Genomic DNA, 144179 nt, shown 5'->3' with positions numbered 1-144179 from the left:
CTGCTGCCAGGCAGACAGCTCCAAAGGGACGAGCCTGAAGGCTCTCCTCTCTCAGAAACAGGGCGCAGCTGTTCTGCCATACCCACGGCTTTCCTTTCTAATACCAGGAAGCCTGAAGATAATATGCTATCCACTCTATCAGCAAGGAATGACTCAAACGCTTCTCTCTTCTGCTTCAGCTTACGATGCTTATGGTGCTTCATTCAGAGATGATATGACTCTAATATCATCTGTTAAAGTCCGAAGTGCCCTAGCTATGCAACAGTGGTACAGTTAGGATTATAGAAAAGGACTTCTATTTTAAAAAATCGACAAAAGAGACACTAGAGACAAGTTTACTTTGACTGAAAAGAGAAAACACACCCGTCGAGAGTTTAGTGCAGCCGGCAACCAAAGAGATCAGTGGAATCAAGCAACCACAGTGTCCATATTTAGTCAAAAACCACCTCTTTTATTTGTATTCATAAAAAGAGTGCCCGATTCTAAGCATGCCTCAATGGTTCTCAAACTTGAACTGTCTTTTCCTGTGGAAATCAGAGTCACTTTTCTGCTGTCCCCTCCTGGTTTCGTTTGTCTTGTTCTTTATTTCTTCCTCCCTCCCTTCCTTCCTTCCTTTCTTCCTTCTTCCTTCCTTCCTTCCTTCCTTCCTTCCTTCCTCCCTCCCTTCCTTTCTTCCTTCTTTCTTTCCTTCCTTCCTTTCTTCCTTCCTTCCTTCCTTTCTTTCTTTTTCTTTTCTTTTTTAATCCTCCTCCCTCCTGTAAAGGCAGGACCCGATAAGAGTCTGGTTAGATTAAGTCAACAATTTTGGGCGTGAACCCTACCCCCACTGACTCTTTAGCAGAGTAGCTAACTAGCAGTTATTTGATTGTTTGCCAGTGACCCTGGCTTTAATCACAGTCTTAAGGGCTGGGCTGTCTCCATTGGAAAGGGAAGATTTTTTTTTTCCCCTTTGCTATTAACAGATATTCTCTGGGGTGACATTGAACGCACTAAATGAATATCCTCTTCCCAATCAGCTTCCCCATCAAAGATTTTTGCCTCCTATTGATAATCTTTGCCAGATCCAGTGATTCCAGCAGGTAAGTGATTTTAACAGTTCTTTCAGAGAAGACATGAGCATTTTTCAGAATAAGATTCGGGTATATATTCATATTTCCTCTCTCCCCTATTCTCTCTCTCTCGCTCTCTCTCCCTTTCTCTACTTCTCCCTCTCTCTCTTCCTTCAGAACTCATGAAATTTTATTTAGCAAGTCTTTTGTGATTATTCATTTATTCTTTACAGATATTTAATCTGCTCCAAAAATAGTCAGAGGAAACTGCTTGAAGCTGGTTCCAATGGCAGCGCTTTTTTTTTTTTTTTTTGCTTTGCTTGCTGGCGCAAGGTGTCACAGTCGCCATTTTCACCTAACTGTTTCACTCTGGGAATCATCCATTTCCTTAAAGAAACCTGATTTCATCAGAATGGCTAAAATCAAAAACACCAATGATAGCCTATGCTGGAGAGGATGTGGAGTAAGAAAACACTCATCCATTGCTGGTGGGAATGCAAACTTGTGCAACCACTTTGGCAATCAGTGTGGCAGTTTCTCAGGAAATTGGGAATCAACCTACCTCAGGATCCAGCAATACCACTCTTGGGAATATATCCAAGAGATACCCAATCATACTACAAAAGCATTTGTTCAACTATGTTCATAGCAGCGCTATTTGGAGTAGCCAGAATTTGGAAACAACCTAGATGCTCCTCAATGAAAGAATGGATAAAGTGTGGAATATATACACATTAGAGTACTACTCGGTGGTAAAAAAAAATGATATCTTTAATTTTGCATGCAAATGGATAGAAATAGAAAACACTATCCTGAGTGAGATAACCCAGACCCAAAAAGATGAATATGTACTCACTCATTAGTGGACTCTAGCCATAAACGAAGGACACTGAGCCTATAGTTCACAAGTCTAGAGAAACCAAATAACTAAGTGAACCCAAATAAAAACATGTATAGATCTTCCTGGAAATTGGAAGCAAACAAGATCGCCGGGCAAAAGTTGGTAGCGTGGGGTTCCTAACATTCCTACATTCACTTGAGACTCTAGTAGCCTCCTGTCCACCATAATCTACTTCGGTGTAACACAAGACCTGAGCACACCAGTGAGGTGTGAAGTATCTAAGAAGTACTCAGTCTAATGGATGAAAATAGACACCCACCAAGCAAACAATCAGAGGGACATGGAAAGCTTGAGGAGAAGGGGAAAAATGCCCAGATTTACAGGCTAAAGGTACAACTTTGGACTTGTCTACAACAAATGAGAAAACACACTTGCACGTGCAAATGTCTTCACTGCTCCAAAGAAAATAGATGTCAATATAGAATAATATATTCCGACAAACTAACCAAGCGTGGCTGCGGAATAAAGATATTTGAAATAGTTTCACAACTTGACTTTTGTCTACCTTTCTCTGGAGGCTATCAGCAGACGCAGTTCACAAAAGGTGGAGGGTAAGTAGAGAATGGATAGCCATTCTATGTGAGAAGCAGGTCTCTGTGGTGCACACGGGTACAGCTGACACTGGATGCTGTCATGGCAACAGGATAAAGAGTTGCTCTCCTCCAGTCCTGCTCTTTCACCTAGGATATAAGATGCTTCAGGGCTTGGAGAGGTGGCTCATTGATTAAGAGCTTCTTCTGCTCTTGCAGAGGACCTGAATTTGATTCCCAGAACCCAGATGGAATGACTCACAAATGTCTGTAACTCGAGTTCCAAGAGGATCGGCTGTCTGGGATCTATATGTATCTGCACGCACAAGCACAAACCCAGACACACACACACATGATAGACAGACAGACAGATATAGATAGATAGATAGATAGATAGATAGATAGATAGATAGATAGATAGATGATAGATGGATAGATAGATAGATACATCGACAGATTAATAGATCGATCAATAGATAGATGGATAAATGAATGATAGATACATAGACAGACAGACAGACAGATAGATACATACACATTATATATATGTGTGTGTGTATGTACGTATGTATGTATATCTGAAGCTGAAATAAACATTTTTAATCATGCTTCCATTCTCTGTCCTTCTTCAGCACTGTGGTCCTTTTGCTCCTATTAACATCTTTCAATGCATTATCAAAGCTAACAGAGCGCATGCACTCTTACACACTGTGAATTAAAGGGAACAGGAACTGCGTGTTTGATATCTTTGTATTCCCAGCACCTGGCAAAGGGCCCAGCACATGAAAGTACACAGTTGATTTGTGTAGAATTACATAGAGTACCCAAATCAAAACATAAACTTTTCTAGCAATTAGAATCTGGAGGGGGTGGCTAAATGTATTTTTCCATGGCAGATTGAAAATGTTATTTTTTCGTGGAACCGCCATTGAAGTTTGACTTACAAAAACTTACATGTCCAATGTCCCTAAGAGTGATAAGCTAAGTAAGCAAACACCATGTATTATGGATTGCAGAGATCATATTTATGGAAAGATAAGAATAAAAACCAAAGTGGCTGCTTTTTCCTGTATGTGTGTTTCCTCGTGAGATACTCATCACGTTCTGTCAGGCTGTCCATTTCTTGTGTAATACAAACAGGGCAAAGGAATTTTTAAAATAACAGTGGGTTGACAGTGGAATTGGAGGCATATATTCATCCAAAATATTTTCCCTTCTTGTGAACCATCCCAGAATAAGTAAATCTCTGCAAGGATGTCCAGCCTCTCTGCTGACTCGGGAGAGCTAATAAGAATAGGCGTCTTTTTTTTTTTTACTGCATCTCCAACGTCAGCCACAAATTCTTGACTTGTAAATAGAGATGCAGAAATTATATTTAAAATAATGATTTACACTGTTATAGAAAGCTATTTATTTAAATCCGATAACACTAGAAGAGAAAATGTTATAAGTAAGGTCAAAGTCAGATTTCTTTTTTCCAAGAGTGTCCCTCGGCCTCAAAAAGAAAAAAGCATATTGGGGTAGAATAATGTCTATAGCATGGGTACCAAGGACACCAAGGACATCAGGGTAATGAACAAGAGTTGTGTAGGTCTGAAGTCACTGATTTGGCCCTACTCAATGGGTGAGATTCCCACGTGTGGTATTTCAGAGTTAAAGGGTCTCTTTCCTTCTTTTCCTTCCCAGCCATTGGAGAACTAAGACTGCGTTAGTCCACAATGACAACTTTACAAATCAGCCTGCTCGTTCATATTCCCTCTGCTCTCTCCATCCCGACCCCCTCTCCCTCTTTCTCCCTTAATTTTCTTCCACGGGGGCCTAATCTAAAAATCTCGAGGGTAAGCTTGGGGGGTGAGGTGAGGCTTTTCTCTGAGGCCATTTCAGCTCATGTGAATGGAGAAATGGCTGCTTTCCTAAAACTCCAGTCCCTCTGCATTGAGGTTTGGGCTCAGGGAGTGAGCGCCGCTTTCCATTTGCATATTCCAACCACAGCGACTTCTCTCGAAGGAGTATCGAGTTTGCGTCTGGAAATTTTTAGACCGGGGTGAAAGGGTTTTCAAACAAAAAGCAATTAACAAACACATCTTTTAAGAGGAGAATTGGAATGCATTTCCTTAGGCACCAGCTTGAGCTGTGAACTGTTACTAAAATATTGCTTCCCAGGCTTAGTTCCCGCACTAGATCATTAGTTTCTCGAGGATAAGGACCGACTGGGGTCTACTTTATATTCCTAGGGTATAACACACAGCCAGGCACATAGCAAGCGCTCAAATGTGTGTTGAGGGGGACCATTTATCCATTGCCAGTTGTATTATTAGGATTTCTTTCATACTTTCAGAGGTAGGAACAAAGCTACAGAGACCAGCAGCTATTTTGAGATGCTGACTATCGTGGAAATGTTCCCGACCTGCTTTGTGGGGAGAGCCCGGGCACAAGCGCTCTAGCCAATGTAAAAACTCTACCTTTGTTAAACTTCTGAGCAGGGAGTATAAAGCTATGCAAGGAATACCAAGCTAGAAATGCTCTCATCTTGGCTCCGCTGCTTATCTGCTCACGGTGGCAAAGCTACGGCATCTCTTGGGGCTGTTCATTTCTCTCTCTGTCTATTCAGGGACTCGCATTAAATTATACTGAACTCCCCCCAGCATCAACATCCACATTAAATTCATCTTTGTATTCCAGCTCAACGCTGGACTCATAATACGTGGTTAATATTTATCAGTCGAGCTAGATTGAAGTTGCCCCCAGGGTCTCGAAAACATTGCTTTACAATGTTTTAGTTCAAGTCTAACATTGCTTTCGATGTCAAGTTTAAAATTAAAATGTAAGTGGCCTCCAGGCCAGTGTTGATTTATTCTCTCTTTTCTTTCATCCAGATTTTCCTATAAAGACAATTTACATGGTAAAAGAAGTCACAATGAGTCAAACTATACTTTTAAAAATACTTCTAAAATCTAGGCGTAGCCAAATTTTGTCCTTAGCTTTAAGTAGAACGCACCTCTTTGTGGAGATCTGGGGGAACAAACATTTTAACTTACGTGAATGGGATGTGCAGGAGGTTAGACGTATACAATGCCTTACTAGTAACAGATACATGAAAAAGCACCGTTTTACGTATATTATAGCAAAATGCATTCCCTCAAAGAATGAATCATCGATTCTTTTTGTTTACTTCTAGCTATTAAACAGACTTATAGATAATATAGACTATCCTCAGTTTTCAAAAGTTCCATATTTTTTTTTAATAATCCGAGCTTTCTTCTAACAATCAGCAACAACAGGGTGGCTATGTCTTTATAAGATTATACTCATAAGTTTTTAAGTTCTATCTTAAGGAGCAGATGCAGAGATCTAAAAACATTAGGTGGAGCTCAGGGAATGCCACAGAAGAGTGGGAGGAAGGATTGTAGGAGACAGAGGGGGCCAAGGACACCATAAGAACACAGCCCATAGAATCAACTGAGCAGGACTCACGGGGGCTCACAGAGACTGAAGCCACCACCAGAGAGTCCGTATGGATCTGTGCTAGGTCCTCAGTGGAAGTGGGGGTATCTCTGACTCATTTGCCTGCTCCTGGGCATCTTTTCCTCCTACTGGGTTGTCCCAACCAGCCTTGATATAAGGGTTTATGCCTTGTCATACTGTAACTTAGTACCCTGTGTTTGGTTGACATCCCTGGGAGGACTGTTCTTTTCTGAAGGGAAGCAGAGGAGGGGTAGATCTGGGGGAGTGGGGAGGTGGAGGACAGACTGGAAAGAGTGGGGTGAGGGGAAACTGCAATTGGGATGTAATGTATGAGAAGAAAAGCAATAATTAATTTTTCAAAAGAAAATAATACTTCGCACAATAATAAATAAAAAATTTAAAGAAAAAGTTCTAGTTTAATATAGAGCAAAGTTAAATGGCTATTGGAGTTAATCTTCGCTGTCAACAGGACTGGGTTTAGAATCGTCACCTAGGAGACACAGCAACCATCCTGAATGTGGGCAGTCCTGTCCCGTGGGCTGATGTCCCAGACTAAATCAAAATGGGGAAGAAGAAAACCGGTTAAAAGCAAGCCTTCAGCAGGGGATGGTAGCACATGCCCTTAATACCAACACGAAGGAGGCAAAGGCAGGTGGATCTTTGTGAGTTCGAGGCCAGCCTGGTCTACAAAGTGAGTTCTGGGACAATGAGTGCTGTTACACACAGAAACCCTGTCATGAAAAGCAAACATACAAAACAAAAACAAAACTGAGCATTTGTCTTTCTCTGTTACTTGATCTGCTGCAGAGTGTGACGAAGCAATCGCCAGCTGCCATGCCTTCCCCGTCGTGATGGACTGCACCATCAGACTGCGAGTCAGAGATAAACCCTTTCTCTCTGAATTCAATATTTTGGATTTTGGTACTCATAGTAAGAGAAGTATCTAATGCGATGCTCACTGTTGGGTTGTCTTTTTTTTATTGATTGATTTTTATTGAGCTCTACATTTTTCTCTGCTCTTCTCCCTGCTCTTCTCCCTTCAACCCTCCCCCAAGGTCCCCATGCTCCCAATTTAGTCAGGAGATCTTGTCTCTGTCTACTTCCCATGTAGATTAGATCTATGTAAGTCTCTCTTAGTGTTCTCATTGTTGTCTGAGTTCTCTGGGATTGTGGTTTGTAGGCTGGTTTTCTTTGCTTTATGTTTAAAACCCACCTGTGAGTGAGTATATGTGATAATTGTCTTTCTGTCTGGGTTACCTCACTGAAAATAATGTTTTCTAGCTCCAGCCATTTTCCTGCAAAATTCAAGCTGTTGTTATTTTTTTTTCTGCTGTGTAGTACTCTATTGTGTAAATGTACCACATTTTCCTTATCCATTCTTCGGTCAAGGGGCATTTAGGCTGTTTCCAGGTTCTGGCTATGACAAACAAAGCTGCTATGAACATAATTGAGCACATGTCCTTGTGGCGCAATTGAGCATCCTTTGGATATATACCTAAAAGTGGTATTATTGGGTCTTGAGGAAGGTTGTTTCCTAATTTTATGAGAAATCACCACAGTGACATCCAAAGGGGCAATACCAGCTTGCATTCCCACCAGCAATGCACAAGTGTTCCCTTTTCCCCACAACCTCTCCAGCATAAGTTGTTATCAATGTTTTTAATCTTGGCCATCCTTATTGTTACCGTGTTGAGTTGTGTATTCCAGCATGTCTGCAGTATGAATGTGTACATGACAGAAGCAAGGCAGCATTGTAATAACTGGGATCGTCTGGTTATTTTTTGATTACTTACCACTGACAGCTACATTATATTAACTAACCTAACCTTCATAATAACTCAGAGATCGTCTCCTTTTTGAAAACGAGAAAACAAAGGCTCCAAGACGTTGCCAGAGCAGAGAGAACTGTGAAACTCCATCCCCCGATGTCAAATACCAAACTCGGCATTCCCTGAACCACGGCATCAACTTTGTTATGTTGACTGACTTACAGAAAAAGATCTCAAAAACTCACGAATTTGTGTGAATGTAAATTCACAGAAAGCCTTTCTTTGAAACCCAACTAAAGAATCAGTCACTCGAGGGCAAAAGGAAAATGCCTGCCGACGATGCTGCAGTTACTGAGCAAGTCTGGGTTGTGTAACAAACTCGAGGAAAACCTAAACTCTAGAGCTAGACCCTGTTTTAAAACAAACAAACAAAAACAAGGGCTGAAATGTACTTCAATGGTAGAGTACTTGCCTTAGGCCTAGGTTCAATCCTCAATATTTAAAATATTTACAAATTATATACCTTAGCCAGGGATGATGACACATGACTTTAATACCAGCAGTAGAGGGGCAGAGGCAGGTGGGTCTCTAAGTTCAAGACCAGTGTGGTCTATAGAACGAGGTCCAGGACAGCCAGGGCTACATAGAAAACCCTGTCTCCAAAACCAAACAACAACAACAACAAAAATAAACAAAAAACAAACTGGATACATTATGGATTAAGTTATAAAATATATAAGAAATCAAGTTTCAAAAGAACTAAGCAATCAAAACTTTAAAGACAGTTTCACATTACTCCAAAAATGGTATTCAAATTGCCACACATATGTACAGGTGTAAAGAAAAGGAAAAAAAACACTAATTATCAGGCAAATGCATATCAAACCATAATATTACTTCACACCTATTGGCATGCCTGGAATGAACAAGACAAAATATAACATGCTGGGGAGACTATAGAGAAAAGGAAAAGCTTGCATATAGTTTGTGGGAATACAGATTGGGGCAGCCATTATAGAAAATAGTACGAACCTTCTTCAAAAATGAAAAACGGAGCGAGCACAGGATCCAGACATTCCACACCTAGGTATATGCCCAAAGGAAATGAAGCAAGCATCCCCATACTCCTCCCTTCGTTATTCACGAAGGCAAAGTGCGCAGACACCAAAATATCCAAGGGCAAAGTCAATGGATGACCGGATGAGATGTGCACACGCACACAGGATGAAATAGTATCTAAACTCTTAACAGAAGGGAATCCTGCCTTCATAACGAGGGGCCATGTGCTAAGTGAAATAGATAGAAAGATCTGTACCATATGAGCTCATTCGTGTGTGGCATGTACAATAGCTGTAGCCACAGAAGCACAAAACAGAATGGTGACTGTCGCGGCAAGAGAGGAAGAGTGAAGGGAGGCGTTTTAGAAGGTAAAGTGTTTAAGTGACTCTGTCATAAGATGAGGAACTTTTTAGAGCTCTAAGGTGCAATAAGGAGATCACAGTTGACAAGACTGCATTCTCCGTGTAAAAATCTGTTAAGAGATTCCTTACCGTACAGACAAGGTAACCATGTGGGTTTGATGACTATGTTAAGCAGCTTGATTGTGGTAATAAAATCACAAATGTATGCTGATGCCAAAGAGTCAGGCTATAAAATTAATTATAGACAAGTTCTTTTGTAAATCATATGCAAAAGATGAAAATTTTAGGTAGCATGTGTATGTATTCATGAGTATGTTAATTTGAATACCACAATGTCAGCAATTCTGAGTAATATAATTACAAGAGACATTGTTTTCTCCTTTTGTTATTATTTCCTTACAATTTTGCAATGATATCAATTTATAATCAGAGAACAAACGCTATCAATAACGACAGTGGTAGATATTTGGAAAGAGTGAGGTTGACTTATGGTCCTTGCCCTGAGGATTTTCACAGTGTTCATATATATACCGCATATGAAAAGAGCTTCGGACAGGCTCCCAGATCCAATTCAATTCATTATCAGCCCCTGCCCAGCGTGTGAACTGTGAGGAATATGATGCTTCACTGTCCAGGAGAATAGAAGAAATCGAATCTGCCCTAGATGATCCAGGAGAACAAAGACATCGGGCTCTATTACTATGAACCAGGAGAACACAACGGTCATGGGGGGAAAGCGGTTTGTCTCTTACTACCTGCTGCACTAGGTCCTAGCTGGTGTCTAAGATGATATTGGTGCAGACTTCTCACGTGCTTTACACAGCTTTGAAATACTGACTGTAAAGGCATCAGCCTTGGAATCTTTCACTAGAAATCGGACAGTGTGGCAGTCCTCATATCAGATTTAAGCCTTCTTTTCAGATCCATTATTTAATGTGTGTGTGCACGTGTGTGTGTGTGCATGTGCACCTAAGTATGTGCGCTATGTGTGTGCAAGTGTCGGTAGAGGTCAGAAGAAGGGGTCAGATCCCCTGGAACAGCTGCAGGCAGTTGCTAGCAGCCTATGTGGTTCCGGAAACTGAACCCAATCCTCTGGCTGAGCGCTCAGTGTTCTTAACCACTGAGCCATCTCTCCAGCCCCTAAACATTAACATTTTACTAAAATATTTATAATAAGCACTCCTTTCTTCTTAAATATCTGAATAAGATTTTACATTTTCTTCAATGTGTGACAATGACTACACACAATGAGACTAATCTACAGCATGAAAAAATTTACCACGAAAGGGCATAAGAATATTTTTGCTTGATGTAATCTGTGAGTCTCGTGTTTCAGATTTGTGACAGACACTTGACATTTGGAGAAGCCTAGATTAAATCAAGCAAAAACACATTTGCAAGCCAAACTCGGCTATGAAATGCCAGTTTGCGAACCAGCTCTAATCAAACACAGTAGAACTGAACTTTTCAGGTCAGCTAAGATCACAGCTCAAATAGATGCCAGGTGTGTTTGTTGCTTGTCTTGACACTATGACAAAATACCAGACAGAAACAATTTTAAAGAAGAAAGATTTAAAGTGGCTTACAGTTTTGTTCCGTTCCACCGTGGGAGGGAGGGCCTGACACAACAAAGTAACTCATGCCACGATAGGCCAAGAGGAATAGACAGGGAAATGCCAACCCTCGGTTGCCTAGTTCCGTTCCCACCTTCTGTTCTGTTTCAGGATCCTTGGCCATGGGATGGTACCATTCACCTTCAGGCTGAGTCATTCTTCTCAGTTAACGCCTGGGAAAAAACCCTCACAGTTACATCTCCAGGTGCACCTAATCTCGTAGGGATTTTTGATCCAGTCAAGTTGAAAATAAAGATTAACCATTATTCAAGGCCAAGATTAAAGTTGGGAAAGAAAAACCAATGAGGAGAATAAGGGTAGAGAGAACATGTAGATAAACATGTTGGGGAGACGTGGCTGAGAAGCAGTGAAGAAAGGACATTAGAGAGGAGGAAAAGAGAAAGGGGAAGGAAAGTGAAAGGCATCTTATTAACCCCACAGTGGCTCTCTCTATCAAGATATCTCTTTCATTGCTCTCCCACTCCATCCCTCCCCATCTCCACCATCCCATTCCTCATATTCCCATCCCTTTCTCCTCCCCCTACCCCATTTGCCATCCCTGCCCCCGGTTTACCCAGGAGATCTCATCTAATTCCCCTCCCCAGGGCGATCCATGTGTCCCTCTTAGGGTCCTCCTTGTTACCTAGCTTCTCTGGAGCTATAGATTCTATGGTTATCCTTTGCTTTATATCTAATATCCACTTATGAGTGAGTACATACCGTGTTCGTCTTTCTGAGTCTGGGTTACCTTACTCAAGATAGTTTTTTCTAGTTCCATCCATTTACCTGAAAATTTCATATCATTGTTTTTTACTGCTGAGTAATACTCCACTTTGTGAATGTACCACATTTTATTTATCCATTCTTCAGTTGAGGGGCATCTAGATTGTTTCCAGGTTCTACTATTACCAATAATGTTACTATGAACCTTGTTGAGAAGATGTCCTTGTGGTATAATTGAGTATACTTTGAGTATATGCCCAAAAGTGGTATCACTGGGTCCTGACGTTAACTGATAACAAATTTTCTGGAAAACCACCTTACTGATTTCCAAAGTGGCTGTACAAGCTTGCACTCCCACCAGCAGTGGAGGGGTGTTCCCCTGACTCTACATCATCTCCAACATCTATTCCCTATGGTGGGACAGCATGCTCAGTCTTCATGCAGGGAGGAGGGGCTTGGTCCTGCCCCAACTTAATGTCAGACTTTGTTGACTCCCTATGGGAAATCTTAGTCCCTGCCTTAGGGTTATTGGAAAGAAGTGTAATCCCTGTCGTAGAAGATCTGATCGCTGAGGGTGTACATGAGGAGGATGGTCCTACCAGCCCCTTCAGAGGGAGCCTACTCCTTCTTCCTGTCTCTGCTCGCAGCCACAGTGAGGTGAGCAGCTCACTCTGCCACATACTTCATGCCATGCTGTATACTGCCTTGCCCCAGGCCAAAGCAATCGGACATTGTGGGTCATCAACCAAAGCCTCTAAAATGTAAGCCAATATAAGCTTTTCAACTTCATTAGCTGACTGTCTCAAAATATTTTTGCTGTTATAATAGAAAGCTAACATCCCATCTTACAAATGTCTAATTCCCCGGGCCTAGATAAAAACCTCTTGAGTATAATTTCTGTGAGGATTTTATCTATTTTTATAATTATTTTTCATCAAGTTCTTTTGATTATCTTGATTATCTTGGCTCTACAGATAAATGGGTTCTTATTTTTTAAATATTCCCAAATCATCACACCAATTGACCACTGCATACAATTCTAAATGACTGCAATATGCTCATATAACTGAGCTTAAAATTCTACCTTAAAATCCTGCAAATGTAGTATGACCTACACTATTTGAGTCTTAATATATTTTAGAAAAACAAGTAAACACTGCATATTGTTACATAATAACTTCCCCCCACCCTTTTAACGCTTAGCAGTGTAAAGCAACACCAAACAATCCTTACTCCATTGTGTCTACAGGTCAAAACTTTAAGACAGACTAGATAGATGACTCCAGCTCTAGGTCTGCTTGGTCACAGTCAACACAGAGTCACATAAAGGTTTTTCTTGGAATTGGGAGATCTTCATATGACAGTGTCCTCTTCAGGGTCACAGAAGTGAAGAGGTTCTCAATCTGTGGGTCGCGACAATGAGAAACCACATTTTCTGATGGTTCTAGCAATTAAGACATCTTTCCTTTATAAAATTATACTTATGAAGTAGCAATGAAAATAATTTTATGGCTGGGGGTCACCACAACATTGAGGAACTGTATTAAAGGGTCGCAACATTAGGAAGATTGAGAACCTCTGCACTGCAGCAAGTACGTAATCCTGAAAGAGGAGGACAGAAACCCTCGTGCTTTTGTGGCCAAGGCTAGAAAATGACTCTAAATATCCTTGCTTTTCTATTGGTTATGTAGATCAGGCATTCTGAAGGGCATGAGTGATCTACTGTGATGTGGACATGAGGAGGTAAGGATCGTATGAGGGACCATTGAGGAGGTTGGTGATCATCTACATTTTCACCCTGAGTTACTTGTGTGTCACTGTGACCCCCCCACAAAAAAAACTAAAAACAATACAATGGGAAGACTTATGTATTTTAACTAATGGTTTCAGAGGGTTCATCACACCATGAGATAAAGGGTGTGATGAACGGGACAGCTTCCATCACAGCGACCAGGGTGTAGGGTGAAGACGTCAGTCCATGGTCACTTGGCTCTGTGTTTCTAGGCCTAAAGTGAGGGAATCTGGTGAAGCACAATCCTAATTAGTCTTAATAATAAAAACCCAGAGTCAGATAGTGGCGTAAAAGCCAAAAGACCAGAAAAGGAAAGGACCAGCCACAGTCACCTCTCACCTCTCCAAGTCCTAAGATGGAAAAGAGCCGAGCTCCTCTCTGTTGGGTGCCTTATTACTTTATGTTTGTACAGACCTTCAGACTTCAATGAGCTAGTGGCTAGTGGCTAGCTCCATCCTCTGATCTCCAGGCAAGCTTTATTTATCAGAACACAAAATATCACAGCAATCTTCAGTATGTTGGTCCTGGGCTTCTTACTGTCTTTAAGGGCTTTCTGACAACATATTGATGAACATCATCTCCTTTACAGAGACCAAGGTTTGCTTACTCTGCTAGCTCTATTGGACTCCAACTGCTGAGGCACAGTATTATCTGTCAATTCAGGAATATACCCTCTCCCTCTCTCCCTCTCAATAATAACCAGATTGAGAACACTCAGACTGGCACCCACAATGCACCCCAAATAGATTTTTATTTCCTCTCTTCAGTTCTCCTTGATCTAGAAGACAAAAGCCTCTTACTCAATAGCAAGCACACTCTGGCATGGGTCAAGACCTTGCTTCATAAAAACACCTTGTCTGTCATTCTCATCACATCTTGGACCATATAACCCTTCCGTTCTTCAACCAGAGCTTCAGCATCAATGTCTGTGGCCATGAGCATCTCTAAAAAGGCATGAAGTTTGTCTTCACTATCCACTGCATGAGTTTCTGACAGCCAGGGGCTGGGAAGGAGAGACTCAGCTCCATCTTGACTAGCTGGCTGACGAGGAGGCGCCACAGAAAGGAGCTCCCCCATCATAGTTCTTAATCTAATCATGGTGACAATCAGGCTTAACCACTGCTCTTATTTTGTAGCAGTTTGATCAAAATTTTGAAAAAGTGGATAAGCAAAACTGGGTTCTGCTGAGGATTACCATTTATTATCATATGCTGAATATTGTAACAGGAAAAGTATCATTTGGATAGGAATGTGACATGCTTCCTAGGTACACTGACATCTTAGAGCACTAAGTAGTCTGTCCTTGTCTTGTTTGGTACTGAAGTACATGTCAGTCACAATGCATTCAATTCTTTTTAGCTATAATTTCATAAAATTAAGGTGCTCTTACCACTGTCAGAGTTGATATTTTATTGCTGTGAAGAGACACCATGACCACGGCACGTCTTATAAAAGAAAGCATTTAACTGGGGCTGGCTTCCAGTTTCAGAGGTTTAGTCCATTATCATCATGGTGGGAAGCATGGTGGCAAGTAGACAGACACAGTGCTAGAATGGTCCCGAGAGTTCTGGATCTGGATCTACAGACAGCAGGAACAGAGAGATACTGGCCCTGGCTTGAGCATTTGAAACCCCGAAGCCCACCGCCGAGTGATACACTTCCTCCAACGAGGCCACATCTACTCCAAAAAGGCCACACCTCCTAATCCTTTGAAATAATGTCACCGTGTAAGCATTCTCTTTATATGAGCCTAGGCGGCCATTCTTACTCAAACCACCATAACAACCATATAATTATCGCCATGATCCAGATGAAAAATGACACTTTATTCTTTATCCGTTTTATTCCTTCATTTCTCTTGTCCTAGCAAGAGGAAATGCTTGTTTTCGGCATTAACTTAGCATGTGAGAAATCTTTACTAACGAGAAAACTGCACCATACCAGTGGTCAGCTCTAGAAACGAAGTAGTATTGAGCTCTGATAGAAGTGTGAAGATTAAAACAACTCAAAGTATCACAGTTTGAAGGTTAAAAAAAGATGGCTATAAAAGCAGAAGGACGGTGCCGTGAGGACAGATGTTCACACTTTCCTTTCTGTCAGAAACCATGGGCTGTGGTGACAGGGCAGCTAATAGTCCTCTTCCTGAGAGATTAGAGCATTGACATAGTCTTTATGAAAGACCGGGGAGAGAGCGTAGCCATTAAGAGCACATATCCAGAGGACCGGAATTCAGTTCACAGCACCCATGTCAGGTAGCTCAAAAATCCCTGTAACTCTGGATCCGTGGGATCTGACACCCTCTTCTGGCTTCCTAACACTTTTGTGGTATACATTCCTAGATACACACACACACACACACACACACACGAAAATAAGTAAATAAAAATAAATCTGAGGACAAAGAAGAAGCTGGACACGGCGGTGCAAGACTTTAATCCTCAGGAGGCAGAGGCAGGCTGAACTCTGTGAGTTTGATGCCAGCCTGGTCTACATAGAGATCTTGTCTCAGTAGAGAGAAAGAGTCTTATCCATGCCAAGATTCGTGCTTAACAATACTAAAAGAAATGTACAAATCATTTACTTTCCCAGACGTAAATATCTTGCCTGTTTGCCTTTAAAAAACTGAAGTCATTCTCACTTAAAATCTCAAGTTATTCATATTTTATATAGCTACAAACACGTGGCAAATATAACTTAAAATCTCAAGTCATTCACATTTTATGTATCTACAAACATGTGGCAAATATAACTCAAAATCTCAAGTTATTCATAGTTTATATATCTATAAACATGTGGCAAATATAATTTTACACCCTATAAGCATTTTTTCAACTTTCTTGAGTATTAATGAAACATAGAACTTCTTATATTGTTAGACTCTAGTAGTGATACAAGAGTTACTAAATAGCCGTGAAATAAATGGCATGGCTGCATAATTTTACTTACAGTATTAAAAATAAGGTCAGTAAAGACAATGTTCAGAGGAACTAATTTGGAAGTAAATTAAAACAAAAACAAAATCTCATATAGAATAGCTATAGAGAATAACTCTGTGTGTGTGTGTGTGTGTGTGAGAGAGAGAGAGAGAGAGAGAGGGAGAGAGAGAGAGAGAGAGAGAGAATGAGTCAAAGGTGAGAGAGGCTAGGAAAACGTGGAGAATGCTCAGGGCAAACACAGAGTTTTTACAATTTGAAAATTAGTGTGAATTAGTGAAAATCATGTACGTCACCCTGGAGAAATTCCTTAAATGACTCGTCTTTCAGAATCTCTCTCCTCACAATACAGGCTCAGCATAGAAATGTATTGGTAGATCATGTGTATTTTAATGGATAAGGTTGCCTGAAGATCAGAAAAGTAAAACAGCCACACTGGCCAGCCTTACAGACTAGGCAGCAATGACACACACCTTTAATCCCAATAGCCACACTCGCTTGCCATAGAAACCAGGCGGTAGTGGTGCACACCCTTAACCCCAGAACTAGAGAGAATTATAAAACAGGAGGAGACAGCTCCCAGGCTCAGTCTCATTCTGAGATTCCTGGAGGCAGGATCGCCATTTCGGATTGAGGATGAGATAAGAGCCAGTGGCTGGCTGTTTTACTTTTCTGGTCTTCAGGTTGAACCTCAATTTCTGTCTCTGTGCTTTTATTAATGTGCTACACTGCAATCTTAAAGCAAGCAACACGGTGGTTTCGCAAGTCCCGTTTTTCAAAAACCACATTTCTAGCAAGCACAAAACCCTGTTCCCAGCAAGCCTAAAAACCACATTCCTAGCAGCACAAAGTTCTTAAACTTCCATTTTACTTTGCATTTCATTAGCTTCTTGGAGTTTTCTCAAGAATAATGAGCTTCAGTGACTAGCAAGTGAGAGAGTTCACCTGATGAACAGAGAGGTGGAAATCTGTACAACAATCGCAGAAGGGACCTGTCCATAGGCGGAGTGAACAATGAAGCTTTCGGATAAAATCAGATCTGCCATCCATCATCCACTAGGAAACGATGGCGCGTCCTTTCTGGTTCCAGTCACTGTCAACAATCCAGCTTAACTGATGTCTAGGCCCTCCTGTCCATGTGTCCTGTCCTTGACCCAGCTAAGGCTGTCTTCAATGGTCCCTCCCATACAGCTGCAGTCCTGCCTCCAATAATCTGCCCAGTGTCAGCAATTTGCTCCCCTTCCCCAGACATTGCCTACAGCATTGCTACAGAATTGTCAGATTCATTTCTGTAGAGCACTTTTTTTCTCCATTTCTCACAATTCGACCTTGATTTTTTTTCCTCCAGAATGATATTTTTTGATGCCGATATTTGATGCTATTAATCTCCTGCTAAGAGGTCCTAAATGACTCCCCATTGCCCAAAACCAAAATAGCAATTGCCAAAGCCCAATGCAGCAGAACAGGGGGCAGAAGCGACTGAAATAAAGCAGATCAGATAGGGACTACTGCAGAGCAGATCAGATAGGGACGGCTGCAGCGAAGTCACAACAGACGCTGTGAAATACAGGCAAATACTCAGAGAGGCCAGAAGTTCTGTTTGGGTCTTAATAGCTTTTCTTTTTTCATTCATTCATTCATTCTCTCTCTCTTAATAACTTTCTTTTTTCATTCATTCGTTCTCTCTCTCTATTCCCTTCTTTGAGAATTTCACAGAATCAGTAGATTACATAGACATATGTGCATATATATATACACATATATGTATATATATATAACGGTAATAAAGAGGAGATAATAAATTTGGGTGAGGTAGGAAAAAGTTCTGATTTTTGGTGTGAAGTTTTCTAATTTCACACTTGATCTTAGTCAAAAGGAGAAGGGAATAAAATTTCATATTTTAGATGTTGATAATTAGTTCAATGTTTTAAGCACAGTATGAGCCAGGCAAAACACTCCTGGAAGCCAGGACATAATCAGTTGGTGGATTAAAACCTGAAAGAATTAAATTTAAATTACTAAACACGGCAGAAAATGACTCTGAATGGTTTATTTCCTGCCCACCTTTCCGTCCGTCTCTCTTGCCAGTCCTTTCCGGTCAAAAACCATGTGTCTTTCGAGTCTGAATTGTTTTCACTTCAAGGGGTGGCATTACTTGATTTTGTGTTTTACTCCAGTCCTTGGGCAGCCGTTGTGTATTCACCAAACGCCTCAGCCAGTTCCCCCCCACACCGTAATAAATTAGCACATGGAAGTAGCACCCCCCAAGCCACGCCCACCTTTCCTTCTCCCTCCTCTCCCTGGGATAACTGTCCAGTGGAACTTGAAAGCATTTTCCCAGAGGAAGAGAAAAGGAAAAGCAAGCACACGCGGGAAGATGCTATGTCCACTCACGTCGTACAAGTCTGGAACATCAATGTTACATCTGACGTTGAATTGAGCGTCTAGGGAAAACTACATAGATATTAAGAAGGTGGGAATAAGACGTTGGAAGAGAAAAGTGAGTGCCTATTTGGGGCATCTAAAAACGATGGCGGAGTTGGGAGGAAAACTGGAAGACTGTGGTTTCTTCTCATCTCGTGGAAGATGAAGAGAACCCTTCAAAGGAGGATGGTAACCACGGCTAAATACTAACAAATATTCTTTCTACCGTCCGGTCACGTCAGCATTTATCCTGACAAGACCAGTCTCTACGGGGTGATGTTTGGAGAATCAAATATGTTGAGAAAGGGGAAGCTGAGACAGTAAGCTGTGGAGGCCATAAATAAATACATCACCGGAGGAGCCACTGGCATTTGGAGAAAGTTAATCCATGGTGGTTTGGAGAATCCCAAGAAATTACATATGATTTAGAATTCCTATAGCCTTCTCCCCACTACAACACGGTAGTGCATCACACTCATTCTGATTACCAAAAATAAATTTTATATACATTTATATATATATATATATATATATATATACACATTTCAAATGTGCCACAGGCCATGACATGCGCCATTAGCACAGTGCAATGACCTCCTCAACATTCTTCCCCCCAAAACTATTTCCCTATTAAAATTCCATGCCAGAGGCAAGGGGATGGAAACATGGCTTAGGGATAATACACTTGCCTCAAAAACAAGAGGACCAAAATTCAGATCTATAGAACATACATATATGCAGAATCGCTATGACAGCCCACCTGTAATGCCAACATCTGAGAGTGGTGGCAAGGAGCCCCCGGAGAAGCTGGATAGCCACATTGGTGAGCTCCAGCTCTGACTGACAGACCTTGCCTCAAAAAGAATAAACTGGGGAGAAATGGGGAAAAAATTCCCAACATGGACTCATCATCCACATCCACTATAGTGATTTGGAGGAGAAATGTCGCCCATAGGTTCACGCTTTGAATACATGGTCCCAAGCTTGTGGTGTTGTTCTGGGAGATAATGAAGCTTTCCGGGAACAGCCTTTGCTGTGGAAGTATATCCTGGGGGCGGGCTTTGGGGTTTTCCAGTCCCGCCTCCCTGCTTGTGATATGTGGGTAAAAATGTGATCTGCCAGCCTTGGGCTCCAGCAGTGGTGCCTTCCCTGACGTGATGGGTTCTATCTCTCTGGGGCTCTTCCGTGACTTGATTTTTGTCTGGGAATTATATAATATCAACAGGAAAGTAATGGCTCCAGGAATTGGTATTGTTAGGGTGTGCTATGAAAATCCTGGTCAATGTCTTTTATGCCTTCAGACTTCTTAGTGGGGGACTTTAGAACTTTGGCAAAGAAAAGCAGTTCATGTTAGAAGCAGAGCCATTCTTGAGAGCATGGAAGATAAAAATGCTGAGAAAAATGTGGATAATTGATGAGGTTACAGAGGGGAACAAGGGTGCTATCACAAAAAAAGGGGTAACTCATGATATTTTGGCAAGGAATCAGGCTATATACTGTCCATGTTCTGAGAACCTACTTGAGGCTGAATTCAAAGGCAACGGGCTAATTTCTTTGGTGGAATGAGTTTCTAGGCAGCATAACACTGAGTCTGCACAATTGTTATTACTGACTACACGTTCACGGGTCTACAGTGAGAAGGAGCAATAGACAGTGGAGGAGAAAAAAACTGTGAAGGTTGGAAGGGAAAAAGCATTGTGAAGTTTAAGATCGCAGTCAAGTCACGTGCTGGAAAACAGACTTCAGTTGTCAAACAGGTTAGTATCCTTAAAGAGAAGCCTCCGGCTCTGCAGTGGAACTGTAGGAACACTTCCCTGAGGGCAAGGCCGCACCTCCAACCTGTGAAAAGAGAAAGCCTGGGAGGTTTCCTGCTGCCAAGCTTCCCCTGGGTATTAGGCTATAAAGTTAACGTGCCTTCTCCTCTGTTATAGCTTAGTTTTCTGCTGCTGGGTTTAAATTAACACCACCACCCAAAGGGAAGTGGGGAAGAAAGGGTTTGTGTCGCCTTAAGTTATCAAGGGAAGTCAATCAAGAAACTCAAGACAGAAGCTTAAAGCAAAACCTGTGGAGGAGTGCTGCTTACTGGCTGGCTTCTAGTCTCACATCCTCCTACCTTTCTTACAGAGGCCAGGCCAACCTAACTAGGGATGGTACTACTCTCAGTGGCTTGGGCCCTTCTGAATCAATCAGCCATAAAGAAAGTGCTCCACAGACACCTCCAGAGGCTAATCTGATAGAGGCACCCTCCCCCAATAACCTGGGCTGTGTCAAATTGACATGCTAGCTGACTAAAAGATCAACCGTGACTCTCTCCCCCTGGAACCATAAACCAAAATAAACCCTGTCAAACTTGTCTGTCTGTTTCGTTTTGTTTGAGTCAGGGTATCACTACATGATTTTTCTGGAATCGCAAACATAGAACAGGCTGGCCTTGAACTCAGAATTCAGAGATGTGCCTCACTTTGGCTCCCAAGCGTTGGGATTAAAAGTGTGGGTCACCATTTCTGGCCCTTAATTTACTTTTTGTCTGATATTTACTACAGCTACAAGAAAGCAAATAGTACCCACATGACACACATATATACAAGCACCTGTATGTGCAAATGTGACTATGCACATCAAACACACACACGCGCGCACACACACACACATACACACACACACCATGCACACATATACATGAAGAGAAGGAAAAGGCAAACAGATTTTCAGGGGCCAGGTATGTAGCTCAATGGCAGTGCACTTTGCCTAATGGGTATAATAAGGTCTTGTGGTTATCGTTTGCCCTGGGGATAGGGAGTGTTCAAACAGAGAAACTGAAAGAATAGTATCTATGGGAATACCTGCTGTGGAATATTACTTTAACTAGACAAAGATGGGTTACATTTGTTATGCTGCATTTGTTTAACTATGTAAAGACGTGTGGCTTTGCCTGCCTAAGGCACCTGATTGGTCTAATCAAAAGCTGAACAGCCAATAGCGAGGCAATAGAGAGATAGGCGGGGCTGGCAGGCAGAGAGAATAAGTAGGAGGAGGAACCTAGGCTCAAAAAAGAAGAGAGAAGACACAGAGAGAAGAGGGAAGTCCATAGCCAGCCAGGCAGTGGCCAGACAAACACAGAGCAGGACATACAGAATGAAAGAAAGGTTAAAAAGTCCCAAAGCAAAACACAGATGGAGAGAAACAGATGAATTTAAGGTATAAGAGAGAGTGGGAGAAGCATAAGATAACGCCAAGCATTCGTAATTAATAATAAATCTCCATGTCATGATCTGGGAGTTGGTTGGTGGCCCAAACGGAAGCCTCATACAAATACCTGCTAAGGACTCAAAATTTCAAAGACATTGCCAGATTTGCCTCACATTGCTCAGGCTCGTTTTATCTTTAACATCAGAAAAGAAATTGTCAACATCATTTGAAAGCCACAGATCCATCCACTTAAATCCCTACGTGATCACATCATTACCATATCTTTGAACACATAAAGCAAATATCTTTTATACCATTTTAAAATGCATCCAGTTGTGGTGGCGCATGCCGGTAGGATCTGCTGAAGGAGGTAGAGGCAGGAGGATCTCTGTGAGTTCGAGGCCAGCCTGGTCTACAGAATGAGTTCCTGGACAGGCTCCAAAGCCACAGAGAAACTCTGTCTTGAAAAAAAAAATGCAACCAGTTTGCAAATTTCTCCAATAACCTAATAAAATTTACACAAGCAATTTTGTTACATTTCTCTTTTAACCTAGGCTATTATTATTATTATATCAGCTACAGTTTTCTGTCATGTTCTCCATTTGTTATAAGTAGAAGCTTCCTTGATAAAGGGCGAGAACCACACTTATTTGTGGATTTAAGGGTAAATATTTAGAATGCAGCTAGAGATTATTCTGGTTTAGAAAACTGTAGTGAAGAGGGTCAGCAAGCATCATCTGCAACAGTGGAACCAACAGTCCGTTTGCAAAGGACTGGGCTGTTAACTGTGGTTAGTAGTTTCCCTATGACAAGTCGCTACTCTGTGTTCATCTTTGTGTAAAACTCCTAGACACAAACAAGCAAACAAAAACAAACATTTTACCTTGCTAGCACTCAGAGCTGTAATGATTTACCTGAAGGCTCAATTGGGCCTGGATAGTCTGCTTTTAAGAAGGCTCCCACACTCAGATGGAGGCTTTCGTGCCTCACTACGCGAGCTTCTCTGTAAGGCTGCCCCAGTGTCTGCAAACACGCCAGCAGAACATTCCTAGGGACAGTGATTCACCAACGTGATAGAGATCCAAGACTGAGGTCACAATGTTTTTCGTTTCTTCATGTTGGAAGCAACAGATCATTACACTTGCTGGACCTATCGGTCACGCAGAGCAACACAGAAATGAGACAAAGGCTTTGTGGAAAGGTGAATGCTAGGAGGCAGAACTCTGGGGGTGGGGGGGGGCAGTGGCACCAACAATGCCATTCCTTGGGGTTCTCACTCACAGTGATGTTTGATATCATCTTCCTCATCTCTTTTTCTACTGATTATGGTGGCTAATTAGCAGCCTTCACACTAACTCTGAAGCCAATCATTATCCTTCACATAAATATGTTTGCCCATACAGTAAACAGAATTCAAAGTTGGTCCCTAAAATTCTTACCTCTATAGAATATATAATCCTCTCCACTGGAGACTTGGAGGGACTGGGAAAGTAAAGGGTTCCAGCTCCATAATAAGATATTATTACACAAACCAAAAGAATGAATTTTGACCAATGCAATTAATGCTCCAAACCTGCTGATTCTTAGTGATTAAAAAAAAAAAGTTTCACTGGGTGGTGGTGGTGCACACCTTTAATCCCAGCACTCCAGAGACAGAGGCAGGTGGATCTCTGTGAGTTTGAGGCCAGCTTGGTCTGCGAGAGTTAGTTCCAGGACAAGCTCCAAAAAGTACAGAGAAACCCTGTCTCGAAAAACAAAACAAAAACAAACAAAAAATGCTTTTTGGGTAGAGGGTGCGCTCAGTGATAGAGCATTTGTCATACATTCATGAAGCCCTGGGTCCTAGCTTGAGATTCGGGGGTGCTGGGGAGAAGAGTAAAATATTTTGAAAGGTTGGAGTGTAAAATGATTTTGAGCACAAAATAGTATTGTGGACTTTTACAAATTAAAGCTAGAATAGCAATATAATCCAGAAATCCTACACCTGAGTATTTATACCAAAGAAGTGAGATCAGATACTCATAATTATTTACAACAGCAGCCTAAATTAGAAGAAACCTAATGATTATTAATGGGTAAAAGGATACGTCAAGCATGATACATCCATATCCATATTCATATGCAGGAGGAAATTCTGACACGTGCCACTATATGGATACAATCTGGAGACATTAGGCTAAGGGAAATCAACTCTTCACAAAAGGATAGATACTATGTAGGTCTATTTATGAAGTACTCAGTAGTGAAACTCCCAGAACCAAGAGTCACGGTTGCTCAGGACTGGAGGGTACAGGGCACAGAATTCTGCTCAGTACGCCAAGTTTCTGCCTTGCAAAGTGAGCAATTTCTATGAACAGACACTGGCAACGGATGCACCAAACACTACTGTACCACTGCCCCTGAACTGTACACTTAAAAGTGACTTAAAAAGACTTGGGTGAGATTGTAACTCAGTGCTATCATGCTTGTCTAGCATGCAAGAAGCTCTGACTCACATCTCTAGTGCCACCAAAAAATAAGTTTAACTGATAAATTTCAGTGTACATTTTAACAATGACTAATGAAAAGGGGAAAAAGGAGAAAGTATCTCAAATGCACTTGAATTTGAGGGAAAGCTCTTAAAAGAGAGACTGGATCCATCCTTCCCAGAGACTTGCCTACCGGTCTGGAAAGACAGACATGGTGTTGATAGTTGTCTAATGGAGGAGGAGACCATACAACAAAGACTTAGGAACAGCTTGTGGCTGGCTAATAGCCAGCAAGAAAATGGGACCACAGTTCTACATGAAACAGAATAGCAACAACAGTAGACTTGGAACCAACCTTCAGAGAGAATGTACCTACCAGCATCCCGATCTCAGCCCCTTATGATGCTGAGCAGAGGATGCTGCTGATGTATCACGTACTCCCGGCACAGGGAAACTGTGGGTTTAAATTTTGTTTGGTTTTAAGCCTTCATCTCTGTGGTCATGTTTCACATGGCAGCTGAAAATGAAGGCAGTATCATTGTCTGTTATTTGCGATCAAGAATCCCAACTAGTTCATGTACGCATTGGACAAAGAAATACCACCAGATTCTATGCAAGCAGACATCTATCCTACTATTAATAGAAAGTAGAAGTGATGCCAGACAGGTGACATTTAGAGAAATGAAAAACAGATGTCGCTATGCATTGCAGTGTGTGTGTGCGTGCTCACACATGTGCGCATGCATTCATGCTCGCTCACACATGCATATTAGAATTTAATTTATATCTATTTTCCCAGGTCTTTTAAACACATTTTTTTGTTGTTGCTTTTAATTTTTGTAGCACTGAAGATTGAGCCCTGATCCTGACATAGTCTAAGCAAGTGCTAAACTGCTAAGCTACCCCTTCAGCCTACAGGACAGCCAGCTTCTTTGCTGTGGTTTTGAGACAGGTAGTGTCTTCCTGTGTTATAGTCCGTGCCACCCTTGAAGTCATGATCTTCCTGCCTCAGCCTCCCAAGCGCTAGAGTTTCAGGCGTACTTTACCACCCTTCCCAGCTGAAGGGACAGCCCAGAGGCCTCCAAGAGTCGTGAACAATTTCTAATCATAAGTCGCCATCATTCCTCAACAGGGTGTTCTGAATCCTCGGCTATTCATTTAGCATGATAGCAATAAATGTACCTTGTATGTTTACAAGAATCTTTGGGTCATTTAGCCCACTCGAAGTGTGTGGCTGTAACACAAAAGGGACAACCCACTAGGCCATTTCTAGTGTCCCAAGAGTCTATCAGAATGGAGAAAAGAGAAAACCGAGAAAGAGGAGGAGGAGGAGGACACACAACCATCATCATCCATTAGCTCTCCACTGGATCTTTAGCCACCATGCATGCCAGACTTCCAGACAGGAAAAGGCAACTCCCATTGAAGTGTACAAACACCAGGGGATATCATTGTACTAATGACTTTTCAGCCTTTGAGAATTTTGTTTTAAAATGACATGGGTCATACTTTAAGCCCTTTTAACAAACATCATGGTCTCAGTTTATGCCAGTGATTAGCTAATTTCACTAATAGCAAGCAGGAGTCACAGTATGAATGGCTATCAAAAAGGAAAGTGCTTCACAAATAAAACTTCTACATTTTATCCAGAGCTGCCTACACACACACACACACACACACACAACCATTCCCAGCATTGTGACAAATGTGTCACCTACTTTGTATAGAAGCCTTCTAGTGATCTGTTACTAAGCTTTGGATCCTGTGACAACCTCCCAACTGTTGTGTGCTCCGATCCTGGCTGTTCTTTTTATGCTTTTACACGTGTGCGCCACACCGTGCTCCCCTCCCATGTTCGTGCATAGCCCATCTCTACTACACATATCATTGCCTTCCCCAAGGCTTCCTGTAGTGGCCACTCCTACGCTCTCTCAATTGCTTCTCAGCCTGTGGCCAAGATAAAGCAAAAACTGTGTTCCTGTGGGAGGCTCAATGTCAAATGTGCTCATTTTCCATCACACACACACACACACACACACACACACACACACACAAAGAATGTTTGATATTGATTGGAGACTCTGTGGTGCAATGCAACGAGTGCTGCTTTGGACTCCTCCGGTCTAAGCTCACTGATGGCAGGGTATTTTATTTATTCGATTCATTCTGCAACTAGAATGAATGAATTCAGGAACATAGGATTAATGACTGACAATAGGTCAGTCACAGTGACTCTATGGGCCGACCTCAGATCCAGCAAACTGTTGCATTCTCTCTATACTTGTGGTGGCACGGGTGTGTCTGGGGGACATTTTACATCCCAGCCTCTCTGAAGCAGTTTGAGCCATTTTCTTTGAGAGTCTGTCCCAGTCACAGAGGTACCTCCAGGTACGAGGGACCAATCTTTACAGTCCAAAAGAGACACAAGCTTCTCTCTTATCTTAATTCATCTAGACAAGAAGTTCTATTCTCCATGAAAACTTGCTCTCACCGTTAGCAACCAAGGGCAGCTTAGATAAAGCCCCTCTGCTTGGTTTTCTCTTCTCCATCTTAACAAAAGATAACAACCCACGTTAGGATGGATCAGCATTTTTTGTGAGAGAAGGCAAACAGATTTAGAAAATATCATTTTAATTGAAATCTAATAGCATGCAAACATACTTCCCATAGGTTCCTAGTCATCTCGTACGCTAGTTGCAACCACATTAACGGTCCTGAACTCTTATTAAATAGAAATTGGGGGAGGGCCACTTGAAGCTAGGAAGGAAACAGTTTTGAAAGCCACTTCTCCTTCCCCGCCCCCATCCCCAGACACAAAGGTGCTCTGAGGCAAGGAAGCAGAGTTGTTCTGTGTTTGAGTAAGGGGAAGAAAGGGAGCGAACGGAAGAATGTGAAGACCTGAATCTTTTCTTTCTCATACGTTCTGCTTCCTTGATCTTGAAGATGACAGAACTAGTATTATTCACGCCTACCAAAATTGAGACACAGTAAATACCCTTAAAGAAGATGCTATTTGTGTTATCACTGCATCTTTTTTTTTTTAAAAAAAAAAAACCTTACCCTGGGGAATTTAGAAGCTTTCCCTGGGGTTTAATTAGAAGAACAATTGAGCAGGACACAGCACCTTTAACCCCAGCACTTGGGAGGCAGAGGCAAGCGGATCTCTTTGAGTTCAAGACCAGACTGGTCTACATAGTGAGTTCCAGTACAACCAGTGCTACCTGTCTCAAAAACAAGCAAAGTCAAAAAACAATTGATGGGCCCCTTAACTAAATAAATACTGTTTTCTCCAAACAGGGATCAAACACTTAAATTTTCTTTCTAGAAGTTAGTTCCAAAATTTCTGTTAGTTTTCTCCCAAAGCACCTAAGTACTTTCTTTTTTTTTTTTTTTTTTGTTTTTTTTTTTTGTTTTTCGAGACAGGGTTTCTCGGCCACCTAAGTACTTTCATATAAATTTTCCTTCCAGTGGCTGTCTCAATACGCTGAAAGTCATTTGACTTCCAGGTTTGGGGGAACCAGTGCTGTTGGTTCATGGAAAGAGTAGTTACAACTTGTAGTATGCCAAGGTTAGGTTTTGGGGATAAAGTCCGATGTAGCAGAAAGTCTGCCCATAGTGTAGTGCAAGGACCCATTGGGCTGAGGCGTGAGTCTCACTGGCTTTGCACAGAGGCAAAAGACTTTAGATGCCATGACCCAGAACTCGAGACGAGATTAAGTGTAGTCCAAAGCAAGTGCAGGGGTTCACTGTTGACTCAGGTCAACTCTTTGATTGGGACTATTGCAATATCTTGCGTTAGCTGACTGCAAACTCCCCTTTAGGTTCTAAACACGTGCTACTCTCTTAACATTTCATTTCCTATCTTGCATACAGGTCATTATGAAATGGAAATAGTTGTATTTCTTCAGCTTCTGATTAGGCCAATCACTCAGTAATTATAATACGAATGGTTGCGCTCTGTATGTGCTAATAAAAATTTATGCTCATCTTAAGTTAACTATAGGTCTTCAGTGTATATACACACATTATATATACAGGGTATATATGTTTATCACACACATATACATATCATATATATGTATATACACACACATAATGTGTACATATGTGTGTGTGTGTGTCTGTGTATGTATTCTAAAAAGACAGAGCAGGTAGCAATTGGAAGAGCTACCTGACCTTAAAAGTTATGAAGAAAAGCTAAACTCCATAAAGTTTGGACAAGTAAACAGCCCAAGGTTTGAGGTTTCTGCTTAATTTTCTTTAATTGACATATTTGGGGAATTGGACTTAATTCTGTTTTTTAATAAACTACTGTTTAGTTATTGTATTATTTTCAATTACTGAAATAAGTGCTTGGATCAGAAACGCCATACCTCCCATCGAATCCCTCTTGCCCAAGGGAAAATTTGAGATACCAACATATAGTCCAAGACCACTTTTAAGAACCAATAAATAGACCAGAACGTTCTTAGAAAACAAGGAAAAATCGTTTTTTCTAGGGAGACAGAGGAGCTGACAGGGCTGTCCTTAATTCCTTTCTTTTATTATGAGGGCTGTGTTCCATTACAGAGGGATTTTATATTTCAGCGTTAGGAAAATTCACGACCCAACACTATTATTACCATTGTTATATGAAGGTCTGATGCTACGATCCTTGGCACATTTTATGAAGACACCATGGTGTATTTCATGTGTGGCACACTTGTTTTGTGTTTCAAAGGGAGTATTTTTATCCTATCTTAGATTCTATTGCGATTCCTAAAATTGAAATTCAGACTATTCTATAAAGAAGGTGATTTCCTAAGCAGATTTTACTTAATTATTCTAATGTAATCTACCAGAAGGGCAACATGCTGAGAATAAGAAAATAAGTCTTCACGGTTGTAAGCCTGGCACTGGGGCGGGGGGGGGGGGGGGGGGGGGAGGACAGAGATGGGCAGCCCCCGCAAGTCTGATCTATAATTGAAACTGTTTTCTGTTGTAGGGGGATCTCAGTCTCAAGACTGAAGACTCTAGAGGACCCCAAAACATTCAATGGTAGGGGTTTATGGCTTATTTTGGACCTAAAAGTGTGGGTGGGTGGGTGCGAGAGTGCTTCTGTGGAAAAGGCAGAGTTAAAACCCCTTTATATAATGTTTTTTTTACAGCATGTGAATTTACGAAACAAGTTCAAAGAAATCCTATTTATTGTCTGTTCAGTGCCCAGGGAAGTCACGACTTACTAGACAGGTATTCGATAAATATTGGTCGAATTAACGGCCTTCATCCACACATTCCTTTTGAATTCTAGACGCAGCCGGGTCTTTACTCCATAGAAAGCAATGGAGCTGGAACCATAAATCCCTTAAAAGGTCAGGACCAGTTAACAAGGCTGAGCTAACCTCCTGGGCAGTGCCACACAGGCTGAAAGCCACGAAGGAAGAGGAATCAGAACAGGCTTAAGAGACAGAAAAAACAAAACAACAATAACAAGCACGTCTAAGGGGAAAGACATTTCTACTGTGGGTGTTAGCAGGAAGCGACCGCAATTACCGTAGGTCATCATCCCCCTGTCAGTCAGTAGGCGAGCACCTCGGTCACCGCCACCCGGGCCCTAGGGACGACTCACACCCCACTTTTTTTTAAAAACAAAACAAAACAAAACAAAAAAAAAAACGCTCTCCAGCAAGACTGCGCCGCCCGGGTTCCCCCGAGTTGCTCGGAAAGAGCACCCCCAGAGCCACCTAAGGCTCGACCTGGGTCCACTCGGTTCAAATCACGCAGCCAATAGGAAAACCCTCCGCCCTGGGCCGACGGCGTCGCGCGGGCCGGACGAGCCCCGGAGGCAGGTCAAAACCCCGGGACCGCCTCTCCCGGCCGACCGGCGGGCCTCCAAGAGCCCCGGGTCCCGCAGGACAACCTTTCCTTCCCGGTCTCCTCCCTCCCTTTCCAGGATCGTCCCAGCCCCCGGCAGTCCCAGCCACACCCGCTTCCCTCCGGTGGCGCCCCCGCCGCGCTCGGCAGCCGCGCTCTTCCTGGGCCGGGCAGGAGGGGCGGGGGAAAGAGGGGAGGGGGGAAAAAAGGCGGAGCGCGCATGCGCACAGGCCGCAGGGCGCCTCCCCGGCCGCGATCTCGCGAAGTTACGCTCAGCCGGGCCGCGGCTGACGGACGGGCGGGCGGGCGGACAAGCAGGCGGGCGGGCGGGCCGTGCCGGGGGGCGGGAGGGCGTCTGTGGGAGGAAGAGAGGTCCAGCTCTGCCGGGCTCGCCCCAGTGCTCTGTGGGATACTGGAAGTCTCGAGCGTCTCCTCCCCGGCTCGCAGCTCGGCTCCGGGCGGCTCGGTGGCCGCCACGGTCGCACACCCCCCGCGTCCCCTCGCCTCTCCCTCGCCGCCGCCCCCTTCCCCCCCGCTCGCGATAAGAAGAGCCGGCGGCAGGAGAGGGGGATGAAGATGGCGGACGCGAAGCAGAAGCGGAACGAGCAGCTGAAGCGCTGGATCGGCTCGGAGACGGACCTCGAGCCGCCGGTGGTGAAGCGCCAGAAGACCAAGGTGAAGTTCGACGATGGCGCCGTCTTCCTGGCCGCCTGCTCCAGCGGCGACACGGACGAGGTCCTCAAGCTGCTGCACCGAGGCGCCGACATCAATTACGCCAATGTGGACGGACTCACCGCCCTGCACCAGGTCTGTGCGCGCCCGCCGCTTGCACTCCGACCCCCACCCCCACCACCCCACGCCCGGGCCTCTCCGGTCGCCGGTCCTGAAGGCCCCGGGGTGGTGGTGGCGGGAGCCTCCCTGCTGCGGGTGAGGGGGCGGCTCCGGCGGGGGAGGCTGGCCGCGGGGCTCCAGGCCCCCTTCGGACCCCCGCTTGCCGGTGCAGTTGGGAGCTGGCTGATTTCCTAGGCGCGGGACAAGATGGGGCTGTGGGCTTCTGGGAGAAGTGGGGGACCCCAGGGCTATTTGTGGACATGTGTCTGGGACTCTGGGTCAGGACGAGCAGGAGTGTGTAATGGGTTGTGCCGAGGCCCGGTGTCACTGATCCACTGTAGCGGGGGAGGGTGGTTGAAAGCCACTAACAGGGATCGGTAACTTGGGCAGAGGGACCCCCTTGGGCCTGGAGGTGGACATGGGCTTTGGTGTACTTTTTCGGAGTTGATTACCAATGATGACGATAATAATAGTAATCAAGAGCCGGAGCCGGGTGCCCTGAGCGAACGATTTCCTGTTTTCTCCTTTATTACTCTTGGTCACTGGGGAGGGGAAAACGGGGTGTAATTAGCTGATCTGCAGTGGCTGAAAGAGAGGGGCTGGTAGGGTATCGGCTAGGGAAGCCTTCCCAAGTGGGCTTGCCCACCTCTTCTATGATTGCTGGTCTCGAAGAGTTTGTCGCAGTGTCACAGATCCCCGAGCCCTGGCTCCCGAGTGTGCACCGGGACTAGAAAGAGAAGAATAAACACTCTACAAAGACACTTGCCAAACTTTACTTTTCCTTTTGGGGCTGGGGGGTAAAAAAATAGAAAGCTAATCCCAATCTTTTCTCAAAATGGATGCTTTGTGCATGTTAAAGTTTTATAGTAGTCCGATTGGGATCTCTCGGTGTTAGCCAAATAAGGAGAAACTATTGGCAATCCAGAGATAATGTTGCCTTTGCCTTTAACAAGCCAAAAGCAACAAAACCCTTAGAGTCCTGCTCGAAAAGCAAGGTTTTAAGTGCTGGTAATAGGTGCCATGGCATAGATTCTTTCTATTTTCATTTTAAGCAACTTGGAATTACTAGAAAATTAACAATGAAAAAGGCTTTTCTTAAGGCTTTCTCGAACTCGTCTTGGTTGTGTGGGAAATCAGCTTCAGTTTGAATAATACTGTGGTAAAAACTCGTTTGGGTGTTTGGAGCTTAAGGCTTCACACTTTGTATCGGAACTTTAGAGTTTGTGACTCTTAACTTTACACCTTTTAGAACGACGTGGTATATTTTCCTTATATTGCTTCCTGCTTTAGTAAGTGATGACCATGTTAAGTTTCATTTAATCAAATTCGCATATCACACTTGGCATTAAGCCTTTGTTTACAAAGCTGACTGGAAGGGTTGAAATGACTGACAATTGGCAGGACAGATCTGGAATTCAGAATGGCCCCCAGTGAAAAATACGGCCTGGTTTCTCTCATGTGGTGCAAACCTCATTTGCTTAAAGCATAGTGTAACTAAAGAACAGAAAACACGGTCTTGAGAAGGAAAGCAACTTTGGCATTAAAAATTGTAATTGTATAAAATGGAAGAAAAATCTTAAGAGTTTTCTTTCAAATGTCCCTGCAAGTTTTAATGTGAGATTGTTTCTGAAACACAGTTACTGTTTGTCAGAATGCTTGGATAATGGTTCCTATCAGTAAATCTTCTGAAACTGCTAAGTAGAACGTAAAGTTGCTTCTCTGTGGAGAATTGTATTGGCTTGGAGAAGAAGGCAGTTCCCACATTTTTTTAAAATATTGCAATAGTGATTTCGACAGGAGAAAACACATGGAATTGGCTTTTAAGGACTTGTGTTTCACTTCTTTTAAGAGGCTGGATTTACAGATAACTTCTGGACTAACTGAATCCGGTGCTTTGTTTGGTGAATGTACATACAGTCTTTATTGAGAATTTTGTTAGAGTTGGCAAGCACACGAGAAAGTTTCGGAGTTTAGGCCATTTGCATAGCTGATTTGGTGACCCGTCCTTGAATATTTTAATACTCCAAAGACCATAAAATAACTGAAATATTTGACCAGCCTAGCCTCTCTGGAGTCTGTTCACATATTCGCTCACCTTTTTAGTTTGGCAGGAGAAAAGCTGCGGTACTTCCCAGCCCACGGCTACACTAACTCTGGCCTTTTCCTTACCTTTCTGATGGAAGTGGTTGGCGGTTTAAGGTATAGATATCGGTCGGATGAGCTCTCATTGAAAGCAATGAAAGAAACTCCGCTGCTGTTGTTTATCTCTTTGGTATAGAAATGCCTGCTGTGCGGAGAGAAGGCAAGCCTCTGTCCTAGTCCCTGGAGTAGCCTTCGTCTTTCAGGTGTAGGATATGGTTGTCTGACTTTTTGTCTAGACCCGAGGTCTAGATGCAGTTATTCACCTGCAGAACTTTATTTACAGTGTGCGATTATACCTGTATTTTAGCGTGCTTCGTGAACAGTTTCAAGATCTGTTGGGTTATGTATAAGATGCCCTATCCCGGGTCCTTACTGATACGCCTAAAATGCAGGAGTGTCAGTTTGTAGTTTAGCTTTTTTGTTTTAACCACAAAATCTTAACTTTTTCTCTATGCCAGTGGTTTTCAAGTCAATTTCCAGTTTCTATTCTTGTAGAACATTCTTGCTCAACTTTCTGTTATAAAATGAATTATACCTATATATTGTAATTTTAATCAAAAGTATATATCGTTAAGTAGGCGTGTCTATTCCGATCTGTTTATTTACCATAGGTTGACAGCGACTTTGTTTTCACAAAACATTTCTTTAAGGGACTCTTCCTGTTCAGAAAACTTTTTGGTAATTGAGTTATACTCTGTTTTTGTCACTTCTTTACTTATTTTTTCATGTCTTGACATTATATGGAATCCTTTTTATGCAGTCTGAATATTCAGCCTTAGTTTTAGGTCATCATGAATTTCAGATGAAAATGCAGACTAAAACCCCGATCCTCACTAAGCACGACTTTTCATTGACGCCTCTATTTCTGTTAATGATGTCAGCAATCTCAAGATAAATTTGAACATTTTCGTCATAGTTTACTCTTGCTCCCAGTGTACATATGTCCAGGCAGTCACCTGTCCTTCACAATTACCTTCAAATTAATTTGTTTCCTTGCTAGTTTGAGTATCAAGCTGTTCCATGCACTTACATTTTTATCCTGGTATTATAGGAACAGTTTGTCTTCTCATCTTTATATGTGCATGTATGTATGTATGTATGTATGTGTGTGTGTGTGTATGGTTTAGTCCAGGATGCATACCGATTTCAGATACTCTAACAGCGCTCTGTTGTGCCTGTCCTCTTACTATAGGTTTGAAACATTGTCATTAGCCTATGCTTAGTAACTGAAATTGGTGAACGTTTTCATTGGGACTGTATCTTTACATTTTTTTTCAATGCTTTTAGTCATCTCTTTTCCTCTACTAGACTATGCTTCCTTTCTATACCAACCCACATTAGTTTTCTTCAAGGTTCCATCCAGCTGCCGACTAGAAGGGCTCTTTCTTTGTATAACTGTGGTAGCAGAGACATGCCCTCTTCTAACGGACGCCTTGTACTTAGGTTCTGCCCATCTTTGTTATTAAAGCACTTCTTACTGGGTAGTATTTGGAAGCTTGTTTCTCCAAACTTAAAGAATCAGGACCCGATATGTTTCCAGGGACTGACTCACTAAAAATTTTTATTGACTTGTATGCTGTATTTCTTTTCGTGACTAAGTCTTATGGTTGGTTATTCGTATACTGTGAGCTATATATTTGAAGCCTGCATATCCAGATTTTAGAACATTGGTTCAATATTATAAAATTTGTTTTTATGAAAAACTTTGTAATGGATGTTTGGTACATTTCTTTTAATTGAGATTTAAAGTATTTCTAAGTATGCTCCCTTTCTATTAAGAAGTCCAAAACCAGCCTCAAATTTGGTTGAGTGGTAGAAAATACATTCAGTTGAACCATAAAAAACTAAGGCAAAGCCGGGCAGTGGTGGCGCACGCCTTTAATCCCAGCACTCGGGAGGCAAGGCAGGTGGATCTCTATGGGTTCGAGGCCAGCCTGGTCTACAAAGCGACTTCTCAGGAGACAGGACAGGCTCCAAAACTACACATAGAAACCCTGTCTTCAAGAAAAAAAGAAAAAAGAAGAAGCTGAGGTAGATTCTATAGTGAAATCCAAGGTTAGACTGTAATTTTACAGTAATGCCCCCCTGTTTCCAACTAGACAGACTTGTTGATAAGCTTACTATTAAATCATTCTGCTCTTAAACGCAAATTTTATCAACTTGTAAAGGATCCATTGAAAGCTTCTGTGTAAAATGTCGGACAGGTGTAGTGCAGTTTTCCTTAAGAAGCAAAGTGTTAGAATACTAGAAGCAGTTGATTTTTAACTGCTTGTCGTGTAATAGTTCAAGTGTTATATACGTGTTTTAAGCTGAATACATTTATAGTTTTGTAACCTTTTCCTCTTCTATTTTTTTAATGAAATGTTGGGTTTTGGATCAATTATAAAAAGTATTAAAATTTCTGTTAAAAATGTACATGAAGCCAAGTGGTAGTGGCACACGCCTTTAATTTCAGCGCTCGGGAGACAGGTGGACCTTCGTGAGTTCCAGGCCAGCCTGGTCTACAAGAGCTAGTGCCAGGACAGGCTCCAAAGCTACACAGAGAAACCCTGTCTCGAAAAACAAAACAACAACAAAAAATATACATGAAATCATTTTTCTGCATGCTTTCCTTTAGAAAGGCTATTCTACCTTATGCTGATGGCTCAATAAACTTTTTATTGAAATCCTCCAAAATCCATTTTTAAAATGTATTAAGCAAGTTGCCAAGCCCAGACCGGTCCCTTCCTTCACAGAAGTAAATGGACAATGTAGCCTTATATGGGGTGTGCTGGTGCAGGCCAGCGCCTACACTGCTGCTGTGAGAGCGCTCTCTGCACTTGCTGGCTCTCTGCTTCCTGGCAGCAGTTCTGTGGTCTGACTTTGAAGTGTCACAACCAAGACTATCTTTCCTGGGCTTTAGCTCCAGTGTGATTGCAAGCTGTGACTGAGCATTTTCTAGCATAGCCAGGTAGGAGCACTGGGCAGAAGAGCAGGGGAAGCTTTCGTCAGTTCTCTTACCATGTTCTCTTCAGTAAGAGAAACACGTTCAGAGTCCAGATGATCTTGAAGAAAGAAAGGGCTTTTAGAAACCTTAATAGGCGTAAAGACAAAACATTATTAGATTGCTACTGTAGTAATAAATACCTCCTAAAGGTGCTGTTCTCATTGCTTTAGAGTCTGTTTAATAAGAGCCGTCTTTTATTATACCTTTCTCTTGAAAGTTTGCTGGTTTCCATAATCACAGTGAAGAGATGTGGAGAGCTCTAGGAGTTCCTGTAAGTTTACTTTGTTAGGTTGCATGTCCAGTAGCCATGACTTACCAGTGTCTTAGAAACAGTGTAACTGTAATTCTCACAGCTTCCCTCCTGTCCTCTAGGTCGTCAGCATGAGGAATGGCAGAACTGGAATGCTAAAGCAGCTCCGAGTCCAGAGCCCAAGCTTTAGTCTAGGTACCCACTTTCTAAAACAGAAACAAACAAAACAAGGTTTTTCTCTCTGTGTGTATTCCTGCCTGTCCCGGAGTTCACTGTGTAGATGAGATGGGCCTCAAACTCACAGAGATCCTCTTGCCTCTGCCTCCTGAGTGCTCGGGTTAAAGGTGTGCCACCATGCCCAGTACCCTATTTTAAGTCTGAAGAAGAAACTCTTAAATCATTTTTGTGGTTGTATTGAATAGTATTTGAGAGTTTTCCCTGCACAGGTACATTTTTTTAAAAACCTACTTTTGTTTCAAAGAACGTTTGAGATCTTTTGATGGTACTTAAAATGCAATAGTAATATATTTAAAATTAATCTAGAATTCAAAATTGCTCTAAATTTTAGGACTTGCCAAGATTGTTTTGCTGATCATTAATTAAAGAATACCTGATCGTGTGACTCTTTGTTTTTTTTTATAATTTACGAAGGAAATTACTACAAAATACTCCTTTTTTCCAGAATATAGAATTAGTTTTTCTTTTCATTTTTCTTCTAGTAGCAATTTTATTACTACATTTAGTATGTACTTATTTCAGTGATTTTTATACCTAACTGTACATTCTGTTCTTGGAGACAAACTGCAGGCAAACTCATATCTGAGATACTAAAGACAATCTCAGCTAGACCTGGCTACATAAGCCTTTTATCCTCTGGAAGGCAGAGGCAGGCGGACCTCTGTGTTTCAAGATAGCCAGGAATACATAGTGAGGTCCTGTGGTCAAAAGAAAAAATAATCTCAGCTTGTCATCACTATGCAGCAGAATTTCTTCAATTTACTTTGTAGACTGTGATCATTATATTTTGGGCCAGGAGATGGGATATTACACAAAATGCTAATGTAGCTTCTGAGCTATGAAAATGACTTTTACTTTTACTCCTGCTTGATTTGCCTCTTGTTAATAGGAACATCAAGTTATGTATTCCATGAAATAATTTACAAAGTGTAGCCAAATTGCCGTTCAGGTCTCAACTTGAAAAGAATAATTTTTTTTATTTTGATAAAAATATGAAATATGATTTCTTTATTGCCCGTTATTGATTCTCTGGATTTTATTTACATGAACATCTTTATTTCAGTAACTAAAAATACATCTTTTTTTTTCCTTTGCTCCATCAGGGAATTTAAAACAAGTAGTTAGATCACCTGGTAGCGTTATCATTTTATAAAGTAGTGGAATATTTTAACAAAGAAGGATGTCATATCAAAATAAAGGGCAGTTGAGATTCACTTGTCAATCTAGTAAATTATCAAGAGATTGACACAGGTGTTCTTTGTGCTTTGGTGAAAGTACATTTGCAGCCAAGGCTGACCAGACCCATGACTATGCTATGTGTTCTGCTTTTACCAGGGCATGGTAGTACATGCTGTGGCATTCTGTATCATCAGAGTTTAAGCGCTGCAGCTCTTGGATACTTAATAGGAAACAAGAAGGAATTTATCTGAAGGGATTGGGGAAATGGGTGAAAGCCTTTGGGACCATTGGTTCCGTATTCCTGCTTCCATAAGTCTTTGTGCTTCTTGTTATCCTGTGGAGTGTATCTCCCAGCTTATTTTTAGTAAGGCACAGCTCAAAGCACAGAGTGTGAGAGATGAGAGAGGTCTTGATCACTGGAGTACACAGTGATTCTCTGCCCTTTCTAAACCATATTTTTAGCATTCATATATTACCTGTTATTAAAAGTGTATCTTACCTTCAGACAAAATAGAAAATTCCTTTACATAGATATTTTTAATTTTTCTTTGTCTGCATTTTAATTCAGTAGGTGTACAATTGGTATCTTTGTTTTTTTTAAAAAAAAAACCTAAATATTGCAATTTTAACAGTAGAATTAATAGAAATGAACTGATAAGTTGTCTAGGCAGCTATGACAGTATTTATAGTATTCGACATATACAGAGGCACATACCTTTAACCCCAACACTTGGGAGGCAGAGGAGGCCTATCTCTGGGGAGTTAGAGGCCAGCTTGGTATACACAGTGAGTCCCAGGACAGGCAGAGCTACAGGTGGAGCCTGTGCCTCAAATGAATGAATGAATGAATGAATGAATGAATAGATTTATGTTTAAGTGGATATTACTACTGTAAAATAATCTGTATTTTAGACTTACTTCAAAATAGAATATATTGCTGATTATGAAAACAGGTCTAATTTTGCCAAGTTTGTGTAATTTATTTTAAAAGTGAATATCTTTAAACAAATCCTTGGTATTCATTTAGGAAAGGGTTCCTTGGTAGCACACAATAAAAGCAGTACCTTCACTGTAGCGATGCTAATTAGAGACTCTTTGCTGAATGTTTTCATTGTGGATCCCTCATACACACAATTTTCTGACCTCACTTGTGTTTTGGTTGCTTATCTTTCCATTGTTGTGCTGGCTAGCCATAAAAGGCAGGCGTCACTTATGTCTTACTGCCCTCCGTGCCTGCTTGACTCAGATGTTCTCAGGGGTGGAGACATTCCACATTGTCATGTGTCATATAGGCATTTCTGAAATGACATTCACTAGAACCATGGAAAGCAGTGAAAGCATTTCTCAGCTGTCACCTTTTTAGTAATCTAAGTATGCTATGTGCATCGAGAGAGTCCATGGAGAGAGCTTTACCTAATAGAAAGCTCTAGCTTGACTATTACCTCATATTGACTTGGTTGTGTTTTGGATTAATGTAGTCTCCTAAAAGAATTCAAGACTGTACAAGCTCTTGCTTTCTACAGTATTAGATAATACAAAGGAGATTGGATTTGATGAGGTGTGAATTAATGCTTTCTTCAAGTTTGGTAGCCATATAGGAAAGTATTTCTTCATGAACTAATTGTTGAAATACCCAAGTATGCATGCACATTCATGAATTATCCTTATATTGAGGGTTTATGTTTATAATATTTATATAAAAGAATATAATAAGTACATAAGATAATTTTGAAGGCTATGTATCAAGATTATTTTAGATGGAAATATCTGTGCTTTGGAACATTTGTAGACCTCCTGGAGCATCAGCTTTAGGACCCTTTTATGGATGTCCTCTCTATTAAAATATATCCAGGAAAGTTACATTTTGGAAATGCTGATTACTTGTAGTTGTATCTGGTGCATAGGTAGATTGTGATAATAAGCATGGTATCATTAATAAATAGCATGGGTTTTCTACAAAGCTTATTTTAAAATATTACTTGAGAATTTCATACATGCATAAGGTGTTTTGATCAAATGCGTTTCTCCATTTCTTTCATCTCCTCCTTTATCCCATCCCTATTCCTTCTCAATTTCATATGTTCTACTTTTGAAACCCACCAAGTCTGCTCAGTGTTGCCAATATAGGTGTGGTGGCCTCATCCCTAAACACCCCCAATTCTCTTTTTTCAAGCCACTGCCAGTTGTCAGTAGCTCTTCAGCTAGAAGTGGGACCTGGTGACCCCCCTCCCTCATCCACCAACAAACCTTTGTCTGGATTGATCTTGTACGGGCCATGTGCATGCAGTGTAGCTTCCATGAGTTCATGTGTGCCACTGGCATGTCATAGCGTGAAGACACTGTCTCAGCATAGTCAGCCACTCCTTCTGGTGCTTAGGATCTTTTCCCCTCCTCTTCTGAGCCTTGGGAGGAGGGAATGTGATAGATGTCCCACCATAGTCTCTCTGCACCTTGACCTGCTGTGGGATTCTCTATGAATTGCCATCTTTGCAAAAGGAGGGGTGAAAGGTGCGTTCATCTATGGGTGAAAAGGTAAGTTGTTAGGAAGCTGTTAATTATGTCCGCTCAGCAGGATGAGAATACTGGGTTCTTCCTCAGGCCCATGACCTATCTAACCATGGATTCCTGGCACTGTTATGGTACCAGGCATGAGTTCTACCTTGGGGAACAGACTACAAGCTTACTTTTAATTAGAACATGATCATAAAGAGGCTCTCTGAAATTTCAGTTGACTCTTTGCACATTTTTGACACTGAGTATAAGTTGTTTCAGAATTTCTCTTTAGTGAACCTAGTATACTTTGTTTGTGTTCTAGGTTTTCCATGACAAGTCATTGTTACACCTGACAGTTTGAATATTTGTGTATTTATGTTTTTGTTCCTAACAAAAGTTTTGATGCTGCTGTATCCAGACTTGGATGCTGTATTTTGTTATACGCATGTTAATTAATCTGTGTAATTTTTCTCAAAATTTTTGAACAATTCATGTTCAGCAATTTCTGTATCCTTCCGAAGTACATTGGGCCGGCCACACAACAGCACAGCATCTGTCTTTTCCTTGAAAATGTCTCTTGTAGCTTTATCCCTTTAGCCAGCGTTTTCACAGTCTAATCTCAGTGCATTTACCTTAGGTATGAAAAGCTGTAAGTAATTATTAAGATTTCAATGCTTTCTGTGCTTTGTTTTTGTTGTTTACTTTTGAGACAGGGTTTCATGTAGTTCAGGCTAGCCTTGAAATCCTGATCCTCTTGCCTCAGACTCTATCTTCTTTTTATTTCTTAACATTGTTTATATTTATGCTTATTATATATGCATATTATTGCAAATAGAAATGCCTCGTTAATTAAAACTTCATAGAAAAAAAATAGAAGATGTTTAGTGCTAATCAAAGGACCAGGGTTGAAAATAGCCCCTTAAAAATCTACTAAACTCACTTTAAAAACAAGTATGTGATTACCTATAAATAGGATTGTACTTAGTTTCCTAGTATATAATCTATTTTTAAGATTATACATAACCTTTGTTCATTAGTGTTGACACACAGTTTGCCTTTAATGGCTTTATGGAATTTCACTTTGTGTGTCTAAAATTATTTTTCTAATTTAATGAATGTTTATTATCTTTTCCACGTTTTCATGATGTAACATGCAAATCTACATGTTCATCTTAATTTGTTGTATTCTGTGAATTGCTTCCAAAAAATGTCACCTAAAATTTTGTATTTTGTTCAGAACATATGAATTTATAAATTGCTTCCCAGAAATGCCACCTAAATTTTGTTTTGCTCAAATGTTGTGTTGCTTTTGTACTTGTTTATAGAAGACATTTTTCAGTGAAGCTTCTCATATGAAATATAGAAAACTGACCTTGAACAGACTACAAGATGACACATCTGTTAAACTCGTGAGATGATGTCATCCTCCATAAGTCACCCAAAGGAAAATTATTTTATTGTTTCGCTACTTTATGTGAATGTGTAAAATTTGTTGTATTCACTGAGAGAAGTAGTTGGAAAAGAAACAGGAGGAAAGTATTCTTCCTCACCCACCTCCTTTTTTCCTATTGGTATGAATATGTATGTGTATGTATGCATGTGTGTGTGTGTCTGTGTGTGTGAGAGAGAGAGGAAGGAAGGAAGGAAGGAAGGAAGGAAGGAAGGAAGGAAGGAAGGAAGGAAGGAAGGAAGGAAGGAAGAAAGGAAGGAAGGAAGGACGGACGGACGAACATGGGCATACACATACTTCGTGTTAGAAGTCCAAGGACAGCTTTGAATGTTGGTGTTTACCTTCTACCTTTTTTTGGGTGGAGACTCTTGTTTTCCCAGTGAACACACCAAGCTAATTAAATCCCTGTGAGTTTCTAGGGATTCTTTTGTTTCTGCCTTCAGGTCCTCTTAGGAAGGAACAGTGTGGTATTTCAGAGGCTCATGTTACGTATCTGAGTTGCTCTTCTAGAGGACCAGAGTTCAGTTCCCAAGGTCTACTTGGGAACTCAGAGCTGTCTGTAACTCCACTCCCAGGGTTCCTTTCTGGTCTCTACAGGCCCCAGGCAAACATTCATTCAGGCAAAACATCCATACAAATAAAAACAAATTAACAATTAATTTAAAAAGAAGTACATCATTTTTTAAAGGATTTAATTTGATGTTTTAGAAGTTTGCAGTGTATGTTATTAAAATGTTTACCTAGCCTATATTTGTATAATGCCATTATCCACATAAATTAGAGGTTAACTTTTTCATGCAACAAATATTTAGATCATCATGTTTGACACTTTACTAATCATATAGTGTCCAGTGTGCTTTTGATTGACATTGTTAACAAATTATAACAGTTCAGTAACTGAAAAGGTGCAGGATTAGATTATTCTTTTCGAGAAGGACTTAGACCAGAATATCAAAAAACTATTTGAGTAATAAATTTATAAGTTTATTTGATTTATGTCATAACCTATTTCCTCTGGTTCTTCTCAGAGTTCTTGTTCATTTTCTTTCTGATGTGCTTTTTAAGGACAAGTGTTCCTAAGACTCTTGTGCCTCTTTTTCTTTCTTTCATTGCTGTAGCTCAGCTGTTTCCAGAAAATCTGAGCTCCTTTTTACATTATCCGTATCTTTTTTAGCATCGTCATTCTTCAGCTTACAAAGCTAGAACTTTGATGGCCATCTTCTGTTTTCTCTTCTTCACCTCCTCCATACAGTTATCTTCCCCAGCAGTTTCAGGCCTGCAGTATAGTCTGTTCCAATCTTAGTTAGGGTTTCTCTGGCTATGATAAACATCATTACCAAAAGATAAGAGAGGAGAGTAACTGTTTGACCTTCCGTTTGCTATATTGTCACTTAGTAAAGCCAGGACAGGGACCTGGAAACACAAACTGCAGCAGAAGCCATAGAGAAATGCTGCTTTTTTTCTTGCTCAGTTGACTTTCTTACAACACCCAGCACCACCTGCCCAAAGGTCATTCTATCCACATTGGCATGGGCCCTCTCACATTTATTTACCACTAATTAAGACATGTAGCACAGGCTAGCCTATAGGCCAGCTCCTCAGTTAGAGGGTTCTTCCCCTAGCTTTTGTCAAGTGATAGAAAACTAGCCAGCACAGTTCCAGAGGCTCTTAAGTACTCGAAGAGATGTATTTTTTGTAAAATAAATTCTAACAGTACTTTCTAATGAAATGAAGTTGCTTAGGCTTCAGGAAAATACAAGTCAAACCCACAGTGTGAAACCCATTTCACAGCCTCTAGGATGGCAGTGATAAAAACGGATAGGAACATGCTGACTAGATATGTGCAAGTTGGAACCCTCCTGCACTGTTGGCAGTAATGTAAAACATGTAGCCACTTTTTTAATTATTAAAATTTTATTTATTTGTATAAGAGATTATGTAAAGACTGGAGCCTGCATGAAGGGAATAATTTTGTCTCTGTCTGTTGTGGGTTCTGGGAATCAAACTCAAGTTAGCAGGCTTGCATCTTTCCCACTGAGCCATCTTCAGCAGCTCCACTTTTAAAACAATCTCATTTCTCTATATGGCTTAGCAGTGTGTGTGTATACAGTATGTATATATATATGCATATAGTATAATATATATTCTAGAATTCTATCTTGGTAAATGATTTTATTTTAAAGCAAAAATGTTTTTACTACTAAGAATTAAGGCATTGACAATTCTAACAATTCTAAACCTTAGACTAAACGTGGCATTATTCGGTGTAGTTAATAACAAACAAGCTGGCCTGTGTTGCCTTGGTACGGCTTGCTGTTTGCTAGAGTGTATAGGTAAGCATATGAGCAGTGCTGGATTTCTATCCGTCATGTGTAATGACCTGGAGTTGTTGTACTCCAGCGTGTTGTGAAGGCTTGTGGAGGCACATCCACACTAGAGTCGGGGCACCCCACATTGTAAATGAGAGCAGTGTTTGGGACAGTCCTTCAGAGACAGAGAACAGCCTATGCAGAGACCTGGTGGTGAACAGAAGTGAACAGTGTACCAAGGAAAGAAGGCCAGAAGCAATGGAATAATTTTCAAAGCCGACTAATCTAAGAACTAACTAAAGCTAGCAAACTTATAGCAATTGGGTTAGGAAATAGATTGCTTAAAGATATAGTTGAGACAAGGAATTGATAGGTACTAAAAGTAGTAGATTGTCCTGACAGATTTGTGTCAAAGATTTGTGTGGCCTGTATTCTGATGTGGTTTGCGTGTAAATGAGGGTTCCATATCATGTGGTTTCTGCTTGTCTAAAGAGGGGAGTATGAAAAAGAAGTGACAGGTGAGTGAGACCAGTGTTGTAAAGGGTACATGGTTGGACTAGTGGAGATGAGCATTACATATGTTCCTAGCTATATGCTATATATTGAATTGGGGGAGAGAAGTTGTACTTAGTCTATTCTCTGAGGCCTTTTCTGTCTGCTGGAAATTTGATAACCAAATAAAACAAAGTTCTAGAAAAACCACAAGAATCCATATGCTTAAAATAAATGCTCTCTCTTTAACTCTTCCTGTACATTTCAGTTCTGGGATATCTTCTGAGTGCTGCGAGGTGTTGGGAGCAGGTGTTTGGGGATGTGGCTTGAGTGCATGCAGAAGTGTGGGAAGAGTGGTGGAGTGTGGTGACGTCAGGTCCTTCAGCTGAGAGGATGCACTGGGAAAGTGAGCTCAGAGGCGAGGAGGCGGGCCAAGAGGACAGTGCTGGGAGCATGGTAGGTTTTCTTGAGAATCATACACTTAGGAATTTCTCCAACTGCATGCAGCTTCCCTCAGCTTCTAAGTTTACTCAGTAGTGCTTTCAGGGAAGAGAAACATTTCCTAAGGAAAAAAGCTAGGTAGGCTTTTCTTATGTGTAATATGTTGGTATGATTTTGTTCAGAATATTACTAGGCATGCTTTTGTTTTCTAAAGTTTTTCTTTTGACATTTTAATTTTTTGTTACACAGGTAATGAGGAAAACAGCTCTTAAACAGAATCTTGTGGGCTGTTTTAACCTGCAGTAAGTTCATTAGTCTTATTTCAACTTAAGTGGACCAGGAAGTAGTTATCTTATTGAATTCTGACTTTTAATATGTAGTTTTCTCTTTTCTACCTACCTTTGACGTTTAATCGTGTGTGTATGTGTGTGTGTGTGTAATGTGTGTGACATGAACTGATGGTTTTTAAGTTGCCCTTTCTAAAAACACTTTAATGTAAAAATACTACTTGAAAGAGACAATATGTATGTTATACCGTCTGGAGACAAGGCATTTGTGTAGGATATAAATGTGGAAATCACTTTAGCTGGTTAACAGTGATTGAAATAGACATTTTAAATTATGCCATCTTTGAATGTTTTTTTAAAATAGTTTCTCTTGTTTGGACAACGGAAAACATCTGGTAATATTTTGAGTATTAACTATAGATACTTGGACATAACTGAATATTGGTTTGCTAGTTTGTTAAGGGTTGGTGTTGATGGTATGTGCTTGTTTCTGTATTGCACACTTCTCTTCACCCTCTATTTCCTGGGGGAAAGAATTGGTAATGTGATAGACACCTCAATAGAGTTTGTAAGTGATTTTTTTTTTTTGGAAGATCGCATTAGGTATATTTTGTAGCTATTGGCAAGTGGACCCTGAAGGTTCAGAGCAAGGTGATTACTAAGAAAATGCACATTCTTTTCAGAGGACACCATATTTTCAAAGACATCATTTGGACTCCAGCAGTTTGGACAGTTCCAGCAGGAAAGATGTAGACAAAGAAAAAAGTCCAGAAGGCAATTTTTATACAGTGAACTTTTTTACTTTGTAAACTATGAATATAAAAAGTATTTGGTGATGAAGATCCACTTTAAGAATTAGTTGGAAAATGGCCACAAACTTCTTAAAATTTTTGGGAATATTATGCCCAGAATGATATGAATAGTTGGGAAATATTTTTGAAGCTGGCGAAAGAAAATGCTGGCTGAGTTCAGGTCCTGAGTTCAGATCCCCATGTGGCAGCTTGGTGCAGCCCTGGCACAGGGGAGGCAGGGACCCAAGGTCTTACAGCCAGCCCAGCCCGTAGACTCCCGGTTCCAGGGAAAGATTTTGTCTTGAAAATCAGGTAGAAAGCTACTGGACTGTTGAAGAAGAAATTCTGTGTCAACTTCTGGCCTCCACACATATGTGTGCACAACATATGAACATGTATACAGCACACACACAAAGACTGTGAAAGAATGATGTTAAAATCCACAAAAGAGATTGTGAGAGAGCCCGTCACTGAGAGCCTGAGCAGTTGGTGGTTGATGGAAGGTTGCCGTTCTCTCCAGTGGTGCTCTTCTAACAGATTTTCTACACTCTAGACAGGTAACCCCATCTTTGCTCGTGCAAGCAACCACTGATTAAGCTCAGTGGGTCCTACTCCAGAGGGACATAAAAAGTAGGGGAGAAGGGCTTCATCAAGAGAGGGAGAGAGTCAGGATAATAAAGGGTAAAGATGGTGAAATTCATTACATATGTGTATAAAATTGCCAAAGAATAAAAAATAAGTTACAAAGTAGAGCAAGAATAGGAAGAAGGCAATAGAATGGCATTTATATGTATAATTTTATATGTATATTTATTTTAAATGGCTTATAAATTCTAATATCCATTGTAATGGTAATTTTGGAAGAAATTTTATTCGTTACTAGATGTTCATTTGAGGTTTTTTTTTTTTTAAAAAAAAACAAGTTTTGTTGACTTTTGTTTGTTTTTGAAACAGGTAGCTTTGGAACCTGTCTTGGAAGTAGCTCTTGTAGACCGGGCTGGCCTCTTTTATATTTGTGTGTGTGTGTGTTTATGCCACAGCGCACCTTTAGAAGTTGGAGGACAGCTGTGGGAGTGGGTTCTCTTCTTCCATTGTGTGGGTTCTAAGGGTCTAAGTTGTGGCTTAGGGGTAAGTGACTTTACCCACAGAGCCATCTCACCAGTCTGTCTTGACAAGATTTGTAAATTCAAATGAGGAGAATATTGCCAACTAAGTATGGTTTGAGATCTAGTACAGGATTTGGGTAAATTCATATTGCCTTTGTGGTTAACATGACTAAGGTCTGTCACAGCTAATAGCCAGGCCCAGGTGGACTAGCACCTGGCTGACTCACTGTGGTATGTTAGTCTGTTGATGGGTGGTTGGGTGTCAATCCAGACTCCTTGCTTCTTCCTTTTGACCCTGTCCTCGCTGGCATATTAGTCAGCACAGCTTATATATAAAAGCATATAGAAGTGGGTTGGGATTTTTTTTTGTTTTTTTGGTGTTTTTTTTTTTTTTATTTTTCGAGACAGGGTTTCCCTGTGGCTTTGGTTCCTGTCCTGGAACTAGCTCTTGTAGACCAGGCTGGCCTCGAACTCACAGAAATCTGCCTGCCTCTGCCTCCCGAGTGCTGGGATTAAAGGCGTGCGCCACCACCGCCCGGCCAGAAGTGGGTTTTAATAATAAGATAAAGATGATGGTATTGACATAAAATTGCATTTCTAGATTGCCATATGTAGGTTGAAATCCTAGAACAGACATGAGAAGCAAGTATGTGCAGAGATGGAGGCTAGCCCTGGTTGCCTTTCCTTTATTGCTTTCCACCTTAATTTTTGAGACAGTCTCTCTAAATCCAGAAGTCACTGCTTAACTAAACTAGATAACCAGTGAGCTCTGGGCGACCTGTTGGCACAGTCTTTTTAAGACAGCTCATATAGAGCCTTTCTCATTCTATAAACTTTTCTGCTTAACCTCACCTGGGATAAATAGATTTGTCAGTGTAAAAAGTTATTATTTTTTTATTTTTATGAACGTGGTATTGAAGCTAGACTTCATTTGAGTTGTCAAGTTTTCGATTATAACAGGTTCTTGCATTCTTAAACAAATGGGAAAATTGATATCTGCATCTTTAGAGGGACCTGCTTAAAATAATGGATAATAGACAATTGCCTATTAATGTTTGTGTGTATCACAAATGTGTACATGTTGTTGAAGGCAGTTGCATTCGTTTCCATCCCTTGTGTAAGGATTATTTCATTATCCCAGTGAACAGAGTGAGGTACATTGTGACGATTGTATTGCGGAGCTGAGATATGAACGTAGGGATTAAATACTACTGGACTTAGATTTTTCTGTAGTGGCTCTCGACTATTTGAACCAGATTCTATCACTGTGGTAACCTCAGGAATCCCTGGGGCTTAATTATAGACAGTTGATAGGCCAGAGTTGGTCCGTTATCTCCTGAAACTGAACCAAAGAGCTCTTGAAGAAACTGCTGAACGGAGCCAGAGGACTCTCAAGGCACACCTTGTTCTGTGCTGTCCTGGAACCTCTTAGTTTATGCTGTTAGGTGGTACTGGACAAGAACTAGGGGGTCCTTTGCTGTACAGTTAGTTTTTATAATAGCCCTGCTTCTCCCTTTAACCTCAACAGTGTTAACACACAACGATCAAAGTGCAGCATAGAACCAACAAGGCATAGGCTCTGCTAATACGTTTCTGTTCCCAGAGGATACGGTGTAGGCTGTAGGGAAAGTGCCCTTTCGCTTCCAATGTATGGGGCTCTGTACCTGCTTTCCGCTAACATTTGCTTTTACGTTCTATCAGTTTTTCCATTACTAAAGCTTGGTTGTTATTTTTGGATGATCTGATTCCAAGTTTAGAACTTCTACGTTTTACGTGACTGGGGATGACAGGGAGATAAAAACAAAATCTAGACAGCAAGAAAAGCAAGCAGTTCTGAGTTTCGGCAAAAAAAAAAAATCATAAGCTTTTTTCTATTATTAACTGTTCTTTTCCTATTTTGGAATAAAGTGGAACTAAAGCCTGGTTTAGGTAAGGTTGTTATCAGAGACAGTTATAGTAGTACACTCTCGGAATATAGGAAATAATTTAAGTATGTAGCTTTGGCTATTACTTGTTGAAAGTAGAAATGAATTTTCAGGAAAGACACTTTAATTACTCTGAAGACACTGCAAGACTTTGTATTGTTTAGAGAAAGCTTTTTATTGGAAAACCAATTATGGGTTAGTATTAAAACTATTGTTAAAACTCCTAATTAAACACAGCTATTTAAATTGTTTTATTTTTATCTTTTTATATTTATGTATTGTTTATATGTATGTTTCTGCACCATGTGAGTGCCTGCAGATGCCAGAAGAGGGTGTTGGTTCCCCAAGAATTGAAGTTACAGATGATTGTGAGCTGTCTTGTGGGTGCTGGACATCAGATCCAATCTCTGGAAGGGCAGCTACTGCTGCTAACCACGGAACCATCTCTCCAGGCCTTTGGATACGTTTTTATGAAGAAGAATTCTGTTCTTTCAAAAATTTACAGTAGCCAGTAGTAGTCTGGTTTCTTTTTATGTTGATAATGGAGTTCACGCCATTAAAAATGCTATGAAAGTTGTATTAATTTTCTTGTATTTTAAAGACTAATCTATCTTTATAGATAGTAGTAAAATTAGGGGAAGTCTACCGTTAGTAGAAGTACATGGTAGAATACTTACCCTTCTTTCTAGGTGTGTGCTGTTATCATTGTCTTATTTTTAATCTTCTCTGAAAGAAATAGCAATATTTGATTTAATTTTTTTGTTTTTGCTTAACCTTTTAAAAAAATTTCTTTTTATTTATGCGTGTGTGCGCACTGCATGTGCAGATGGGGGCCGCAGAGGGATATTGGATGTCCTGGGACTGGAAATCCAAGCAGTTGTGAGCCCACCTGATGTGGGCGCTGAGGCTGAGCCATCTCTCCAGCCCCTGACTTGATGTTTTTCATTAAAGTTGGCTAAGTATCTCTTTTGTCTCACCATTCTTTTGCCTCATTTTTTTCACCCTACCTTGAAGGTAGCTCTAAAGTTTAATATTATTTTTTAGTTATTTTATTGTTGAGAAAGTAGCAAATTAATTCTCTAAAACTAAGGAAATTATATGACTCGATGTTAAGGATCATTTTGGGTAATTTTAAAACTTTTTAAATTACATATATAATATATTTTTATTTTCCATACTTGAATTTATGTGGGTGTTTTGCCTGTGTGCATGTATGTGCACCATGTGCATGCCTGGTACCTGTGGAGGTCAGAAGAAGCATTGGGTCCCCTGGGACTGAAGTCACACATAGTTGTAGGATGCTGTGCTGGTGCTGGCCGGGAACTGAACACATGTCCTTCACAAGAGCAAGTGCTCTTAATTGCTGAGCCATCTTCCCAGCCCCCAGTCTGGGGTAATTTCATCAAAAGACAATTTAATTTTCTTCTGTGTATCTTTTCCTCAGGGGCTTTATTGTGGGTGGTAGTCATAGTCTTTAGCCCTCCCTGCCTTTCATACTAAAGTACCCATTGACCTGCAGCAGGAAAGCCAGAGCTATTAGAACCTCATTGCTTGTTACTGAAATCCACTTTAAAATTTAGTCATGTGTTAATCCCTAGGAACTTATTTTATTTTAAGACTGATCAAGTCTTATATACATTAAACTGTGAAAGACTATAGCCTTTTCCCATACATTACTTTAGACATATTTTCATGCAGCCCACTATCCTATTTCTGAGTGTGTTATGTATATCTTTATATAATTTGTATACTTTATATAATTTGTGTATTTCCGATTATGGTGTAGAATTTACCTCAGTGAATAGTTGATTTTATTCATTTTTATCATTAAAAAACTTCAGTATTTTAAAAATTTTATACCTATAGTTCTGTTCCAGGTTTCATTCTTTCTAACTTGTTTATTTAAGCAATTGTTCACTTTCATACCAAAGTTCAGTGAACATTTTGATACAGAGGGATGTTTTCAGTAAGAAATAATTTTTTTAATTTTCCGGACTTATTTTTATTTATTTTTGTCATAGTGAAGGACATGTTTAATCCCTGGAGCATTGCTAGATTGCCCCAAAGGGTCGCACCACTCTAAGTTCTTGTTAGCAATAGTAGTCTGTTTTGCCATGTTCTTGATTTGTGCTGAGTATGGAGATGGGAATGATTTTTAGTATTGAACCTGCTGTAAGTACAGTATGTCAAAAAATTTAATGGTATCAATTCATTCCACAATTGATGGGGGTTTGGCATAAGTACTGACAGGGATTGGTCAGCTACATGGTAAAATTGTATAGCGCGGATTTTATTTCCTTGGTTGGCTTTTTCACGAGTAGGATCCTCTGTAGTAGCCAGGCTGACTTCAAACTTACACAGCTGTCTCCGCTCCCCAGAGTGCTAGGATCATAGCCACCACATAGCTTTTAGTTAACTTTAAAATTAAAGCTCTCTTTTAAAAGTTGTGTTATGGTCATGATAGCTATGAAAATTTTCCTTCACGGATGGCCACCATTTTTCTGTTTTATGTAATCAATCTAAGTAGTTGCTTCTGCCAAGAGGCTTATCTTAATTGGATTCTGATCAACATACATCTACTGTGTCTAGCAGTTCTGTGGTTATCTTCCTGATTGTCTTCCACTAAAACAGAAGTTCCTTGATTCTTGTCTTCACGGTGTTAGTACCGAACACAGCTCCTAAAATATTGATCACTAAACATGCACGAACTGTTTAAAGATAGGAAGGAACCTCTTCATAATGAGTCATTTCAAAGACTTCATATTAAAGACTTAAAATGGAATTGGACATTTACAAATTGCTTCAAGGGGATCTCTAGAAAGATGGTTCAGCGGCTAAGAGCAGTGGCTGCCCTTTGAGAGACCTTGGGTTTGAGTTCCTGAATCTACATGGAGGTTCATAACCTTCTGTAACCCAGGTCCAGGAGATCTGACACCCTCTTCTGGCCTCTACAAGTACTAGGCATGCATGTGGTACACAGACATACATGCAAGCAAAATACCCATACATAGACAATTAAATTAGATATTTAAAATAAGTACAAAGTAATTCTCCTCACTTATTTGATATGCAGATAGACAGCCAGATAAGCAGCAAACTAAGACGTTTTAACAGACGGATGACCCCGTACGCTGGCACCTAGCAGCTCTGAAGATTGAGCCTATTTGGTTCAGCATTGCTAACTATTTAGAAATACTCTCCCATTGAAATTCAGTGTACTCACCCAGAAGTCAACGTGTTTTAGGGTTTTTATTGCTGTGAAGAGACACCATGAGCATGGCAAATCCTGCAAAGAAAACATTTAATTGTGGTGGTGTCTTACAGTTACTGTCATGGCAGGGAACATGGCAGCATGCAGACGGACTTGGTGTTAGAGCAGCTGAGATTCATACATCTTGCAGGAAACAGGAAGTCAGTTCACACACTGGGCAGTATCCTGAGCATAGGAAACCTCAAAGCCCACCTTCACAGTGACAAACTTTCTCCAACAAGGCCACACCTCCTAATAGTGCCACTCCCTATGAGATTATGCAGGTCAGTTACATTCAAACTACTACACCAAGTCCTTCAGTTAAAGGGAATGATTATACACACCATGCAAGGATTCCTCCTGGAAAATATTTCTGAGACCTGATTCTCTAGGAAGAACTTGTGAGTGCTGTGCCTGGCCTTTCAAAAGCTGTGCCTGTAAGACACTCTATTGCTCAGGATTTAAGTTCACTACCATTAGTTGACAGCACACTTAGGAAACTGTGTGTATTCACTGAAATTGTGGTAGGTATTGAGAGTCATCAGAATTCCTGGACATTCTTATGTACAGCCTCTATTCCTTTTCTTATGTTTTTATAATGTAGATGGATGGTGGATGGATGGATATGACACCATTGTAAAAATCCATAATGATATTTAGGGAAAGGAATCTTAATGATATTTAAGAATAGAAAAAGTAAGAAAGTTTTCCTGAATATTTCAGTTAAACTAACAATTTGCTTGATTTACAAACCCCTTCACTGTAGATGTTGCAGAAGGAAATGGCCACTGTGGCTTACACATTAGTAGCAGCATGCAGAACGGCAGAGGTGCAGTGCAGAGCCAGTTGTCCCCACCAGGGAAGAGTGCAGTCTAATCCAAAGGCGGATGTGGCCAACCTGTCAGGTGTTGGCGTACTGCTGTGGATGACATTGGGAGCTGGTACGATGACTTTAGGAGAATGTCAGGGAGTTTCTTAAAAGAGTCATTGTACACCACAGAATTCCAATTTTTATGTTTACCCAAGACATCAAGATAGTGGGCTTACTTTTAGCATTTATTATTTTTATTTTATGTGTATGGTATTTTGCCTGTATGTGTTTTCCACCATTTGTGTGCCTGGTGCCAGTGGGACGCAGACGAGGGCCTTATCCACCACCTACTCATGAAAACATGAAAACTAGGAAGCATTATTCAGGCCTCTTTTTCTTTTCATTTCCAATTCAGGGTGTATGTTTTACTAATTGAGGTTTCGGGGAGGAAAATATATGAACACAATTGGTCAGGTGGATAGATAAATGGCTGTTTCTTAATTTCAGATCCATGTATTTGCTTTTGTTTGAGAATATTTACAAATAGATTTACTGTCATAGACAAATGAGGAGGGACCAGGGTGGCTCTAATAAAAATGTCATGTTTGTAGTGGGAAGGGATGGGTCTCAGCAAAATGCCATCCCTGACTGACCCCTTTACATGTAAAATGATGTCAACATTTATTTTCATTTGTATTCTGCTCAAAGCATGTATAAAAAGGTCTCAGTTTATGTTGGCATTTATTTAAATAATATAATGAGATTATTTCAGCCAGTTTTAAGAGAATTTTTAAGAGCCCTGTACTTTACTCATATTTGAAAAGTCTATTGTGCAAGCTAAATTTGGGGTTCTTCACGTGGTGGATGAAGTCAGTTACAGCTGCCCTCTCCTCTTCCGTCTGCTTAATTCTTTTCTAGTCATTGCTCTCTGTCTTTAACTCATGACCATTTGACAATAGTAAATGTTGAGGATCTGATACACTTCTCTTTCCTTCCTCCTTTAGCCTCTGCCGTCTTACTGTTTAAAACTTTACATTGTGTTTCTTAGAAGCCCCAGGACTGCTTAGGCCACTGCCCGTTTTCTGAGCTCCTCAAAGAAGTATGGTAGTTGCCATGCTAGAGAAAGATACTCCTTCGTTTGGAAATATCAGTTACAATTTGTCTTTATACGTCCATCAAATGCTTAAGGAAATGGTTGGTGCCCAGTAATTTTTGAAAAGAGGGAAACAGTGGAACAATTTGGTGAAGGGCAGTAAAGTAAAACAGGAAAAAAAGAAAAGAAAAACATTTTTGGTCTTTTGAAGGATTTTTCAGGAAGAAATGGCTTATTACAATAAAAAGAGAAAACTGGCTTTTGGACTCACCTGCATATCTTATTTATGCTTTCATAGTAACATGAGTAGCTGCTTCAGATAAGACTTTATTTTTATTAGCTGTAACTTTATTGAGTTTTAGACATTACTGTATTTGTAAAATGGCCTTTTATTTCCTCTCTTTTTGTTCCAGTGTACATAAGTATGCAAAATTGTAAATAAGTTATAAATAATGCAAAGAGTTAGCAGGCAGTGTGTATGTGCCTGTAATCCTAGTTTACAAGTGACTGAGGCAGGAGGATCATGAATTGAAATCTAGTATGGGCTACAGAGTAAGACCCTGTCAGAGACAGGGCAATGGGGTGCCGACTTAGGGTCCCTGCGTTTCCTTTGAGCTTTCCCGTTTTGGTTTTTTTTCTCTCATAGGAGTTCTGAAATCCACTGTATGAATTGCTTCATGTGGGTTGCTAAATCACCTCCATACAAAGAAATCAAGATTAATGCTTTTGTTAGTTTTTTTCAGTAGTGGTCAGTTTTGCTATTCTTTGTTTATCCCCTTTAGATTGCATACGCTTTAATTCCTCTAGTAACTTTCTTCCAGTGTTGGAAAATTTGTGACCTGAAATATAAGTGGCGGGGGGTGGGGGGGGTTATTACTACAGAACTGAAAAAGAATTTTCACAGCACAGATGACCTCACCTATTCCTATGTACTGTTACTTTAGACTCTGCTTTTTTTGTTTTTTAATTTTTGGTAAATTAAGAGCCATAAAGTAGAATGGAAAGTAAGATGCTGTGAGTTTGTATTAAAAGGTAGTAGCTGAAAGCAAGCTAGAAAATAGCAAACCCTGTTAACAGAAATCGTGTTTTCCAAGAAACATGATCAGGACCATTTTAACTATATAAGTGCAAACTTTTGAATCCTTATAGAAACATACATCAGTGATATAGTAACATCAGAGATGATCTTTGATGCCCTAGTGAATTCCATTTTGGTGTTTGATTAACGTGAGAAAGGAGTAGGAAATAGAAGAGGAAGATTTGCACCAGAGGAACCTGAACTAATCCGTATGTACTCAGCTTTGTACACTGAGTTTGTTTCGTTTGTTGTCTTGTTTGTTTTCAATTGCATTTTTGAGATTGTCAGAAATCCTAGGATAAAATATATGTGCTCTCTCATGGTCATTTGGTACCAATGTTCTTGTATTTTCAGGTTTTTAAGTTTGACTTTAACCCTCTGCTCTTTCTTCCTTGGGAATCCCAGAACCTTATATGGTCAAGACTTAGCTTTCAGACTTTCAGTAAAATGCAAGGCACCATTCCAAAAGAAAAAAAAATGCAGGCTGGCTTTTACTTTTGTCTTCAGTGTTCTTGGCTGCCTCTATTACCACAGTAGCTGAATTACTAAGAACCTTATGTGCTGCATTAGTCGTCGTTTTGCTAAGGGAAAATTCCTTTTGTGGTGGTATTTCTATGCTAGAATTAACATTAGCAAAGGGCACATGGCAGTGGGAATATAATTTGATTTTAAAAAATAAATTGCAAAGCAGTTTTAGTTGTTTTGTCTTGCCGTAAATACAGGGGCTATGCAGTCTCTGATGTGTCACACCTAAGAAATACAGAATTTGTTGGTGGTACAGTGTTATCGAAACTGGAAATAGAAATTGCTACTTGAGGGTCTTTCCGCCGTGGTGTTGCTGCTGTTTGCACAGAGGACACATGAAAGGGTGTGAGCAGCCTGAAACCTAGCCAGCATGCTGTTGGATAACTTCTTTCAACTTCACTGCTTATTCACATCTAGCAGAATTATCATTTTCCCTTAATAAAATGATTTTTCTGGTTGATTGTTAGTATCACGTAATTATACCTTTAACTGTAAGGCAGCTTGATATTTTGTTGACAATCCTGTCGGTTTACAGTACCATTTAGGAAAAGGGAAGCTTATTTTCTGTCATAGTAAGTCAGTCTGTGACATACAATTTCTGTGATCTTGCTGAGCAAGATTGCCATCTTATATACTGAATCCTACTGGTGAAACTGCATCATTCTGTAGGCTCCTCCTACAGAATTCAGTACTTGGATACCATCTCATGAGTTCTAGATACTGTCAGAACAGTGACAACTAAGGTAGGGCCTTGGTTTTGAGGGTTCCTTGTATAGTAGAGACTGACAAGGGAGAAGAAGAATATAAAAATGGCAGAGAGGAGTAAATAATTACAGCACTGTTTTAAGTGTGTTAGGACAGGTATGTTCATAATGTCACAGAAAACAGTCATTCAATCCCAGAAACGTTTATACAAGATGGAGAAGATGTTGAAATAAATGTTGAGGTCTAAGAGAAGGTGAAATTGAGCAATTTGGAGTGTACGCCAGTGCCTTCACTATTGCCTAGCGACCCCCAAGAATATCCATCCATTGTCTTCCTCCAAGAGCTACCAAGTTTTAAATACACTCGTTCTTAGGACCAAAATGATTGGAAGTTCTGGGCAGCAGATCCCCTGCCCTGTCCCCCTCAACTGTTTTCTCCCTTGAACTTCCAATTAGAGGAATTTGTAGGAAAGAGAATTACCTTGATCTTGGAAGGCAGTGACTGTGGTCAGCACACCTTGTAAAGGCCTGCCACATTGAGGACCAGTCCCCAACAGGAACTCCTGAGGAAGATGCTCAGACTCTAGCCAAACTGGAACAGAACCTAAGAATGTGCTTTTGTGTTTCCAGCATGGGATTTTGTTTCATTTAAGAACTTTAGTTATCTAAGCAGAATTTTATAATGTCTGACTTTCTAACAGAGAAACCTGTGCTGTGCTAAACCTTTTAATGGGAGACTGCTTCCATAAATATGCAAACTGTAATTTTACTTAATCATTGAATGTGTAGTTGGATAATAACTTCTGTGTGGTCAGTGGTTTATAAAATTTGTATGCAAAGTTTCTCTTCCCCATGTTAAATTTTAATGAACTATTGATTATTATCTGTATCAGAGATTCAGACTTGACAGTGCTGTGTTCAGCTTATTCATTGTATAGTAATACAGATAAGATTCTAGGGAGTGGTGTTTCTGAATTCATTTATAGGTACTCTTATGTGTGATGGACCAAGCTTATTATAAGCAAAGCTTAATCATTTTTAGCATTGATCTAGATTCTGTAATTGATGCTAAAATGCAACAGTAATTCCCATTAAATATTGGTTATCCATAATTGCCATCAATCAGTTAGGAAACATTTCAGAATCTTTCTATAGAAACCCTTTTGGTGTACTCTTTGTAACTTTTTTCTTATTGTGACAAGGTAACATGGAGCCCAGACTAGTTTCAGACTTACTATGTAGCAGAAGATGACTTTGAATTCCTAATCTCTCTGCCTCAATTTCCAAGTGATACTGAATTACAGGCGTCTATTTCCAGGCCTTGCTATTTTCTTTATAGCCAAACTATTTTCTTTAATATTAAGAAGATATAGTAAGGAAACATTGTAACAGGACAGATTTTACCATGAAAGAGTTCCAAAGGGCTTTATTTAGCCTCCCAAACTATGAGGGTATAGCTAGAAAAAAATGCCAAACACCAGGTCCTAACAAATAGTCCAAAGAATATAAACCAGCAGAAACACAGGATATATAGTTTTCCGGCTCATCTTCGAGTTTTTGAGACAGTCTGGTACAGCCCACATTGACCTCAGACTCGCTGTGTAAGTCTCGCTGAGTTCCTGACTTTTCTCACCTCCGTCTCTCAAGGATGGGGATGTGCCACCACATGGGCTTTCCTTCATGGTTCATTGTATGTGGGGTCATGTTGACTCACTTGAGTGAGGAACTCTTACGTTGCTGAAAAAAATAGAAAGAAGGTGCCGCTCATTATATTACCATAAAAGCCTTTCCTTCCTATGAGTTTCTACCACCTTATATGGCCTCCAGTTGCTCTAGCTATATCCTACTGTAATGGTATTTTACAGGCAGAAATAACTATGTATTAATTACTTTGTTTTTATTTTTAGCACTGGTTAGAAACTTTACTCATGTTTATACTTATGCTTTTCACTTGTTAAATATCCATAAATTTATTCCATATTTCTCCATAAATTAGTTCTTCATTGATGACAATTAGGCTGTGTTCTAGTTTGATTCTCTGTTGGCTGTGATAAATACCATAAAAAAGCAACTTGGGGAGGAAAAGATTTATTTGCCTTACAGAGCACAGTCCATGGTTGAGAGGGAAACCAAGACAGTAACCTGGTTTTACGAACTGAAGCAAAGCCCTTGGAGGAGTGCTGTTACTGGCTTGCTCAGCTACATCTTTTTATATGTCCTACACCTCAGAACAGTACTGCTTATAGTGGACTGTTCTCCAGGCCCTCCTCCTGATACCTGCAGGGCGTTCAGAGGGAAGTGCTTTTTCAGTTGAAGTTCTCTTCCCAGATTTGCTTAGGTCTGTATCAAAAAAAAAAAACTGTGACAGTATGTGAATTAATTATTTAAAAGTATTTAAACTTACCAGGTTTTCATGGATAATTTTGTGAGCATATCTATAGAATAACTTTCTAGAATGAAATTGCATTGACCACAAGCCATAGGCATTTTAAGTTTTGATAGTAGCCCGGAGCACACATTTATGAATATTATTGTGCATCGTGCTGCAGCGGCTGTTTAGTCAGTTTTAGAGCCTGTTGGTTAGAGACACAGGTAGTAGAACCAGAATTGTGAGTTATAAACCCAGACTTGCTTGTTATCAGCTATTAAATTATGATATGATAGTAGTTCTTAAATATTGGGTTGCTATGGAGATAATTTAGTTACTGCATGTGAAGCACTTAGAACAGTTTCTAGCATATTCAGAAGTGGAACAGAAAGGTTGATGTTTATTTGGGAGGTAGATTCAATGAAGTGTGAACTCCTAGCACTTGACCTCCTTAAAGGTTTTGTTTAGTTTTGTTCCCATTTTCTTTGTTTGCTTAGAGCACTACACTTGGGCTCTTTATTTGTTTCTCTTCAAGGTAATGCTTCTGATTGTGATTCTTTTTGTAGTTGTTTTTATCTGTATGGATATTGTGGAATGCATATATGTCTGCACCATGTGTGTGTCTGGTGGCCAAGGAGGCCCAGAGAGGGCATAGGATTTATACCCTGGAATGACAGCCAGTTGTGAGCCACCATGTAGTCTCCAGGTCTTGGAACATGGATTGCCTGAAAGAGCAGTCAATACTCTTAACCACTGAGCCGTCTCTCCAGCCACTGTTGTTGTTTGTTGTTTCCATTTTGGAAATTCTCAGTCTTTCCTGTGACATAAACTTCTCTTACTATGTTTTATTTATTTATTTTTGTTGTTTGTTTTTCTTTTTTTTCTTACTATGTTTTAAATATGCTGTTTGTGCCTTACCATCTGTTCCTCTAGATCAGCTACCATGGGCAGCAATGCTTATAAATCTACTGAGACTCTATGTTGTAGAATAGATTTATGTAGTACGAATAATAAAAACCCAGAGACAGATAGTGGGGTTCAAGCTGAAGATAAGAAAATCAAAGCAACCCAGTCACTAGAGCGCTCTTCCCTCTACCAAGACTCAGACAGGGGCAATCCCGCAATGCTCTCCACCATCCTCAGACTCCACACCACCACACTCCACTGTGCTCCTGTCTCTCCCCCTTTCTAAGCCTCTCCGCCCAGCCATGTCTCTCCTGTCTCCACCTCCCTAGTGCTGGGATTAAAGGTCTGTGATCACACCTTTGTGTCAGCTGTTTTTCTTTAGATGGATTCAGTCTTACTCAGGGTGTAACTAACAGAGATCCACCTGTCTCTGCGGTCCTGGGATTAAAGGTGTGTGCCACCACACCCTCTGGTCTGGGTAGCTGACTAGTAGGGCTGCTTTGCCCTCTGATCTTCAGACAAGTTTTAGTTATTAAGACACAAATAATATGCCACTGTAGGTTTAAGTACTCCTTAAGATAGAAATTCTGGGACCATTATGAGAGGTTTTGTTTCCCTCGCCTATGCCCCCAAATCTTGGTTACTACTTTAGTCCATACAATTTATAATCGCTTTTTATTTTATATTTGTATTGCATATATAAAATAAAAATATATTATATTTAAAATATATTTATATATTTTACTTTATATTTCTTCCTATTGGACTATAAAGTATGTGAGTGCAGAAATCTAGTCTGTGTTCTTCACCATTGCATTCCTAGCAGCCAACACTGTGGGCACTTAATAATTGTTGAATTGGTGGAGAAACCATGTTCTTTATTACTATCTGACTTGCTGAACCTTGAAGAAGCAACTAGATGATAAAAACAATGATATATTTGTTTTTGGAAAGCCATAAGAACTGTAATGTCCTCACTAGAAGACACTTTGGCAAAACAACTCAGTGACTTAAAGATGTTTTGTCAATTAATAATTTGGTATGCATTCCGACTTATTTTCATTTGTCAGATCAAGGGCAAGAATTGCATCTTGATGCGTAATTTTGGGCTGTGCTAAGAATTGACTTAGGACTTAATGAATGCTAGGCTGTATTCCCAGCCCTTTTTCTCAGACAGGCTTTCATAGCTTACCCAGCCTGGTCTAGAACATACTCTGTATCTCACATCGGCCTTGAACTTCGGGTCCTCTGGCCTCAGTCACACTGTATTCATATTCTTCTCTAACCTGTTTTTTCTTTTCATTTGCTTGAGTAAAATTGCAGATACTTTTATTTCCTCCCTTCAACTAACGCTGTTTTCTCATTGATAAATTGATTTGCTAAACTCTTATGTCTGAGTTTGTAATCATGATTGCTAAACTCAGGCTTTGCTTTTCTTTTTTCATAATTAAAAATTTATATCTCGAAGACAGAAGTAAGTGATTTCTAGTCCCTTGTCAAGTAAATCATTGAAATAACATTTTTAGGTACTATATAATGTATAGACAGATTTTGTTTTTTAGGAATTATAGTTGAGAATAAAGACTGTAAATTATGAATCTGTAATAAGATAGCATGACTCACATATAACTAAATATAATTGTATGTGAGGTTAGTGTTTTGATTCCCGTCTCAATATTTATTGTGTACTTATGGATTAGCCACTGTGCAAAGGAAATCAAGGAGACTGTGCCCTCTAGTGCTTGATAGATTGTACAGAATGGGCAATTAGTAAAAATTATTAATGAGAGAATAATGATAGAATTTGAATCATTTCATAGTTCTAAGAATTTTAAACTTCAGAAGTGTTCTCTTTCTAAGTCCCTAAATGAAAATGCAGCCTCTAAAATTTTAGGTTTAACTTCTGCTTTCTAGATCTTTATTCACAAAGGGAAAAACTATAAGTAGATTTGAACATGTCTTAATCTTTGGATATCTGTTTCCAGTTTTGAGGTGTTCTTATTCAAATACTTAGTGTTGAGTGAGTGTTTAAGCAGTGTTTAAACTTTCTCCATAGAAATTTAATTATTTGCAAAATTTTTGTCATGTTTATTACTTTTTAATAGTCTATTTGCCATCTCTAGTTCACCCAGCTAATAAATATATAGTGTCTTTTTTACTGTCAAAGAAAAGACACTATCATTATAATAGCACAGGTGTAAGCTGTTTCCTTTTCTGAAACAAGGGGTTCCTTCTGGATTAATAACTACGTTGAATCTGTCTTGGACTGCTCTGGTCATTTTATCATTTGGATGTATCCTTTTTGAAGGGGGGGTGGCACTATGTGTTCCATACACCTGCTTACATGGTGGGGCAGTAGAAAGCTTAAACCTTCTGCAGTGTGGAAGTGCTCCTTGCTTTCATAATTAGATAGTAGATGGCCTCTGTAGATTCTCACACTTAGTTATTGGGCAGTTCTTAGTGCAAGGCCATGGTGCTTGTTACTTTTTGTAAGAATACAGCTTGGAGTCCCTATTAGCTAACTCATGCTTATAATTCTTCTTTTAAAATGTCTTGCTGAACTTTAAAATGGAATGAAACCATGATTTGGACACTGACATTTCAGTTCCTCTTCAGGCAGACTGACATGTCAACATGTCTGTGACACGACTGTATGGACTGCTTCCTAGTGGAGCCCCAGATTGTTGTTTCTGTCACTAGAGTTTTGTTTCTTGTAAGAGTCATACAGAGTTTATGTTTTCATGTTGTCCTTTACATGCCAATAACCGGTACTAATGATTAGACATAAGCATTTTAATTATTGCTGGTAATTAAATTTTCACACTAAATTGCTATAATTACGTGCATATGCAACTGCTGTTTTCCATTGCTCTGCTTTTTGCATCTTATCTAATTTGCATGACTAAGCTTATGGAAGGCTGTTTGAAGGAGGCTTGCGATCCCCAAGATACTCTTAGTGCATCATCTAAAACTTGGTTATCCATTTGTAGGTGGAACTCTTACCACAGTGTAGTAAAGGTAATATTTGACAGTTTTTCTTCATTTAACATTCTTTTAAAATTTAAAGAGGGGGAAATGTTTACTCTTAGAATAAAAATATTAAAAATGAAAAAAGTTAAGTGGGAAGGATTTAGCACCTGAGTGTGTAGTTACAGAAAAACAGTAGCCTAGTCATTTGATGGGTACTGCTTTGTGTTGTTAATTCATGGACCTCCATTGTAAACTTTTCTGGATACTGTTGTTACCGTCATCTTTCCAGAAGCTCTGTCTCGGCAGGTGAGCAGTCCTCCCAAGGAGATGACTCCCAGACAGTCTGCCTCCAGAGTGTGCATTTAACAAAAACACTTTGGGAAGGACTAGAACGGTATTAGAACTTACTTTAAGTACTACTGTTTCTGTACTTGTGATTTTGCCTAATTAAACTATGTAGATGCTGAATACATTGGTTTTGGCCTATTTTAGGAATACAGTTTAATGTTATCAAAGCTAAACAGGTTCAATACAAAATTTGTCTTTGGGCTCTGCCTTGAAGTTTTGTTTTTTTGGTAGCCCCTTTATGCATACTTCAATTTTTTTATGCACACACATGAGACAATAAAAACAGAAATCTTACATACTTGAACCAGTTTGTTGAGTAAGTTTGCAGCTCAAATTAATGTGCTGCCCGGACCTAAAATTAATAATGAAGACGTCTCCCACAGCCATTTACTGTTGGTAATTGGCCTGGATGTGCATTCAGTAAAAACTTAAGCCATGCCTGTTAAGATTTTAGAAATATATTTGATTCATTGTTTCTTACCTTGTATGGCTCCGTAACTGACCAAATTTAGACAAGTATTTTAAGTCTGCAAGTCACGTGTCTCTTAATGTGCTGCATGTGTTAGCTTCTGATTCTTCTAGCAACAGCATTTTTTATGCCTTGCCAGTGTATGTGTGGCTTATAAATGAACAGTTTGAACAATTTACACCTTGAATTTGAGATGTAGATAGAATACAAGTTTGTGATAGTGTTAGCATTAATTCATATTAAAACATTACAACTTATGAACTAAGCAGATTTAGCATTAGTTATTTTACATATTTGTGCTATTTTTGCATTATATTAAGTTAAACTTACACATATTTAAAATTCAGATACTCATTTATTATAAAATAGATATTTCCTATATGCTGTTTTTTCAAGTAGCCTTCATCAAATGAAGAAGCTTGAAAAATACATCTTTTTGCCCCCTAAACATTTTCATAAGAAGGCAACTAAGACTCTTCTGTATCCTACTCCCCTTTATCTTTACCATGTTCTACTTCACGTTGTTTGTTATATACAAGGCTCTGTTGCACAGTTATTTTTACTTTAAACTCAGATATATATCTCCTGTAGGAAAATGAGATTCTGTTTCAAATGGCTAATCTAACTGTATAGAAGTTTATTAAGATGTGTAGACTTTGGGTTGGGTTAATGTTGGTGTGTGATGGGTTTTCATTTTTAAGTTTTTCATGTTAAAACTTATTTTTCTTTGCTGATTGAATAAAATGCTATCTATGTCTTTATTCTAAGCAGAGTATGCTGATCATAATTTGTTTCTGTTGGTGGACTTTTCTGTTTTCCCAGCCCGCTTCCAAATAACCACACAGAGACTTATTATTAATTATAAATGCTCAGCCAATAACTTAGGCTTATTACTAACTAGCTCTTATAACTTAAATTAACCCATTCCTATTCATCTATGTGCTTCCCAAGGCTCGCTCAGTTACCTCATCTAATGTATTGCCCACCTTGTTTGCTCTGCATCTCATGGCTTCTCCTTTTGAGACTCCTGAGACTCCACCCTTTTTCCCTGCATTTTCTCTGCACCAAAACTCCTGCCTAGACATTGGCCAGTCAGCTCTATTAACCAATGAAAGTAATACGTATTCACAGTGAACAAAAGGGTTATTCCATAGCAAACTTCTTATTTATGATTTTACAATCACTTTCCTTCATTTTTTCAACAGTTTCAGGTCCCATTATTTTATTTGTTTGTTTTAAGATACAATTATGTCATTTCACTCCTCAGATCTTATTATTTTAAGAAATTACCTCAGTGTAGTAATTTCCTAGTTTATATTATTGCCAAAACTTAAAGTTTGCAAGTTAAATACATATTCAGATTTCTAAGCTCATTTATTCAGAATTAATAAAATCACCGTATTTCCCCCTCTGTCTACACTTTGAAACTCTAGTTTTCATCCTCATAAGTAGCTTTCCCTTGCCCTTTATTCTTAATTTTCATTAAACCTTATAGTTTCTCAAAGTTTCAACATAAACCCTTAATCCCAGGAGGCAGAGGCAGGTAGGCCTCTGACTTTAGGCCGGCCTGTTCTATGTAGGAAGTTTCAGGCTAGCCAGCACTACAAGGTGTGGCTTTTTTTTCTTAAGTCACTTAAATTTTTTTCCTATAGTTCCACCCTTGTTATTTGCTGCCGCCGCCCATGCCTAAGATGAAGATCGCCATTCCTCTCCATATGCTTCTGGTGATGATTTTGATATCCTCTGGGATCATGAAATTCCTCTGCTGTAAAACTGTGTGCATTTTCAGATGTCATCTTGAATCCCGCCTTGATTTCTACTGTCTCTCACTGCTGTTACTCTGAGCCACTGTTACTGCAGGAGCATGGTATATCCTTTTCTAAAAAGTCTCCTGTATGTTTGACTTTTCTTTGAAACCATAATTGCATTTGCATTATAAACATTCGTTGAGCAATCTTATATTTTGTATTGATGAGAATTAGAATTCTGTCTTGGAGTCTATGAGAATTAGCAAAAAGTGAAGAGAACTCAGTGGGTTTTTTTTTTTTTAGGAAAATGATTATTATGCTTAGAAATATCTCCAGTAATTTAACGTGAAGTATCATTTTCTTTTAAATAACATTCTGTAAAGTTCTTCCTAATACAGTCCAGTTTTGTATCACTTCTTTGTTTTGATATTACATAGCTGTGGTCGTCAAATGCCTTATAACTATTTTACCTTTAACCACTGCCCACAAAAGGCCACAAGTTTAAATTAATAATAACTGCTACCTATTAATTTATGATCAGAATATGTTCTAAGTACTTTGGACCCTTCTATGACTTATAAATTGTTGAAGGGAGTCCCAGATGTATATGCATTTTAACATGTTAGAGAATTTTAGTGATATGTAAATGTCAGCTTCTTCTCTGGACTGGAAATACTAAGATACTAATGCCACAGGGTGTGTGTGTGTGTGTGTGTGTGTGTGTGTGTGTGTGTGTGTTGAAGCCAGAGGCGGATGTCCAGTGTTTTCTCTGTTGCTCTTATAAGACAGGATCTTGGTGACCTGGAGCTCATCACTTTAACCCCCCTGGGATCTTGTTGGCTCCCTCTGCCTAGCACTGGGATTCAGGTGCATATCTATCTGTGCCTAGCACTGGGATTCAGGTGCATATCTATCTGTGCCTAGCACTGGGATTCAGGTGCATATCTGTGCCTAACACTGGGATTCAGGTGCATATCTGTGCCTAGCACTGGGATTCAGGTGCGTATCTATCTGTGCCTAGCACTGGGATTCAGGTGCATATCTGTGCCTAGCACTGGGATTCAGGTGCATATCTATCTGTGCCTAGCACTGGGATTCAGGTGCATATCTATCTGTGCCTAGCACTGGGATTCAGGTGCATATCTATCTGTGCCTAGCACTGGGATTCAGGTGCATATCTATCTGTGCCTAGCACTGGGATTCAGGTGCATATCTGTGCCTAGCACTGGGATTCAGGTGCATATCTGTGCCTAGCACTGGGATTCAGGTGCATATCTGTGCCTAGCACTGGGATTCAGGTGCGTATCTGTGCCTAGCACTGGGATTTAGGTGTATATCTGTGCCTAGCACTGGGATTCAGGTGCCTATCTGTGCCTAGCACTGGGATTTAGGTGCATATCTGTGCCTAGCTTTTCATGTGAGACCTGGGGACCCAGACTCGGATTTTCATGCTTGTGCTGCAAACACTTCACCAGCTGAGCCATTTCCTCTGCCCCTCATGATTGTCTTCTTCAGAGAAATGCTACTAGCAGCATTTGTTTTGCTTCTGGAGAAAGTACATGTATTGTGGAATCAGAGACAACTCTATTAGTGTCCAGACTGTCACTTATGCTACTTCTTCAAACCTGTAAATCCTTTTAGGTCTTTTAAAGTCTGCACTCGTGTGTCCTTCCACATGCCAAATACCATACAAAGTATTAAGTTATCAAAAACTTTCCTTTTATTAAACCTTTGTGTTAGCAGTAAGATAAATTGATGGTGAGCAATTAAGCAAAAATATGTAACATGTTGTAGGGTAAGTGACGTGGAGAAAATGGTAGGGCAGGAGTTTGTGGGTTTTGTATGGAGACCAGAAAAGACCTTATCGAAAAGGTGATATTTGCTGGTGCCTGGAGCTCATCGCTAGTGCTTGCCTAGAATGTATGAGACCTTGGGATCTGTTCCCAATACCACTGTCCCATTCCCACTCCCTACCCCCAAAAATCTGTGAAGCTAATTTGTTGTAATTGCTTAGGAACGAAGAGTTGCCGAACAGTTAGGGATTTTTGCTGCTCTGGCAAAGAACGAGAGTTTTACAGCACCCCTTTTAGTCATCTCACAACAGCTTATAACTCCAGCTCCAAGGGATCCAACACCCTTTTCTGGGCCCTGCCAAGTGTACACTCACACACATTAATTAGTTAATTGAAAGAAGACATTTAGACAAAGACTCTTGTTTTATCTGACATCAGTCATCCCCAAACTGCTTTCACTTACATTGAAATGGTCTTTACAAGGCTCTTTTGTAGGAATAACCAAACATACTCTCTCTCTCTCTCTCTCTCTCTCTCTCTCTCTCTCTCTCTCTCTCTCTCTCTCTCTCTCACACACACACACACACACACACACACACACACACACCCTACTGACAGGGGGCTCATCCTCTCTACTGTACTTCACTATATGGTTCGTATGCCCTGTTCTATGTGGTCTCCTTTGAGGAGAGGGACTTTTGTAACAGCTGATTGGCTCAAAAGTGAGTGCTTTTGTATTATTTATCTTTGGCTCTGCAACACTGGTGGCTGTTGTTGGAATCCTTGACCACCCAAAAGCAGGTGGTGTGCTGTCACTGACTGTCGGCCTCCTCTTTGGGGCCTTAGTGAACTTGAGGGTGTGACAGCGTCTCAAGAATTCAGGAACATTTGGGTTTGTTTTCCCAGCTGCATGAAGGGCCTTGTCTTATATTCTGGGAATGCGATTCTACAGCTCTGGAAAAACTATCTTTTAATCATAGGTACAGTTTTGCTGATGGTTGCAAACTTGGACTTCGTATGCTGAGTCGACTCCATAGTAGTCAACGTCTCAACTTGGATTGATGAGCTAAAAATTTCTCTATACTTCTGCTAACTGCGTCCTAGTTAAGCAATCTGACATTTTACTTAAACAGCACAGCAACAAAATGACTTTTAATTGGGGGAGGGGGTGCACTGTTAAAATTACAACCCATTAGATGTAGTGAGTTTCCAACCTAAGAGCTTAGTGATACCCTCAATGTAGTTTTGATTTTTGTATAATTATGTTCTCTACTTTCTGTAGCAACAGATAAAATGTTAGATACCAGCATTGGGGACCTTGACACCCATGGTTTTGCTCAGAACACTGGGGGGGAAATCTCATGGTGAAATACAGGATGTATATGCTTTTGCTGGTTATTTTGAATACAAGCCAACTATGAAATTATGTTAAATAAAATGTCAGCAAAAATGAAGTTTACTGTAGCTAGCACAGAAAAGAGGAGCTGTGTATTTTATCTTTCAGTTTCAGATCAGTTTTGCCATTCAAATCTTTTTGTTGTTTTCTTTTTAGAAGATAGTTTCTTTTCCTAAGTATAAGCAGATACTTTGGTTGAGAACTGGTTAGGTATTTGTTTGTTTGTGTTTATGCTTTTTTAGGATAGGATCTCCCTTTGTAGCATTGGTTGGCTTTATTCATGTTGCTCTTATCTCTCCATTCTCCAGTGAGGGATTCTGGGATTGGGTTTCCTGGACTGAAGTTTCAGGCAGTTGTGAGCCACCATGTGTCCGGATTGGTAACTGAGCCTGGTTTCTCAGTGAGAACAGGAGCCCTCTTAACCTCTGTGCCACCTCTCCAGTCCCCTCTCCAGGTTTCCTTATTTATGCTTAAGTTTTGAAGATTACATTAATATTTACAGAGTCATGTGTTAGAAATGAGGATTTAAAATATCAAATAAAATTACAATAACTTAGAAATAAATTTTTCTGATCTATGAGATATCGAAACAAGAAAAGTGCTTTTCCTACAAGACTTATGGTCTGAGGTCTGTCTGGTGCCCACATAGAGGTGGAAGGAAAGAACTGATTCCACAGAATTATTCTCTTACCTCCACACACATGCGTGTGTGCACACCCACATGCATACAGTAATAATACATTAATTTTTTCTCATGCTACATAGAGTATTTTAAAATCAAAACTATTTTCTTTTAAAAACTTGAATTTCACATTGGTGATGTATTAGTTGCATGTCTATTATTGGTGTTAATTTCTGTTCTTGAAATGATAGACTGACTTTGTTCATTTTAAAGAAATCAATTTTCCAGAAATTAAATTCACCATATACTCGCTATGGCTTGTCATTAGGGAAAAGTAATGCCCATTAGAAAAGTGGCTAGTTATAACAAGCCGCTTGTATAAATGCTTCTGAAGACACCTGTCATGTCCAGAAAAGGGCTTTAATGTATACTTCCTGCTTTATGCCGTGGCGTATTAGACGAACACTACCCAGGAGTTGAGATCTGATACAGTTTACATCTTTATTGCTTTTGCTTTTCAAGTGTTACTTGTCACAAAGTCACGGGGAAATAATTTTTTGATGTTATTTTGAAAATAATTTGGTAATTTCCTAAAAGGGTCTTGGATCCTTTCCATTCCCTAATCTCCTAATAGACCACCTTTTGGAAATCTCCGCTATAGTCAGTAAAGGTGTTATTACTTAGTTATAATACGTTACTTGCTAAGTATATCTGTCTTTTGTTTTGTTGAGGCAGGACCTTGCTATGGAACTCACTGTGTAAATCAGGCTGGCCTCAAATTGTTGGCATTCACTTACCTCCATCTTCCTGATGCTAAGACTGCAGATGTGTGCCTACATGTGTGGCTTGATTTGTTCTGTTACATTTTAGTGGGTTGTGTTGGTTTTCCTGCTTGGGTTGGCATAAAGAATAGTCGCCATACTATTATGTGGATTTAAGGGAGGACTCGCGGAATCTAGTGTGATTGTACTGTTTGATGGCTGTACAGTCATGATTGTTACAGATTAATTTACAGAGGATAGATTTAAAGATGCATAAAGCAGAAGTTTTAATCTGTTGGCTTGTTTTTCAGACTGTTGATTCAATTTTTTTCTAGTCATGCTTTCTATTTTGTTTTCAGGCTTGCATTGATGACAATGTTGATATGGTGAAGTTTCTGGTAGAAAATGGAGCAAATATCAATCAACCTGACAATGAAGGCTGGATACCACTCCATGCAGCCGCTTCCTGTGGATATCTTGATATTGCAGAGTAAGCCAGTTCTGTGTTTTAGTGTTATACTAATATCAAAAACATTTTATAAAAATCCTTGTGAACGTTTAATCCTGCAACCTTAACTCCTAAAAATTCTTTTCAGGAAAGAAAGCTAGCAATTCTTGTGCATCCAAAAATTAAGTTTTTTACTGCTGGGGCCTTTTGCATTTTGTATTAAAATCAATAATGCATACATTGTCCATTTGTTTTCTTTTGGGTGTAGCTATAGTCTGACTGAATGATGCAGGGTTAGTGGTTAGCAGTCTTGTCTACTGTGTAATCATGAAATCGTCAGAAAGGAACAGTTCTTAACTGAGTTCCATTGCTAAACCGAGAATGATTCATAATTCTTCAATTGACCTCATTAGCTTTTCTTAAGATCATTTTCTGGAAGTATATCTTGTAGTGAGAGTCACTCTATTCTCAACTGCCTTTTATGTATGAGTACTTTGTTCAAACATTTAGTATGTGAATATAGATATATTAAAATGTTTCTGTTAAATTAGTTTTTATTACTATGCATACCATTGTATAATCTATTTTCTTATATCAGATTTTAACAAGTACTAAATACTGAATATGTTAAGCACAGTAAAATGAACAAGAGCTACTAAAGTAGAGCACTTTTGAAATACTTTCATAAAGTTATGTGAAAGAGTTAAAAGGGGGGGAACCAACTACTGTTTGCAGACCATAGTTGGCAGCAAGAAGGGACTATTGTAATTAACTTGTAGTAAGCCTTCATTGTGAATCTCACTGTGGTTTTTATTTTCTGCATGTATATGAAAATTGGATATATATGTTTTAAGGGGAAACAATATAGTGTAATAAAAAAATGGCCTGGCCTAGAAACACGAAGATTTGTATTTCTTCAGCTTTATTTTAGGTTTGCCACTAATCTGTTAGAGGTTTGTTTCTTCTTTCTGAGGCCTGAACTGTTTGCTCTACACTGGAGAAGTCTTGGTAGATATGTGAGGTGTTGTTTGTGAGTACAGATGTGCATGCACATGTGTGTGTGTGTTCGGAGGACAGGGGCAGCTCTGCTATTGTTTATCAGATGCTTTCTAATGGAGTTTTGAAGGAGGGGATCTCACTGGTCTGGAACTAGGTGAGTAGATGAAGCTGGCTGACCCCTAAGGTGCAGAGATCTACCGAGCTCCACACCCCTAGCGCTGGGATTACACTCACACGTCAGCACGGTCTTTATATATATATAATTTCTTTGCATAGATTCTGTTGAATCATAAACCTACTGAGTCAGTTGTCATGCCTTCAGTTATATGTGACAGAATTTAAAATTTAAAACAACTTAGTCAGCAAGGACATTTGTCCTATACAATAGTATGTAGTTTTGAAGAATGGCTTCATTCATTCATTCATTCATTCAGATTTATTAAACTACTTAATATTATCGTCAAGGACTTGGACCATTTCAGGATTTTCTTCTGAATGTCCTACCTACAGATTTTAGTCTTAGCCATGTTTCCTCTTGTTCACAAGATTATTACTACAGTTCGAGAATTGTGGCTTTATACATACATTCACATCTAAGAGCTTAATTAAAAATGGGTCAATAATTTGGCTATTGTAAGTAGTACTACAGTAAGCATTGATGTGCCATTGTCTCTTTGATATATCAGTGTCTTAGGGTTTCTGTTGTGATAAAACATCATGAGCAAAAGCAGCTTGGAAAGGAAAGGGATTATTTCAGTTTACAGCTCTCAGGTCACATCTGTGATTGAAGAACTTCAGGGCAGGTACTCTAGGTGGGAACCTGGAAACAGGAACCAAAACAGAGGCCTTAGAGGAATACTGCTTACAGGTTTGCTCACTCATGGCTTGTTCAGCCTGCTTTCTTATACAACCCACGACCACCTGCCTAGGAGTGGTACCATGTCATCCACAGTGAGCTGGGCCCTCTCCAATCAATCACTGATTAAGAAAGTGTTCCACAGGGTTGCCTGCAGGCCAATCTGATGAAGGCATTTTCTCAACTAACGTTCCCTCTTCCTAGATGACCCTAGCTTGTGTCAAGTTGACATAAAACTAGCCAGCACCATTGGCTTAGAATCCTTGGTGCAAATGCCCGGAAGTTTGTGGCATAGTAGGGTTATATAAGAGATAGACTTTTAGATCTATTTTGAGAAAGTTCACTTCTGACTTCCATAGTGGCTGCACTAGTTTAACTTCTGAGTAGGCTTCTCTGTTGCCATGTCCTTGCCATCATTTGGTGGTCTTTTTTAATGACTACCTTTACAACTGGGATGAGACAGAATCTCAGTGTAGTTTTGATTTGCATTTCTTTGATGGTGCATTTCTTGTAGTGAAAATGAACATTTTTAAATGTTTTCTGTCATTTGTGTTTTATCTTTTAAGAACGTTCTTATGTTAGTTTTTTCAGTTCTTGTGTGTTCTTGATATTAATTTATGTAAAAAATACAAGCTATAATTTTTTTCTCTCACTATATGCTGTCTCTTCACTTGAATATTTCCTTTACTAAACAGAAGCTTCCTAGTTTGATGAAATTTCCCTTGTTAGTTGTTGGTGTCATTTCCTGTGAGACTGGAGTCTTGTTCAGAAAGTCTTTCCTGTTCCCATTCAGGTGTTACCCCTGCTATTTTCATTTTAACAGTTCAGAGGATTAGCTCTTTGATCCTGTGCAGTTGATCTTAATACAGGGAAGCGATAGGGATCCGGTTTCATTCTTTTGTGTGTGGCTATGCAATTTTATTATCATCACTGTCTGTTGAAGAGGCTATTTCAGTGTGTATTTTTTAACATGTTTTCCAAAGTCAGGTGCCTACATGTGTTTACATTTGCCTTGACTCTAATACTCCACTGATCTCCGTGTCTGTTTCGTGCTGGTACCTTGCTCTGCCATGGCTCTGTGATAAAATTTGCAACAGATTATGCTGATAGCTCCAGCACTGTGCTTTTGTTCAGCAGTGCTTTGACTGTCAAGGTCTTTTGTGCTTCTTTGTGAATAAGATGGTTTAACCTTGGGGTTTTGATGAGTTGTGTAGAATCTGTAGATTGTTTTTGGTAGTATATATACATTTTTCTAGTCTATGAGTATGGCAAATCTTTCCATTTTCTGATGTCTTTTTCAGTTTCCTTCGTGACTTTTGTACAGTTTTCATTGTGGAATCTTTTCCCTTCCTTTGTTAGGTTTAGTGTGATATAGTTCATGGTATTACCGAGATGTTTGTGGGTTTTGTTTAAGTTTTTTGGAGGCAGTTATGGAAGTTTTTTCCCCTTTCTTTCTAAAATGTTTATTATTGGCATATAGTAAAACTGTTGGTTTTTATGTTGACTCTTATATCCTACTGTTCTGCTGATGCTTTTATCACCTCTAAGAGTTTTCTGGTGGGGTCTTTAGGGCCTCTTTATTTTTAGAACCAAGTCATCTACAGGTTAGAAGGTTTTGATGTCTTCATTTTCTACTTATACTCCAATCATTTTTTTCTCCTTGGTCTACTGTTTTTTCTGTGTTGATTTTAACATACTAATTACTTTTCAAGTTAAGCATCTTTTGAAGCTCGTACATTTACATTTGATGTACTTCAGCCTATGACAGTTGCCTTTACTTGGTTAACAAATTATACTGTAATTCTTGAAGAAGCCCTACTCTTTTGTAATGTGTTCCAAGAGTGTACATTGCTACTGGATTGGTAATTTCTTCGTTCATAATCCAATAGAGGTGTTATTCTTTAGTCCTCTCTTCATGGCCAGACATTATAGGATCAAAATAACACAACATTGCTGATCAGCTTTGTCATGTATTGCACATATATTCACCTGAGTGTCCAATACTGGTGACAGTGTTTTGTTTTTGGTATTTAATTTCTGTCTTTAGGATATTTGACTTGTGAATTCGTTGACTGATTTTGTTTTGTGTTTGCAGTAGATTTTATTATATCACCTGTGCGGCCTGGTACTTGACATGTAGCTTAGGCTGGCCTCAAACTAATGAATCTCCACCCTCAGCCCAGGATTATAGGCATGCACCCTTTATCCATCTAGAATAATTCTTTGTTCTCAGTGTTGCTACCATCTTGACAGTGCCATGTCGTTCATTGGTTGAGTTTATTTAGCTTTAGATTCTTTTCCATTTAAATTTTTTTTAGGTAAAATACCACTTAATTTTTTTCGGTAAAATTAAGTGGTAAAATACTCATGTAATTCCTCCTATACCCTATAAATAGCCATTTATAAAAATTTTTCTACTAATATCCTAATTGGATTTTTAAATCTAAGTATTAGTGAAAATAAGTAAGCCTCCCATTATAGATAAGTGACAAAATAGCAAAAATATTCCTCCAATCTATATTTTAAAAATGACATGCTGTTCTGGGGGCCACTCATATTAGGGTATAGAGATAGGTATGTGTTTGTTTCATGTGTATGCCTGTGTATGTCACAGTTTTACCTGTCCTGCTTAATTAACCAGTGAACATTTTAGTTAAATAATTATACCTCTAGTCTTGGCAGATGTCTTTTTTTTTTAATTCTTGGGAAATATAGGGATTACTATATTTATTTAAAAAATATTTTGAGTGATTTAATTAATGTTTTAGTTGCTGAAACCGTTCTTTGTATTTTACTTTCATTGCTATATTCCCCTTTTAAGCTTCCACTATAAATGCTTAAGGAATGCTTTTATCTTGAGTAGCCATATGTTGGAGGAGGCTGCTTGTTGGTTCCTGCCTGCTCAGCCCCGAAATCATCACACAGAAACTGTATTAATTAAATCGCTGCTTGGCTTATTAGCTCTAGCTTCTTATTGGCTAACTCTTACATATTAATTTAACCCATTTCTATTAATCTGTGTATTGCCACTTGGCTGTGGCTTACTGGCTAAAGTTCCCTCGTCTGTCTCTGGCCAGGGGCTACATGATTTCTCTCTGACTCCCCCTTCCTTTCTCCCAGCATTCAGTTTAGTTTTCCCCATCTACCTAAGTTCTTCCCTGCTATAGGTCCAAAGCAGTTGCTTTATTTATTAATAGTAATCACAGCATACAGAAGGAAATCCCACATCAGCCACAAAATTTTCTAATATAAAAAAATTAATCATATATTAGGTTAGCCATATATAGTCTCATAGAATATAGCCTGATTAATTGGTACTCTAATGTATCTTCTTTTATGGAGCAGTATTAAAGATTTTATATCTCAAAAGGCTTGTAGCATTAAATAGCATTTTCCATGGTCTTATTTATAGTGCATGGAAAAAGGCTTCATATCTTTGTCACTTGGTCATTAAGGACTTGGCTATTTAAGGATATAACTTTAAGATGTTTGTGGTGGTTTAGTTATGGTTTGGTCTTTCCTCTTTATAACTTTGATCCATAAGCTCTACCAAAGTCCACAAAACTTTTGTTGACTCACCAGCAAAATATGTCCACTGTCTAACTACTCTTTACCATCTCCTTTATTTTCTCTGATACTGGGCACTGTTGCTTTACACTGGGTTGTTATAGCTTGTGCACCAAACTGTCTCTTCTCTCCACCTGTTTACCTTGGTGTAGATGACAGGATGCTGTTATAGTACCTCAAGCTGGGGAACATCACAGACTTACTCAGAGCCTCCAGTGCATTTATACTGTGTTCAGGGTAGAAAGACAGTGACCCCCCAAGAGTCTGATTTGTCTGCCATTCACCACTCTGACTTTCTGACTCTATCTTTGGCCATTTTCTAGATTCTTCTATAACTATTATGGTTTCCTTGCTGAGCCTTTAGACTAGCTAGACATCTTTCTTTATGGTCTTAGTCCCTCTGTCTAAAATTCAGTATTGGTATTTTTTTTTAATTTTTAGTTTTAGTTTTTAAAAATTACACAATATAATTTGATCATGTTCTTTTCCTCCAACTTCTTCTAGATCCTACCCACCTGGAGTGATTTGAATAGGCATGGCCCCCATAGACTCGTGTGTTTGAGTGATTGTGGCCTTGTTGGAGGAAGTGTGTCACTGTAGAGCCAGGCTTTGAGGTCATATATGCTCAAACTACACTCAGGGTAATACTCTCCTTCTGCTACCTGCGGCTCAAGATGTAGAACTCTTAGCTCCAGCTCTGTCTCCAGTACCATGTCTGCCTGCATGCTGCCATATATTATACAAGTTCTAATTGGTATTAATAATAAAAACTCAGAGCCAGATATTGGGACAAATGCTGAAAGATCAAAGAGACAAAAGAGCAAGCCACAGCCAGCTCTTACTTTGCTAACTCCTCAGCCGAAAAAGAGCCAACCTCATGTCTCTTCCTAGCTTATAGTCCTCTTTCTGCTGAGCCATATCACTTCCTGTCTGTCTCTACAGACCTCCAGACCTCTATGATTAACTAGTGGCTAGCTCCACCCTCTGATCTTCAGGCAAACTTTATGTATTAGAGCACAACAAAATACCACCACAGTCGTATCCTGTCAGGATGATAATGGAGTAAACCTCTGACACTGTAAGCCAGCCCCAATTAAATGTTTACCATAAAAGAGTTGCCATGGTTATGGTGTCTCTTCACAGCAATAGAAACCCTAACTAAGACACCATACAACTTCATAACTTCATCTTTATATTTCCCCTCCCGCCCTACCCCCAAAAACAAAATCAAAAATCTACACAGTAGTGAAAATCAAGCAAGCAACAGCTAATAAGAAAAAAAAAAGCCAAAGAATAAAGTTAATAAAGATAACATTCAGATATTTTTATGTTTGTGTTGTCCAACATCCCCTGGGCATGGGACATGCTCAGACCTATATAGGTGCAAGCAGGATGGAGTCTCAGCCCTGAGGAGAAGTGGACATGGGGTCCCACCCCTAACCAAGAAGCTATTTGCACTTGATTCCTGCCAGCAAAGGGAAAATCAGTTTTCACCCATAAACAATCAGTTGCTTGTATATCAACCACATTTCAGATTAGATCCCATGCTCAGTTAGATTGCTAATTTTTCAAAAATTAGTTATGTCTTCTTAGCCACTAAGGCCCTATTTGCATTATGTAATTTATTTGGATAGTCCCATGTAGATGAAACATGCTAAAAATGAAATTTTGCTGTAATAACATGAATACTTGAGAAAGACTCAAAGGCAAGTCCCACTGTTACATAAGTAAATGTTGGTGAGACAACTAACAGATTGGAAGAAAAAACTAGATTATGCATAGAGATTGCTTTGCCTGTTAATTTGAAATATCTGCTTTGAATGCATAACTAAAGCATTACAGGTGTGGCTTGCCATACACTTACAGATATTAGAAACATCCAAACGCTTGATCTTCAATATAGGATGAGTAAATTATTATAATTTATCTCTTTGGTGTTGAAGGAAATGTGTTTTATATATGTGCTGTATTTTATGGCCCACTGGGCTCGGGGGAGGGGTCAACACTAGATTGTGGAGAGAGTATCAGATACAGCATGCAGAGACTTGTGTGCCATGCTGAGTTTGTGCTTTGGTGGGGTACATATTTAGTCTATTCTGTTAGGTAGACTGTCTTTGACAGACCAGGGAGGAGGAACAAGGAAACTAGAGCAGTGGCAGCGAGATTCGCAGTGGTAATAAGGAAAAAACATGACTCATTGACCTAAGGCATTAAAGTAGGCAGGAAAAGTAAAAGGTAGTTGCAGTGGTAACAATAATAGCTGTCATTTGCCCGGTGTTTTCTGTGTGTCTTTTCACTGTTCTCAGTCCTTAACATCATCTCAGCTCTTTAAAATCACATGAAAATGTATTTTGCTATCCTATAGTTGCCTCGTGTATAATCCCAAACTCCTGAAACCCCAGGGAATGTGATTTACAGGTTTGGTGTAGTTCTAGAGTGAAATAGAACATGATCACAAATGGTGCAGTCTTTACTTATACCACATAGTTATAACTTTCCTTTGTATAGAAATATGAGTTTAATTATAGAATGCTGCCTCAAATTGGTGAATATGTAACTTACTCTTATTTTCCTGAAATATGAAATTTAGATTCCGATGAAGAATGATATATTAATAACTCTTAATAAATGAGGAAAAGAAGTCAAAGAAAAATCACATGTAGGAAATGACAGAGCTAGTATTTGAGTCAAGATAGTCTAGCTTTTCAAATTTGCATTTTCAGCCCAAACAAGATTATCCCTCTTTTCTTGCCTTTATAATTGGGAGGATTATATGGTTAAGTTTATTTAAGTTTAGGAAGTTCCTTTTGGTTACTCTCCTTTGGGGTACCAGTGGGAAAGGTTCAGTAACAGCCAGAATACAATTTTATAATATACATCATGGGTTTCTTCAAGTCTAAGATTCTGTCCTTCTAATTCAATGTATTCTTTGCCAGTTAAAACATAACATTTTTTTAATGCAAGTTTATTTTTAGCTTAAAGGATTTTTTTCTTCGTAGTGCTGTTATCTGTGCCGACAAATGTTACAGTTTGGCTTAATGCTGCATGGTCTTGTTCTTTGGCTTCCTTTTGCTTTGTTAGGACCAGTGTTTGAGTATGCACACAAAAACCTTAGGAAATGGCGGGTGGTCACTGTGGCTATTGTTGGAACTAACCAGAGACGTTAGCAAGTTAATGAATGTCAACCAGATATTAGAGGTGAGTGCTGAGCTCAGATTCTTCAGAATATAAAGAGAGTGCTTGTCTCTGCCCAGCCAACTTTTGAGTTATACATTAAAATTGATGCTGTGAGATTCTGTTTACTTTTGTATGTCCTTATAAAATATTATAAATGATAATTCTAGAATACTACACAGTTTTATCAAGTATATGCTGAATGCATGAGTGCATACTTCCTAGACCTTGAGCTTTTTCAGCAGTTGTAGAACTTGGCTTTCTTTCAGTTCTCGGGCATCTGTCATGCTTGTGTGCTTTTGGATTGTTTGGCTTTGATGGGTGTTTCTTTGAAATTGTGCTTCATAAAACTCACCCTTTGACCATGGCAGTTGCTCTGAGGTGTGTACTTTGTTTTCAGTCTGTATGTCCTTTGAGTGACTTCTAACACACCAATAGACGCATTCTGAATGTAGTCTGAGTTTGCCTGCCAGATTGACTTACATACTGTCTTGACGCAGAGCAGTTTCACACATCTTTTCTGCCTTAGACTCCTCTGTTTGGAATATTTAGGAAAATATTCTTTTTTAGTTTTCTGTTACATATGTTAAAGCTATATACCTCAATTCAAGTATAATCTCTCATTATACAAGTTCCATGAATAAGTTTCAAATATTAAGGTTTAGACTGGTATGTTAATGTTTTGTTTGAAAGCTAAACATACTACAGAAAACTTATATAACTAAAGGATCTTTCCCAATCTGTAACCAAAGCAGCGGATACAGATCTTTCCTAAATGTACTGCTTAGGCATAGTCTCCATTACTTCTCCATTAACTGTGTGGCACATAGTCTTTCTCTATTTTCTGTTTCTGTGTCGTGTGTGTCTGTGTGTGTGTGTGTCTGTGTGTGTGTGTCGTGTGTGTGTGTATGTGTGTGTGTGTGTGTATGTGTGTGTGTGTGTATGTGTGTGTGTGTCTGTGTGTGTGTGTCTGTGTGTGTGTGTGTGTGTGTGTGTGTGTGTGTGTGTGTGTGTGTGTGTGGAGATGTAGCGTCTGATCAGTCTTTTCAGTTACTCTAAGAAAGCATCTTCAGTCCCCGAGACACAATTCTTTCTGTCCCTTTAACTAGAATACATTGTCCCTCTGGTGTGTGTGTGTGTGTGTGCTTCATTTTGTTGAAATGAAATTACACATTCAACAGATAATCTTTTCTTGATTTCCAATCAGTTTTATTACCACATTCCTAATCTGAAAATCTAAAATCCAAAATACTCTTTTTAAAAAAAAAACACAAAAACAAAACTGACACAGATGCAAAGTTCACACCTAACCTCATATTCCAGCCAAGTCAAAGCACAGTTATACTAAAAGTATATAAACTTGATGTTGGCTATATGTTGTGTTTAGTCTTACATTGTTGTGATACTTTATTAAGTATGTGTAATTATTCAAAAAATAACCCCAAATATGTAATTCAGAACACTTTTAAGTCCCAAGCATTTTGGGTAAGGAATATTCATCTTATCTTTAAATAGCACCTCATTCCGAGACTTAACAGTTTTATTTTTTGTTAATGCTGTTTATTTCCTTAAGACAGGGCTTTGCTATGTAGCCAAGATTAGCTGGAATTTACCATCTTCTTGCCGCAGCCTTGGGATAACAGACAATTTTGCATTTCCTTTTTTTTTTTTTTCGGGTGGAGGGGGCGGGTATTTCGAGGTAGGGTTTCTCTATAGCTTTGGAGTCTGTCCCGAAACTAGCTCTTCTAGACCAGACTGGCCTCGAACTCACAGAGTCCGCCTGCCTCTGCCTCCTGATGCCGGGATTAAAGGTGTGCGCCACCACCGCCCTGCCAGTTTTGCATTTCTAACTCCTACTAGAATGTAAGCTCTCTGAAGGATAATCCATGTTTATTATTATAATTCTGATATGTAGCAGAGTAGACAGCCCAACATAATTTTTAAATTATTGGCTGCCTTAAAATACAAGCAAAATATGTAAACACATTTCACAAAAGGAAAGTACAAATACCAGTAGAAACTGTCAGCTTCCTGTGTAATTAAGAATACAAATAAAGCAAAAACAAGGCATTATATCTCCATGTTGGCAATTTTTTTTTAAAGATTGATAACATCAAGTGACAATTTAAGAGCATGTCTATCATCTGGGGAGCCTACCTGGGACCGAACTGTGGGCAATGGTTGTGTAGTTTGGTCTGTTTGTGGGAGCCCTGGCAGTGAGACCAGGGTTTATCCCTAGTGTGTGAGCTGGCTTTTTGGAGCCCATTCCCTGTGGTGGAATGCCTTCATCAGCCTAAATGCAGGGGGGAGGGGCCTGGTCCTGCCACAACTTAATGTGCCAGGCTTTGTTAACTCCCCTTACCTTTTCTGAGGAGTGGATTGGGGGAAGTGTGAGAAGGGGAGGGAGGGAGAACTGTGGTTGGTATGTAAGATGAACAAATAATAATAATAATAATAATGAAAAACAGAAAGAGCATGCCCTTTAAAGGGGTAATATTAAATAAAGACATGATCTTAATGTACTATGGGTGTAATTTTTTAAAAGGTTTATTTAATTATGTATACAGTATCCTTCTTATAAGCCACAAGAGGGCACCAGATCTCATTACAGGTGGTTGTGAGCCACCATGTGGTGGCTGGGAATTGAACTCAGGACCTTTGGAAGAGCAGTCAGTGCTCTTAACCGCTGAGCCATATTTCCAGCCCCCTATGGATGTATTTTTAAGTTATTTGGAAGAATTACATTCTAGTTCACTTAGAGTAGTTTTGTTAATTTTGTTGAATGAAGGTAGCTGTGTGTATATGTTTATATGCACATAAATTCATAGCAAAGATACTAAAAAATCTTTTGTGTGCTGTTGATGGTGTTTATTTAGGGAAAGAAGGAACATGGTAAAGGAAGACAAAAAAAAATGAGTGGTTTTTTCTTTCCCCCTTCCCCACTATAGACTTGTACTTGACTAAGGGTCCTAGGGCTGTAGCTGAGTGACAGGACACTCGCCTCGTATGCTCATGGCCCTGGTTTGATCCCTAGCATTTCATCAGAAACACTTGTAATGAAGTGTAGGCTTGTTCCCAGCTAGCTCTTCAAGCTTCAGTTAACCCATTTATATCAATCTACAGTCCACCGCAGGACTCGTTACCTCCTCCTCAGTACCCACTGCCACAACATCTGGCTAGCCAATCCCCTGCCTCAGATTCTTTCCCAGAGTTCCTATCTCTGCCCAGAAGTTCTGCCTGTCTTCTTCCTGCCTAGCTACTGGCCATTCAACTCCTTATCAAACCAATGAGAAAGTGCCTTAGACAGATGAAGAAGGACAAGAGACACATCTCACATAAACATTGTCCTAACAGAGAAAAAGGCCCAATTACATGTGGAAAACAAACAAATAAAGTATGTGACAGGAAGAATGACATTGAATAAAAAGGCAGTGGTAAGTCATTGAAGGACATTCATACTTTTTCAGTGAGCTGTTCAAAGGTTTAAGTTGGGTAATGATCTGGGGAGTGTTAATGGGTAAATGATTATGCGAGGTATGCATTTGATAAAGTGAAGAAAATTAATAATCTTTCTGCATCTAGATTCCTTTGTCAAGTTTTAGGACTCCTGTGAGAATTTTCTAAAAAACATGTTTTAGTTGCATAAAGTACACAAGTGTAAACATTATAATCCATTTACCAAAATAATAGAAAACCAAGATGTATTGTAGTTGCCATTCTGTTTGTTTTAATATGATCGGTATCCTCATAGTGATTATCCTCGTAACTACTGTTAATTTAAAAATAATACGTTATAAAATATAATTTTTTAAACTTTTAAAAATTCTTTTAGTTTGTGTGTTTTTCATACATTTATATTGGTGTACTACATGTGTGTCTCATGTCCTTGGAGGCCAGAAGATAATCATCAGATCCCCTAGAACTAGAGTTCATGTGGTTGTGAACCATCATGTGGGTGCTGGGAATCGAATTTGGGTCTTCTGGAAGAGCAGCCAGTGCTCTTAACCCTGAGCCATCTCTTCAGCCGTCAAGATTTATTTTATTTTTAATTATTTGTATCTATGTATGAATATGTGCGGGGTACTGGTATCCTTCAAGACCAGGAGAGGACATTAGATCTTCTGAAGCTCGCTAGTTAGAGGTGGTTTTGAGCTGCCTGACATTGATGCTAGAAAGCCAACTCTAGTCCTCTCTGATAAATATCTGCTCACTGCTGAGCAGCACAACTCACTCTCTATTCTTTTTTATCATTGTAGCCCAAGCTGGTTTTGAACTTGGTAGCAGTCCTCCTTTCTTAGCCTCCCTTAATCAGTCTAATAAGTCAGTTGACTTTCATGAGCCTAGTGAATTCTATTCCAGATGGTTATTACTAACAGTAAATTATTGCTTGTTATTAAGTAGTAATTTTTATTAAAACCTTTCTTCATTATAGTTGAACATACTTGAAATTGTAGTAGCTGGGAAGATAAGGCAGGACTCAGGATTCAAGGCCAGTCATATGGTGAGACTCTGTCTCAGCGGAAGAAAGCTCAACAAAATAAAGCCCACCTCTCATAGAATTGACACAGGGAGCATGAAGCTCAGTTAGAAAACCAGTCCAGGTAGAAAAAGTAGATGTCTTGGGGCCAGTCTGAAATGATGCTGTGAAAGGCTTTCTAATTTTATTAAAACTTTACATTTTGTTAGTAAAGAAAGTATGTCTGTAGAAAATTTAAGAATTACAAATTTCAAATTTCTGTGATGGTTTTTGTTTAAATAATATGCACATTTATTATTTTTGTCCCTGTTGCTGTCCTGACATGAGAACTTTACTGTTGGGTGCACATCGTCTCATTTCAGCAGTATTCATTTAGCTAGCCTTCTTTTGATTTTGCAGGTTCCTGATTGGTCAAGGAGCACATGTAGGAGCTGTCAACAGTGAAGGAGACACACCTTTAGATATTGCAGAGGAGGAAGCAATGGAAGAGCTACTTCAAAATGAGGTTAATCGGCAAGGTAATATAAAAAAAACAATAAAAGGGAACTTGTTTGGAACTATTTTAGAAAGAATGTCATACATGCCATTGAAGGACAATCATATTTGAATAAATTTTAACAGTCGTTTTAATGATTTTATGTATAGAATTATTCTATTTGAAAAAATTCCTCTCTCTACATTGTTTTAAAAATTTGGAATGTGTGTCATAAGACTTGAGACCTAAAAGTATATACAATAACTTCAGAGTGAAACGACAAGCAAAAGGACATACAAGATAGATGTGTCACCTTGCAGATTTGAATAAGATGGCCATAAATGCCTACTGATGGGAACATTTGAGCTGAGCTCTGAATGAGGGGAGAGAGTGAGTCATGTGACTCTGGGAAAAGAACATTCTAAACAGGAAGCAATGAATATAAGGGTGAGAAGGCACCTGATGTAGGCAAAACTGCAGTAAGCAGACTAGCAGGATCAAAATGGCAGGGCAAAGATAAGATTGCTAGATGAAGTTGGGCAGTAACAGCAGGCCACAGGTCTTAGAGAATCTGGCTTTTAATTAATTTATTTATTTATTAAAGATTTCTGCCTCCTCCCTGCCACCGCCTCCCATTTCCCTCCCCCTCCCCCGATCAAGTCCCCCTCCCTCATCAGCTCAAAAGAGCAATCAGGGTTCCCTGCCCTGTGGGAAGTCCAAGGTCCACCCACCTCCATCCAGGTCTAGTAAGGTGAGCATCCAAACTGCCTAGGCTCCCCCAAAGCCAGTACGTGCAGTAGGATCAAAAACCCATTGTCATTGTTCTTGAGTTCTGAAAGGGGTACACTCATCCATTGCTGGTGGGAATGCAAACTTGTGCAACCACTCTGGAAAGCAGTGTGGCGGTTTCTCAGGAAATTCGGGATCATCCTACCTCTGGACCCAGCAATACCACTCTTGGGAATATACCCAAGAGAGGCCCTATCGTACAACAAAAGTATATGCTCAACTATGTTCATAGCAGCATTGTTTGTAATAGCCAGAACCTGGAAACAACCTAGATGCCCTTCAATGGAAGAATGGATAAAGAAAGTATGGAATATATACATATTAGAGTACTACTCAGAATCTGGCTTTTAACCTTAGTAAATTAGGAAGCTGTTGGAGGGGTCGAGACAAAGGGTGAATGGAATGTGATGTTTAGAAGTTTCTGGTTGTTATGCCAGGAATAGATTGAAGGGAAGAGTCAAAGTGTAATATTTAGGAAATAGTTGTGGTAATGTAGTTACAATGGAGTTAGACATGACTGGGTGTAGATTCAGTGACTAGAAGGAATGTGACTGTGTGTCGTGTACATGTATGTAGTAATGGGGGATGAAGCAGGGTTTTGCTATGTAGCCTAGACCAATCTTAAACTTGCAGCAATCCTCCTGCTTCAGCCTCCTGAATGCTTTGATCACAAGTATTTGTCATGACGTCTCCATCAGAGGATTGTGAGTATAGTTTGATAGCTTGACCAAGAATAGTATTGAATGATAAGATAAAGGGTATGTAAGAAAAAGAGTCCAAGGTCTTTCAGTGAACGTTGAATGGACTGTTTCCATTAAATAGAAAGATTGTGAGGAGAGTTGTTTCAGAAGAAGATCAGAAGTTCATTTAAATATGCTGAGTTTGTTTTGCCCGTTAGATAGACAGTTGAATATGTGAATTTGGAGATACAACATGGAAACAGACGGTTGGAGGAACCTCTTTGTGATGGGGAATGGTTGCTAATGGGGACAGAGCTCTTTTCAGTAGCCATGGGGATTACAGAATTGGTTGGAGTGACAATCGCACTACAATTTAGAGGGTTATAGGACAGGAACACATGGGAACGCTCTGGGTGAGTGTTTCCACCGTACTGGATTTTCTAGAAGAAGCTGAGGAATCTGAAAGAAGAGGTGCATAATAAATAACCTTTCTGTTGTTTTGCTTCTTTGAGATAAGGGCCTTGCCTGTGGCCAGGGCTGCCTCAAGCTCAGTCCCGCCTCCGACTCCTGAGTACTGGGATTATACGGGTGCTGCCATATGCGGTTAAGAAGAATAACTTTATCGTCCATTTTGCCATGATGTGTATTCAGATGGAAAGCTGTAATTTTATGCCAAACAGTGATAATTGTGTAAATAAAGTGAGGGTTTTCATGCTGCTGTTTATTTAACATTAGTTACTATGGACAGTAGGTATGGGTACAAGTGGTCTTGGTACTATGGGCCTAATTTGCCGGGACCCAAGTGGACCCATAGCAGAAGGAACCTAGAACATGGATTCCAGACCAACCTAGGTTCTGCTTTGTCTGAAATTTAAAACATTAAAAAGAAAAAAGAAGTTGCTAGTATAGTTGTGATTAAGGCCAGTTTGTAACAGTCTATTTACTGTTGATTAATGTACTGACAGATGTTCTAAGTGTTAAATACAGCAGCAACAAAAGAATTAGAGAATCTTGTTTCTCAATGATTTCAGTCTAGGAAAAAAATAGCAAACGTTTGAGCATCACAACATCGTGTGTATGTGTACAATGTGTTCTAAGGACAGCATGTTCTAAGAGTAACTGCCATGGCTAGGAAATGTTTCAGAGGGATAGTGTTTGGAGGCAGTTTGCTTGGGCAGAAAGGGGGTATGTACCAAGTAAAGGAATTGGGTCCATAGTTTATGTCGAGCATTTATGACTATGGGACAATAAATAATGAGTTAAGATGTAAGTAGTTAAAGGTAAGTCTTGAAAAGATAGACTGGAGCCGGATGGCAAAGGACATTTTTTTGGAGAGATGGGAAGCTCTGTCTGTGGGGAATTCATTTGGTTGGATTAGGTTTTTATAATGAAAAGTATTATCATGTGGGGGGGGGTGAAACAATGTACGACGCCAGGAAGCGTGTATTCCTTAAGAAGGCGTTTTTTTAAGTTTAATTTCTTTAAGTAGTCTGAGTGAAAATGATAGGAGCCAAAACTTAGTTATTTGAGATGGAAAAAGGTGGGACTTTGTTGAGGTACTGGATAAAGTGATACAGTTGAAAACTGACTATAAAGTTGACATATTAGTTAAAGCAACTCACTGAAGTTTGCAGTTGAAGAAGTGATGCTTACATAGTTCACAAGGGAAAATGGGACAAAGCAGAAACTGATTCTGAGACTGTTATAGTTTACTCTGGAATGTCCTAGGCTTATAGTATGCTCCATGACATCCAGATAGTACTGATGGAATTGATGGAGATGTCAAGGTGAGAAATCCACAGGAAAAGAGAGACTGATAGTGGTAAACAAAGGCCCTGCACTCCTGTCGGTGCAGAATGGGTGTGGGACTTCCTGCGTATTCTTTGGTTTCATCATCAGCTGTTCTGTGGTGTTTGTAGTACACTGCTAACCCCATTTTACAGATGAGGAACTGAAGCTTGGTTGCTGGCCAAGTTCATGCAGAAAGAAGTAATAATACTGTAATACTCCAGAATGTGACAAGATAGATTGAATTTGGGGCTTGAGAGATGGCTCAGCAGGTTAAGGGCAATTGCTACTCATCTAGAGACGTGAGTTCTGTTCTCAGAACCCATGTCTGACAGCTCTGAACTAACTATAATTCCAACTGCCTCCCGGGGTACTCCCCACACACATAGCATACACTTACACAGACATACACATACATAAAAATAAACTACTTGTTTTTTTTTTTTTTTTTTTTTTTTTTTTTTTTTTTTTTTTGGTTTTTTGAAACAGGGTTTCTCTGTAGCTTTCGTTCCTGTCCTGGAACTAGCTCTGGTAGATCAGGCTGGTCTCAAACTCACAGAAATCCACCAGCCTCTGCCTCCCGAGTGCTGGGATTAAAGGTGTGTGTTACCACCGCCCAGACAAAAAAATAAACACTCAAAAGATACATTGAACTTATATTCAATCATTGTAATGCAGTGTTTTATTGAATATGTCCTAGAAAGTACTTTTTAATGTCATTTTATTCTTATGATGATAACTGTGTTTATATAAAATAGCTTAATTCTAAAGAAGCAATTATAGGGAAAGTTCAAATTTTAATAATTTCAAGTGGAACACCTTTAATATATCTTTAGCAGAGATAAAAAATTTTAATTATCTCTCCCTGCCTCCAATCTCTTGCCCTGTATTGCAGGCTAACCTCATATTCAGCTTCTTCTCCCTCAGACTCTGAGTACTGAAATTATAGATGTATACCAGCATACCTTGCTCACATCACTGTGGTATCAGAATTCTTATGTTTAAATATGTATATGCAGGGGCACTTCTACCTGTGTCCACAGAGGTAAGGCGGAGCACAACTCAGTGTTGGATCTCAGGCGCTCCCCGATTTTAAGGCACGGTCTTTTGCTGTCCTGAACTCACCACACAGGTTAGCTAGACTGACTAGGTTGTGGAGCCTGAGCAACTCGTTAGCCTTCCCTGCTGGGATTGCACCGTGCCAAGTACCACTTAGCAGCTGAGCCCTCTCCAGCCTCATGCTGTTGTTAAATAGTCCTTTGAGTTTTTCTTTTTTAAAAAGAGAGTCTTGTTCTGTAGCTCATGCCAGCCTGTAACTCACATGGTATGTAGCCCAGTCCGGCCTTAAATTCTAGATGCTCCTGTCTCAGCTTCCTGAGTGCTGGCTGGCCTTTTACTTTCGTATTCTTCTACACTTGAGTAGTAAATAGTTATGCTTAAGGAAATGGTCTTTGAAATTAGTAATGATTAAGCAGAAGCTAAAAGAATTTTTGCTTTATATTGTGTTTGTGTGTATGTGTGCTTGCGCGCGCGTGCACTTAAGCTAAGGTTACAGATTTTTGGTTTTTTACTTAATTTGTTTCTTTGTTTGTTTGAGACAGACTTTCTTTTTGTAGCCCTGACTGTCCTGGGACTCACTCGATAGACCTAGCTGGCTTTGAACTCAGAGACCACGGCCTCTGTTTCCCAAGTGATAGGATTAAAGGTATGCACCACCACTGCCAGGCACAGATAAGTTTTTTTTTTAATTTTAGTTAACCAAATAGCTGTCTTATTATGACTGAGAGATTTGGCTCCTTTTTTTTTTTGTAACTTACTATGACAGTTGTTAGTCTAATCACTTGAATATATCCTACTCAATTTTATCTTCTATTTGCATTGTTTAAAGGTGTTAAAACTGTGGCAGTGACTGAAGGACCTGTTAGGTAGATAGTAAGGTTTTATGTCTCTTAGATGATAAGGTAATAAAAGAAAAGTAGAATCAGAGTTTTAGAGCTGGTGCTAATTGCTAACATTTTTATTGATTCCTGTTCTAAAACTTTATATATATTAATCTTCAAAATAACCCTATGAGGTCACAAATGAGTAATCTGAAGCGTGGCTTGTGTTTATTATCTTCCCATGGTAATACAGCTAGTGAGTACCAAGTCAAAGGTTCAGTGTCAGCCAGTCTGGGTTCAGTTCTATGTCTTAATCTGTGATACTAATAGCCAAATAAATTAGGGATTTCTCAGCACCACAAGTCAGTTTGTCAAAGCTCTGGAATTTTAAAACAGGTCTACTAACATAAATTACATAATTTATTGATAGTTTTATTTCATTTTGGATTTTTTATGAACTAAATATTAGTTGCATTAAAAGTTGTTTTAAGAATAAAGGAAGAGAGGTCTGGACAGATGATTCAGTGGCTAAAAGCACTGGCTACCCTTCCCAAGGTTCTGGGTTTATTCCCAGTGCCCACATGATAATTCACAGTCAGCTGTAACTCCAGTTCTAAGGGACCTAACACCTTCTTCTGACCTCCCTGGGCATCTATCACAGAAGTGGTACACATACATTCGTGCAGGCAGAACTCTCATGCACCTAAAACATGAGAGGGATTTTCCATAAGGTTTCCTTTACAGCATACCTTAAACCTGGATTATTTTGGCAAGATTTGGACGTAGGGCCGTGGTGGCGCACACCTTTAATCCCAGCACTCAGGAGGCAGAGACAGACAGATCTCTGAGTTAGATGCCAGCCTGGTCTACAAGAGCGAGTTCCAGGATAGGCCCCAAAGCTACAGAGAAACCCTGTCTCAAAAAAAAGAAAAAAAAAATGAGAACCTTTTTTTTTCCCCCAGGGTAATTCAACACACCTTTCTACTTCAGAGATGGAGCCCCTGACAAACTAAAGTCAGAACTGCACCAGTGATCACTAGGAGAGCCAGTGAGCTTTTCTTGGTGTTTCCAACAGGTGTATGGGTGAGGGGTCGCTTACAGGAGCTGGGATGACTCAAGTGCAGCTGTCCCACTGAGAAGCCTGTCTTAACAAGAGTGACAGTGAACTTAAGCTGTGTCCTTGGGGCTCTCTGTATAATTTAAAACTCTCCTTTCCCAGTTGGTCAGTCTCCTTCTGTAAGGCTGGCGAGGAATTTTTGTTTTGTTTTTTTGAGAGAGGGTTTCTCTGAGGAGGGACTTTTGAGAATCTTGTAAGTTTCTGCTTTCTCAGCTATGTGACATTTTGTTTACCTCCTGGGTCTCCTGAGCCTTCCAGAAGAATGCCTCAATCCCAAGGAGACTGCTGGGAGTGATTGCTTTGTAATTGGATAAAGATAGATAAACACCAAAGTCAGAGTCTGAATGCTTTAAGATGGTGAAAGTAGAAAAACTTCTAAAAAGAGCTGTGTCCTGGGAAGTGGTAATTTGCCAAGCAGGCAAAATGAAGATATGATCTGTGTAGGAGATAATTGCTTAAACAGCACAGCACATTTGGGACCCTGGATGGAGATCTAGATGTTCACACCGATTGAAGGTAGAAGAAGAAGACGAGAGATGACCATGTCTGCTACTTACAAGATGTCTAGCTTTGTCTTATGGTGAGATGTTCAGCCGTTGACAAATTTTAGAGAGACATAATGACCAAATTTGGGCTATTCCCATCTGACAGTGGTAGGGGTTTTGAACTGGAAGAATTGGATAAGTTCAGTTCATGATCAGAGTCCAATGTGAAGTGAACTAGTGATAGGAACTGTCAGAAGACAGACTAGGAGATGGCTCCTCAGAATCTGGTAGCTAATCGGAGAGTATTGTATGATGAAAGGACAGTGACTGCCAGGGTTCTGGATGACCACAGATACTTGGTAGCTGCAGCAACAGCTAGTTTCCGGAAGTTGCTAAACTTCTACTGCTGAGTTTGAGATACACATGGCGGTGTTCCACTGCATTTTTTTTTTTAGTGTTTTTCTGCTCCTCAGGCTGTTACTTGGCTGATCTTCATCTCTAACTAGGTTTGTATGAGGAAGGACAATTGTGCAGATGAAACTACTCACAAAATGATTGATGGAAGTTGGAAAGCTTAAGAGTAGAACTAGTTTCTACAAAGTAAACCTTCCTCCAAGGTCAAGGTCAGCACCAACAAATCACTAGGTTTAAAAGTAAAACCTGAATTATTTTATTTGGCCCTACCAAATAAATAAATTCAAAATAAAGTCATGTCTTTTTAAAATATGCTGTACTATTTTGTGTGTGTATGACGTTTTCTCTTCTGTATCCAAATTAATATGTGTTCAAATTAGCAGAGATTGATCTACCATGAAACATCCAGAATGAACCACCTCTCTGCCTTTCCTAGTACCACTCTAGTTAAGGTGACCTCTGTCTCCTGGTTGAGTCACTGTAGTAACCTCCATACTGTGACAGCTATTCCACGTCTCACGTTTCGGCAGAAGTAATGCTTCTAAATTAAGGTGACTGGGTCACTCAGTTCACTGTCCTCTATAGAAAGCTTGACATCCTTTATAAAGAGAACATTCTGTGTAGATTCCCACCCAGGAGCCAACTGGTACTTCATTCCCTCTTTTCTAAACAATGATGGCATCATTTTAATTTGAGACTATTCTCTGCCAACCTGTAGAATAGCTTCTCCTCATTAATCTCAATCATTTTGTCCTGCTTTATTTTTTTTCTCAGGTATAACTTTTTCTGCCTTATAAATAAAAGCAGCTTCGCGTCTCATAATGTAGGCACTCACTGTCTGCCTGGCTGGAGAGGTGGGTGGGTGAGTGGGAAGATCCTAGCCAGACAGCTGATATACGGATATAGACTATGAAAATATATTAGCTAAAGGAAATTAAAAGGGTTGTGTTATATATTGTTATATATATTTTTTAATCATTTACTCTCTCAGGAACTATTTCTTTACCACAAAGTTTATCTATATTCTGTCAGATGATTAAGTTATAAAATAAGAATATCTTTACTTTTGATAATTTTATTCTTCTAAAGTACACTACTTATTTATAATTTATAAATAGTCATATGTCATTAAGTAACCATTAATTGAAGCCATAAGAAAAGATAAGATCAGTTAGAAATTTCCCCATTATCTTTACTAATTTAAAAATACTTTCTCTCATGGTAGAGAGCTCTTTGAAGATTGGGACGAGAAAATCTTATTCATTTTTATATTTGTCACTTTAGCCAAGACAGTGCTTATAATACTTTCAAATGAAAGACTTTCTCTGTAACTAGACAGTCCTCATCGTATGGAGAATATGCTATGCTGGAAAAGAAAGGGTCTTTAGAGAGGAAAAAGAAGGCAGTTAGGGCTTGATGCATTGACTGTGCACTTCCTCCATGTGGCAGAGCAAGGTCCACTTGACTTGTGTAGAGTTTAGGATATGAGAATTAATCGTATCTAATTGTTCAAAATTACTTTATTTTGTACAAAGGATGCTTGAATTTAAAAAAAAAAAAACAGAAGTAACCAGAAAAAATAAAAAGATTACCAAATTGGATATAGTGGTGCACACCTTTGTCCCAGCACTTAGGAGTTCAACAAAGCTAGTTACAGACTACCCAAGGCTACACTGTCTCAAAAAACAAAGTACAACCAGAACAATATTGTGGGGCAAAAGCTAAATACTTGTCTGAGAAGGCTAATAAAATATCTATTGTATTTCACATTCCTTTATAATCAGCCATTTTTCAAAACCATTTGGGGGAGCCTAGGCAGTTTGGATGCTCACCTTAGGAGACCTGGATAGAGGTGGGCGGTCCTTGGGCTTCCCACAGGTCAGGGAACCCTGATTGCTCTTCGAGCAGATGAGGGAGGGTGACTTCATCGGGGGAGGGGGAGGGAAATGGGAGGCAGTGGTGGGGAGGAGGCAGAAATCCTTAATAAATAAATAATTTAAAAAAAACCGTTGTGTAACTGTTAGTTTTCATTTAAACATTAATTTTTGTAATCTTGTTTCACTGTGTAGAATTGGGAAGAGTATTCTTGAGTAAGAAAAATGAAAATAATGTAAGTATACTTTTTTCCCCCCAAAAGGTGTTGATATAGAAGCAGCTCGAAAAGAAGAAGAACGGATAATGCTCAGAGATGCGAGGCAGTGGCTAAACAGTGGCCATATCAGTGATGTCCGGCATGCAAAATCTGGAGGTACTGCGCTCCACGTGGCAGCTGCCAAAGGCTATACAGAAGTTTTAAAGTATGTATTACTTTTCACAGAGTTTCATTTTCTTAAAACATGTGCAAATGTTATTTTGAAGCAGACTGTAGAAATATTTGTTCTCAGAGGAAAACAGATTGTTTCTAAAATTCTTTTCTCAAATTTTTAATATTTCTGTTCTCTGGGTATTTATGTTTGTTTGTTTCAGTTACAGTTTTCTCATAAAATGGATTTAAGTATCAGCCAACCATTATGTCTTATCTGTCAGGCTGATAAGTTACGAGAGTCATTGGAGAGTTCCATATTGACTAGAGGTTGAGAATAAAAATAATATGTAAATAGTTTTCTTTTTACTATAGAAATGCTAGAATTCAATTTGCTGATACTATAATATTAAGTATTAGTTCATAAACATCAGTGACTGTAAGACTGTATGCTGAGCAGCTAGTTTCCTTGCGGCAATGTTCCTCTCTGTGTGTGTGTGTGTGTGTGTGTGTGTGTGTGTGTGTGTGTGTGTTTGTGTGTGTGTGTGTGTGAGAGAGAGAGAGAGACTTGTTAAAAACAATAAACAGCCCTTCCCTGATTTCCTGACCATTTTAATTTCACCTTTAGTAATGTAGGTCTCTCTTAGAATAGTAACGTGGTTAATTTGTTTTCTTGTCCTTCCCTGTTTCTTTCTAATCTAAAGCTTTTCTGTATTTTTCAACTCCATTAATAAGTAATGTGAACGTCACCAAGCAATAATTATTCCTTATCTCAGCAGTTCCACCTCTAGGAGTTTCTTATAGATCTCACTTAGGAAGAAAGTTATGTGCTGGCAATATAATTTGTAATAAAAATAGAAGAATGGCTTAATAAATCATGGTACATAGTTTCCATGGAAGACTCTAGCAGTTAAAACATACATGAGAAAATTTCCTTTGTATTATAGAAAGAATGCTAGTGTTATGAAATGTCAAGATCAAATGAAGAAATAAGTATTAAATTAAAAATAAGATTCATAGATGTAACTTCTCATGGAGTTGTCAAAATCTGTAGTACTGTAAACTAATTAGTAATGTGCAGCTTGGGATAATATCCTCCCTTTGTATTTTTGCGTGTGTATGTTTGTGTATGTGGTGTGTGTGTGAGCATATTGTGTATGTGGTGTGGTCTAGTGTGTGTGTGTGCATGTTCTGTATGTGGTGTGGTTTGTAGTGTGTTTGGAACTTACGTAAATAGGTAAATAAATAATGAAAAGAAGAAACCTATTCCAAATGAGGCCTTCTGCTTTCTCTCCCTGTGATCATGCACAGCTCCTTTCAGTGTGATTTTGAAGGCTTTCCTTCTCTGCCGTCATTGCAACTCCATAGAACCTGTCTGTGGGCTCTGGGTTCTGTTGTCTCATTTTGCTGTCCTTCAGAAAGCTCTTTGAGTGTAGGTGCTTTTGTTTTTCTTTATTCTTTATTCTTCATCTTCTTTTAATTTTTGTTTTGTTTTTTTTTTCTAAGCGTCCTCATAGAACCTGGCACATTTAGAGAACTATGTTGAAGATGTATTTTCCTGCTAAAGTCTTCCCTCTACACCCACTCCCAAAAGTATTTATAATTTCATGTTGTTAAAGTTCATATTGCCTAATGAGGATATGCTTTTATTATCTAATAGTCTAGTGTTATTTATCCCTCTATTAATACAAATTCTGGTCATAAGTACAATAAAGGAGATCTGTTTACATCTGTTAGCCTGTTCTTTAGATCATTGCTTTTAAATTCTGTTCTGCAGACAAAAGCCAGGCAAAATTATAAGAACCATATAGGAGTATTATAATAAGTATTATTTTTGTAAAAACGTCCTGTGTGTAAAATTAGGGATGAATGGATAGAGACGGACAGCCAGGCCAACAGACATGGTGGCACAGGCTGCAGTCCCTCACCTTTGGCTTGTCGTATGTAGTAAGATAGTCTCAAAACCCACAAAATATATTTGGATGGACAAAGCCCTAATAATTAGAGCCCTAATGTGCTGATTCAATAGTGCTATAGTTGACCTGGAGAATATTTTTTATTAAACCAAGTTTTTAAGATGGCTTTGGTACTGAGCTAGGTTTGGAAATAGCCACTATAGCTAGATATTATTAATTAATAGGCCGGTTTATATTTCTTATGTTTTGGCTTGTTTTCCACAATCTCGCTCTGTAACCCAGACTAGCGGCAGTCATCCTGCCTGAGCCACTTGAGTGCAGTGACGACAGATGTGAACATTTACACATAACCACCACTTCTCACAGTAAACAAATAGGTGATTATACATTAGCTGTCACTACCACCTCCTGTAGGTAAACAGAAGCCCTTCTCAAGCTCACCATCTTGGAGAGTCAGGTAAAAGTATATTAGATTTCTGATGTAAAGCATCGTTTGCTTGTGTGTTGGGCTGTGCTATGTGCAACTTATAGGTTCATTATGTGAACATAATTTCTGAATAAAATGAAGGTCGATGTCACTTTGCAGTTAGAAGGGCATGCTAATTTATATTACTCTTTGCGTTGTATTAAAAATGTATTTCTATTTTATAGCTTGTTAGTGATTGGAATATCTGCTTTCTACTGATGCAAAATAGAAGACTCAGTACCTTGAAATATGTGTTTTGCTTTGTTTGTTCCTAACAGAGCATCAGTTTCTTTTGAAATTTTTTGTAGTAGATCATAAAGGTTCAAAAAGCTTCCATAAACCATTTCCTCAAATACAAAGCAGCTAAGCATTACAAAATAAGCTTCTTGGATTCTAATATATTTTTAGGCCACATTTGGCCTGAGATGCTGTATCATCTGGACATCTAAAGATAGCTCTTGCAGCAGCAAATAAGCTTTATGCACAGATTGATCCATTGTGCTTAATCTTACTTTTAAAACTGGGCTTCTCAGTGAAAATTTTCACTTACAAGTGATACTAACAAGAATTAATCAGTGTCATATCAAACTGTAAGAGTTAAGATCATTAGCATTAATTAAAAGCTCATTGTGGCAATGACTCAAGTGTCTTCTGTAAGTTACTTTCCATTTGCCCTAGTTAATTAATTAAGAGGAGGAGGACTTGGAAGTCTGAAAAGAATTAAATTGCTAATTGTGCTTAAATTGCATGATAGAAGGCTGTTTATCATGTTTGTTAATTTCTAGATTTTAACGATTATCTAATTCACTGTAATTTCTTTAGACTTTTAATACAGGCAGGCTATGATGTTAATATTAAAGATTATGATGGCTGGACACCTCTTCATGCTGCAGCTCATTGGGGTAAAGAAGAAGCATGTCGAATTTTAGTGGACAATCTGTGTGATATGGAGATGGTCAACAAAGTGGTAGGCCTTTTAAACATATTTTAACACTAGAAACAAAATTCTAACCACAATTTAATCCAGGATTATGAATGATGTGACCTTTATCTGCTGTCCATTATTAATCCACTTATTCACGTTTAAGTTGTTTAGCTTCCACGTGAGGTGCTTATGCTCTGTTCTGCAGAAAAGGGAGTAGGATTCCTTGAGTAATCATTTTATCCTACATGTACAGAACATTTGAAGACTTGCATAGCTACTCTATTTTTAGGTACTCATATATTAAGAAATTATGTGTTTGTTTAAATGTTTACTGCTGTCAGTAGAAGTTGGAACAGTGCAGGGTGTTTCTCATTCTTTTTGACTGATCATCTTTTAAGGCTAGGGCTTGTTTGTTTGGAGACAGTGTCTGATATAAGACTGAGTTCTATGTCACTGAGGTTTATATTGAGACTGATCGCCTGCTTCCACCTCACATGTACTGAGATTGCAGGTTTACACTGCCTCAGCTGGCTGATGATAATCTTAGTAGCCTGTCACAGTGGTTAGTGATAGTGGATCCTGAAGTGAGATTGCTGAGATAGAGCACTGACAAGAAAACTGTTCAGTAGGTAAGGAATTACTTCATGATCCATAATCGGATAAAGGAAATGGGGAAAAAAATTAATTTTGTGCATCATGTTTTTAAAAAATCATGGAGATCAAGTTACCAGGTTTCTTGGATCACTTTTCCCTTTCAAATAGTGTCATTTTGTCAGTGAACACAGTATTCTTGCTAGTTAGTTTCCTGCTCCATGTTGGTAGACAGGTTTCACGTACTCACAGTTGAAAGCTTAAAGTATGTGTTCTGTTATATGAGCTCTGGTCTGCCTGCATTCCAGCTTTCTTCCAGTATTATTACAGGCCACTTATTCACTACTCATATATGTAGCATCAATAATTGGTTTATTTAGTAATAGTGACTTCCAAAAAAGACTAAAAAGGAAGATTTTTTTTTTAATTGAAACAGTTTTCCAAAAAGATAATGTAACTTCTGAATATAACATGCTATGTTTCCCTGGCTGGGACATATGTAATACATAATCTATATGAGAAGAATTTCATTTTGCATTTGGCCTATAATTAATTATCTTAGATATAATACATATTTACACATGAAAATAAAATCATTTTAGTTTCTAACATTGAATTTTCTTTTGTTTCTGTAGATTTGTTCTCATATCTCTTTATTCTATTATGTTAGTGACTTTTCTCGTAGTCCAGAATGCCCTGCCCTTTTCATGTGCATTGTCTGACAGTACCCTTTCTCTAACCTCAGGAGTTGTGTGTGCAGGTTTAGGGATGTGCTCAGAGAAGCTGAACACTTCCCTAAAGGCTCACTTTAAGGTTTTCTCTTTTTTTCTTCCCTTCCTTTTAGTTTCTTTTTTCCATTGTTTCTCTACAATTTGTTTTTTAATTTCTGCTAAAAATTTCTTTTAAAATGCAAGACTTTAAAAACATTTTAATAGAAATAACGTAGACAATTCTAAATGCTTTTATACCATATTTAGTCATAATTTTTTAGGTTAATTTATTTAAAAATTCAATAGTTACATAACTTTCCTATGTGAGTCAAGCGGTCTTCTCTGTTCTTTGTTATATTTTCCTTAATTTTTTATGTGTGTAAGTATTTTATCTGCTTGTGTACCACCTACATGCCTGATACCTGCACAGGTTGTTGGCTTCGCTGGGACTGGCTAAGTTACAAATGGCTGTAAACCGGCATGTGGATGCTGGGACAGAACCCAGGCAGCAAGAATGGGGGGGGGGGTATTGAATCTTTGTATAGCCCTGGCTATCCTGGAACTCACTGTGTAGACCAGGCTGGTCTTGAACTCAAAGCGATCCGCCTGCCTGTGCCTTCCCAGCTAGGATTACAGGCATGTAGCACCAATCTGGGGTCCTTTTTATTTTTGTAAAAGTACTTTGTATAATAGTTCAAGGTTATCCACAACTCACTGTGTAGTCCAGGCTGACCTCAAACTCTTGATTCTTCTACCATAGACTTTGTAGTGCCAGAATTATAGAGCCTCTGTACTTGGCCTGTCTTAGGCTTAATTAGAGCAGATGCTTTTGTAGCAATTGTGTGAACCTGCTATGTGACTTTATCATGTTATTTCCTTCTTTCATTAATACTTTTTAAGATTTGTTTTTATTTTATGTGTCTGGGTGTTTTGCCTGCATGTATGTAAAGTGCCCACAAAGGCCAGAAGTTGAATCTTCTAGAACAAGAGCTGTAGATGGTTGTGAGTCACCATGTGGGCTCTGGGAATTAAACTTCTTTCCCCTGTTAGAGAAGTCAGAGCTCTTAACCTCTGAGCCATGTCTTCGGGCCCCTTTCATGAGTACTTGTTTTCTTTAAAACAAGTAAAGGCTCTTAAAGTACTATGAGTGTTTACATGACTTAACAGTAAAAAACATGATTTAGGGCCCAAACACATACCAACATGTATACACATGTATACACATGTTCACACATTGAAAGTTTTTTTTAAAAAATGAAAATATAATATGTGGAAAACAATATTAGTATAGAAAATATACAAATCCTCTAAAGTCTATAAAAATGTGAAAATGATGTTCTAAAAGTCAATAAAACATTTTCTCAACTTTTTAATTTGTCTTCAAACTATAAAACATTATTTTAACTCTTAATATTGTTTTTAAATATAAAAATTTTATTTTGCTTTTTATTAAAATTACTAGAATGTACCTATTGTCTCTTTAATATCATTGATGATAATTTTCTTATTGGAATTTTTGTTCATGCACAACAGTTAGAGCATATTATTATCTCGATGTCATACGGGTTTAGCTATTTCTGCTGCTAATGGCACAGGTATTTTTTTCCCCTCCTAATCCTGCTCGACCTCATGTTTGCATACTGTGCAGTTACATCATATGCTGCAGCAGTGCAGGGCTGGATTCTATCCCCACGTCTGCTTCCCTCACCTCCATGACGCTGTCAGTTATCACTCAGACTTCCCATCTGAACACTGGAAATCATCAACAGTTTTTAGAACCCACTTCACCGGTAGTTCCAAAGATTTAAAGAGATCATGTCTGCAAAAGCAGTTCATTTAGAATGAGTGAGAAAGAAAAAATGAAGAGATGATGAAGTTAGAGTCAATGGCCTTGATAGATCTGTGGCTGTGCTAATGAGCAGATATATTGAACCGATTTGTCAAGCAGCTTGTTTTGTTCCTTTGATTTGACAAGTTCCTACTTTCCAGTATCTCATCCCTGTGTCCTTAGCCGTGTACCGTTGCTTCACCTGACCAAGCTGTGTGCTTTCCTGCGCTTGCATTCCATTGGTGACGCCGGTGGCACATGAGGATAGCTACGAGTCTCATAATGCCCAGACTCTCGTGTCTTGCAGATTGCATGCAGCCCGTGCTTGTGTTTCTGATATATGTTGATAGGTGGTGGGGGTGCTTTTTACATTGAAATGTTTTCTTTCTTATAGCCCACATTTTACTTTAGTTTTCTTTCTCTTTCTGCTGCTGTTTGCAAAGCAGACTCATTAATCAAGGGAGAAAATGAGAAGAAAGGTTAGTTAGTAAAGTAACCAGTTTCTAGCTATTAAAAAGAGAAATTTCAACTACTGCAAAAATGTAATTACAATTCATAAAATTTATAATGGGATTTTTTTCATAAGGTTTGGTAAGTGTTTAAGAAATCAGTGAGTTATTTGAACATAAGGGCATGATATTTAGAAATACAAATTGCATTAAAATATAGAGCTTCAAACATTTTAGAACTAAATGTACAGAGAGTACAATATATCAAAACTGAATTTCTGTCTTAAAATTCTGAACCAGTTATTTTATTACAGATCTTGGTTTTGGGTTTGTTTTGTTTTTTGAAGTCAGTTTAATTCTTAGTTTTTACTGCTTCGGGCTGAAATTGGTCAGGAGAGATGTTCCAGCTTTCACCCCTTGGTTTGGTAGAGAAAGGTGACCTTAAAACCTTAAGTGTTGTTCCACAGGGAATACAAATATGCTGACAAGTGTTCCTTTGAACTCATTTTTAAGAGTAAGCAATGCTTGAAGTTGCTGCATAAGCGCACACACACGAGCGTGCATACACACACAAACATTTAGTTTTAGGAAATAATCGAATTAAAAAGCTTCAAAACCTAGAGTAACCATATCACTCATTAATTTCGCTTTTAACATGGAAATTGCCCCCCCAAATACACACACACACACACACACACACACAGTGCGTCTTCATAACAGTGTCTTTAAAGACTTATTTTTATTTTAATTATTTGTATGTATATGTATTTGTGAATATATGCCAGAGGTATCAGGTCTCCTAGAACTGGCGTTACAGGCAGTCACCAGTGTTAATGCTAGGAACTGAACTTGGGTCCTCCGCGGGAGCAGTCCTGCTCTTCATCCAAGTAGTGCTTCTTATTGTAAGAGAACAAAAGCAAATGACCAGTGTGGATTCAGATTAGTAAAATGTGTACATCATGCCATGGAATTGTAGTTTTCAGTGAACGGGAATGAACTAATAATACATGTTATAACATAGATTAATCTTGGCAGCATATGAAAGAAACCTATCTAAAGGAGTTTTGTATAGTTCAATTCATGTAAAATGTTTAGCGCAAGCAAATATATATACAAGGTAGGTTAGTGGTTGCCTTCGTTAGGAGACATGGGAAGAAGGTAGGCAGATACTTTAGGATATGCTTATTCTTTTGCGGTTGTTAAAAGTTTTCTAAAATTGTAGTGTGAAGTTACTGCTATAAATATACTCAAAACAACATTGGTCCATTCTGGTACTAAAATGTAGGGAAAGTACTGTGTTTGCTGTTCTCACACATGAATTTCGCATGTAGCATTGGAGTGTGCCTGTTTCCAGGGAATAGAGAGTTAGCTTAGTCACTGGAGTTCTTTGTAAGTCTTATGACCTGAGTTCAGTTTCCTGAACCCTATAAAAGGCTGGGTGGGGTAGCCTGAACTTTTATGTCCCTGGTGCTCACTGGCCCAACGTAGCTTACATTTGAGTTTGAGGCCTGTAAGAGACTCTGGAGGACAGACCCAACAGTGCCCTCTGACCTCCACGTCAGGCCTGTAAGAGATTCTGGAGGACAGACCCAACAGTGCCCTCTAACCTCCACGTCAGGCCTATAAGAGACTCTGGAGGACAGACCCAACAGTGCCCTCTGACCTCCACATCAGGCCTGTAAGAGACTCTGGAGGACAGACCCAACAGTGCCCTCTGACCTCCACGTCGGTACTCACACACATGCGTGTATACCAACATGAACATGAAATGTGTGTGATTATTCAAAATTGTGATTTATTTATATTTATCAATTTGTGATTTATTGAATTTTTACTACTTCTCATTTCCTGTCTAGGGCCAGACAGCCTTTGATGTAGCAGATGAAGACATCTTAGGATATCTAGAAGAGTTGCAAAAGAAACAAAATCTGGTATGTTTGATTGCTAAAAATTACTTATATTAATGAATTTGCCTTAGCTTTGAGTTTTAAGCAGTTGAGGTGTTGTGGTGCTATTTTATACTGTTTTAAAGTTACTCTTAGTAATCACAAAATGCCAATGGGCTAGAATACAGGGGTGGTGGGGTTGGGTCACCCATATTGTTGGTTACCTGTTTCTGTGTCTTGCCTTTTACAAAAATGAATACTTAAAACATGTTTTTCTAATTTCCTAAGATAATATGCTTAAAAGGTATGACCATAAACTTGAGTTTATAATAGAAGGCCCCAAACAGGCAAGGAATGCCATAAATAGGGGATAGAGTCTACATATGTTACTGTCAGTCACCACCATAAGTAGACAGTGGACCCTGACTTCCGTTAGCTGAAGACAGAAGGACTGACATTTTTTCTTTTTATTGCTGATTAGAATTCCTGGGGTTTGTTGTGTTTTAAACTACCAACTGGTTTTCAGGCTTTTTCTTTGTAGTTCATATTTATATCCTTTTAAAATGCCATTTTTAATAACTTCATTCTCTTTATGCTCTGTACTGTGCTAATTGATATTACCCTTCTTTCCCTTGCATAACTGGATAAAGCTGCATAGTGAAAAACGGGATAAGAAATCGCCACTAATCGAGTCAACAGCAAATATGGAAAATAATCAGCCCCAGAAGACGTTTAAGAAGTGAGTAATTGATGAAGCAAGGGTTTGTTTCTGCTAGGAATGGAATAATGCCGTGGCCACTGAAGCTGCTGGCGTGTGTCTGAGGGAAACTGATAATGTATTTGGACCTTTGATGTTTACAATCTGTTGAAGTTTGTTTTCCTTTCACAGCAAAGAAACACTGATTATTGAACCGGAGAAAAATGCATCTCGCATTGAGTCTCTGGAACAAGAAAAGGCTGATGAGGAGGAGGAAGGAAAGAAGGATGAGTCGAGCTGCTCCAGCGAGGAAGACGAGGAGGATGACTCAGAGTCCGAAGGGGAGGCCGGTATGCTTACGAACATCCATTCATTTTAATTGTATTGTTCTTGAAGTTTGGAATAACGTAAGAAAGGCTTCAGTTTTAGTTTTTTTTGTACAGGCTTGCTACCTCTTGTGTCTGTCTTGGTAACCTGTGAGTTTATTGTTTTTTGCTTGTCAGGAGGTGGTGGCTCCCCTCCACTTCTTGCTGATTTGTGTTTAGATTTGAAGAAGGTATAGAGGTTCTCAGCGTGTCCTAGGACCTAGAGGAGGGCACGGATAGAGTTTGAGCAGCTTCCCAGCATTCAAGAACACAGGGATCCACTGGCTCCTGTGATTCAGTAATCTAAAAGGCTGGCTCTCTCAGCTTCCCAAGTTCTCCCTAAATGGTCAAGAAGCGGAGGGGCTGCTGAGATTACTTTCCTGTGAGGCTATGGAGTAATTGGTTTGAGAAATTTGAAGATATAGCAAAGTGTAATACAATAAACATTCATATTCTAATTACTAAGATTTCAAAAGTAATAACTCTTGAAGCTCAGTTACTTCAAATTTTCTTTTTAGTAAAATAAAGATATTATGCAGCTGCCTGTAAAATCTACCTTAGCTTTCCTTTTCTTCCTTCTCAAAAGGCAGTCATGAGATTTTTTTTCAATAATCTTTTAGTTCGTATCTATAGTCTTCTGGTTTTTCAAGACAAGGTTTCTCTGTAGCTTTGAAGCCTGTCCTGGAACTAGCTCTTGTAGATCAGGCTGGCCTTAAACTCACAAAGATCCGCCTGCCTCTGCCTCCCTAGTGCTGGGATTAAGGATGTGCGCCACCACCTCCTGGCTCCGTGTCTATACTCTTATAGTATACTCAAGTAATATATGACAACTATGTTATAATATCAGGGTCTTAATATTCATAGTTTACTTTGAATGGTTGTACATGAGTTCATTATTTCTCATAGAATGAAAACTTCATGCACTATTTGAAACTTTCTTTGGTTGGTTTATCTCCAGTGCTTACAACAGTTTAAATATAGAAGCAGTGGGTATTTTTTAAATGACACTCTATAAGTTAAGTACATTATTTCAAGAAAAATTAAGTTGTGCATATTTAACTTCAGATTTCTTGCAAGCAAGAAAGTCATATTCTCTGGGACATTTAACCGTATTATGACTATAAACTGTTGTCGAAAGTATTTTTTTAAGATTTACTGGAATAATGATCTTGAATAATAGGTACTTCGTTAGAAAATTAATGACTGTTGTAGGCTTTTTACTAATATTTCTAAGCATTCAAATTTTAAGTGTTACTTAAGATTTTCCCTCTAGTTCAGCAGTTCTCAACCTGTGGATCACAGTCATCATGAAATACATATTTTCAATAGTCTTAGGAACCCCAAACCATAACTTTATTTTCGTTGCTCCTTCATAACTAATTTTGCTGCTGAACGGTATTTCACTTCCTAAGACCATTGGAAATTCATGGTTTCCAATGGTTGTGACCCACAGAGTGAGAACCACTGCTCTAGTTTTAAGAGTTACTGAAGTGCCCTTGTTTGTTAATGTTATTTAAAGTTCCGCATCCATAAAGACAGATTCTAGAAACTCCTTTCAACCCTACCTGCTGGGCTGGAGAGGGAGCTCAGCAGATAAAACTTAAGCACCAGAATTCAGAGCTCCAGAGCCCATAGGAAAGCTAGGCAGACATGCTGGCTACTTGGGATGCCCCCCTTCAAGAGGCACAGACAGGAGATTCTAGACTAGCTGAAGTTGGTAGGCTTCAGGTTCACTGAAAAACTGCAGGATGTTGACTTTGGGTCTCTGCATGCATGTGAACATACACTCACAGAACCATTAAATACACGTGCATGTGCGCAAACATGCGCGCACACACACACATACACAAACTGATAGTAATAGGGAAAGAGCTACAGGAGGCCTAGTTCCTATAAACTCTCAACTCTTTAAATTTTTTGTTTGTTTGTTTTTCATAGATAAGACAAAAGCAATGGCTTCTGTAACTAATGCTCACACTTCCAGCACACAAGCTCCTGCAGCTGCAACGACGCCTACACTGTCTTCCAGTCAGGGTACCCCTACATCACCTGTTAAAAAGGTAAGCCAAGACTCTGTTATGAAACATACATGTATTCAGTTTATGTACCATTTGCACAAACTGGTTAAAATAGTTTGCAATGTTTATAGTTGTTTCAAAACATACCATATTTTTCTGCTCTTAATTTGTAATTTCCTCTGAACTGTGGCATAGAGAGTTTTTTTTGCCTTTTATAATTGATAGTAAGTTGATTGATACTATATTGATAATAAAGTATATAAAGTTAATAAAGTACAGCAGGAAATCAAAAGCTTTTATAGTATCAAAATTGACAAGCATGGGGGCTGGAGAGATGGCTCAGTAGTTAAGAGCACTGACTGCTCTTCCAAAGGACCTGGGTTCAATTCCCAGCGCCCACATGGCAGCTCACAACTGTCTGAAGATCAGTTCCAGGGGATCTGACACCTTTACACCAATGCACATTAAATAAACCATAAAAAAAAAAGTTGAAAAAAAAAAGAGTTAGAAAGACTAAGAAAAAAAAAACACCTTTTAAAAAAACAAAAAAAAATTGACAAGCATGGTAGTTTTTTTTTCAATAAGCTTTTCTTTCAAGAAACTCAGGTTTTTATTTTTTGTCTCTTTTAACTAGAGTCATATAATAATAATTTCGCCTTGGAAAGCACAGCATGATGTCAAATAAGGCCCACAAATAAGGGGCAAAAACAATAATCTAAGTTTCCAGTTTATACAAGGTACCTGACATGCCACTGTCATATGCCAGCAATGCACATGAGAAAAACCAGGCCTCTGCACCTGTTACTAAACAAAACCAAGATAAATAAAGTTAATAATGTAAAAATTAATTGAGAGACCATAGCGTGACCAGTGATGAAAGATAATCCCAAAATGTTGGCTTCGTTTCTTCTGTTGCCCCCTCCATTGAACAGCAAAGCTCAAAGCTATTTCTTAGTGGTGTGCCGCTCACTCTTAAGTAAGGAAGAGCTTTCAGTGTACTTTCCTTAACCTTCGGGTTTCTTCATGTTTGTCCTCAGCAGCCCTTACTTACCTGTAGTGAGCTCACTTGTTTGTGCCTTCTCCAGAACATTTAAAAATGTACATATTGCAGTCACCATTAACTTTACCCTGATTATGTCAGTTTGTGTCTCCTAGGTACAGACATGTTATCCTCCATTCCCACAGTAAAATAATCATGCATAGGAGAGTTAACGTTGATGCAATCCACAGTATATAATAATATAATCTATGCTAGGTTTTCCAGATTGTGCTTCAGTAACAACTTTTATTGATTTGTCTGGGTAGAAATTGGACAACTTGGATGTTGTGTTTGGTTGTTGTATCTCTGTCTTGAGATGCATTCTGTTGTGTATCTGGCAGTGTTTGGGTTGAGGGGACTTGAGGACTGATTTTAAATCCTCACTAATTATATATATAAGAATCTTTTAACCTCCTTAGTCAGTATAACTTCTGAAACCCTGACTGATAGGACTTTAACTTTGTAGTAGAGTCTTTGTCTAGATAGTGGGGGAAATAAACAAAACTCAACCTAAGAAAAGCCTAAGGGAAGAAAGAACATCAATCAGTTCTCAGTGCTGGAAATATGTGGGTGTCAGTGGTGCATAGTTAGAGCATCAAGACGCTATGGGGTGAATTGTTTCCTTACTGCTCTAGGACTGAGGGCTTCTTGGATTCTCCTAGATTGCTGTCATATTGCTGATTAACCAGCATCAGCAAAGTCCGACTGATCTGTATTCTATTTCACGTCTACATATGTCGTGTGCTTCTTCCCAGAATACTAACTTTGTGTTTCTTTCATTTAGGTGTTTTGATTTATTGTTTACTAAGACCGTAGGATTATTTCAAGTTCTCATATGCCACTGCTAATATCTAGGCTAGAAGTCAGCTATGTCATTTTTGATAATTTAACTAAGCAGTTCTTTTCATAAAGATGTAGAAAAAGTTACAGTAGACTTCCTGTGTTCAGTTTTCCTTCTCAAACATAGCTTACCTCTTAGCTGACACCTAATATACTAACGGAAAGTACTTTGTATCTGTGTAACCTTAGTGGAAAAATGCCATTCCTGTAAAGAAAAAAAGCTTAATTCAGATCTTAGTCCTGATTCTGTAATTAAGTGGAATTAAACATACACATCTATAATTTATATATTTGAAAAATCTCATGTAACTTACCTTGAAGATCATATTGTTTGAGTTTTTATTCTTAAGATTTTATAACCAATTTGTACAAAACATAAAGATATAACTTTCTCAAAATCTGAACATTTTGATGATAGAAGAGTCTTGCAGTGTGGCATAATTTATATATAATATTTAAACTTTTATCTACTTCAGCATTTAGTGTTTTTAAGTATTTTTTAAAGGTTTTGCCTATAAACAATTAGAGACTTAACAAATGCAAATTTACTTATAAATGAATTTGAAAGTGCATTAGTATTGATACAAGTTTTCTTGGGCTGTTCTGCCTTGTCTATCAGAGCCTAGACTATGGATTTCTATGTGTACACTCACAAGCTCACACATGGAAGTAAGTAACATGTTATTAAATGTCTCTTTATAGTCCTTTAGTATACCAGGTCATTTTAGCTAACGATTAGATATGTTCATTTTTCTTCCCTTAAGATTTGATCTTAAACTAAAAGAGCAAAAGCAAAAGATTCCCACACGATAATCTGTGGGAATCTCATGTTTGAAACTATCAGCTTAGTCTAGGGGTGCAGTTGAGCAGCGAGCTCTTCCTAGCATGTGTGATGCTTAGGTTTTACCCTCAGCCCTTACCTCCTCACCTCCCAAAAAACCCACAAAGAACTGAAATTAAATACATAAACCATCAGTTTAATTTCAGACTTTAAATTGATAGTTAATAATATAATTAATTAAATAAATAAGCTTACAGAACTTTCTTTAGTCAAAGTAACTATTAGGATTCTTGCAATTCACAGAACCAAGGAAGTGTGAACTATATTTGTTTACTAGATAGTGAAAATTTAGAATTTTCTCAGAATTAATTGTTCTGGTTCACTGAATACCTAGTTTGTCAAGCAAAGCAATAATTTTATGAAGACTTAGTTGTGCTGTGGGTACGTACAGTACACCAGTATAGTGTACTGGTGTAGATGGATGTGTAAAGGTGAGGAAAGTCCATTCAGTTTGAGGATGTAATCAGAGCATTTGAGAGAGATGGAGAGGCAGCACTTGCATCGAGAAAAAGCTTGCATAGCTTGACTGACAAGAAACAGTGAACAGCCAGGCATGATATATAATAGGGAACTGAAGTGATCACTTTGGCTTCATCCATTTATATACAAAGTAAAACAGGAAATGAGGGTAAGTTATAGAATGTCTTGATTTCTGGGATAATTTGTATAATAGTAAGGATCACAGGAAATATGTGTGCAGTGCTGTAAGAGTTCATTCCCTATATAGTGTTAACTCCAGCAGTTAATGTGTGGGTACATTTTAATGGTGATGAGAGAAGGAGGAAAGATTGCCCACGGTGATAAAATCTATAAATAGGGACATAGCCATGGGCTTTTAAAAGACAGAGGGAATTTTTGAAACATGGTCCCTAATTTATAGATTGAAGAGAATAACAGAAAAATAACATGACTGCAAAGTTTTAAACAGAGGACATTGAGGAGATAACACTTGAGCCTTTACTAGAAATAGAAAACGGATATTTTGGAAGGAAAAGCATTTGGTGATACATGTTAAGTTTTAAGTTCCAAATGCAATTTAAGAGGTCCATTCTATAGATAAATAGAATTTAAGTTGAGGGCTAGCAAGATGACTCAGTGGTAAAGACGTTTGCCATTAAACCTGGAAACTTGGGTTCCGTCTCTGAAACTCATGCATTAGAAGCAGAAAACTAAATCCCATCAATTGTTCTCTGACCTCCTCACATGCCATGACTCACATGCACACAGATGACAGGTAGGTAAGGAGGAAGGGAGGAAGAGAGGGACTTTTTAAATTAAGAAATTTAAGACTAAGAATCTGGGCATGTTGGTACCTGCCTGTAATCACAAAACTCTGGAAGCAGAAGCAGGAAGATCTCTATGAGTTCAAGGCCAGCTTGGTTTACAAAGTGAGTTCTGGGACAGTCAGGGCTACATAGAAAACCCTGTCTCAAAAAAAAGGGGGGGGGGAGAAAGAAATTAATTTAAAACTAGAAATTTAGGGCTGGAGAGATGGCTCAGTGGTTAAGAGAACTGGCTGTTCTTCCAGAAGTCTAGAGTTTTAATTCACAGCAACCATATGGTGGTTTACAAACCATCCTTAATGAGATCTGGTGCCCTCTTCTGGCTCACAGGTATACATGCAGACAGAATACTGTATACATAATAAATAAATAAATAAAATCTTTTAATAAAAAGAAAAGACTAGGAATTTAAAGGTTGGACTGGACTAGAAAAGCGCAAATTTTAGAATACGCTTAGTAAATTTAATATTTGCCTTGAAATAGAAAGCTACTTTAAACTCTTGGCAGAAGAAGAAAAGAAAGGATATCTAGAAGCTAACTCTTAGAGTTCTTCTGTTGAAAGAGTAAGCACAGTCAGGTTGTCAACCAGAGAGAAACAGAGTGGTCTGAGGAGTAAGAATAGAGACATGGTGTCCTGTTATAAAACAAGAGAAGGAAGTTTCCAGAAGGTAATTACAGTTAAATATCAGTAGGTTTCTTCATGTACCAGCTCAAAATGAAAGGTACTTTTAAACATCTGGATCATCTGGTTCTAAATCCTTGATCTTTAATATGGAGGTTCATCAACTGTTAAAATATAGTGATGTCATTTTCAAAATTGGTATTCTTGCTCTGTTTGTGTCTAGTCTAATGAGTAATAGCAGTATTTCATTGTGTGCGTGAAGCGTTAAAGTAACTCATGCACAGAACTTCGCCTAGAGCTAGACAGGAGCAGACATTTGTTACATGTTGGCCTCTGCTGTACGTCTTTCTGCTTTGTCATGATGGGAAAAATTCATTTTACAGAAGATGCAGTTGATAAAATATGTCTGGTAAGCCAATGTCAGTTTACTGCCTATTTTTACATATTTTTACAGCAAACAAGCAAAGAATAGCTTAAACATTTTTAAATACTTGGAGAAAATATCTAATACACCACTTGTGACACAACGCAATTTTATCACGTTTGAATAAACTTGATGGAGCATAGGTCCATTCATTCATTCATGATCAACGTTTTGCAAAGCCCAAAGTGTAGACTTTTAACACAAATCAAAAAGCATTTCACCCAATGCCTAGCACAGTGCATAGAATATCACCACAGTTTCAGACTTGGTGTGTGCGTGCGTGCGTGCGTGCGTGCGTGCGTGCGTGTGTGTGTGTGTGTGTGTGTGTGTACACATGCGTGTGTGTGCATACATTTCTATGCGCTACCAAATTACATAGCTATTTGTAGCCAAGCATGGTGAGCATACTTCTAGAATCCCAGCACTAGAGAGACTGAGACAGAAGGATTGTCAGGTCAAAGTCAGCCTGAATTGCATCCTGGGATGCTATGTCCAAAAGGGGTATGGGAGTGCTTTTTTTTTATTTATTAAGTATGTAGGTACAAATAAGATCATGACAGCTTGTGTTGTATTCAGGACATGTTACTGTACTTGTCCTTAGAGTTGTTTCTTTGTTTCATATCCTGAAATAATTCAGTGTGCATTTGGAGAAGTGTGAACTAACTAGACTGTTGGTGGAAATTAATCACAAAATGCACCAGAAAAATTTTAAAGGTCTGCTAGCATCTGTCAGTATAACTGAACATTGTTAACCTACAGATTTTAGCAAATTTTGACTATGAATAAAAGGACAAGACCATGTTACATTTAGTTATTATACTCTTCGCTCTGTACATTGAACATTATAATTTGCAAATTGATAAGGTAAAGTTGATACCGTGAACTATTTAAGGATAACTAATATATTTTTAGTACTGAAAACCCTGAAAGTAGAGTTTTCTGCATAAAAATAGTTTTTAACTAAAATGTTGTAGTTAATGTTCATTAGGAAAATTCAGCAGTAAACTTGAAGTTATATTTGAAATAATCTAGGGTGTCTACATCACTGAAAACAAAATTCATGTGCAGTAACTTGTTCACTCATGCTGTATGGCTCTATGCCGTTAACTGGATTGGAGTTTTCTTTATTAGATTCTTCCTAATTACCTCTTTCTGAAGCTGGAATTTGTTTTAGTGTCTTTCAAAGGTTAGGCCACCACACAGTTCCTATGCATTAGTTTATTATAAAGTTGAAATGTAGGAAAAAAGTATTGTGGTTTTTTTTTCTTTTAACATCCCTTTTCTCTTTTCATGCTTTGAATCTATATCTCTTGACCTGTCTTATTTTAATTGGCTTTAGTTTGATTTCATTGCTTCTCTCATGCCTGTGGAGTCAGTAGATCCTGCATCATGGAGGCAGGGCTTGCGCAAAACTGGCATTGTGCTGGTGCCCAGTAAGGGCGAAAAATCCATGGTGAGGCATTTCTATGTGCAAGAATGTATATTGGGTTACAGCATATAACAAGCTTCGTATGAGTGTTGATTCAAAAGATGCATGGTCTAAGTCCTTACCGTGTGCTCATCTTTTTTTTCTGTATCTGCATCATAATTCTCCGTGTGATATGAAGTGTGGAGTGTGTTTTTGTAACGCTAACCTCGGAAAGGTGGTCTGTTTACTCTTTAAGGTTTAGATCTTTGTATTTTTTGCCTTAAGAAATTAACCTTAGTAAATGTTTTCTCCTGAAATTGCCACTTAAAGTCCTAGACATTGTCTGTAAGCTGATTGTTTCCAACTGAGGGCCGCTTTGATAACTTGTTGTTTTTGTCCTTCATGAAATGAAAACAGTTTCCAACGTCAGCTACAAAAATTTCTCCCAAAGAAGAAGAAAGAAAAGATGAGTCCCCTGCGTCCTGGAGGTTAGGACTTAGAAAGACAGGCAGTTACGGTGCACTGGCGGAAATCACCGCAGCTAAAGAGGCCCAGAAGGAAAAAGACACTGCAGGTGTAATACGTTCTGCTTCAAGTCCAAGACTCTCATCCTCTTTGGACAATAAAGAAAAGGTAATCTATTTCATAATCTGCTTTCAATAAACTTGAACTGCTTTTCCAGGAGCACAAAATCTGCAAATCAGATGCATTTTCTACGAGGCATCATTAGACCCTAGGTATCAACTTGATTCACAAACTTTATAGTGTAGAATGCACCTGTCTTGTGAGTTCTAGGAAGGGCAGTTGCATTTACTTAAAACTTTAAATTTGGGGAGAATACTAAGTTTTTGAAAATTCTTTTCAATAATCTTTTTAGATTTACTTATTTTATTTGCTCTGCATGAGTGTTGCTGCGTCTGTGCATATGCATCACAACACAAGAGGATGTGGGACTGGAGGGACGATTGTAGAGCAGCTCTGTGAGTGCGAGGAACCAAACCCAGGACCTTTGCAAGAACATCGAGTGTTATTAACCACTTAGCCATCTCTCCAGCCCCCCAAACCCTACTGCTTGTAATAGAGTGTATTAGGGAATGAATAGACTTATTTAATTTATTATTGAATATGTTTTCTGGAGTTAAGGAATAGAAATTTTTTCTAGCATGTGATTATGATCAAATTACTTTCATCTATCACCTTCAGTTGCTAGGCCAGCTTTCTGATCTGATGCAAATATCTTTGTCTTAATAAACACTTTTAATGACATTTTGAAAGACAATATTTATATTGCATCAAATGGGCTCCTCAAAATTGTTTTCTTGCTGAATTCTCTGTGATTGGACTTCTTAGGGTTTTTTTTAATACAGTTTACTTTTTCTGAGTATTACTGTGTGTTAAGCATTCTGATATGAAATTTTCCTCACTCACTTTAATGTTTTTGCTTTTATATAACTTATTGCCCATTTTTTTTTAAGTGTATTGGCAGTGTGTCATTATCACTGACACTACATACTCTCATCCACATATTGTAGCAATATGATTTAGTTCATGTTCCTTTTCAGTGTCTTCGTATTTTAAATCATGGATTGTTATAGTTACAAACAGCTTATATAACATAATCTTGTCGTACTAGATTTGAACCTTATTTCTTCAAAAGAAATAAATGAATTTTGGCAAATAAATGTATTTTAACTATTACAGTTATATATATTTTCTAATTTTAACCTAAGGAAAATGAAAAAGAAAACTGGTTGAGCTAGCTGTTCTTCATTGCTTTTGTAGTATCTGATTGATTGCATCAGTTTTAAAATTCAGGAACTAAACTGTGAAGATAATGAACAGTAAATTGTGTGGCCATATAAGTATGCCTTATTAAAAACCTTTTCTTAAAGTTTCCAACACACAGTTTTTTATGCGTGATTTTTCCTGTTGTCAGGAGAAAGATAGTAAAGGAACAAGACTTGCGTATGTCACACCTACAATCCCGAGGAGACTAGCCAGTACATCTGACATTGAAGAGAAAGAGAACAGGTATGTGCGGTAGGGCTTATCTTATGTGTTCCCTGCGGAATCTTTATCATTACCAGTGGTGCTAGTAGGTGAGGACTGTAATTTTGTGGTACGGGGTTCCAGTGTCCTCTCAGAACACTGGTTGCACAGTGCCGGGGTGATAAGGGTGTACAGGCTTGGTGTGTTCATAAATGATAAGGAAGGCATTGTTGCTGGACCAGAGAAAGGAAAGTTGCAAAATAAGAGGTGACAGACACTAATGCAGATCTACCAGAATCTGAAGGGTGTTCTTTTCGCAGAGACTCTTCAAGTTTGCGAACAAGTAGTTCTTACACAAGAAGAAAATGGGACGATGATCTTAAAAAGAATAGTTCAATCAATGAAGGAACCACTTACCATAGAAGGTAATAATGTCATTTGTTAGTAGCTTCTCTATGTTCTTATAAAAACAGCCCTCAATTTAATATCAGTTATGCACATCTTTTCTTTTAACTACCATATTTTTTTTGCGTTAAATTGTAATTTAGAGACACAGTATATATTTAAAAATGGTATGAACGTTCTCTGTGTATATATTTAATTAAACTTGGTATATTATGAAGTATCCTTTAGAGTCTAACACTTCTAAAGAACTTCTTATGATTGACCAAGTGAGTCAGCTGAAATAGATCATTGTCATAATTGATTTAGCCGTTGTCCATGATCTAGAACATTGCTATTTGAACTAGAACTCAGAGCTATGAAAGTATTTCCATTTAAAATCTTGGTGTTGCTATTTTGAGGAGGAAGAACTTCGTTCTCTGCAAGAGAGAGAGAGAGAGAACTAAACTAAAAAAGAACTTCATTCTCAACTGAGAAACGAGAAGATGTGAGCACATGTAATGTAGACATGGGTCATTCCTTAAGGATCTATCCCATGACTAAAAACTTCTCTTCACAAATGCCAAATGCTTTATTTTGCTTAAATGAATCCATTCTACATTTTTGTTAGAGCCAGCCTGGCGTGATCATATATGGTCTAGCATATTCTAAAAATGTGCAATATTGACTGTTACTGAAGGCATTTGGAGAAGGCATAAAATTCTACACTATCAGATTGGTGAATTTAATTTATACTCTAGCAAGTTGTAGGTGCAACTCTTGGTGCTGGAGCTGGTGGTAATGATTAGGAACACAGTTGGTTTCCTAGTGTGTGAAATTGTGTGATGTATACAATAGTGAATATAGAATACACATACAGACACATCCTATATAGAAATGACTCTTTCCTTTAGTTGCTCCTTTGGTAGAAGACAAGATGATTTGATTAGTTCTAGTGTTCCAAGCACCACATCAACACCAACAGTTACCTCTGCAGCTGGGCTTCAGAAAAGCCTACTCTCCAGCACAAGCACTGCTGCAAAGATTCCCACGGGGTCTTCCTCCGCAGGCACACAGAGCAGGTGAGTCCCGGAGATAGTCTGTGTTCAGGTCTACTGTGTGCTTATGTATGTGCATGCATTGTTGTGTAGAAGAATGTGGGCTCTGGATTTTTTTATTTACCTAATTAAATTATTCTTAAGCAAAAATTGCTTCCAAAACCAGCAATTATGCATGTCTGGGGAAAAAATAAACCTAAGGTCTTGAATTATATTGCTTAAAATAAAAGTTTCTTTCTTTGACAGCTCTGGTTGAGCTTTTTGATTGCTAATTGCAAGAAGTTTTATCCTGTGTTTTTAAAAAATCCATCCCCGTTGTCACATGTTTCAGCTTCTAGAAATTGCTTTCGTTGTTTAGCTGTTTTCCTTTTCTCTTTTTGTGTTGCTGCTTATGATGCTATAGTGCCTCAGATCGTTTGTGGGCTGAGGATAGTACTGAGAAAGAAAAGGACAGTGCTCCTACCGCAGTGACCATTCCTGTTGCTCCAACTGTTGTAAATGCCGCAGCTTCTACCACAACCCTGACTACAACTACTGCTGGCACTGTTTCCTCCACATCAGAGGTCAGGGAGAGACGCAGGTGTGTAAAGGTCCGACAGTACTAGTTCTGCTGATATGCTTGCCCAGTTTTTGGTATTTGTGTTCTTTGCTTGTTTGTTTTGTTTTGTTATTCCCAGAGATGTGGTAAGTGTATTAGTTCCTTTCTGTCGCTATGATAAAACACTGTGACCATGCCACTATGGAAGAGGGTCCAGAGGGTGAGAGCCCATGATGACAGGGTGCTGAAGTAGCACCAGGAACCACAGGCAACATTGACATCTCAGAGCCCACCCCAATGACATACTTCCTCCAACAAGGCCACACTTCCAAGGCCGCCTCAAATAGCTCCACCAGCTGAGGGCCAAATATTCCAGCAGACGATCCTCGGGGGACATTCTCATTCAGGCCACCGCAATGACCATGTCTCCAGTAGGCTGACAAGTGAGATAGTGTGTATCCACTCCAGCCTAGGTAAATGACAGAGCTAGCAGCTTTTAGCCGTTAGGCTTGTTGACCCATCTGTGAAAGAACTGATGTTTGGGATAATCTAAGGCAAAGCCAGACAATTGCCTTCTTTGTGTGCTAGTACACGCATATTTGTGTGTTATGAAGACTTAAAGTTACTTAGGAGAACACACCAAAATTTATAGTTCTCTTTGCAAAGGAAATAAAATGTATTTGAAATTTTTTTGATTTTTCACCTTAACATTATTGGGCTGGCAATGTAGCCTAATGATGAAGCCAACGCTTCACCAGTTCTAGGCTCACTCTTTGCTCCTCCTCCTACTGCCTTCCTAGTCTTGCTTTTCTCTTCCCTCCCTCCCTCCCTTCCTTCTGCTTCCTTCTTCCTCTTTTATTCTCCATTAGGAGTCAAATGCACCGAGTTACACTGTGAATAGACACTCGGGTCTTAATCATGATTTCTAGGTCAGAATTTTTTCTTATATGAAAAGGTCATTACTATACATACTTTTTTAACTTCCAGAATATTTTCTGCTTCAACATTTTATGTTTTAAATAAAATTCCCAATAATGAAAATTCCCCTGCCCCAGAATCATCAATTGTTTCAGAACTCAGTATGAATGTGTCTCTCACCTTCCCATTCCCATCAGTGCTGGAGCTCAAAACCAGTGCCTTGTGCATTCCCGGGGAGGTCTCCAGCACTCAGCTTCCAGACTAATTCTTACATCAGGTTTATTGACGGTCTTTCAGGAGACAATTGACACGCAACTTTCAAAATTAGTATTAATTTTAATGAAGGGTGTTAACTATTAAAAATTTGTTTTGTTATTCCCAGAGATGTGTGAGAACTGGAGAGATGGCTTAGTGGCTAAGAGTAATGGCTGCTGTTCCAGAGAACCTGGGCTCAATTCCCAGCACCCATACGACAGCTCACACTTGTCTGTAACTCCAGTTCCAGGGGATCTGACACCTTCACACAGGCATACATGCAGGCAAAACACCAATGAATATAAAGTAAATTATTTTAAAAATTATTAGGACAAAGATTATTCTAAGGCATAAGAAACAAAATGTGTGTCATCTCTTTTCTATCACAACTAAAAGCAGTATTTCTTAAACACTGCTTGTCACTATTTTGCCTTTAAAAAGAGCTTTAAAAGAGTGATTTCAGTAGAATGCCATCATTACCCGGGTAGGATTATCAGTTAAAGAAGTAAAGCCAGGACCCTTCATAGAGAATTTGCAAAGACTGCCACACCCGGGTTTTCCAGGTTTTCATTTGGTTTTCAGACCCTTCGTCTTAGTACTTCCTGTCTGGCAGTACTGTCTGCCTTCAAGGCCTCAGCCAGTCCCTCTCTGGATTTCTTCCCTTTGTCTCTGGGTGTTGGCTGTAGAAATAGGGTGACAGATGAAGACCTGCTGACATCATCTGTTTCCATGGGAGAGGTGGATTCGGGAAAGTGTGCAGATCAGCACCACGTTGCACACTGCTTCATCCTGCCTTCCCAGTTCCCCTTCACTCTGTCTGACCTGATGTGTCCACAGATCCCTGATGTAGACTTTTTATATGAGAACCAAGGATTTTAGCTGAGGCCCTTATGCTTAGACAGCAAGTATGCTTACCCACAAGTCTTCTTTGGAACCCCCGACAATAATAATAATAATTATTATTATTATTATTATTATTATTTTGTTTAAAAGTAGAAACACTAACATCAAATAGGTAGAATATGCTAGAAAATATTTCAGTGTTAAGTGTTTGTAATTTACCATAATTTTAAATACATAGGAGTGTCTTATAAATGATTCCATATTTGCACGTAACTATTGCTTTAGTATAGTTACCCTTGTCCACCATTTTCCCATAGCTCTCCCATTTGTCTTTTAAGTATAAAAAGACAAATGTAGTCTGGCAGTAGTGGCTCACGCCATCAATCTCATCACTCAGGAGGCAGAGGCAGGTGGATCTCTGTGAGTTCAAGGCCAGGCTCCAAAGCTACAGAGAAGCCCTGTCTCAAAAAACATATATATATACACATACATACATACATACACACACACACACACACACACACACACACACACACACACACACACACACCTCTGAGCTAGACATGGACGTGGTGGCTCATGCCTATAATCCCAGAACCCAGGATAATAGCCAATCTGGGCTTACATAATAATTTCCAAGCCAGTCTTGACTGTATAGTAAAACCCTATATATATATAAACAGCAACAAGCTGGGTGGTAGTGTGTCGCATGCCTTTAATCTCATCTCTCTGGAGGGAGAGGAAGGTGGATTTCTGTGAGTTCAAGGTTAGCCTGGTCTACAGAATGAGTTCCAGGACAGGCTCCAGAAAGAAAAAAAAAGGAAAAAAAAAAGCTATAGAGAAAACCTGTCTCCAAAACAAAAATGTATTTACTCAGGACTGGAGATGTGGCTCACTGGTTAGGAGCACTGGCTGCTCTTTTGGGGGGACTCTGGTTCAGTTCCCAGCACCCATATGGCAGCTCACAACTGTCTGTAACTCAAGTCCCAGACTGAGGAGCAGCAACATTTAGTAGAGTGCCACACAAAAAGAAAAAGTGGAAAGCAGGGGAAATGTCCTTTATTTAAATTTTAGTAAATACATGTTACTTCGTTTACCACATTGTAATTCTTTACATGTGATTTTCCTAGAGAAGGCTATAAAATTAAACCCTTATGATACACTAGAACATTTCTTAAATTTTAATACAGGATTATTGAGTTTTTTCTTCCTCCTTTCAAATCTTGTGGCATAGAAAATTCTGTGTAGTTGTTAATGGAAAAATTGGCAGTATCTGTCACATGTAAGTAAAAACCAGGAAAATAGAATGAACATTATAAAACAATGGTAGAATAAGTATACCAAGCTTAGTGTGGCAGAGCAGATGAAAAGGTGTCAGGTCGCAGATGTACTCATTTATACATCATAGTGGTGCTATATATTGTATATACATATTTTATATAATATTGTATATATGTATCATCAGTGTATGTATATATATGTATATATATCATCAGTGGTGCTGATGAGAGCATGTGTGACAGGATCTCAATTAAAATTGTAAGAAAAATTCAAGCTAAGGAAGAGTTGATAGATAAAATGTTTTGTTTATTGGTTTTTTTTCCTCCTCCACTTCTAGAAGAACACACTAAAATGCAGAAAGCAAGATTTTTAAAAAAAATAAAATTTGGGATTATGAATTTAGGTCAGAACAATTATTTTTGTGAGATTAATTCAGTAAGAAGGAATTCTTACGTGAAATGCCTCGGTTACGGGAGAAACCCTCCTTATGATAGACATAGTGCTGCTCGACAGCAGAAAGACATCTTCTGGGACGTAGCTCTCATGAGTTACATCTTCCTGACCAAGATGTGATACTCAGCCAGATGAGCTTACAGTGTATCCTGAACAGGCTGTTGTAGTTAGGGCTTCTGTTCCTGTGACAATCAACATGGCCAAACACATCTTAAGAAGGGAAGAGTTTATTTCAGCTAACAACTGTGGGCCACTGTCCAGGGAAGTTAGGTAAGGAACTCAGGACAGCAACCTGGAAACCTGGAGCAGGAGCTGATGCGGAAGCCATGGAGGAAGTCTGCTATTGGCCTGCTGTCCATGGTTTGCTCAGCCTGCTTCCTTATAGCACCCAGCACCACCACCCATAGTGAGCTTGGCCATTTCACACCAGTCATCAATGGAGGAAATGTACCACAGGCTTGCCCACAACCCAGTCAGGTAGGAGCATTTTCTCAGTTGAGGTTGCCTCCAAGTAACTAAGACTTGTGTTAAGTTGACATAAAACTAGCTAGCACAGAGGCCATAAAAACAGCTTAATTCAGAATAATTGCTGAGGTGTAATTTTGGCTTTCTTAAATTTGCCATGTTTTAACTTTCCTGAGTTGCTCTCCATTGCTGTAATCAGTCCTCTCATGCCTAGTCAGACCTTTGGACTTTACCTGACTGCTGAGATCAGAGTCACTAATTAGAAATAAACTTGTCATCGGACAGTTACTTATCTAGGAAAATGCATGCAAAGAACAATGAGTCATATATTCTAGTCTTAGGTAGACTTCAGAAACAAAGTATAGACAGTAATAGTAAGTTCCTTTGTGTTTGAAAGGATTAGAGTCTCTAAAGAATTTGGGGTGGGGTGGAAGGGGGGACTGTGGATGATTCTAAGGAGTTTGGGTATGTGATGTGCTGCTAGATCCTCTGAGGCTGAAGTTTTACAGATGGCATGGAAGTGCAGTCGGCACCGGAGCTTGTTGTGCTTTAATGAACAATGTGCAGTTGCAGGATAGACCATAACAAATTGAGAGGAGTCCTAAAGCTGGCAGTTCATTGGAACTTTTGGATTGACTTTGGAGAGCAGAGCAGGAGGGATGATCTTAACTCTCCATAGAACTCCTGACGGTTCCAGACAGATGAGGGTTCTGTGATCAAAAGTGATCATGATTGAACTGGCCCTAGCAGTGCTGCTTCCCCAAGAGGCCAGTCTTCATCCCCTTTGTAGATTATTCAGTCCTTGATCGAAATGTGAACAATTGTAGCCGGGCAGTGGTGGCTCATACCTTTAATCCCAGCATTGGGAGGCAAACACAAGTGAATCTCCAGGAGTTCAAGGTTAGCCTGGTCTATAGAGTAAGTTCCAGGACAGCCAGGGAGGGCTACACAGAGAAACAGTCTCCAAAACAAAACCAAAGAATATGATTTGTACTCAGAGTTTAAATAAATAACAGGAGTGTCTCCATCTCAATACAATCGTTCTGACATTTACAGTAGAACTTTAAGGCAGACACCTCACAAATCATCTAAGAATGCTAAAACAGAAGCCGGCTACAGGGAGGGTTTAAGGAATTGGAAGTCAGGTTTGTGTAGGAAGAGGCCGCTTGTTTGTCCCAGCCACCCAGAACGGAAATAATCACACAGAAACTGTATTAGTTAAATCACTGCTTGGCCCATTAGCTCTAGCTTCTTATTGACTAACTCTTACATCTTAATTTAACCCATTTCTATTAATCTGTGTATCACCATGAGGCTGTGGCTTACTGGGTAAAATTGCCAGCATCTGTCTCTGGCAGCTCCATGGATTCTCCCTGACTCTTTCCTTCTCCCAGCAGTCAGTTCTGTCTTCCCTGCCTACCTAAGTTGTGCCCTATCAACAGGCCAAGGCAGTTTCTTTATTTATTAACCAAGAAAAGCAACACAGAGACAGAAGGATCTTCTGCACCAGGTTTGGAAAGAAAGATGTACCTAAAAATATTGTAGATGTAGAAAAGATAGCCCCCTCCGCTCCGTTTTTATATAATAAAAAATGATATAACGTGGTCCATTAAGTGGACAGTGCTAATCAATGGATTTGTGGTGCTCCAGAGAAGTGACGTGGAAGGAGTTGTTTCTCAGTAGAGCTTAGATTCATCCTCTCCATATCTGTGAATTGGCACTTTGCTAGTGAAATGCTTTTCTCTTTCAATACATCAAGACATAATCTTCAATTCCCTGGTTTCTTTTTGAAAATGAAGTTACAATATTTTTTAAATTAAGCTATACCATTAAATAAAACAAGAAAGGAATCGGCATGCTTTATTAAGTATAACTAGCTTCCTGTCTAGAAAGAAATAGAGCTTACTCAGTGGTTGAGAGCACTTGTTCTTCCAGAGGGCCCAGACTCGGTTCCCAGCACCACGTGGCTGTTGGTAGTCATCTGTAACTCTACTCCCCGGGGGATCCAGTGACCTCTGTGGGCATCAGGCAGGCAAGTAATACAGACATGCATGAAGGCAAAACATCCATACACATAAAATAAAAAATATAAGAATGGTCACACAGAATTAATGAATTTCAAAGTAGGTACAGAGACATTTTCTGAAGATTTTTTAAACACTATTCTTGTTTTAATCACAAACATTGGTGAATATTTCTATTTATAAATATTGAATCTCCAACTGACAATTTTTATTTGTTACTATAGGTCATACCTCACTCCCGTTAGGGACGAAGAGTCTGAATCCCAAAGAAAAGCAAGATCTAGACAAGCAAGACAGTCTAGAAGGTCAACACAGGTATATTTATGAGTATGATATAAAAAACCTACAGATACTTAGTACAGAACCTTTTCATTTTCATTTTGCTGTATGAATAACCAGAAAAGATAAAGGTTGCTGGAGTTAACCTTCAATAGCTTTTGTATATAAGGTTACACTTTTGATATCACATTGCATCTAATTAGTTATGGTCTTTTTTCTCTTCAAGTATTGTTTTAATCCTCTGTTCCTAATTTGGTTTCTGGTTTAGTGTATTCATAGGTGTTAAAATGAGTTAATCATATAATGCTTTTTTGATTTTTTAAGACAATAGTTTCTCTGGGTAGCCCTGGCTGTCTGGAACTCACTCCATAGACCAGGCTAGCCTCAAACTCAGATCCCCCTGCCTCTACCTCATGAGTGCTGAGATTAAAAGCAAGCAAACCACCACCTGGCCATATGATGCCTTATAATTGTTAAAGTCTCAGGAATGTGTGGAGGTGGAGGAATGGAGAATAGGCCTGGTGTTCCACATTGAAAACACCGAATGGACAAATATACGAACAGTATCTCTCAGGCTAGTTGCTGTCTTACTTCCTCCTCATCAGTCTTGATGGTAGATGTTTTTTGGAGTTGAGGAACTCAATAGTCTGGATTCAGCTGTTTGAACCTTACTATTACTTGCCTTTCAAAGCATTACGTTTGCTGGGTCTTAAGCTACTTTTTCCATTTAGATAGTCGAACCCAAAAACATCGCTTACTTATTGAAGATTTTGTCAAACCTCAAGTTAATGTGTGAAAATTAATATATGTAGTGTTTTATATAAATGGATTATATGGATTGGCTCTTCTTCTGAAATTAGGAACATATCTTTGTATTTTGTTACTTTATGAACGTAGACAGTTTCTTATTTATAGTTATGACTTTCCCGGTTGCTATCATTGTTGCTCTTCATAAAACGAATGTGATTTCATATATTAAAATTACATTCATATTTGATTTATCGGCTTGCAAAGTACTCTTTGTAAATGACCTTTCATGTGTATCACCATTTATGCTTTTTGATGTGCAGGGGGTAACGCTGACTGATCTTCAGGAAGCTGAAAAAACAATAGGAAGAAGTCGTTCTACAAGAACTAGAGAACAAGAAAATGAAGAGAAAGAAAAAGAGGAAAAAGAAAAACAGGATAAAGAGAAACAAGAAGAAAAGAAGGAGTCAGAAACATCTAGAGAAGATGAATATAAACAAAAGTATTCCAGAACGTACGATGAGGTAATGCTGTGGGCAGCACAGCTGGGTCAAGTGTCATGGGTGGTTCTTATGGCTCTGAGTGTGCTGAGATGTATGGCCTAATAAACAGTGTATGAAATACGTGAGCAGCTTGGGCTAGAATCTGAATGACTTTGGCATGATGAGGATAGTACTTGTCCCTTGAAATCAATGTTGTGTACTTAATATTTCCAATGGGTTTTAACTTTACTGTTTCACAGACTTATACACGTTACAGACCAGTATCAACTTCCAGTTCAACCACTCCATCATCCTCCTCTCTTTCTACTGTAAGCAGTTCACTCTATGCTTCAAGTCAACTAAACAGGCCAAACAGTCTTGTAGGGATAACCTCTGCCTACTCACGGGGAGTAACGAAAGAAAATGAAAGAGGTAAGAAGCCATGTTTTTTTCAAGTAATCCTATGGGTAGGTTTCCCTAGTTAATAATGCAACTAAAGAAGAAACTCTTAAACTGGTGTACTGAACAGAAACAGTGTAATCAGTCATGTTCCTTATGTGTCTACATTTCTAGCACATTCAAAGGTCCTTGTATTCTTGTAGTATGGAAGCTGTTTGCAAGGAGGAAGCAGAAATCATGTTTATATTGATTTGCTTTTAATGAAAGATGAAAAGGTTTGTCCTTAGAATGGAAATGAAGTGGCTGTGACATCGGTTTCTGTTTGCTTGTTTCCTCTCGCATTGTTAGCATCATTGGGTGTAATCTGCCGTCACACATTGATAACTGGAGTCCTGTTCTTCCTATCAGTTCCCTTGTTTTCTGCTTGCAAATATTGTGTCTCTGGGAAATGTTTTTATTTTGAACAGCAAGAAAGTAGAGATAATTTGTTCTCATGACCATTAAAAATGTGTCTTAATGGGAGCTTGAAATGTATGCTTATACCAAAAGTACACCAGTACTGATGGAGGGAGAAATTATTTTTAATTGAAGAATGTAGGCTTCACAAAAGAGGCTAACTTAGAATTGGGGTGTGGGTTGGTTGGTTTGGTTTTTTTTTAACATTTGCTTATTTTGTGTGTCCTGGGCAAGGATGTATATGTAAGGGTGAGGATAATAAGGCACCTGTGCAGGTCGAAGGCCAGCTTGTCAAAGTCTGTTTTTTCTTCTACCATGTGCGTCCCCTGGCTTGGCAGCAGTTGTATTTACCCACTGAACCATCTAGCGAGCCCTAGAATTGTTTTGACATATGCTTGTAAAAACATTATCAGGATAAATTGCAACCATGTGGTTTATGTAATCCATAATAGAAGGAGAGAAAAAAGAAGACGAAAAAGAAGGTGAAGATAAATCACAAGCCAAATCAATCAGAGAGCGACGGCGACCTAGAGAAAAGAGACGGTCTACTGGAGTTTCCTTTTGGACACAAGATGTGAGAACCTGTTAAATGCTTGATAGTATACTTAAGTACTTGCTCAAAGTTGTTACATCCTTAAGAGGATATATGTTTTAAATCATCAATCCAATTATTAAATTTTAAAATGTGTGTATGTTTATATATATATACAGATAGATAGATAGATAGATAGATAGATAGATAGATAGATAGATAGATAACCTGAATAAATGTAATGTGTGTGTGTGTGTATATATATATATATATATATATATATATATATATATATATATATATATATATGTAGCCTCTTGGTAATTTTTCTGTTTTTAACATTTTTAGTAATTTCTTCACAAAGCTGAGGGTCATATTAGGGCACCATGCATTCTAGGTACATAAATTAAATGCTTTGTTGGTAAAGTACAACCTCAATCTAAAAATAACATTTTTATTGAAGTATGATGTTTATCCAGAAACATAATTAATAAATGTATAGCTTAGTGACAGCATAAAAATGGTGATACAAAGCCCCCGTATTCTTTCTGTTTTATTTCCAGAGTCAGCTAGTAAGTGCATTTGAGTACAGCTGGGTTCTTATTTGGAAGTACATCTGTGTTATTATATGTAGCAATACATTTACATTCATTGCTATAAAAAATTTGAATCTCTAAATTGTATACATTGCCCCATTGTAAAAACAGAAGGTTACAGCCAGGTGGTAATGGCACACACCTTTAATCCCAGCACTCAGGAGGCAGAGGCAGGTGGATCTCTGAGTTTGAGGCTAGCCAGACCTATAGAGTGAGTTCCAGGACAGGCAGAGCTACACAGAGAAACTGTTTCCACATAAAAAGGGGGGGGGGTCACACTTTCTAAAAGGAAGAAACTTTCTTCTCATAATTTTTTTTAATTTTCAGAATTTTATTTTCAGTTTACTTTTGCCATACACAACATATTCCTGTCAACTTTTTTCTAAAAATTTTTAACTTCAGAGGCTTAGTTTTCTTCATTTTATTTTATATTAACAGTATGATTACATGTAGTACAGATAGTATTGGCATATACAACTTAAAATATATAAGGGGTTGTGATACATGAGAACAGTATCATAGATTATGGGAACATGTTAAATGACGTTGAATACTTTAATGACTTTACATTGTCTGGTATGAATGAAATGCTTGTATTTCACTTGAGTAATCAAGGATGTATGCAGCTGGGTTTTTTGTTTTAAGGGAAGTCAAATATAATATCCAGCTAAGACCCATAAAACAAAAAAAATAAAGGTTTAGGAAATTAAGGAAATTTACCTTAAAACAGTCTTATATCAGAATTGTAACTTACAGCTTCTGAAATACAGCCAAAAATATTAAAAATAAATTTTAAAAAAAGTAGCTTAGTTTTGAAAGTTGGGACATAATGCATAAATAATAAGGATGGGGGAGAAGCAAGTGTATTTTATTTCCTTTAAAATTTTTAATATTGACCCTGGTGGTGGTGATGTATGCCTTTAATCCCAACCCTCTGTAGGCATTGGTAGGTGAATCTCTGTGAATTCAAGGTCAGCCTGGTCTATACAGCAAGTTCCAGGATAGGTTCCAAAGCCACACAGAGAAAAACCCTGTCTCAGGAGGCAAAAAAATTAATACTGAAAAGTTTGAACATATATGAAAGTTTCATGGTATATTCTGCACAGAATCATAAATTCAGAAAGTCAGAAATATCAAGTGTTCAACATGTGTGTCTGTTTTAAAACGTGATTTGATCTTTGCTTTAGAGTGATGAAAATGAGCAGGACCGGCAGTCGGACACAGAGGACGGCTCCAGTAGGAGGGAGACCCAGGTAAACGGCCTCACCCCGAGTGCACTGCTCAGTCATTCACAGTGGCTACTGCAGGCTGCAGTGCCACGGCGGGCAGTGGAAGTCATGCTTGGCTCAGGTTTGGGGGACGTGAATAGGACATAGAGAATATTTTAGAGGTGATAGCAGGAGGGGATCTGTAACTGTCAGAATTAATCAAACCATACACTATAAGTGGGCACAGAGTTGAGCAAGTGAAAAGGGAAGGAATGAAAAAGTAAAACTGAAGAAGTGTCAACGTATATTGACCAAGGGAAAGACCTGGAAGGTGCTCAACAGTGGCAAAATCTAGAAGCCATAGACTGAGCTTTCATTCCTGAAGATGGCAAAGTTGTGAGCTAAAGAAAATATGCCTCTGATAGGTAGATAGATAGGTAGATAGCCAGCACAATGAGTACATTAGTACTGAGTTCAGGTCAGCAGGTAAACTCGCTTGCCACATGGGCCTGGTAACCTAAGTTAGATGCTTAGAGTCAACATCGCAGAAGGAGAGAACCAGCTCCCAAGGGTTGTCCTCAAGTATGTACCCCCCACACACATACATCATCATCATCGTAAAATTTTAGTTAAAAAGTACTTATCAGAAGCCTTAAGAAAATATTCAGGTTTTTTTAATTTATTGTTTCCATTTCTAGATATTTATTCCCAAAGTATAAATGAAGTATGTAAAGATAAATCTATAGAAAATACATTGTAGCATTCCTTGTAAAAGAAAACATTGAAAATAGAGAAACTAAATATATTTGCATAAGTTCCTATTACTTGTATTTGTATGGGTGTTATGTTACAGAATAGTTAGCAGTTAGTGAAATGGATTTGCTGCAAGTCCCTGGCAGCTTCCTGCAGGGTTGAGACCACACGGCAGGTCCCCAAACGAAGGTAGTTGGTCCCCAGCCATGTGGTGGCTGGCTGATCCCACACGAGTAGTGTGGGCAGGCAGCGGGTGGGAGGCACAGAGATAGGCACACCATACAGAATAAAATTGGACATTTATTAGATGGACAGAGATAGACACACCATACAGAATAAAATTGGAATTTATTAGATGAGTTATGGACGGGAAGAAAAGGGGGAGGCTGCCTCTCCAAGAGAGGGGACAGGAAGAGAAAGAGAGTGGGGCTGAGGCTGCAAGCAGGAAGGGAGTGGGCATGGCTTGTCTCTTAAAGAGACAGAACATTACAGTTAGTATCCAGGGGTTAGATGAATGGCTGGGAAAACATAGAAGTTTATATACTGTAGACATTTACATGAACCTATTACTTAAAAACATATAAAGGGTATTTTTATTTTGTAAAATATTTAAATAGGGAGCAAGGGTATGCTAAGTGAACTAAGCAAGACACAGAAAGACAGATACTGTATGGCTCCCTTTATTCAGGTATCTAACAATGTCAGACTCATGAAACAGAAAGTCTGTGCCCACCAGAGGGGATAGGAAGAGAGAGGTTGTGTGTTAGATCTCATGGCATTGTGAAAATATGTAACATTATCTATTATACATAATTTAAATCATTTAAATTTTGGTTTAAAATTATTTAGAAAGTAAATTTTATGGAGTTTCTATTTATTTAAGAAATAGTTAATGGTAACACCGAGATTCTTAAAGACAAATAGAACTTGAGTGATTTCTGACTGTTGAAGAATCAGTGAACAAAACTGGTAATAAATGTGGCATGTACATATTTTAGTTGTCTGAACATTTTTTAGAATTTACTATCTTTAAATTTTAAATCCTTTTTATTTTATTTAAATTTTGAATGTCTATAAAACTGAATAGTTAAGTCAATAAAATAAGCATATTAAGTACTACGAGCAAGAGCAAAATTAATATTGTGAAGCAAATTTGAACATACTTTAGAATTAGTAAATTAGTCTGAGAAAGATTAAACAGTTCTGAAGAAACACGGTAATAAGGACATGTACAGTTATCCAGAGTCAAGAGTCTTAACAAACCAGTTCTGAATAGTTGCTTTACAGAAAAATGTAGATGATAGAAGGGGGACTAAATACCATCCTCCCCAAAAATTTACACTCATCCCAATTGATGGTTGTGTGTCCTCATAACCATTTTGTGGTTAACATTCCCGTTTGATGGGGACTTCAGTGTAGCCACAGCTTTTCTATATTTCTTATAGGTTAATTGCTAAATCTAGAAGGCATATGAAGCTGTTTTTAGAATTCTAGATTGACCATGTGACTAAGTCTTTAGAAACAAGGATGAATAAAGTGGTTGCTTTGAGGTGTCATAAACTTTCTTCTGTCACTTTCTCTGTGACAGTAAGTAATGGATATTTTTCACAGTCCTTTTTACTTCTACTTAAAAAATTATGTACGCTCAATTTTGCAGGAATTCAACGGAACATGTTTCAAAATGAAATTGTAAGGTTTTGTACATGGAAAAATATAGTGATTCTGTATTCTACAATTTCCCTAAAAATTACTATACTAAAATGAAAGCATGAATAATAAGTTTCTCTAATAGTGTAAATATCATTGTTACATTAGATTTTCTTCCTCAATTTGAATTAATAGTTTAATGAAAGAATAAAATTTAATATGCATTTTGTCTCTTGTTTTTACTTTCTAGACGGATTCTGTTTCTAGGTATGTTGAATTTTTTGCTGATTTTTTTCCCTCATTTTACCATTGATAAAGAATGTGCTACTAGATACTTAATAAATTTTGTAGCTATTTAGAATTAATTGGGCAATAAAAGAATCTGTAAAATTATAGATGACCTAGACTGGCAAAATGACTCAGCAAGTAAAGTGCTTGCTGGCAGCAACCTGAACAATGTGCAGAACCTACATGGGGAATGGAAGAGCCAGCACACACACACACAATTAAAATTTTTTAAATTTTTTTAATTTTAATAGCTACAAAATTTATTAAGTATCTAGTAGCACATTCTTTTTACAAAACTAACTAAGATTTCAAGCAGTGATGTCATATGCCTTGCATCCCAGGACTCAGAAAACAGAGACATTCGAATCTCTTGAGTTCAAAGCCAGCTTGGTCTACAGATCAAGTTCAAAGTCAGCCAAGAAAACCAGTCTGGAAGAACTAAAAAAGAAAAAAAATGAATTAAGATGACGTAATGACTGTTAGTAGTTTGCTATGTTAGGAGTATCACTTTAGATTGATTGGTCATTATAGTCAATTACTGTGAAGGAAGAATTTCCCCAAATCTCTACAGTAGTGTTACTTTTTCCTAGGCTTTCCCATGTTTCCTAAGTTATTTCAACATTGACCATCTCACTATTAGTATCAGAAAGTGATTTTAAAAAATCCACACACAGCCAGACATTTATTGAATTAAGTATTCAATACCTTCTCTCCTAAAAGAAAATGGATAAAACTGGGCATTGGTGGCTGACATCTTTAATCCCAGGAGTTGGGAGGCAGATACAGGCAAATCTCTGTGAGTTTGAGGACGACCTGATCTACAGAGCTTGTTGCAGGACAGCCAGGACTACACAGAGAAACCTGTCTTAGAAAAGAAGAAGAAAGAGAATGCATGAGTGGACATATTTTTTTCCTCGCCATCTAGCTCAGAATCACTCAATTCTTGATTCTAATCTTGATCTGTTTTTCTTGCCGACAACTACTGACCATGATCCTTGTGAGACCTAGAATAAATTTCCTATGCTGATGGATGACACTGTGGACTTGAGATGTAACGCAGTAGCTCTCATCAGAAGAGGTCATCTGAACTCAGAACCAAATAACCAAGGAGTTCAGTTACTGACAGCACACATTTCCTGTTTAAGACAAACCTATTGTCGACATTTAAGAAATTAATTCATTATTTCATCAAATCTAAGATGCTACTAATTTTATACACTACTATATACCACCAAAAAACAGAAAGGCGCCATCAGTTGGACTGTAATAAATTGTGTTATAAAGTGTTACAGCATGATAAAATATGAAAAGGTTGTTTAAATCTAAATAATTTAGCATAATATGAAATTAGCCTTGATTTTAGATACAGAAATTAAGAATAACTTCCTGTTTATTATGTATCACAAAAGCTGATAACAAGTTAAAAAGACTATTACTGTTTGGGACTATCAAGGCATTCTAGACTCAATGTGTACTAACATAATTTGTGGAGCCTGTAATAAAGGTTTTGATTTTGACTCATCCTTTGCAGGTATGACAGCGGTTCCACATCATCGAGTGATCGGTATGACTCCTTGCTGGGTCGCTCTGGCTCTTACAGCTACTCAGAAGAAAGAAAACCTTACAGTAGCAGGCTAGAAAAGGATGACTCAACTGACTTCAAAAAGGTATCTGTGTGTATTCTTTTAGTACTATTCTGTAAAACTTGCTTATATAGAAATTGGGAGCATGTAAATAGCCATGTCTTAGAGAGAAAGAAAAGTACCCAGGCTTTGTGTTTGTTGTCTATGTTGCTGGAATGAACTGGAAAGGGCCATTTGGAATGTAAGAAGTAAGCATATATATTCAGACACATTTTGTTTTATAATCTTTTCATTTGTTCTTTAGACAGAAGCTTAATGTTTAGCACAGACTGACCTCAAACTTGCAAATTTACTTATAAGGCTATTTAAATAATTAAAATATATTGTCAGAGTATAAAACACATCTATGTTAATTTTTCCACGTTAACCTTGTAGTCATTGACCGCTTTAGGAAAGCCACAAAAGTAATCTGTTCTTCCTTAATTTTTCTAGCTTTATGAACAAATTTTAGCTGAAAATGAAAAGCTAAAGGCACAGCTACACGATACAAATATGGAACTAACGGATCTAAAGTTGCAGTTGGAAAAGGCTACCCAGGTTTGTACATTTCTCTCTTTGTTAGTCTCAGCTTAGCAGAGATGAGTTAGTATATCTAAAAGCTTACATTTTTCTGTAATATTACTTCTGAATATATGTTTGGTTAATCCTAATGCTTTATTTAGTAATAAAAGAGCATCAACATAAATAACAGTTAACTAAATGCTGGTTTTTGTAATATAAAAATACAGAAGTATAATCATATGGAAAGAATTCAAGGGTTTTTTGTGATAAGGAAAATCGAACCCTAAAGTTTGCACATGCAAGACTGAGCTACATCTGCAGCCTCCCCGATGGAGAGATGGCTCAGTGGTTAAGAGCACTGGCTGCTCTTCTAAAGGAATCAGGTTTGATTCCCAGCATCCACAAGGTGACTTACAGTGGTCTATAACTCTAGTCCACGGGCATCTGATCTCCATGGGCACATGGTACACAGACATACATATTAGGAAAACACGCACACACACATACACCATGTATATTATATATGTATTTTATAAACATATTATATATATATATATATGGTTTTTTAAATTTAAAGAGTAATTTTGTATTATGAACAGTTCCAGTTGTTCAAGTAAAAGTGAAATGTGGGCCTGGCTCAGCAATTGGGTTCTTCCTGCTAATCTAGAGGACTCAAGTTCCCAATGCCCAAATGCCTCACGACTGCCTGTAACTCCAGCTCTAGGAGATCTGACACCCTGTTCTGACCTCTGAGGGTGCTCATACCTGTGTCTATGTGTCTGTCTCTCTCTTCCATGTCTCTGTGTCTTACACACACAAGTACTTTGATGTAATAGTGCTGGAGGGTGATAATGTTTATCCCTTCATAATGGCTTTCTGTGGGACATCTTAGTGATGACAAAGCTCAGAATTTTGTACCTAGGAACTTGGAATTGTCTCCCGAGGTCTTTTCCCGTGGAACACTGTGTTTTGGGAAATAGAAATAGCTGTATCCTCTCCTCCTTTGCCTCATCATTTCAAACAAATGAAAACAAAGAATTGATCAAAGAGTATAGGGACTTATAATTGAAATCCTATAGAGTGATCTGATAATTGCACTGATTCTTAAGAAAACAAGCTTGTTTAGTAGCTATTAGAGTCCAACTAGAAAGAACTGTTCACATCTAAATAATACTGAATGCTTCTTTCTTAGCTGGTTTTTATGCCTGCTTTTTATTTCTAAAAGTTCATTTTTCATGTTGAGCTCTGTTACCTGATTTCTAACTACTGCTGTTTTAGAAGCATTTGTCCACGCACAACAGATGATGTGCTAAATTCCAAAGTCAGGTGAACCATAGAGTGTTAAAAAAGATAAGGGGTTATTGTGAAGATCGAGAAGAAAGGCGGACAAGAGCATGCTTTGTAGTGGGGAGTCGAAATAACTGGCATGCTTTTCTGGTTGCACATACCTGACAACTGACGAGGCCACTGAGCATATAGCAAGTCTACTGAACATTGGTTTACTCTAAGGATTTGGTCACATTTTCTCGGTACAGTTACCATTCACTGTTCACCTGGTGGATGAGCTAAGCCTTGTGCTTTGCTGAGCTCAATATGTTCTTTTGTCAATATGTTCTTTTGTTGGGTTAGTTTTGATTAATCTTCTCTTACTCAGACTCTGTAGGAGAGGAGAATTGACAGCCATCAGTTACTGTCCCGTATAGATCTGCCTGGGAACATTACTCACTGGACATGGGCCTTTGTGCAGGTCACTGCATATCTTATAGAAGAGTGCCTTGGTGTGTTAAGGATCTATGTAGCTCAGTAGTAGAAAACGTGTTTAGGGCTGGGTCTGAAAGAAGAGAAAGATATTTTCTGCAACTGTGAATACACAGATTTATGATTCTGTAGCCAAGAAACAAGTCTCTGATTGTCCTGCTGCAATCTGCCTGCTTCATACAAAGCCATTTGACCTGTCGATAAGCCTACCTTCTTCCGAGTGCTGGAATCCGTCAGCTAGACTAGCCGTTGCTCATGGGTCAGAAAGGAAGGCAGCTTCTGAGGGAAGGGTAGGGTGTTTTTCGGAGTTGCTCATTTTCACCCTCAAACTGGAACTGTAAGGAAAAAAGGAAGTTATATAAAATGAGAGCTCTGAAGACCATTCCATTCTTAAACAGTTTTATTTATCATCTTAACACATACCATGTTTTTATTTTTATTTCTTTACTGAAACTTGCCTATTAAAGCAGCTGAATTGTATTATGCTACCTGAAAATTATTTCTTTTGGTAGCATCCACCAAGGAGAGTTACATTGTATTCCCTCAACATTATTGTACTTACAACTGCTTTTTAATTTGTCTTTTACAGAGACAGGAAAGGTTTGCTGATAGGTCACTATTGGAGATGGAGAAAAGGGTAAGTGTCCATCTTACCGAATCAGTATCGTTCCCCTTCCTATTGTTTGGTTAAGCAGTGATAGATTTTGTTTTGTTTTGCTTCTCTAGACTGTAGTATGATATTGCAAGCAGGAAGAAATGATATAGGAAACCCTTACATCATTTTCTCTTTTCTACAATATTCTCATTGGTTGTGATAATTTAGCTGTATTTCTCTCCAATTGCTATTGTTGCTCAAGAATCTGGCCATGGCCCGAGGAGTACATCTACAGTTTAGACTGAAAACTTGAGAACATAACAGTGATCCATATGTAGGAAGAAAACCTATAGAATGTCACACATCTTAGCAGTAGCTAGACTTACATGGTGTGGAGGAAAAGAACATACATCATGGTTACTGTGATTGATATTGAGGTCAAGGAATCAAACAAATGATGTGGAATTGTTTTTCTTTTCTAACATTTTTCTTTTAATTACCAATTTGACTTTTTGCAAAAAAAAAAAAAGGTGGGGTACAGAATACAATAAAACTGCAGTCTGTTAATGTCTATAGTACTGTACAATAATTCCTCTTCTAATATGATTTCACCTAATTTTTAAAAATAGTATTTGGAGGCCTTTTTAAAGGTTGCTGTATCTAGTAATTGCTAATAGTTGAGATTCACATATCTTTTTAAATTTAATGTTGCTGCATATTATTCATATTGGTATATATCTTATAATATATAATACTGAATTTTATTCCTAAGACATGTAGAACTACTGAGATTAGTTCTTATACCGGAAAACGTAGTGGAATAAAATAAATAGAATAAGTTTGTTTCACAACACTTTTGAAGAATATTTCTTACAAAGGCAGTGCTTATTACACAAATCTTAGCACAAGAAGAATGTAAAATCATCAATATATTATCAAGTATAGGTAATTGCTAATTTAGTGCCTGGCCTGGTGATACACACACCTATTTATATTCTCTTCTTCTCACCTGACCTTGTTTCTGCTTGTCAGATACAGATAAATTACAGAGTAGCTAATGTGTTCCTATCTACTAGACTGATTACCCTTTAATTAATGTTACAGATCATTGTTAAGAGGTGCTAACATTTATTCGGCATTCTCTGTATAAGGCAGACACTGTACTAAAAGTTTATATGTATGGTTTTCAGTTTGACAGTTAACAGTTTTTGGGGGCTAGTAGGATCAGGCAGTTGGGAATGGTGTTCTAGTATTTACCTATAACTGACTTAAAATTTTGAAGATACCTAGTAAAATTGAGGTTCGTGGAAGTATTACATATCAATCTAGAATTGTGTATTGGTTTGTGTAAATTTGTTATGGTTGTGTTCTTTGCTAGAGGGAAGGTCTATTATAAAATAACATGTCTATAATAATTTTTAAGCATGTTGATATTACATAAATCTAACATGGTACTCAAAAGTCTATTAGTGGGCCTCCATCCCTATTTTAAAAGCACCTGCTCTAAACACATTGACATTTACCATAATTGTACTACATTACTAAATATTAACATTAATTGTTAATCTGGGAAAGAATGTCATTGAAATGGTTTCAGTGTTGTTAAACTAAATGTCAATGGTTTGTATCTGAAAGGTGACCGGCAAGAGTCAGTATCTTCTGGGCGGTATGACCTAACCAGTTTTACAGTTCATCAACGACTGCTGCTTGCTTTCCGCATAACACTCTAGAAATGCTGATCAGATAAGGGAAAATAAACCGTGCACTGCAGTAATATGTTGTGTGTTGGCTTTGCCTGCCACTCTTTGAAATCAGTTTAGAATAAGTGCTGTAATTGTTCTCCTATATTCACCGCATTAATGCTACACAAAATGTCAAACTCTAGGACTAAATCTATATAGCTAAAGCTGTAAAGTAAATTGCATAACTAATTCACAGTAAACATTGTTGAGTAGAGAAAACGAGTTTCTCTGGGATCCTTTGACGTTGTAAAGTGCACATATCTTAGGCACGTTTGCTTCTTGCTTCTCTGCTCCTGTCATCATAGTGTAATTGCATCATTGTGTGTGTTCTTTTCTATATAGTCCTCAGTCTTGAATATTGGCTCACTCTATCCCTAAGTTTTATCTGAACTAAAAACCAATAGTAATTTGAATATGTTGTGTACCATCTTACTAGAAAGACAGAACTGTAAAGAAATTGCTGATGGGAAGTAATCTTAGAAGATCTTCGGTTTGTTTCCCAGTTCTGGAACGCTTACACAACACTGCCCTCACGTCTGCGTTCACTGCTCTTGGTTTTATCTTTAATGCTCAAGTATCACTAGTTCACAATAGATAAGATAATGGGAATATAATTAAATAATTATTGATACCTTAAATTGATCTAGGAACGAAGAGCACTAGAAAGAAGAATATCTGAAATGGAAGAAGAGCTCAAAGTAAGTGCGCTGTTTGTGGATTTAAATTTTGTTAATGCTGTTCTTCTACTGTTCCTGGTCTCAATTCTGATGATCCAGTTTGTAAATTCTCTATATCATGTTTCTCTTCCTAAATCAAGGTTTTAATAATCTAGAAGAGGAATTAAAACCTGAAACATTGTTTTCACATTTATTTATTTTATGTTTATATTTGTATGGATACATGTGCCATGCATGAGTGCTGAGGACAGAGGATAACTTTGGGGAGTTTATTCTTTCTTTCCACCATGTGCATCCTGGGGTTGAACTCAAGCTAAAACTCAGGCTTGAAGGCAAGCGCTTTTACCCACTGAGCCATCTTGCCAGGCCAAGATCATTTTCTTATTATAATTTCTATGAATCCTTTCTTGAGACTTTTATGCCTATATATAATTCATTCTGCTTACTCTCATCTGCTCCTTTCTTTTATTTCAGCCCTCCCTACCAAACAAACTCCCTCTTAGACACTCATGTTTCTTTGTTTTGTCTCTGACCCACTGATGTTGACAGGGCCATCTTTGTGACCATAGGTTGCTTTGTTTGTTTTACTTTTTTTTTTTTTTAAGAAGATGAGGTCCTGAAACTCATCTGTAGACCAGGGCTGGCTTTGTGCTCACAGAGGTCCACCTATGTCTGCCTCCCAAGTGCTGGGATGAAAGGTGTGCACCACTTCATCTGGCAGCCATGAGTTTGGAACTGCTAATCAGTGTGTATGGTACTTCTGATAATCAGGTAGTTTTAAAAAATTAAGTAGTTATATAAGAAGTGAGGTTTATTAGTTCTGCTCATTTATATATGTAGTTCACTATTATTTTGGATGGTAAACTATAGAAGGTGATAGAAAAAATAAAATCTCCTTTAAAAGTAAAAGTTACGGAGGCTGGGGACATAGCTTGTCAGTCCTAGAGGTCCTACATTCATCTTCAGTATTAACAGAGGAAAATGTGACCTGAGATTGTGACAGACAGAGGCATCAAATTCTCCAGTTATCTTTGCTAATAACTTTTTGTTTTGAATGTTGAACTCTGAAGGGACGAAATGGTGTAGTTAATTGATTAACCGTTACCACGTTGCCTTTTATAAGATATCTTTATCACATCAGAATTATGCTCATGAAATTAGAATTTCAGGTCTAAACTTTTCACTGGGTTAGTTTTTAATCAGACCATTATTTTTAAGTAGGTTTGAAAAGTAGAAACAAATCTCGGATTTTGTTTATTATTGCTTAGCTTGATGTAGAATTCTAGGAGTAAATTGTTTGTCTCTTAAATGCATTGGAGCATTCCTTTAAGATTTCATTTTTGTTGTTGTTGTTTCTGGGATTCTCTATGTTCTTATTGTACTCTTGAGTATTTTCTTATTTTTTATTCCTATTTTTTATGTTCTGATTCCTGCAGAACCTGCACCAAATAAACCAAATTGAACCTCTGAGAGAGTTAAATGAGAGGCTGCTGACTGAGAATAGGGCCTTGACCAGAGTGGTAGCCAAGCGCTCAGGGTTCTCTAGGCAACTGCAGTCTGTGAACCTATAATTTATAGTTTCGTCATTTCTCCTTGGTAGAGCCAGGCAGGTGTTTTTATGTTAGTAAGCGTGTTTTTGTAAAAGCTTACAACTACAAATTAATACCATGTGTCTGGAGCTTATCACATATATAACTGTTTAATTATGCATGCCTTCTCAGAACATTAAAATTATTACTAATTGTATATTGCAACTGATAAGCCACAGTAAAACTAGGGAATGATTTAGAAATTAAAAAACTTGTCTGTCCTTTGTCAAGCTAATTCAGATTTCTTTCACTTCAAAAGTAGTTTAGGTATATGTAATATTCATAGTCCTTTATGAAGCATAAGCAGAGTACCATCTAATTACATTTTAAGCTGAACATCGAGCCTACCTTGCCTTTTTCAATAGCATTGTCTGCGCCCAGAGCCATTGTCCTTTATCCTCACTCACTCACTGTCGGTTACAGTCGGTGTCAGCTGCGGGCTCTCCGCTGTGTTTCCCAGTACTGAGCATAGGGAACTGTGGCTCCCTGTAAACTGCGGCTCTCCGCTGTGTTTCCGAGTACTGAGCATATGGAACTGTGGCTCCCTGTAAACTGCGGGCTCTCCGCTGTGTTTCCCAGTACTGAGCATATGGAACTGTGGCTCCCTGTAAACTTCGCTCTTCCCAAAGGTTTTACAAGTTCCAGTTTTGTTCTTCTAATGTTCCAGTGTCGCGGCACATTCTGAAAACTGAAAAGAGAATTAAATATTTTGGAAAATACATTTTTTAATGTCCAAAATAAAAACTGTTCCACTTCTTAGTCAATCTGCCAAAGTACATAAAGTTTTAGTTACCCTTAGAAAGTTAATGTAAGGGGCTGCTGCTCTTCAGGGGACCTGGGTTCAATTTCTAGCACCCACATGACAGCTCACACTTGTCTCTAATAGCAACTCCGGGAGTTCCAACACCTTCACACAAACACACATGCGGACAAAACCACCAATGCACATAAAATAAATAGTTTTTTTTTTTTAAAACAAAGTTAATGTGATTTCTAACATTCCCACCCTCTCCTTAAGTGTGTCTGTATAGCAACAGAAAATTGGATTGCTTTCTTTTAAACATAAACTACTCTGCTTACCTTGATTATTTTCATTTAATGAGTGCCTCTCTGGGATCAGACACTGTCTTAGGTCATCAGACTTGGGTCCTATAGATGAGTTGCTTAAGGAATTTTAATAATTCAGAATGAGTCCTCAACAATTCCCTAGTTAAGTCATTTGTGGAGTGGTAACATTGTCTGGCTTCAGAGCAAAAGATTTAGGTGTTGACAGGAGCTATGAAAAGAACTTACTCTAAGATCCTATCCTAACAAAAAACAGGCTTCATTTCACGGCTGCTCTAATGTGTGCTTGTGAGTCATAAAGTCAAGTAGTTTAGTAGAAGTTGATCATTTTGAGAGATAAAATTTCATTCCATCATTTATTAGACTAATTAGATTCACAAACAGTGTTTTCCCTTCATAGTATATGTTGTAGACATTAGAAATACATACAACTGACAAGCTTGACCATTTGTTTTGTGGTGACATCATAACATTCGTGAAGAGCGCTGCTTTGCCTTTTCTATTTAAAGGGAACTTCTTTCTCTTTTCCTCATAGATGTTGCCAGACTTAAAAGCAGACAACCAGAGGCTAAAGGATGAGAATGGGGCCTTGATCAGAGTTATAAGCAAACTTTCCAAGTAGTCTGGAGGACAGAACCAAGCAACAGCGGGACTTGCACATCCTCCCAGTGGACCATGTTGGCAGTCACTGGACGCCTGAAAGATCCTCTGGAGACTGTCATTTTCCCACATCCTGCCAAATGCCCTCTTATCTAGGAGTTGTGTTTCGTTAAATTTTCTGCCCCACTCCCTTGGTTATCAAGACCATTGTTTCATGTTAAAAGCAGCTGCTGAGAAGAACCTTTTTTTTTTCAATGACTGAGAAAACTTGTTTACAGCTCCAGCAAATAAAGAAAGTGTTCAAGGCCAGATATGCCTCAGATATTTAACCAGTAAGCCTTAGTTGTACATAAATACTTTTGTGTCAACAAAACTTCCGGCTCTCACAGAAGACAGTTATTCAACAGTTTTTTTGTTTTGTTTTGTTTTTTTGATGTGCCACAGTTTCTAGTTTCTCAATATTTAAATTTTTTGCTTTACATCTGTGTTTGGGTTTGTACCTTTTCCTTCTAGCTCTTTATGTGGCAGAGTCTCTCTGTGTCCACACCCTTCTCATTGACAGAAAAAAAACCTTGCTCTTCTGAGCTTCTTGTCACGCGTTAGGCTGATGTGTTGCCTCCCACCTGGAACTGAATTGCTCGGTGGACCATCTGCTTTCACTGTTGGTGCAATATGCATTTATTTCTTAGATGAATGCTTTAAAGTCCTATCTTCTGCCTTCATCAGTCACTTTGTTTTGTTTTTTATTGTAGTATAAGATGTTAGATTCTGTAATCTTCACATTCATTTTAGCAGGTACTGAGTGATGCTGTATATATAAATAAGTGTATTGTTTTGATTTTTAGACCACCACATGGCATGCTTGACGATTTTCTTAGTTCAGATGTCTGCTAATGCAAAGTAGGCTACTCCATAATGGTGTCTAAAACAGACCTTGCTAACAGTGGGATATCAGGACCTTAAAAGTGACACGGTTTATGGAGCCCTATCTTTACAAGTTTTTCTACTGTAAAGTGCTTTGACTTTTGTTTTCATTCGGTAGTATTCAAACATATTAAAGTTGCATAAGATAATTGCTTCCCATTTCACATGCCTATATTTATCTGAGTGCTGTCTAAAACTGTTGTGCTAGCCAAAGTAGTGCTATGAAATCATTTGCAGACTTAGTCTGTGATTAATGTTAAGTGCACTGTTACCGCCATGTGAAGAGGCATCCGCTTTGATACCATCGTCATTGTTCAGACCGTTTTATACATTTCAGTGGCCTTTTTTTAAAGGAAAAAAATAAGCAAAACCAAGTCTGTGATGAAAATGACTTTTATTTGGACAAATAACTTTTATATTTTCATTAAACCATGCAAAAAAAAATATTACATCTTCCTGGCACATAACTGTCTCCTTAACCACTGAACAGTTCAGCCATTTGAATAAATTGTACATTGTAAAGCTTATAGTAGCTGACTGTATTATTGAGTGTATTGTATACTATATTAAATGTGAATTTGTACCCCTTCATTTTAAAAGGTCATTGTGTTCTACTGCCTATTTTAGATGACTTTGGGTTGGGGAAGGGTGTTTGGTAAGTAGAATTGTAAAGCTCTCTCTCTTGATTGGTTTTATGAAGATATAAGGTTAATACTCTTACTACCAAGCTCAGGATTCTTGATCTTAAAGGTACAAGGATAGGTGTGAGGATTTTATTTTTGGTTATATTTGAACTGTATGAATGGTGGGGTCTGAATACAGATTATGTCATGGTCTAATGAGGAGGTAAAACACACAGATAATTGATCAATTTGAGTGACTGCAATGCGCTCCGGGTGCACAACAGTTAGGCATGCTGTGGTTTTTATTTGTGAAGTTTGGATGCCTGTGAAGAATGATTCAATACATGTTTCTAATATTTTAGTGTTTTGTATTTAGGTTATTTATTCTTTGTATCTAAAATTGAACAGCTACTGTGCTATATTGACTTTATTGGTAGTATTGAGCAGACCTTGTTTCTGCATGAAACTAGTTGCAAAACCCACTATTTTGGAAATAAAAAAATGTATTTTGACATATACAAATAAAATGAATAAACCTATTTTAAATGTGTGAACTTTTAATGAAAACAGTTTAAATTTTGTTCTGAGATATTTAAATTCTGCATGGGTATTTTTTCACTAATTGCTTTACTTGGATACCAGTTTGAATAATTTTTGAAATTGTAATATTGTGATAATTTGCACAGCAATGTACATGCTCATCTGTAAATGCGATCTTGATGGCCATATTTATGCAATCTGTGTACCAATTTGGACAAATGTTTATGTATTTTACATAAAGCTATCTATATGCAGAATCTGATAACTAGTTTTTTATGGCAAATGGCTAAAAATAATGGTAACTGAGACTCAAGATAGTTGCTTTGTAGCATGAGATTTCATTTCCATAAACATTTGCAGTGTCTACAAATTCAGCTTCTGCTTTTTTCTTAGTCATACACTCAGGCATAAGAACATGCACAAAGATATTATTCCACTGAAATTTAAAATTTTCCCTTTACCATTAGATTATTTTCCAACTTAGATTTGTTCAAGTTTCATCCACCAGCAGAGCTAAAAGTGGTTGAATGCATTTTTACTTTCTCGTGAACCTTTAAGTAGGGACGTGAAGTAAGCCTGCAGTTAACAAAGTACTCAGTTCTGTTCTCCAGATTTCCAATATTTTCCTCTCTGTGTTCACGGAATTATCTGTGTTGCTGTTACTTTTTAAAAGAAGAAAAACATTTTATACAGAGATATCTTGAAAACCAAGAGGGAAAGCATAGGAATATTCCTGAGAAGTAAAGCGGCGTTTTGCTCGTCCATTAGGCTTCTTTATTCTTTTACCTGAAGCTTTATTTTCATTGCTGGGCATGGTGGCATATACCTGTAATCGCAGCAATTGGACATAAGAGGCTGGAAGATCAAATAGTCAAGATCATTCTTAGGTACACAGCAGGTTTGAAACCAGCCTATGCTACATGAGACCTTGACTCAAATAAACAAGAAAATAAATTGTCTTGCCATTTAGTCTCCCTAGCTTCCCAGTCATGACTTCCAATACCAGAACTCGCTGGGTCTGGTACACGAGAAAAATGTGCTCAAAGCCATAGAGCTATGTGGGTGTTCTTTGCCCTTAGACAGAATACAGAGCAAGGGCTTTGAGCTCTTATATCCACCAGTCCCGTCTTCCTAGAGAAAATCTCTAGTACAAAGACAAAAGATAGCTGGTACTCGGTCTTTTCTGTGATGCTCGGTGAGTGTGTGCTCTGTGAGTGTGTCTTCTGAGTACCGAGGATAGCATGCAGAAAAACAGTCCTACACAGAAATACTAGGTTTAGAGTGGAATCTGTGTTTCAGTACTAAGCCCATATCTTGGCTTTGGAAAGCATCTCCGTCTAATTTCTATATAAATGACAGCTCCTTTTCTCCTGAATAAAGAACAAATGGTATGTTTGTTTGTTTTACCTACAAAATAACCAGATTGTAAAGTGCTAAACTCGTGTGTGTGTGTGTGTGTGTGTGTGTGTGTGTGTGTGTGTGTGTGTGGAGAGGGAGAGAGAGAGAGAGAGAGAGAGAGAGAGAGAGAGAGAGAGAGAGAGAGAGAGAGAGAGAGAGAGAACCCAAAGTCCAGAAGCACAAGATTTTGTTTTTGTAATACAGGAACAAACCGATTGGGAAGGTGGGGTGTTGTTGTGTTGTTAATTGATGTGTGCTGATGCTCAAACAGCTGGTTGATTCCTTGATGCAGACTCTGACCATGGCCAGTAGTGAATCATGCTTGTAAAAAAAAATTGCACATTCCTGGGGGGGGCGGGGCAATACATATATTCCCTAGTCTTCTAAAAGAGATTTGTTTCTCCAGCTGTCAGTTGAAGCTAACTTATTCCTTGGGTAATAGGCAGTTTTGATAGTAGTGAAAAGTTTTTCTCTCAGTGATCATATGTGCCGAATATATAAAAGGAGAGATTGCAGCCGGTAGTGGTGTACAACTCTAATCCTTTGACTTGAGAGGCAGAGACAGGCCGCAGTGAGTTCAAGGTCAGTCTGGTCAAAAAAGCAAGTTCCAGGACAGCCAGGACTGTTACACAGAGAAACCCTGTCTCCAAAAAACGAGAGAGAGGCTCCAATCGTATTCAAAACCAGCGTCTGCAAGGCTGCGTTGGACGGCAGCATGACCCCTCAGCTTGCTGTGCCATAGTTAGGCTGACAGAGCGTTCCTGGGCAGATCTACCTGGCCTATACTTTTTAATAAGCATGTTACACTTAACACTCCAGTGTAGTATAAGATTTAAGAGTGTTACTACCTTGTCCAACAACGAAACAAGTACTTTAATGTCCCTCAATAATTACACTTAGGGGCCAGGAAGATGGGTCAGTGGCTAAAGCTTTGGCCTCACAGGCATGAGGGCCTTAGTTCCATCTTGAGACCCCATGTCAAAAGCCAGGCATGGCGCCACTTACCTCATCTCAGAGCTGGAGAGGTGGGGACAGGAAGATCCGTGGCCAGCCAGTCTAAGCTAATGGGTGAGCTTCAGACCAGAAAAGACCATCTTACAGAAGTGTGTGACATTCTTGAGGATTGCATCTTAGATTGCCCTGTGGCCACACACAGACAAGCGCACACACATGAACACACGTGCATTTGAAGTTTTTACAACTTGGCCTCTGTGTTTACAAATTCTAAAAATAATTTAAGCAGGTCAGATTTGAACCGAACTCTAAAATCTGTCCAACACTTTTGCAAAGCTTAAAGGGAAAATGACGTGCATCCCATTGACACAATGGATCTTTGAATTCA

The 144179-nt window shown here is 38.7% G+C and overlaps 1 protein-coding gene across 5 annotated transcripts; it reads left to right on the top strand.

The window, feature by feature from the left end:
- Positions 1–30447: 30447 nt before the first annotated feature.
- On the top strand, positions 30448–141809 carry Ppp1r12a (protein phosphatase 1 regulatory subunit 12A). Of its 5 annotated transcripts, XM_075954608.1 has the most exons (26): positions 30449–30937; positions 70251–70381; positions 83812–83930; positions 93178–93337; positions 96487–96631; positions 102024–102098; positions 102704–102792; positions 102943–103100; positions 105054–105175; positions 112008–112223; positions 113527–113621; positions 113900–114004; positions 114875–115042; positions 115422–115598; positions 122020–122110; positions 123145–123345; positions 123564–123735; positions 124611–124732; positions 126474–126539; positions 129145–129161; positions 130714–130849; positions 131258–131362; positions 133674–133721; positions 135315–135345; positions 136069–136119; positions 139288–141809. In XM_075954608.1, the coding sequence occupies exons 1-25, from the start codon at positions 30701–30703 to the stop codon at positions 136098–136100; spliced, it is 3018 nt and encodes a 1005-aa protein (XP_075810723.1). In that variant the 5' UTR covers positions 30449–30700; the 3' UTR covers positions 136101–136119; positions 139288–141809. The 5 variants fall into 5 exon arrangements, with proteins under 5 accessions (XP_075810725.1, XP_075810723.1, XP_075810722.1 ...); XM_075954607.1 differs by lacking the exon at positions 135315–135345 and having other exon boundaries at positions 114911–115042; XM_075954606.1 differs by lacking the exon at positions 135315–135345.
- The last annotated feature ends 2370 nt before the right edge of the window (positions 141810–144179 follow it).

This window comes from Microtus pennsylvanicus, chromosome 20 (genome assembly GCF_037038515.1).
Source record: "Microtus pennsylvanicus isolate mMicPen1 chromosome 20, mMicPen1.hap1, whole genome shotgun sequence".
Classification (NCBI taxonomy): Eukaryota; Metazoa; Chordata; class Mammalia; order Rodentia; family Cricetidae; genus Microtus; species Microtus pennsylvanicus.
The sequence above is the reverse complement of the archived record's forward strand: the minus strand, read 5'-3'. Positions and strand labels throughout refer to the sequence as shown.

What these genes read in the sequence shown, in the direction of transcription:
- Ppp1r12a (XM_075954606.1), top strand. Translation starts at nt 30,701, where the DNA reads ATGAAGATGGCGGACGCGAAGCAGAAGCGGAACGAGCAGCTGAAGCGC. An exon ending in GGATATCTTGATATTGCAGA is followed by an intron (nt 70,382 to 83,811) that starts GTAAGCCAGTTC and finishes TTGATTTTGCAG; the next exon opens with GTTCCTGATTGGTCAAGGAG. An exon ending in TCCGCAGGCACACAGAGCAG is followed by an intron (nt 115,043 to 115,421) that starts GTGAGTCCCGGA and finishes ATGATGCTATAG; the next exon opens with TGCCTCAGATCGTTTGTGGG.